The sequence below is a fragment of the Megalops cyprinoides genome, chromosome 18, assembly GCF_013368585.1.
Source record: "Megalops cyprinoides isolate fMegCyp1 chromosome 18, fMegCyp1.pri, whole genome shotgun sequence".
NCBI lineage: Eukaryota > Metazoa > Chordata > Actinopteri > Elopiformes > Megalopidae > Megalops > Megalops cyprinoides.
In genome coordinates this window covers 17,370,807-17,511,235 of record NC_050600.1, presented here as the reverse complement: position 1 = coordinate 17,511,235, position 140,429 = coordinate 17,370,807, and the positions used below count along the sequence as shown (strand labels likewise).

General features: G+C 40.9%; 7 protein-coding genes and 1 long non-coding RNA gene across 10 annotated transcripts; 5 read left to right on the top strand and 3 right to left on the bottom strand.

Annotated features, from left to right (window-relative positions):
* Nucleotides 1-629: 629 nt before the first annotated feature.
* Nucleotides 630-6,522, top strand: ucp1 (uncoupling protein 1). 2 transcript variants are annotated; one of them, XM_036551783.1, is made up of 7 exons: nucleotides 630-707; nucleotides 1,611-1,744; nucleotides 2,821-3,028; nucleotides 3,307-3,504; nucleotides 4,048-4,149; nucleotides 4,508-4,688; nucleotides 5,692-6,522. In XM_036551783.1, the coding sequence occupies exons 2-7, from the start codon at nucleotides 1,619-1,621 to the stop codon at nucleotides 5,804-5,806; spliced, it is 930 nt and encodes a 309-aa protein (XP_036407676.1). In that variant the 5' UTR covers nucleotides 630-707; nucleotides 1,611-1,618; the 3' UTR covers nucleotides 5,807-6,522. The 2 variants fall into 2 exon arrangements, with proteins under 2 accessions (XP_036407676.1, XP_036407677.1); XM_036551784.1 differs by having other exon boundaries at nucleotides 1,601-1,744.
* A 2,660-nt stretch (nucleotides 6,523-9,182) lies between these two features.
* Nucleotides 9,183-16,060, top strand: LOC118793640 (G protein-regulated inducer of neurite outgrowth 3-like). Its single transcript, XM_036551869.1, has 2 exons — nucleotides 9,183-9,665; nucleotides 13,140-16,060. The coding sequence occupies exon 2, from the start codon at nucleotides 13,218-13,220 to the stop codon at nucleotides 15,951-15,953; it is 2,736 nt and encodes a 911-aa protein (XP_036407762.1). The 5' UTR covers nucleotides 9,183-9,665; nucleotides 13,140-13,217; the 3' UTR covers nucleotides 15,954-16,060.
* A 33,041-nt stretch (nucleotides 16,061-49,101) lies between these two features.
* On the top strand, nucleotides 49,102-69,120 carry LOC118793639 (protein FAM13A-like). The gene is made up of 13 exons (XM_036551868.1): nucleotides 49,102-49,374; nucleotides 57,116-57,235; nucleotides 57,611-57,761; nucleotides 61,401-61,620; nucleotides 61,871-62,012; nucleotides 62,235-62,316; nucleotides 62,545-62,747; nucleotides 63,168-63,251; nucleotides 64,636-64,731; nucleotides 65,351-65,434; nucleotides 66,705-66,901; nucleotides 67,606-67,707; nucleotides 67,884-69,120. Exons 1-13 carry the CDS (start codon nucleotides 49,102-49,104, stop codon nucleotides 68,005-68,007), a joined length of 1,878 nt encoding a protein of 625 aa, XP_036407761.1. The 3' UTR covers nucleotides 68,008-69,120.
* Nucleotides 69,121-81,086: 11,966 nt separating this feature from the next.
* Nucleotides 81,087-90,317, bottom strand: LOC118793638 (probable E3 ubiquitin-protein ligase HERC3). The gene is made up of 18 exons (XM_036551866.1): nucleotides 90,290-90,317; nucleotides 89,766-89,889; nucleotides 89,563-89,633; nucleotides 88,821-89,042; nucleotides 88,485-88,576; nucleotides 88,047-88,177; nucleotides 87,817-87,944; nucleotides 87,659-87,726; nucleotides 86,195-86,384; nucleotides 85,567-85,721; nucleotides 85,298-85,372; nucleotides 84,064-84,204; nucleotides 82,933-83,099; nucleotides 82,712-82,778; nucleotides 82,570-82,628; nucleotides 81,967-82,150; nucleotides 81,782-81,881; nucleotides 81,087-81,301 (listed from the first exon to the last, which is right to left on the bottom strand). The coding sequence occupies exons 1-18, from the start codon at nucleotides 90,315-90,317 to the stop codon at nucleotides 81,087-81,089; spliced, it is 2,217 nt and encodes a 738-aa protein (XP_036407759.1).
* A 1,764-nt stretch (nucleotides 90,318-92,081) lies between these two features.
* On the bottom strand, nucleotides 92,082-101,128 carry LOC118793637 (probable E3 ubiquitin-protein ligase HERC3). Its single transcript, XM_036551865.1, has 20 exons — nucleotides 101,057-101,128; nucleotides 100,514-100,634; nucleotides 100,176-100,246; nucleotides 99,384-99,605; nucleotides 99,047-99,138; nucleotides 98,609-98,739; nucleotides 98,058-98,185; nucleotides 97,659-97,722; nucleotides 97,451-97,507; nucleotides 97,032-97,137; nucleotides 96,449-96,635; nucleotides 95,843-96,000; nucleotides 95,595-95,669; nucleotides 94,300-94,443; nucleotides 93,626-93,792; nucleotides 93,426-93,489; nucleotides 93,263-93,321; nucleotides 92,731-92,914; nucleotides 92,546-92,645; nucleotides 92,082-92,350 (listed from the first exon to the last, which is right to left on the bottom strand). The coding sequence occupies exons 1-20, from the start codon at nucleotides 101,085-101,087 to the stop codon at nucleotides 92,136-92,138; spliced, it is 2,376 nt and encodes a 791-aa protein (XP_036407758.1). The 5' UTR covers nucleotides 101,088-101,128; the 3' UTR covers nucleotides 92,082-92,135.
* LOC118793205 lies at nucleotides 95,298-95,664 on the bottom strand. Its single transcript, XR_005005651.1, has 3 exons — nucleotides 95,595-95,664; nucleotides 95,437-95,493; nucleotides 95,298-95,330 (listed from the first exon to the last, which is right to left on the bottom strand). It is a non-coding gene; the product is annotated as an uncharacterized LOC118793205 (long non-coding RNA).
* Nucleotides 101,129-102,272: 1,144 nt separating the features above from the next.
* Nucleotides 102,273-111,778, top strand: LOC118793279 (protein phosphatase 1K, mitochondrial-like). Its single transcript, XM_036551389.1, has 7 exons — nucleotides 102,273-102,453; nucleotides 103,829-104,353; nucleotides 104,766-104,866; nucleotides 108,265-108,430; nucleotides 108,701-108,845; nucleotides 109,419-109,553; nucleotides 109,825-111,778. Exons 2-7 carry the CDS (start codon nucleotides 103,920-103,922, stop codon nucleotides 109,954-109,956), a joined length of 1,113 nt encoding a protein of 370 aa, XP_036407282.1. The 5' UTR covers nucleotides 102,273-102,453; nucleotides 103,829-103,919; the 3' UTR covers nucleotides 109,957-111,778.
* Nucleotides 111,779-118,421: 6,643 nt separating this feature from the next.
* abcg2a (ATP-binding cassette, sub-family G (WHITE), member 2a) lies at nucleotides 118,422-133,632 on the top strand. Of its 2 annotated transcripts, none has more exons than XM_036551235.1 (16): nucleotides 118,422-118,551; nucleotides 120,041-120,254; nucleotides 124,567-124,626; nucleotides 124,997-125,111; nucleotides 125,517-125,669; nucleotides 126,194-126,351; nucleotides 127,623-127,774; nucleotides 127,989-128,090; nucleotides 128,828-129,078; nucleotides 130,886-130,968; nucleotides 131,133-131,222; nucleotides 131,994-132,118; nucleotides 132,411-132,565; nucleotides 132,814-132,903; nucleotides 133,020-133,129; nucleotides 133,485-133,632. In XM_036551235.1, exons 2-16 carry the CDS (start codon nucleotides 120,052-120,054, stop codon nucleotides 133,630-133,632), a joined length of 1,995 nt encoding a protein of 664 aa, XP_036407128.1. In that variant the 5' UTR covers nucleotides 118,422-118,551; nucleotides 120,041-120,051. The 2 variants fall into 2 exon arrangements, with proteins under 2 accessions (XP_036407128.1, XP_036407127.1); XM_036551234.1 differs by having other exon boundaries at nucleotides 120,036-120,254.
* Nucleotides 133,633-140,429: the final 6,797 nt, after the last annotated feature.

The following is a 140,429-nucleotide window of genomic DNA, read 5'->3' as shown; positions in this document are numbered from 1 at the left end:
CTTTACACATTTTTGGACTCCTGCACAATATGCTTACTTAATTCCTGTGACCACAAATCACAATACATTAAGCATCCTGACAGCCCCCGACAGTATCTCTTGGATGCAGACTTGAGCTCCTAGCTTATTTCAGAACATATACATTACAACTTCCCTCTTCTTTGAAATTGAAGGGTGAAAATCTGACCCCTACAATCTATTACTGCACTTAAAGTAATCAAAAATAAATTATGACTGCATAATTGGAGTTCACTCTGATCCACATCTGTTTACATTGTTAAGTACACCTGGGTCTCAATTCATAAAATAAAGTGATTGTAATAGCTCAAAATTTCTCAACTGTATAAAAATTCTCACCTGGGTAAAAATTCTCACCTGGATACTACTAAGGATCAGTGAGTTTTGAAGTAGTCAATGAAATTGTCAATTCTTTAATTTGTTTTATAAAACTGTAGCTAGCTGGTCTGTAGCATTAATTTAAGAGTTAAACAGATGAACTCCTACACAGCGGCAGTGAGCGGACTTTGACTCAGTCTCTGACGGTGTATGTGGTCCCGCCTCCACTGGGAAGTCAGGAAAATTATATATAAAGGAAGAAACCGTTAAATCAACCCTTCCTAAAGTGTTGGCCAGTAAAGGAATATTAACTGAACTCTCGGATCCTTCCCCCCAAGGACTTTGAAAGGAATTACATCTTTGTTCACAAGGTAAGTTATTTTCTTATTTTATCCTATTACAACATTCTCTTTTATCAGGATGCAATTACTTATATCAACGCTGCATGCACCAATTCAGTGTTTTCTGTAAGATCATGTTTAAGTAATATCCTCTGGGATTCATCTGATGCTGTTACTTTTTCATCATTTACATTTTACCTTTCATATTGCAATATAAACATACATTCAATATTAAAGTGTTACTTGCTTGATCATTCCTTAGAGAATTTACTCAACCAATACCTTAGATGCACTGCAAATAAATGCCTTGATCCAAGTCACACATAAAACAAATACTTTTTACCTCTGTTTGGATAGCATTGAATGAAGATGATAAATGACACAGATGTGACAGTCTGAAAGAGGCAGAGAAAATTCAGATTAATAGAACGGAACCAGATGGAAAATGTATTTTCTCACCACTGTTTCGCACTTGTCTCCTTCAAATGTTGTGACACATCTGTAGCATGCGTTCCCTAACCTACACAGCTATAGCCATACATAAGTACAGATTTCAAACCTACCACCTCAAAGCATCACATACTACAGGAGAAGTTCAATTCATGCTCAGAACTGTCATAATCCAATTTTGTGATGTCACATGTAAAGGTTAGTGATCTGTGTGTTTTTATTTATGCAATGCTTGTTCAAACTGCATTGAGCAAACTACTTATCATTCTATGACCGCAGCATGACAGCTGTCCATATCAGCTAATCATCAGTCATGTTTGCCCCGAACCACCCCTTCTAGCTGTTTGCCCAAGACAGCTTCATAAACATTTGCACTGGACAGAGCACAAACAGTTCATGGAACCTGGACAGAGCTACCAAGGGTGTTGCGAGATAGTGGGCCAACATGACGTCTGTATCTGACTGCCTTTCTGTCCGTCTCAGCCGTGAAGATGGTGGGGCTGAAGCCTTCCGATGTCCCCCCTTCCTTGGGAGTAAAGGTCCTCAGCGCTGGGACAGCAGCCTGCATAGCAGACCTGGTCACCTTCCCTCTGGACACAGCCAAAGTCAGATTACAGGTAAATACATCTTCGGCACCGGCTCTTTAGCAATGGCCTCCCAGAATAAAAACAAGAGGAATAGGACATGTCACAACTGCATTAGATGAACACATTAACCACATTAGTGAATGCCAAAAAAGTAACTCATTGAACAATGTTCAAACTCACTACTTTGCTTGGATCTAAACTCACAAGTAAGTTATTATCACTGAGGACTAAAAGAACAAAAAGTTTTACACATAAATCAGACCAAATGTTCATCCAGCTTTGTTTTACTGGGACAGTAGAGCACTGTTTTTAAGAATACAGCAGCCCATTTCCACCATGATGGTTTTTTTTTTTTTTTTTTAAGACCCACCACCACCCCCCCTCTTCGGAGGACAGCTTTATTTTTAATAAGGCAATACATTCGTAATAATATACTTATGGATATCCATAAAAGGGGGGATTGTGTATAGCACAACATACAGAATGTGAAATAAAGAAAACGCAAGAAAAAACAAAGTGACGAGTAAGACGGGACGAGTAGGACGGGACAATAGCAAAGGACTGGGAAGACAGGACTAGACAAGACAGTTGACGAACATGAAGAGGCAAGTTATGAGAGACTGAATAAAGTAAGCTGTGATTCACATTGGGTGGTCACGGTTTAGGGATACTGAAAGAGGTTGTCAGATATATTCTGCAAGAGTGTAAGTGACATGTGTCTATGTGTATGTGTAATTGTGGTAACTGATAGGCAAAATAAGTAAAAAGAAAGAAAAGGGGGGGGTGAACCGAGAGTAGGAATGTTAGGGGTCAGGGGGTGAGGTGGGGTGGGGGGAGGGGGGGCGCCAGAAAAAGGGGAGCAGTGGGGTATGTGACTGGTAATATACACGGCTTGTAGTTATGTTTGGATTGAATTTAGAAAAGTTAGAAATGGGTACCGAATGTCTTCAAAGGCTGATATTTGGTTCTTTTACTTTTTACTTTTTTCCACTGAAATGTATTCTGAAATTAGATTAGTCCAGTGAGTCCACCATGATGTTTGTCCCATAGAGCTGTAACCGTTTGTCGCATGCTGCCCTCCTGACATCACTGCCTCTGAACCTCAGATCCAAGGGGAGAAAGCCGCCGCAGAGGCCGCCAAGAACATAAAGTACAGAGGGGTGTTTGGGACAATCAGTACCATGGTGCGGACAGAGGGGCCCAGGTCGCTCTACAACGGACTGGTGGCCGGCCTGCAGAGGCAAATGGCCTTTGCATCCATCCGTATTGGTCTCTACGACAACGTCAAAAACTTCTACACCGGCGGGAAAGACAGTGAGTCTCACTTAGATAATTAGACATTGTCTGGTAACAGTATTTTTTATACTTGTGGTCTTATCAGTGATGGTACGTTATAATGTATGCATACCCACCACTGAGGGGGGGTTAAAAATGAAACTCCAGAGGTGCACAGATCACCTCAGAGATACCAGCAATTGACTTTGTATCTCCTGCCTGCTGAAAGGCATGGAGCACCTGTCTTAAATTCAGTACTGGCAGCGATGTTGCCTGAGAGGCGTGGGTCTGACCCAAAGCTCGCATCCTCCGCACAGACCCTGGGGTGGGGATGCGCATCCTGGCAGGCTGCACCACAGGGGCCATGGCCGTGTCCATGGCCCAGCCCACGGACGTGGTGAAGGTTCGCTTCCAGGCACAGATGAACCTCCAGGGCGTTGAGCGCAGATACAACGGAACTCTGCAGGCCTACAGACAGATCTTCCACCAGGAGGGACTCAGAGGACTGTGGAAAGGTCTGGCCCAGCCTTTTTTTTCCAATAATACAACAGAAAAAAATACAATGCAATACTTTTGTTGTAACATTATTTTCCATTAGATTAGAACGTGAATGTACTTTTTATTCTATATGCTCTGTTGGAATGAAAAATGAAGTGTTGGGATGGGCAATGTTGCACATTACAGAAACAGAGGTTTGATGTAGCAGTGTAGGACACCACATACCTTACCGTAAGAACTAATACAATATAAATATGAAATCCAAACTGTACTGGATTTATTCCAAATGTTGCAAAATATAGAAAATGTACAGGTTAATGTACAACAACAACCTGTGCTTCTTTGGTCAATGTAATTGTGTGAATACATAACAAAATACTGTACATTAAACAATATACTCATGAAATAGCATTAAAACAATGCCAATCGGTGTCACGGTTTGCAATACATGCCATGCGTATTGAAAATACATCCATATATTGCGTGCAGGTGAAATTGCATGCTCAAGTTTTCTTATTGAAGTGGATATTAACCTATTCACTTGTATTGTTACTTTTAAGGTACACTGCCAAATATCACCAGAAATGCTCTGGTCAACTGCACAGAGCTTGTGACCTATGACCTCATCAAGGAAGCCATTCTGAGGCACAAGCTAATGTCAGGTGAGTCTATGCACTCTCCATTAGCGACACAACATCCCAAAAAATGTTCAAAAATCTGTTATCTTTTGGATTGAAAATCAATCATTAGGCAGATTATCATATTTTATGATTACTTTTATATTAGTCACCTTTGATATCAACTAATTTATACCACAGTCCGTATTTTCTGTGATGTACTTTGCTAAAATCAGTTTAAAGAGCCCTAATTAATAAACTGAGCGATGCTGTCAGGCAGTAATGATCTAATATAACGTCATAACCATTGTGATATGGTAAGCTGTTCCTCCGTGTTCACTCCTGAGTTGAAAGAACATTTAAACCTCAGAATGTAACACTGAATGTTTCCCCTGGATTACAGACAATCTTCCCTGCCACTTTGTTTCGGCATTTGGAGCTGGGTTCTGCACCACAGTGATCGCGTCCCCAGTGGACGTGGTCAAGACCCGCTACATGAACTCCCCGCCAGGACAGTACACGAGCGCGGTCAACTGCGCCTGGACCATGCTCACCAAAGAGGGGCCCACCGCCTTCTACAAAGGGTGAGCTCACAGCGCGGACAGCAGAAACACACCCTCCTACTGGGCCCCACACTGCTGACAAGTGGGGTGCCTGACTCTGCTTAACTGTAACTGTAATTTAACTGTAGCCTCTTTGTTGAGTAATTGTAATATACCGAGCCGTAAATCACTGCAAGGCAGTCAGGCGGCACCATCTGCTATAGAGCACTGGTGGCCTGCTGTGTGTTTTTCATCATTGTATATGGGGCCTTTGTTCCCGTTGTAGCTCTTCCCATTGTTTAAACCTCCTCACAGAAAGCCGTATTTTGCTTTGCTAAGCAACTTCCAAAACATATGAAGAAGCTACTGAACTCATTTTTGGCTTCCTTTATCCGTACTGGTCACTCTTTTGTGGGGGCAGGAATGAGTTATTGCCAAATAATAGACCCGCTTATATGGAGCAAAGAGTCAGGTGGTTAATTAATTTAACTTGCTGATGCTCAGCTGGGGAGCAATGAAAGAGAATAGAAAGTGAAAGTAAATACAGTTTAAGGCTGCAGTGACTATACTGCCTTTGCTTGACTATAGTATTGATTTCTCCAAATACATGGGAAACAAATGGCTTTTTGCTGATAGCTAACAGGGGCGCTCAGAGCAGCCAGAACCACTCACTGTCACAGAGCTCACTGTCAAAACCTACTACTTGATGACATCTTGATCCGACTCTTTAGCACAGCAATAAAAACAAATGAAGCAATATAGAAGGCCACTCTGACGATAAAGCTACTAAATAAGATTCGCAGATGCAGTCACAGATTGCAGACCCTCGCCTCGTTGACTCACCGCTGGCCTCTAGCGGTAAAACATCCTAACTGCTCCAGATTAATGCAGCCAGACAGCGACGTACAAAACCGAGTCAAGCGCAATACCCCCGGGGGGTGAGGGTGCAGATGAGGCCCGAGCAATATTCAGCACTGTTGTTTTCCATCACATTTCAGGTGCCTCCATTTTAACCTCGTTGTCTTTTTTTCTGCCCTTTTCACAGCTTTGTCCCCTCTTTCCTGCGACTGGGTTCCTGGAACGTGGTGATGTTCGTCTCATTTGAGCAGCTGAAGAGGGCAATGATGATGTCCAAGCAGAGAATAGAGGCCACTACATAAGTCAACCTTGCAGCTAATGCCCGAGAGACAAAAAAAAAAGTGTTATACAACAATTGCCGCCCATGGAAAAAAATGCCACAAGGCAGCTCTGAGCTCTGGAGAGACGATTCCTCAAATGCTGGCGGATATGGCGCCCTGCAAGACACTTGTTTGCGAATCTGCCTCTTCACTGTCTTTCACTGCCCAGAGTTGATAGAGTAATTACTAGATAGTAATATGTCCTTCATGACAAGGGTCCCAAGGTTATGCACTTTTTCAACTGCGTAGACCAGGAACTGGTGAATGAACATGTTCTCAGGCTCTAACATTAGAATGCAAAACAGGGATCCCTGTGGGTACAGCACTTGCTTTTATTTATATTTATTTTTCACAGTGCTTTCCAGGGCTGCCTTGCACAAACAGGGCCAGCTGTCTCTGGCAGTATGCTTTCACAGTTTCTGGCTGTGAATATGCTTTTGATGCTATGGAACCTGTGTTTACGTCCTGTGCCCACACGACCCAAATTCATTCGCAGCGTCGCAAAACTCAAGAATAAATGGAGATGCCGATACCTTTCAAAGCACTTAGTGGCATTTGCACCACTCTGCATTGTACTGTCCGCTGTCTAATTACAGTGCTGACAGCCCGAGGAACGAAAGACAAACATGAGCAATTCCATTCACAAGAAAAAAAAATGCTTTCTATGCGCTCACAGTGCAATGAAACAAAATATGGCTTACAAGATAAATAAATACAAAATATTTATATTGATAAAATAAAATGAAAAACATGCTAAAACAATCCATCTGTTTTTGTTTCATTTCTTGGCAACCATACATTCATGTTATCCACACTGATAGACTGTGAGGACTGCAGAGCTTCATGAAGCATTGCAGTATGCCCACATGTTAATTATCACTTTGTTAATAAGTGACTTATTTGATCCAATCAGTGATTCACAGCGGAGAACTAATGAGGTAGGAAACGACATATTGATTTTACTGTATTTAGTTTTGGCAACAGAAAGGAGTCTCAGGCGGCTCAAATACACAGCTGTTAGAAAACTGGGAGCAAAAATGGAGCACAGGCGATATGATGCTATCACTCTCTGATGAGTACTGCCTCAATTAAAGTTACAATTCATTTTACATGATGGTGTTGCCCGGAGATCCACCAAGATCCACTCCCATGGGACTTTGATCCTGATTGAGTGTGAAAAAGAATTCAGAACCATTTACACTCTGAAAAACAGCTCTGCTGTATGATCTGCAGCAGTACGCACCCATAACCATAGAGATTCATTGCTTGCAGTGTAACTGAAATATATGTAACCCCATATGACCAGATTCAACCACAGAATTTATATGATAGCAAGTTTGTTACAATGTCTTGCCCAACTAAAACAGCAATAATTCTCCACTGGGCTTGAATCTTGCAGCCACACATCAATCTATAGGCTAGTGTGATCGTGAGTTTCAGAATAGCTGACAAGCTATTGGAGTTAGTTCAAAGGAAAATTTATTGATAAATAGCAGAAATAATCCACAGTAAATTAAAACCGTATACTTTTACACAATAAACATTAAAAGGTAACATTTCTGTTATGGGTAATTTAAATAATAATGGCACAGATATTTAGAAAATAAAATGCAATATGTGCCTTTCTGATGAACAACAACTGAACTAGGAAATTACACTTACGCATCCAAAACATTTTCTCTGGCATATTTTCCACACTGTCTCTGCGTGCCATGAAAACACAGATGATTGTACACAATGCTTGCTATAGCTCAGATCAGTTATGGGATGCTGCAGTGCATCAAAAAAGTGGACCTTCTTAAGATCTGGGACTGAGAGACACTTAATAGAACTGCCAGAGAGCCCTAATAAGGGTCGGCAATGTCTTGTTAAACGGGTGGATTCACCCAAGCCTTGTCTGAAAGCTTCCATTCATTGTTCATAAATTTACCTTGAATTCCTCTCATGAATCAAGCCACCTGCGCCTGGAGCAACATGTCACTGACCTTGAAACACAGAAACATCGAGAAAGAATAAGAGGCTTTCATAAAGCATCCTTCTGTGTTTTATATTCAGACAGACTGCATCCATGAGGAGTAGTAATAACACCATAAGCAAATAAGAAGCCACAGCAGAAAGTCCTTTTACTAACAGTACATGTGACTTCATGTCTGTATGAGGAATCTATATGGTAGAGTCTAAAGCATAATTGTATTTATTTTGAAAACGTATCTCAGTGAATTCATATCTCCATTGTAAATGTTCACAACACTTGTAATTATATTAACACCCATCAGATGGAGCTAATGCTTCACAGCTGGGAATGTATTCACATTACAATTGTCTAATGTCTCAGTCTGTTTTTGTTTTTTGTTTTTTTTTTTTGGTATTTTAAAGCTCCCCTAAAGGAATGAAATGCTCTTTAAATTGTTAAATCTAAACATATGTAAAAGCATTGGCTATTTTTACAGCATACAACATGCAAGCAATGACTTTTCTGTCTATGGTTTGTCTGCTGTTTACTGTTGAAGGTTTTAATGGGACTATTTAGTACATGAATAAAAGCCTAAAGCAGTATTTTCTCTCTACACATTCAATGTCAAGGTTAACCTTACAACGTATAGTTTAATATAAAATATAATTGCATTTTAAAGGTCTACTACTTCTTCACCTGTCTCTAGCGGGGTCACAGCCATTAAGGTTGTCTGTCTTCTCTGCTCTGCTAAATTCCGTTTCCCCCACAGAGTACTTCTGTCCATTTAGGATACATTAAATAGTTAAGTAACTGCGACACTACCTGCGGCCACTGATTACATTTTCCTTTTCGTCTGAGTAAAACTCAGAAAGTCAGAAATCCACGCGGTATAACTACAATATCTTTCACGAGGGTTCAGAGGTCAATCTCAAGCTTTTAGTGAGTCTTTATCAACCGGAAATTGGCTGACTCCAAATCTGTTAGGCAGAGATGCATGTCACAGTAGCAATTTAAGGGAGCATGGCCGTAAAATAATTTAAAATCCTTCCATTTTTCGGCGAAGCAGTGAGTCTTAACAAACGAATGCTAGATTATATCTGTCTCTTTCTGGCTCAAACTCAGCACAAGTGATATAGTTTGGCACTTTGAATTAATGTGTCTTGTAAATTAAAAGAACTACCGTAACGTAGAGAATATTAAAACTGATTATATGAATTAAATTTCTGTTATATTGAGGGAAAAAATATTTTGCAAATGCATTTATTGTGCAAATTATTTGTTTTGGTTAAATGAAACAAGATTTTTTTTTTTTACACACTGACATTCGAAAATACAGACTCCAGAACGTCTTCTTTATGAAAAGCGACGGTCACTGTGAATGCTGCTCACTTACAGCACGTAGGATAGAGTCACATTGTGAATGTCGCCGGAATGACAGTAACCGATGCAGCGCCCGTCTCAAGGGTGCCCATGTGAGCTAAAGGAGGGGTACTTGATGTACGATTTGGCAAGAGCACCTTGTTTTTATGATGTATTGAACGGAGAGAATCAACTCCATCTCATGTCTTGTCTTTTTCTCAAAGTCCCACCGAAGATAGCAAGATTGCTCACCGAAAAATCGTATCTATGGATACCTTCGCTCAGACTCTCGTGCACCTCAGAGAGAATCAATATGTGACCTAATTATTATTTCCCCTCCTCTGATAAGACTGCTATTCTGTTTTGCTCTGAAGGCGTGGTTCTGGGCCACTAGACGCTCGCCTCATATTCCTCCATTGCTATTCATGCGAACGCCACAGCTGAACATTCAAGAGACAAGCGTTGCTTGGCTAACTGGAGCAATAATCAAATTAAGCGCTACACGAAACAGACGCGCAGACGTTTCAGGTAGGCTCTTTTCGTTTTCGTTGAATCGGATCTGATGGATTTGTGCTAGAAGATGACGAATTCGTCCACAAGGTCAGGTGTAACTTTGGTCCTGGAATTCGAACGTTCAGCATGGTGGGTTTGGTTGTAATACGATTAATTCCAGTTTCTACCTCTCAGTTTAGATTGGAATGCTCAGACCGTGCGACCAATACATTCCCGTAGCCTAAATCATGAAGATCTTAATATGCAGTATTTATTCTGACTTTGATGGGACTCGAGATAATTATGCAAGAGATGAGCACCGTAATTCATTCTGATCAGATAATTGGTCCCTGGTTGGAGGGAAAATATAACCTCAGGTTGGGTCTCTGTCCTGAATTCATCGCATTGCAATTCAGCAGACGTGAAGCTTTACGTTTTATGTTGACAAGTTCATATTTTCTATTAAATGGTGATAAAGTTTCGTTGGTTACAATGCAATGCAAGCTGATGTACTTTATTCATTTTATTTATATATATATATATATATATATATATATATATATATATATATATATATATATATATATATATATATCGAGAGAGAGAGAGCCTTATTGTGGGTTTCTTTGATCTTTGAAATTGTGTCTTCATTAAGTCTTACATCCCAATCCAATATCCAATCGTTAAATAGTGATCTTGATGTCCTATTTACCTGAAATCAGTCTCAGTGAATAATGTGGGGGTTTTTATTCATTTTTTTGCTCGTCGGTAGCTGTTTACACTGTATTAAATTGTGCGTCCGTGAGTTTCACACAGCACCACCTTTCCGTCAGTAATTTCCATATGGATATGACAGAGCCTATCTACTTTTCATGAGGCAATGAATGTAGTATGCGTAACTCAGAAAAAATAAGCCTTTCCAAATATATTTTTGTTAGATGCGCCGAATACTCCATATAATGTAAAAAATACATATACACACACGCGCACGCATACACACGCACGCGCGCGCCCTCACATTTACGTACACCTGATATACCTGCGGCGGTGTCTGCTGAACATTGGGATAGTATTGTTAGCGTTGTAAGTTGTTGGCGTTGTAAACATCGAGAGGATTGTCTCACTGTACTTTCTTTTGTAGCCTGTGCGTCATGAGAAGCTGTCATTTTAAATTTAAATATTGCTGTCCCCTTGTCTGACCAGCTGAAAATCATTAATATGCATGCAACGGCTGTTGTTGTTGTTAAAATATTGTCATTTGTGTGTTATTGGTTCCTTTCCCTTATTATATTGATAACAACTGATTGAAAAAAAATATTTTGAAGTATTTTAAAAACCTAAAACCGCATAGATGTAAGGTTGCTTAAAATTCTTTCAGACTAATTTAAAATGAAAATCATGATGGCCAGGCTTCAACACCTTCCTTTGCAGCATCATTCCACAGTCCACTCTGTTATAATATGCTTTACCATTTCAATTCAAACGTATTTACCATTAAATGTCTCTATTAACAGAAATAACAGAAAATCAAAGAGAGAACCTCAGATGTTGGAATGGGCAATGTAACTGAATTGTTTCCAGATCAATACCAGTATCTCATTATGCTTTGATCACATGGATGCTCTGGTGGTTTGTTTACTTGCTAAGGCTAATGGACTCCAGTAGGTGCTCCACTATCAATGGTGGGTCAGTCAGTGGCGATTAGTGCATAGTTTAAAGAAACCAGTTTGTACAAAGATGTCACACCGCACATCAGGAAGGTATGATGCGTGTGATTTGTTTGTATGGTGGTGGACGTAGGGGAGGGGGCAGGATGCCGGGGGGGGGGGGGGGGGGGGGGGGGGGTTGGGGGGGTATGTTGAGAATTGGTATAGAGCCCAGAAGGATGGAGATATCAGAGTGCACATTCCATACTATGGTGTGGCATTGTCTCTGTTAATCACTTGAAATTCTCTTGAGAGTTGAGATGATGCATACACTGTATACATCACTATACACTATATACCAGTATCATCTTTATGTCACATACATGATATGACATAAAAGCACCCTTAAAATGTGATATTATGAGGTTTGAGTGTGAGTGTCATGCTCAGTGTGCATGACCTGAGGTTTCTATAGTAGTTTCAATGTGCTGTATGTGTTGGGGCTGCTGGCAGAAGTTTGGGTCTATGCAGATCTTTTAAAGATGCATAGTGTCACCAATACTTGGCCATAAGTGCCCTGAAAATTTTCAATTATATAGAGGAAAATACAGTTGAAAAGAAAAGTTTGGAGATTAGAAATGTACTATTTTCAGACTCAGCTTCTGTGCTTTGGTTTCATTCTGAGACAGAATATTATGAGGTAAAAATTAGCCATTAAACACCTTTGGGGAGCTTATTTAAACTACTGCATAGATTTGTCTACTTTAGATCAGGAGTCTTGCATACCTATTTAAGGACTCAGCTGGATCTGTTTTGGGTAGCCTTGTAGACTACATTGAGGTCTACAAATTCTGATTGTCATATATTTACCCTAAAGTTCTGAGATTTAGGAGTACTGACAGTCCCTGTCTCAACTCATTGCTATCGCCTGAAATATTTACTGGCCAGCTCCTGTTTTTTCGGCTCAGCTGAATATTACTCTCTCTTCCCGCTCTCCTGCTCTGACTGTCTGGTCCCAATTATGGAACATGATTATAATCCGATTAGTGTTTCTGACTTCGGCTCGCAGGAAAGCAAGATGCAAAGCCTTTTCAAAGTACTTTCTGAAGTACTCTACTGTTAAATCTCGGCATTGTTTTGAAGTCTGAATTTGTTGTGTGCGGGTGCTTTCTGCTTTCAATATTTCATTTGGTACTGAAGGAATTAAGAGTACCTGTAGTCTTAATCCATTTGAAACATACAAACATACATAATAATCTTAAGTATGATAAATATCAACACATTTCGGTAGTAAATTGGGCTTTGCATATTTCTATTTTTCTGTGTAGTGTGAGTATTATGTAGAATGTAGCCCAAGCAGCATGTTAAATGTTGGTTAGAACACAAGACATCAGGGTAATGGGTTCAAATTCAAAGTGGGGCAGTGCTGTTGTGCCCTCAAGCAAGTTATTTGAAAGCCTCTAGTGAAAACCAGGCTATAGTCATGTTTTAATGAAGATGTACTGTAAGTTGTAAAATTGTAAGTAATGTAGTTTGACCAGAATAAGGGACAAATTACCCATACATATTGCTGTGTAATTATTATAAAAAATTGTTTTCAATTCTTTAGCCACATTTCATAATTTATGTTACATTAGAACTAATACTGTAGAAGGAAATTCCTTTTGCAGGAAAGGAAATCATGTCTTCAAAGTGAATTAAATTGCTGTATTAAAGACAAATGGAAAGATTCATTAAATGACCAAAGGTTTTGTCTTTCCAATGTGCTCTGTATATACCCCTATGGTATATTGTTTTTTTCACCTGAAAATATATTTTATTTAAATATTATAAGACCCATAGTGATTTTTTCTTTCTGCTTCAGGAGCTTGAACGAGGAGAGGGACATTGCTGTAGGGGAGACTCCCATCTTCTGACTGTAATCGAGCAAAGGGAATCTAAAATGGGCACTATTCCCAAACCCAAAAGGACAGTGACTATTCAGATGGGACCTCACATTGCCGTTGCGGACTCCTTTGGAAACAAGGAGCCCAGTGCCAACTGGGAGAACGAGCCAAACTCAAAATTAAACCAAGCTTCCACGTCCCCTGCAGAGCGCAGGCAAGATAATGTGTGCGTGAAGGCATCAAACGTGAGCGTGGCCAACGAGGCTCTGGACAGCAGCGAGCCAAGTTTAGCCGCCACGGCTAACGGAGAAAATGAGAGGTCGGAGGCCCTAATTGGGGAGGGCCCAGAGCGGAGCGGCGCTCTGGCGGGTCAGCATATCAGTGGGGCGGGTGAGAGCCCCAGGAACAGCACCGCCAACACAGGAGCAATAACCGCAGAGAAGGAGGCGCCTCCAGTGACATCGCCGAAAGGTGACAGCACCTTGAAAGCGCGAGGTCCCGAGCAGGCGCCGGCAGAGCCGAAAGCGGAGAGCCTCAGAACTGACACATCTAAAGATTCGCAGAAATGCGAGGGTAACGCAGCTCCCGCTCAAATGTCCAGGGAAATGTCTAGTCCAGAGCCATCAGCTTCTGAAGTGCTGACGCACAGAAAAAATGAGGCCGGCAACGTCGGTATCAGCACAGACAAAGACAAGCGGATACACACAAAAACTAAAGGTTCTGACAGTGCTGCTGGCCTTTCCTCTGTCCCAGCCATTAACCCCGAGCAAGGTGAACCTCACCTGGAGATCACAGAAAAGCAAGCTGCTGCAGCTGGAGTCAATCCCGAGCAAGTGGAATATAAAAAAGGGGACGCTTCCATTGTGAAACCGAGCAATGATGTTACGCGAGGCAGTGCAACAGGTGCACCGTCGCCCAAAACTGTGGTGACACACATTAAGGAGGAGGCAGGCCTTGTGTGTCTGGAGCAGGATTCAGGGGCTCCAGAGGAGCCTAAGAGCTCCTCAAATCGACAGTCGTTGGCACCGTCGCCAATGGATACGGAAACACCTGGAGGACGGCGGAGTGAAGGGGCCCCTGCGCAGATGGCGGAAGGAGCGGCTCGCCACGAGGGCGCCGCGTCAGAAGAAAAGCAGATGGCGCGACAAGGACACTGCAAAGTGTTTAAGGAGGCCGGCACCATGACCGCCCCTGTGGGGGGGTGCCAGCTCCCGCTCCCCAGGGCGGAGTGCAGAGACGTGGAGGTGCAGGCCGTCGCCGATGTCTGCAGCCGGTCGGCGGGCACCAGTCCGTGTCACCTCCCGACGGCCCCGGTGCACAAAGCGGGCTGTGCCCCCCCGACAGGAGAGGGGGGGGGTCTTACGGGGGCCTGTCAGATGGCCGCCTGGTCACGGCCCGCTCACCAGGCGCTGACAGATGACGCCCGGTCGAAAGGAGGCGGGGCTTTTAGCGACGCGTCCATCCAGACGGTCATCTCCTCTCGGGTCCACGAGCTCACCAGCAGCCAGGTCACCAGCGAGCACCTCCCGGAGAAAGCCAGACCGGGCGAGGGTTTATGTAAGAGTCCCAACGCCGGCGTGAGTCACCATTCTGGTTCAGTGCCGCATCAGGATATGGAGCTGGGAGCCCGGCCGAAGGAACCAGGAACGCATCTATGCCCCGTCCAAAAAGGACCCCCACCCTTACAACCAGTTTATCAAATAACCATTGAGTCATGCAGTCACTCGGACCAGCTCTCCAGAGCAAGCACGCATGATAAAGTCCTGCCTACGGCAAACTCCGCTGGCAGGCCCCAGTCAGAACCACACAGCAGAAACCACACAGGAAGCCTGCATGAAACACCTACGACGTCCAGTCACGCGTGCCAAGTCGTCGCTGACATTGTGAACTTGCCAGCGCAGTCGGCCAGCATTCTTACCGCCAAACCCTGCTCTTCGCAGTCGGATTCCGCGCCCCATGCAGCTTGCGGAGAAAAGGCATCGTTAAAGCCGGACCTGGAAAAGCACCAGGTGGAGCCACCAGCGGTGGGAGGGGACAACAGTGTTAAACAGAAGGATCCCCCACACAAAGAGGAGCCCAGCGCAGGGTCGGACCAAGGCCGTAACCTGGCACCAAGCGTACCGAAGTCAGAATCGGGTCAGTGCAAAACAGACAAGGACCAGAAGACAGACAAGACAGATAAGGACAAGAAGACGGATAAGGACAAGAAGACGGATAAGGACAAGAAGACAGATAAGGACCAGAAGACGGATAAGGACCAGAAGACGGATAAGGACCAGAAGACGGATAAGGACCAGAAGACGGATAAGGACAAGAAAATGGATAAGGAGAAGAAGACGGATAAGGAGAAGAAGACGGATAAGGACAAGAAGACGGATAAGGACAAGAAGACAGATAAGGACAAGAAGGCGGATAAGGACAAGAAGACGGATAAGGACAAGAAGACAGATAAGTCAGGCAGCAACGACGACGACAAAGCCAGCAAGCAGGCCAAATCCCAGGCCGTGCCGGACGTGGTGTGGGATGAGCAGGGCATGACATGGGAGGTGTACGGCGCATCCGTCGACCCCGAGTCCCTCGGCTTCGCCATCCAGAGCCACCTGCTGTGCAAGATCCGAGAGCATGAGAAGCAGATCAAGAGCCAGACCACCATCAGGAAATCGATTTCCTCCGAGTCTTCCCAGGGGAGAAAGACCAAGAAGAGGCAGCGGAACGTTTTCAGGTCGCTCCTGCAAAATGTCCGCCGGCCCAAGTGCTGCATGCGGGCCCCGCCCTCCTCCGTGCTGGAGTGAGGGGCCCGCGGGCGGCGGCTGACACATCGGTCCCTATCGAGAGCGTTTTCTGATGTTTCAAAATGAACGCAGATAAGAAGCATTCCTTTACCATCTGGTACTGTGCAACCTGCTGGGGGTGAGGGGGGGAGGGTGGTGGTGGGGGAATATTCAGCAGCCTCTACGGCAATCAACAAGAAGAAAGCCATGTTCTGTAAAAGCAAGAAAAAAATAATGACTGATGTTAGAACGATAACTATGGTTACAGCGTATTTTTAAAACTGAGTCTGTTTATAATACAATAGAATAAAGTTTTAACAGTATTTAAATGAAAATGGCAATAAAATATAGCCGTATGCATGTGTGTTCATTTTAATGTTAGAATAGATCTTTACACAATGGAGACCAGACCTACACTATACATTAATCATTTTCTTGGGAAAACCTGTACAACTGAGTATTACCCAGATGTTTTAGCTATTAATTTACTGTGGGTATTTTGCTGAAGGCCTTTTATTTATACCAAAATGGTATTCCTTTTTAATCACGCATATTCATGTGGATAAAGTTCACTGTTAAAATTAATTGCAATGAAAAATGCAAATTGTGCTTAACCAGTGGCAGTTCAGTCAGAAGCACATTGTGGCTATTTGAATAGAATTTGTGTCAGTACAACCAGGAGTATTTTCAGTTTTGTTCTTTTTTTTTTTTCCTAACAAAAAAGCAATCTTCCGTGTTTGTCTCTGCTGTTGTCCTGAATTGGGCTTGTGTGCACCAAGGTGCTGTACTTGATCTCAACATTCCCCTCAGTTGTACATTTATGAGAAATAGCTGTCACTGTTTTTTTCTGTATTTATTCAACTGTCTGACAGCCAAGTGTACTTCCAACCTCAGATGTGGACTCCGTAGTCTTCTGCATGGTAGACAGTATTATAAGTCCCTGTGTAAAAGGACATTGAGATGCCTTTGATATGATTATGTTGAAAAAGGTATGCATCTTTGAGCAGGACTGCAAATAACAGCCGGAAGGAGGTCTTTTGTTCTTCTGTTTTGGGCGGTGTTGTCGATCAATACACGAGTAAGCTTGTTATAGACCGAATGAATGCAAAGTTGTTACCAGAGAACCTACGGTATTCCTTCGTAAAATGGTGACCCATGGCTAACTCCGGACTGTGGACAATCAATACAATGAAAATATTGATCGATTTTTACTTCTTTAACAGGAAACCTACTAAAGATGTATTGCCACTCGTCCCAATAAATGCATCATTTATGTGCTCTCTTTATTTTCATGCTTTCTAATGAGCCTTAGGGAGTGATTAATATTTTAAACATTGACATCGTATCAATGAGAGGTGGTGCAGTCACAGAGGCAGAAACAAATTATTTGCAGTGAAACAGAACAAACTGAGACGAGGCCAAGTTCTGCAGTACAACAGGTGTTGAGCAAAAGTACCTTATTATGCATATTGATTATCCGAAATGCAGAATATCCCTACGGATATTCTGGCCCCTAAGCATATGCCTGAACTTTTAACTTTGCAAACTTGTTTAAAAATATCGAGCAGCAGACAGATAAAAATAAACCTAATATCATAATCGAAATGTGACTGATGAGCAGACATTCACCCAGAATGACTGCGGTTGCATTTGAATGCACAAATGTGCTGTTGCTCAACTTGTTTAGATGATTGCGACCATCCAAAACAAAAGAGCATCTGCGAGGGAGAATTCGGGGTCTCTCTGTGGCATTCGGGACGAGGAAGTCAGATGGCATCCACAAACAGATGGTAATTCCTCTCCTTCTGGAAAATCTCTCATCAAAAAAAAAAAAAAAAAAAGCCAGAGTGGGTAATGAACAGGACCTCTCCACAGAAAAAAAACGAATGTGTTTTTTCTTCTTCTTCCTTTGAACCCTGAAATATGTTGCGATCTAGAGTGTGAGAAAGCAAGCGGCTGTTGTGATGTTTACCAGTGGAGCCGGGATGGTGGAGGAGGCGCACATGGCTTCCTCTGCGGCGCTCTGCAGGAGAGAAGACCGAGAGCCGGCGATGGGGGTGAAGAGGGAGCAGGCCTAGATTCGCCGCCTGCCATGTTGATGCATGGGTTACTCGCACGTGCCGCTCTCCCGGGAGACCTCCGGTGCTGCAGAGCCGGCCGGTGCGATTGCATCCGCCGGAGCGGCGGATGCATCTCTGGGGCCACATTTACACAAACGAGGAGGAGGCTCTCGCGTGGATTAAGGTCCATCCCTTAGTCTGTGAATAAACACCGCTGCAGATTCCTGTGCATCTGCCTGGTTGCGACAGCATCACTGCGCCGGGAGCCATTTGATGCAGGATAATGGATGGCAAATTCTATTCAACGTGCTTTGCTGCCTTTTCTTGAAATATGTATGACGGTTAGAATTCATGGCGCAGTTGCCTTTGCACTATTATTATCCCAGTGACGTTTGACTGGCGACCACATGAATAAAGTAAATAAGTGTTTTAGCCCAGTGTGTGCATGTTGGTGGGGGTCGACCATGTTTTCGAGAGGCGGCAACTCCTTGGCAATCCCTGGAAAAGCCTATGATGTCACCACTGAGAGAGTGGTCCGCTGTGCACACATTGGGGAATACATATGTACAAGGGATGTACGTCAGGAGGATATAACATTACATAATGTAGCTTGAAAGCTAAAATTTGTAAATGGGTTTGCACAAACGCAGTGTGGGAATCTCTCCAACTCATCACCTGATGGCTTCCAAATAGTTGTAATCTTGTACGTGTGTGTGTTTCTGTGTATACATGTTTATGCACATGTATGTGTGTGCGTTCATGTGTGCACGCATGTGTGTGTTTTTGCATTCATATGTGTGTATGTGTGTGTGTGCATACCAGCATATATGTGTGACTCCGTGTGTATACGTGTGTGTGTGTGTGCGTGTGTGTGTGCGTGCATGCATGTATGTTTTCGTGTGTGTGTGTGCATGCATGTATGTTCGTGTGTGTGTGTGCATGTATGTTCGTGTGTGTGTGCATGCATACATGCATTTGTCTCTCGGTGAGCATGCTCACAGGGGCGTAAGCACTCATTCCGCCTTATTATTTATCCGCCCACAGCCACCACACAGAGGAAGGCTCACTCCTAATTCAAGAGCTCTTTCCACTGCTTCATTAAAGACAGATTCATAAGGGCTGACAGATCAAGAACTCATAAATCATCAGTTCCCCTGGGGAAATGGCAGAACACTACTTCACTGCTGTGCTGGTGGTGGAGAGCGAACCTTTGTGCTTTGGTGGAGCCTAATAGAGCGACACCTCTTCAGCCACAGCATCTGTTTAATGCCAAGTGAGGGCAACCACTTCGTCTGGATAAATGCTTCAGATATTAATAACGAATATATTAATGAAAAACATCAGCGCTGCTACAGATGGACTGCAGAACTTCCCGCCTTTAACTGTGGATTCCTCAACCTTAAGTTTTATCACAGATAAAAACTATGTTTAGGGATCAATGTGAAATGCAATGAGATGATTCAATTGAACTGAAATGTGAAAAGTGAAATGTGACAGATACAGACACAGACACAGACACAGGCACACAAACACGCATGCACATGCAAAAATAGGATATTTATGGCCAACAACTAATTTATTCTCCAGCGAGCGCATTTCATATGCAAAGTCACTTGAGATCTTACACGTGAACCCGGTGAAGATTTCCCAAAGCTCTGAGTTTCTGATTTAAGTGCTGCTTATTATTATACGAGGATATTCCTGTGGAGAGATAAGGGACTCCTCTTTGATAATCACAACTTCATTTCATGGCAGGAAAAAAAAAATCATAGTGAAGTGAATCATTATCTCTCAGAGAGGTTGGATATTTAAATCTTAAAGGAAACCACCAGCTGAATTGGACCATCTAATTTGCGGAGGATGAATGTACTGTTGGTCGTTGGCTGATAAAAACTATCCAGTCACACGCATAAGAAGAGCACATTGTAAGTCCAACCTCTCACTCACTAAAACTCATTAGCTCTGACCTAGAATTGTTGTAAAGCACCTTCTAATTTCGGACTGTATTGAATGCAGTTATACATTTATCAGTTAATGCCAAATTACAGATTAACAAGTCTTGTAATTATAGTGAGCCGAGGAAAAAAAATCTTGCAGTTCTTGGTCTGTCAGGCAGTCATCTCTTATTAATTACATTTCTGGCTGACTATGTGAGGTTGGTTAGACTCCCATGCCGCTCTTTTGAACTTTTTGCAATCTGAGATCTGATTAAAAATCAAATTAAGAACCATAGTGCAACTAGTTGCTGAAGCTTACCATATTGTGATAGCAGGACCCAGGAGTGATTTTTGCGGAGGGATTATTCTACGATTGTGATTTGTTCAGTAACTCTTCAGCACTAACCCAAACATTACCACTAGTAAGAATGCCATAATCGGATAAAAAGACAGTGTGCAAAACTGTTTTCAGTTAGAGTACAGTACTAGTGTCTAAACCTGGCTGGCTGAAAAGCACAAGGCTCAAAATGAATGAACAATGGATACCATTTTGAAGTATGACAGTTTGGCTGGGAATTACAATAAACCCATCTTTGTGTATTGACTGGGTGGAAACCCAACCACAAGGCCATTGGAATCAAGTCTTAGAGAACTGCCAGATACAGCATCAGATCTAATATATTTTAAAGACAATAAGAGTATGAGATAAATAATAATGTATTATAGAGAAGAGAAAGCATGAAATTCTAAGTGTATTCTTACCAGTGAAAGTGGTCTCTAAAATCAGTGAAATTATGTGAAAATGAAACTCTTCAACCGAATAATGTTAACTGGTGATAACACAAATGTGGCACTACCTTATACTTTAATTAAAACAGTCCATTACACTGTGTGTGTGTGTGCACGTGCGCGCGTGTGTGGTGTGTGTGAGCATGTGTGTGCATGTGTGCATACGTATGTGTGTGCGTGCGTTCATGTGTGCACGCACGTGTGCGTGCGAGAGAGACCGTGTGAGTGTTTTAGGGAGGGAGAGGGATACACTCAGTTTCAGTAATCATCTGCTTGCAGTCTCACAGACACACTGCCCGGCTCCCCCTGTGAAGAACTGCTCTCAGCCTCTCATCTGCTGCATACTGAAACTCCGCCAAGGAATCCTGGTGGCTTTGCTATTTAGCCTTCACTACCGAAGATTAAAGAGAGGGGCTTTTTGGCCTCAGGTGTCAGGTTTCCAGAGCTGCTATTCAATATTCAAGGGTAAATATCTCATTCTTCTGTAAATACCCCCAGCATGTAACTCTAAATACGATTTCTCTACTTTGTCAGCTTTGTGTCTGGATCGCTCATATTTCATTAACCGCTATCTCTGTCTTCCCCTCTCCCTGCTTTGACGCAGCATTGAAAAATTTGCATAAGCAACACCTGTTTGAATGAGCTGCTGATAATCCAAATTCATATTCAGAAAATCCAGCTTTTATAGAGAATAAAGCCCAACATGTAGCCATAATTTGCCATGCTCATCTGTTTTATAAGGGAAAAAACGTGAAAACTAAAGCCATATACAGAATATATTGTGAACACTCAAGAGCACTGAATGTGTTGCTGATATTATCTGTTTGAAAACAGTAGAGCCCATGGATGTGGTGAACATATGAAGAAAGTATGTCAGGTCCAAGTTGGAAACACTTGAGATTCTACAAAGGCTGCTGTCTCACATTGGAAGGTAGAGGTAAGCCAGTCAAAATGAGTTTTGAGGATTCTTTCATGTCTTCCAACATCCTTCAGTGTGGATTCATTACATAATGTATTTTATTTCGTTACTGAAAAAAGGGACTTAAGTCTGCTTTATATTTTGCACATATACAGTATGTATGCTCTTTCCACATCTCCTCTGACTCAGATACAGCCTATTACTACTACAAATGCTGGAGAATGTGGGCAGCCCTTGGCTGATTTCATATTGTTCAACAATCTGAAAAGATGACTGGTGGTGTTAGCATTAAGGTCAAATCGTAAAGGGGGTAGTGTGTTGATTAATCAGTAGAAACTGCTGTTGTGAATCATTTGAAACTGCTAGCAAACATAACTTTATTCTTCCTATGATATTGGTGAAGTTCTACATCAATAGAAAACCACTAAAATTCTTACATCTACATAGTGAAAGCAAACGTGATATTGGAAAGAAACAATTTGTGATCATCAGAATGTAATGCTTCACCCTTACAGAACATTGTTTTGCTTTCAAAACCCCGGTCGCTGAGGATCATCTTAAAAATACAAGTCCAACAGTGGGCATCAGGTAAATTATTCAAACTGAGTGTTACAGCCACCAACCGTGTTTCCTCAAGATTTCAGGTGATGTTTTATTTATCAGCACTCCTGGAGGTATAAATATACAAACAGCCACACAGTCATGGGTGTTTGAGATGCTATATCAGTGGGAAAGGCACTCAGCTTGGTGAACCTGCAAGAAATATGTATGTGTGTGAATATACATGTGTAGCCATAACTGAACATTAACATAATTGAAAAAAAAAAGCTTGGATGGCAGATCCAAAGAACGACCAAAGCAATCATTATTGCATTAATTCTATTGTTTTGTTCGTGTGCTCCTATATTTATTTAATGAAAAAAGAAATAATTTCCTCTTGTGAGGACAACGAGAGCAAAAACCAAAGCGTGGGCAAAATCTGAAAAGCTGCAATGTCATTAACAATACCCCCAGTCCTGCCCTTGGTCTCCCTCTTCCAAGTGTCACCTTTAGAACAATGTTTGTCATTAATCTTCCTGAGAGAGGGCGAGACAGGCTGAACTGGGAGCGGCACTCCAACAATGCAAACTACGATGTACATTTCAAACACAGCAAGTGCAGTATTCAAAAAAGAGCAGGGTGGCAAAACAGAATGAGAGGTCATTTCAGACAGTTTAGAATTATGAGACTGTAAAGTCATTATGTGTTGTATTTGAGCTCATTGATTCACTTGTTCAACATAATTAAAGGGAAGATTAACTTTGGCATATTTTCCACATTACTGCAAGAATACCCTTCATTTACCCAGCCCAAACCTCTGCATGGAGAACGTGCAAATTATCCATGCAAACTGTGCATGCAAATATTTTCACAAACTCACAAATAAAAAAGTTAGTCTGCATCTAAACTTTCATAAGCTTGTGCATTTCCCCTGGTGTAAACACATTTGGTCTCAACCAGCTAAACAGTGCAAACATATGGGCCTGTCAAGATTACCAGAAAAATAAGTTTGATGAAAGGTCTCCATCAAATGAATCACAAACGCATAGCCTTTTGTGTCCATAGAGTTGTTGTCTGTCTCTGATGAAGTCCGAATGTAATTGTTCTGCCATTTCAATCTCTGCCTTTTCTGACTTTTCCTTCCATCTGACCAGGTGTTTAACCTGTTTTCCGCTCACAGTTCATCCCTTAGGCAGCTTGTTTGCATTGTAATTTTTTTTTAAATGTGGAAAGGTTCTCGAGCATTTTATTGTGCTCAGTGGTGGTTTTGTGAGTATCAGATATTCTGCCAGCCTTGATCTGCCCCTCAGTATTCAGAGTGCTATTGACAAAGGCAATCTGGGACGCAGCGTGGTGGTAGCAGCTTCAGAAATGCCTTATCAACAAAGGCAATACAAGTTTTCTCTTACAGAGGGCGTGTCTTTGAACTGAAGTGAAGAACAACTGAAAGACATACCCATTGGTTAACAATCCCATTCTTTAAGCAGGGACTTCAATAAGATCCAATTTTTAAACTACAAAATGCTAATAATACATTATTGCAGGGCTCTGCAGAGTACAGAGCCAGCCACCCCACTCAACAGGTGTTGGCAAACAGGGGAGGCCTGATTGGGATGCCAAGCATTGCATCACAAATTCATAGCGTTCTCAAGGGCCCTTGACATAAAGAAGCAAAGGTGGCTGCTCCTAGCAAAATAAGACAATCAAAACCAGACTGTAGACAACCTTTAAATTTACTAGGACAAGAAAGTCCACAATTAAAATTAATTTGATTTGTGAAGAAGTTCTGGATTACATGACAGGGAAACACGTCTGCTGAGACCTTTGACTTGACACGGGAGTGCATGATTGTCCCCAGGGCCTTTAGTCCCCTGAGCCCCCGTGAGACCTGTAAGTAAATCTAAGACACATGCGGGCGGTGGTGAAAGTGTGCTCTCTCGATTGACTCAGGTGATTCACGTGTGGTTTCAAGACTTCTTCCTGGAAGAAGAAAAAAACCTACCTCAGCTTCAGCGGATTCCAGCATCATCTGGGATAACCTGGGGATCCTAGGTGAGCAATTAGAAACAAACCGAAGTCCTTATGGTGCAGTAAAGGTATCTTTTATTTATAGCCACTGTGGATGAAGCTCAGGTACTAGCACAGCGCTAGAGGGAAGTGGAGAATGCTGACGGTGCTCTGCTGCATGTACAGTAACAGCATTCTCATCAGGATTTATCTATTTGTTCATTTCAGCTGCACGCACGCCGTATCTACCCCCCCCCCCCCCCCCAACCCCCGTGATAAACGACTTTCCAGAACTACAGCATCCTTAGATTTCCTGCTTTGTATATGGGCTCCTTGTGAAAGGTAATATCAAAGCAGAGGCGGTCATTAGCATTCAGTGGCTGTGCTCGTCAGAGCGTTTAACTTTCCCCCCTTTCTCCTACAGCTGCTCACACCGTCAGTTAGCACCGTGTGTCGCTTTGGGAGGAAAAAGGTGAAATGAGTGCATGTGGGAATTGTGGGAAATGCATGTGACTGCCTCACAGGAGCTTCAAAGCAGCGTTTGCACTTTCTGAGCGTAAAGGGGGCCGCCTTTCGCACGCAGAGGTGAAAAACATTGCAACATACGCTGTGGTGTTATTTAACAGATTTCGCAGCCCTATGACTCATGCAGCCAAACAGGTGTTAGTAATAAGTGCGGTATCAAATGAAAATATTACAACGGTGAATAAAAATATTTATCCTCCTCTAGCTGGGACATTACATTATTGGACTCATTTGTCTTGATTAAATGGTTGATTAGCAAACTCCAACATATGCAGATTTGCCAGCTAGCATAAACCACACAGAGATCAGAACAGAAATCAGCAAATGCATGCTAATTTAGAAATATTGCATCCGGTGCTCGCTAGTGCATTTAAAAAGCGTGCTTACTTTTGCATTAGCATTCTTTTTTCCTCCAACCAGCTAGCCGGATGCATTGCATCCACGTGTCATTTACATATAGATATCCTAAAGCAGCTATTTATGTATCAGATTGCAGAAAAAAGTGCACACCGTCTGCATTTCACCAGCTTCCTGCTGCAGTGGCAGCAGTCTGTAGCTGCTGCAGCTGTAGCTGTAGCTGTGGGTTTGCACTGAGCCATGCCATGTGAATTAACCGTGTGAAAAACCATTTCTCAGCCGTCTCAGCCGCCTTCTTCCTTCTGGCTGGAAGCTCAGTCCCTAACAGCTGCAGGTCACAGTGGCTCCCTCAGTGTGGGACCGCTCTGCAGTGGCGGGTGGGGGGGGGGTGGGAGAGAGCTTTGATGTTTCACCCAAAAACCATCCCATCTGGGGGGGGGGGGGGGGGGGGGGGGCTATTTTTGATGTGGCTGGACCTCCGCAGCATCCCACATTTCACACTTGGTAAATAAATCTAAAGCTGCATAATGAAAAGGAAACGGACAAAATACCTCAGATGTTCTACTTCATAAACTATTCCCATAAGACAAGAACATAATTATTTGTTTACCCTTTATTTCTGTACAAAACATGATCACTTGGGAGGCTGTTGAAAGGTCGATTAAAGTCCACAGACATTATTTTGATGGGGAAGCATTAGCCCTGCTTTTATGCTGAAATTTTAAATTTACTTATTAGCCATACCATTTTGTTGGTAGTGCATGTGCACATGTTGATGGTAAGGACCAAGAAACAGCTAATGCTTCAGACAATGGCATATGTCATTGTGTAACAGTACCACAGTTAAATGTTGTAGATAAAGGAATGTTTACTTCTCGGCAGGTGGAGAAGATATCGGAAGTATAAAATGATCTTGTGCTGTTTGACAACTTTCAGAAACAAACAACAAAAAAGGAAAAAGCACACTGCAGCCTCTCTCATTCGATTGACCTAGAAATGTTGCACTTCATCATGGGGGTGAGGATGGAAGGGGAGGGGGGATGGGGGCTTGGGGGGAGGATTTCCTCTGGGTCTGAGCTGAAGTGCTCTCCGTTCCTGTTTCCAGAAATAGCGGGGGATGGCGGCCACATGCAAGGTGACTGTGGAGGGAGTATCGCTCCTGGATTCACTCAGCCGAGCTGTGAGAGCCGGGCACCGCTAGTAACACATCCTCCAAGCGCTGGCATCGGTGCCTGAATGAGTGAGGAAACAGTTCTCTCACGAGGGAGAGCGAGGGACAGCATGTGACGTCCCTTGAGACGTGCATTTATATGTTCTCAAAATGATCCACGGAAATCGCTCCCAACGTTCCTTTGGTTTGTGCCAGCCAACCGACTGTTAAAAACAATAACGGGCTCAGTGATCTAAAGTCATCTACACCGAGTATCGATTGATGAATACACAGCCGAGTGCGTTTCAGCTCGAGGACGACATCTGGGCTGAATCGATGGTCCAGCCATGCTTGACTCCTTCCAAACAGCTAGTTTGGCTCATGTACCAATTAATCAGCGCCTTTGTGAGCTGATCGGTCCTGACTGGGATGGCATGATTAGCTCTTTAACACATAGTTTTCAAGCAATTCTGCAATGGCATGTTACTTATTGCTGCATTTCTGCTTTGTAAAGGCTTGGCCTACAGAGGTTCAGCAATCAGTGATCTACAATCATGTATGTTATTTATGGTACAGAAACACAGTAAATGTCTCACAAATGATTACCAAATGAGCAAACAATGTGGTCAGATCTGGTTTCTTTAATCAATGATTAGATTGTGCTAACTGACTGTAGCAAAGGGTGAAAGCAGTCACCCCACCCGGCCTCGAACCCAGGTCTATAGGGTACCAACCATGCGCCTTTGACCACGACGTCAAAGAGCCAGGCTTGTTGGTATGGCAGTCAGAGCGCATACTCAACCGTAGTGACAGCACTCCGTCACACTGCCCTCCCCTTCGGGAAGCGCGCCCATGCACTTCACACACCAAGGCGTCCCTCACGCATGCCCCACCGTACTTCTCCCATCCCAGGATGCCCCACTCACTGGTGCTTCACCCATCTCTGGGGTCCCTCACACCATGCTTCACCCATCTCTGGGGTGGTATGTCCAGCCGTGGGGATACAGTGTGGTTGTGAAGTGGAAGGAGCTGAGTTTGCCCACCCCAGATGAAGAGAACCCTCGGTAACACAGGAGATTAGCACACATTACTACAGGAAGTATAGCGCAGGTGTGCGGGGGCAGTTTGTCATTGTGACACGTGTGCTTACTATAGAGCTACCCCATAGCTCACAGGTGAGCCCACAGCTGCACAGACAGCTTTAGCGTGGCTCACACCTTATCTGCAGGTACCTCATTGCTGAACCACCACCAATCCCAGAGCTATGGATGACATTATTAAGCTCAGTATTTGACCCGCATGAACCACACGGTGGTTTTTCAGCTTCGGCTTACCTGTTGGGGAGCCCGATAGCCTTAGAAATAGTCTGTTTTGAAGAGCGGCAAGCCAAGAATTATATCGGAAAACAGCTCCCTGAAACTGCTATTTCTGTTCTGCAGCCTTACCGCTGTGCTGTAAAGCATTGTAAATTGGATGAGAAGGAGACATTGTTACAGAGGGTGCAGCTCCCTGAGCTGTCTCTGGGTGCACATTTCCTTAACCTTAGACTGGTGCTTGCTGGCTGCTCGCCAAGACTTTGGCTGCATGAAGACGAACCTGCTCATTTCCATATTTTAGTTGGGAACATGGAAATTGCTTTACAGCGATAGATAACAACACTGGGTTTTCTTTTTGTTCCGGGTCCATTCAACATGTGGTGATGTGAGCACCTAGAAATAACAGAGGGCAGCAAAGGTAAGAAAGGTCATTACATAAATAGTATAAATACAGTGTTACTCAAACAGCCCTGAAAACAGAAATGGGCCTTACCTCTTCCATCTGGATAAAAAAACCACTCCGTTTAAATGAATTAATCATGACTGCTGAAAATAGAATAGACAGTAACCTGCTGAAGTACAATGAAATGTGAGAAGCGAAGAGCATTAACATGAATCAGGCTAAGACGTGTTAGTGCCAGGGCCAGCAGCTCAAATAGTATTGGTAGCTTTTGACACCAGAGAGAGCAGCGTCAAGGACACTTAATTAAAGGGGTTAGGTTATGAATATTTGTAGACAACAGTTTTCTTTTTAATCCTGACTCACAACATGTAATAAAGACCCCCTTCTCCTGGCGCTTATAAACCCCATAGTCCTGACAGTTTCCCTACACTAGAAGTGATGCTTCCATCTTTAATACACATAGTGCTTTATTCTCATTCTCCCATCCTCAGTGTGATTAAATGGGAGTTAATTGCAGATCCTCTTAAGATATGCCATACATTAAGACACATTTTTGTCACCACAGCAGGAGATAAAGAAGACTGTGTTGATAAGATAGATTCAGTAGCCAAAATAAATGAGGAAAAAAGCACAGGTCATTTTATTTTTGTTCATGGATGCAGGAAAAAAACTGTCTGAGACCATAGGCGTATCATACCTGAACATCCAGTTTATGTATCAGTTAAAATCCTGGCACTGAGATGACCTTTCAATGTTCCCCTCTCATTACAATTCACTTCAAGTAATACAAATGTATTTAAAGAATAGCTGCAATTCAGTGCAGGGCACCTCCTTTATAAACTACATTAAGGTTTCTGCTCGCAGAGAAATGTTCAATTCAATATTAATATGAATGCAAATGCATTGGGCCTATTGGGCATTGAAATGATTACACCTGACAGGCACTGCTTTCTGTAATGTTGATAGAGGTTTTAAAGGTTTTGTTTAAATGAAGTTTGCAGGGGGGGTGGGCTGAGAATTTCCCCTACTTCAAATCAAATTATCAGGCTATAAAAGCATAAGTCATCAGTGTAGGAACCATGTTTGTCACGTGGCCCTGTGATCAGCGCCTTACCCGCAGTTTCTGGAATCCCCCAATTCCCCTTGCTCCTCCTGCCTCTTTGACGCCCCCTGTTGGATGTCCTTTAGGATGTCCTTAGGGGATCAGCCACATACCAATTAAACTGCCTGAATCGTGACCCTCTGTGATTGATATTAATGTTACCCATTGAAGGTTATGATGTGTTTGAGTGGGATATGATGTGTTTCAGACACCAAGTTAATCTTGTGCCCGCACCCGTCTGCCTCGCATGAAAAACTCCGCATCCCTGCAGCGCATTGTTTTCGGGCGTCGCGCCTCTTCCTTTCCCTGTGATCATTATGTCAGACCTCATCAATCTATCACTCCCACAGCCTGTGGTTTCACCTCTCTGAGCGGCGATGACGCATTCCTTTAGCGAGAGTTTTTAACGAGAGCTTAACGGCTTCTGAGAACAAGTGATATTGAACTGCAGGGGTAGTTTTAATTTGGGGAAGGCAGTCCGGAGCAGGCGTTCTGATTGATAGCCTGCCACGAGCAGTGCTCCTGATGCGCTGTTGATTCCGCAGCTACACGGGCGCGCTTCTGCCCTGGGAAACACAGCCTGACCTTTCCGTGTCCTAGTCCCAGGCACTCATTCCATAATTGTTCAAACCGAAGATAAATGTTTGGAGGTCCCCATGGAAAACATTGATTATATTTCCTTCCTTAATGAGGCAGGCTAACCTTAGAGGGAACCTAGGATTTTCCTATGGGAAAAATAAACCCAGGGAAAGTCTTTGGTTGGATGGACCACTAATGAATAGATCCGGTTTGGAGGGGGTCTTTGCTTTGTGTGTGCTTTGATATAACTAAACACTTTCCTTCGCCTTATTTTATTCATCACTGCCGCAAAATAGAAATCTCAAAGTGAAATTAAATATGCATGTTAAATAAAAAAAAATCTTTCGGTGAGCAACTATAGGTTCCTTTTTATGCATAACCTTTATTGTTGTGGAACATCCCCACAGACCGTAATGTATTGAATAAAAGTAATGCAAAACATAACCAGAATGAGTCATGATGACTGTAACTTGAGTGTGATTATTGCCCCCTCTGCTGGTGGAATGTTAATAATACATCTACTTCAAGAAGATAGCCCATATGTTGGTGTTACTGTGACAGCAATGACCTTTGGATACATGACTTGCCTTTCCAATTATCTTTCTCACACTGTTCTTCACTGGTAGTCTCAAAAAACAACACAATTACAGTACATCCTCTCCATTACCAGGGGAAATCAAGCTCTTGAAATATTTTTAATTCCCTGTCACACTGTTTCAGAAGTCTCAGTAAATCGTAAATGAGAGATGGGTTTTGGTGGAGCAACAAAGTTAAAAAGTAGAAAATTAGGGTTTGATTTTTGTCTTTCACTGCGGTCTGAATGGAACGGAGAGTATCAGCCGTTTCTTGTACTTTTGAGACAGGGTGCATTTGCAGGCTTGGCTCACCAGATGGCAATATTCTGCTGTATACAGATATACTGTATGTCTCATATTTTTTGTGTTGTCACAATCTTTACCCAGAATGTCTGTGACACACCAATGCCATTTTCTTAGCATTCCTGCCAACTGATACTTACAATTAAGTCTATGAGGTTTATAATTTCATGTCATTCATTAATTTCTTAATTTCACATGCTTTCTCGAAGGGCCAGCCAAGTAACAATATAAGCAAAACTGCTATCATAAGGCAGGCACATCCCCCATTTTGCCCATGCAAAATGCATCTTGCTCAACAAAAATATCCATCATGCAATGCAATGCCTCCATTCTCTTTTTGTGTTACTAACGTTTACATGATATTCACACATTACGAAAGCAAATAATTGCATCAGAATTCAACAACAGTATTAGATTTATTCAGGCTGTTAGCATTGGACCTATAATTGTAACAAATTATTGTGATGACCAATTGATAATAATAGCAGAATTGTTGTAATCTCAATAATAACAGCATATTTCTTTGTTTCCAGAGTACAATCCAATTTAAAAAGTGTTTTCTCAGCAGGACAAATATCAATGTTGCCAAAGCACTGAGGGAAACGCTGATTACAAAAAGACAGAAATAAACACCTCCCCTGTTCTATGGGTCATACTGCCTTCGTGGGTTTGCTGATATTCTGATATTCTGATCGTCCCTATTCCCTATTCGTCTGTTCCGATCTCCCCTGTCATTGTCAAGGCAGAGAGAGGAGGGAGAGGCAGCTTCTCATACAGAGCACGGTAAAGTGGAGCAGGAATCTGAGAGGAGCTCTATCAGAGGAGATTCATGGCAGCTGATCAAAACGCTGCAAGCTGGAGGAGGTACAGTGGGAACTGAGGGCTATTCGCGTCCACGGGAAGACCTAAATATTGTGCCCCTTCCAATCTGTGTCTATACAGGTTTCAGTTTCAAACTGATGCAGGAATAGATGCACGGAAGACTTTGCTCTGTGATGTTGGTATCTGATGGTATTTTGCATGGATGCAGGTTTGACTTTGCATCACTATACAACGTTAAATTACTCACTGTATATGAGACGATGCTTCACATGAGAATTTTTTGTGGAATAATCAATAAAAGGCAAGTATTGACTGTGATCACAAAATGGAGAATAAATTCTTATTGTTCAATTGTCTAATTTTGCAACCATTGTTTTAGGTCCTAAAGAAAACTGTGGGTTGAAATTTGGCAAGCATTAAACTGAGAGCAATGGTAAAGACAGGGCTGGTTGGTTCCTGTAACAAAGCTCCAAGCAAATATAATTGAATTTATAGTAATAAACTCAGATCTGATACCTACAAGAAAATCAGTTTATCATATATCAGCGTTTATTTTACAATTTAGTCATGATACAAGTGCAATTAAAATGCTATTTACTTCCTCTGTGACATCTGTCAAGGTGTTGGTGAGTGGCTGTGTAGCATAGTGGTAAGGAGCAGGGCTCATAACTGAAAGGTTGCCGGTTCAGTTCCCTCCTGGGGCACTGCTGTTATACCCTTGGTCAAGGTACTTAACCCAGAATTGCCTCAGTAAATATCCAGCTGTATAAATGGGTAACATGTAAAAAATTGTAACCTATGTAAGTCGCCCTGGATAAAGACAGCTGCTAACTGCCAACAATGTAATGATGATGTGAATGTGGACACCTGAGACATGTAGATTCGATGCTCAGCAACACCTGGACAGCAGAGACCGATTCAGTAATGAAGTGCACAACATACTTATGACAAACACAGACTGGCCGGGAGAGGAAAGCGGAAATGAAGTCCCCCAGGACATTACCGCCGAGGCAGAAAACGACAGAATGTTCAATGCACCGGTGTGCTCACTCACATGTGTTCAGTCAAGCTGTGAGCTTAGCGCAGAGACAGCGCCAAGGCGATCGTGTCTCATGTGCGACAGAGTGACGTCTCTGCATTGAGCACGACAGCCGCACGCTGTAGGAAGTGGGGCACGGTAACACAATAACCTAGCTGCACAGTGGCAAGGAGGCCGTGGTTTCTCACAGGTCTGCTCTCCACCCCTCACTCACCACAATATGGCTTTGCCTCATAGCAATATATGTCTTCTTGTTTTATCTTTATTTCTACACTTTAATTAATTAGTTTATTTGTTAGGGACACATGCAATTAAAAAAAGACACTTTTTCTGAAGTGTTTTTGGCAAAGCCAATGCTAGTTACGAAAAGGGATGATGTTTTGTCTGTAAAACTCCCTTTCAGATTTTACTGTCTCTCAATTTTTATAGTAAAATAAAAAGGTGAAACTAAATAATCAGAAATGGGGGAAGATGAAATGCCGAACCTGTAAAATTGTAAATGTAGCTGAAATACCAACTTGCAACACTGGCAGTATCATATTAGCAGGTACATAGCAGTGGGGAATTTTTTTCTGTGAGTGTATGTGTTTTACAACAGGGGGAGCCAGAGTTCTTCTGTGGTGAGGGAAATAGACACTCCCTGGTGAACTTTATTGAAGCCAGCTACACATATTATCCTATTTACTGCCCCTGTATCAGCCAACTCTTATTATCCTTTCCTGGCCTGGGAAGACAGTGTGGACTAGAGGCTACAGTATTTAGTGCAGCTACCAAATGCATGTCTGTAGCTGTATCTGGGCAAGAAGAACCAACAATGTGCTGTGTCTACACATAGCTGGTGCAGCTGCCCTCTGACCTCTGCACCTAAGTGTCTCACCATTCTAATCCCTGCTTGGACGCTGCTGTTGAACTCTTGAGAAAGGTGTAATTCCTTATGAATGGGCCACAGTAGGTGCAGTAGGCCAGATTCCAAGCCTTTTCAATGCACGTGGTTCAGGGAATGTGCTACACTATGCACATGAATAATGTACTGCAATTACGAAATTACATAATTACCATAAAATGGTGTGTGTGTACAGTACCAGTCAATAAGTCTGCACACACCTTATTAAGATAATGAGAAACATGCATTCAAAGATATTTTGATCTAAAAACATAAATGCTTGAATTTTTTTTAGATAAATATAAATAGTGAAGTTGATGTCTGTGTATGAATTTCTTTCCACATATTTTTTGGCTACTTTGAAGAATCTAAAATATAAGATAGTTCTGATTTGTTTAACATTCTTTTAGCCACTGCACAATTCCATTTGTGTAATTTCATAGTTTTGATGTTGTTACTGTTATTCTAAGATGTGGAAAATAGTAAAAATAAAAAAAGCCCTTCTATGAGTAGGTGTGTCCAAACTATTGACTGGTACTGTATGTTCCTGTAAGTGTCTTAAATAGAATACTTGATGCCTGTTGCAGTTTTTATTTTTAAAAGTAAAGAACAGTGTTCTGTTGTAAGTTCCATTACACCTCACCTACACTATCTATTTAAATAATAAAAACAGGACAGTATAGCACAGGATTGGACTTGATGTTGATTGTTGATGGACCTCAAAATACCAGTCTACAATCAGTAACTGGCTATTGATTTTGGCCCTGTTTTCCTCACTGTTTGTGCAAAGTGTTTAAGCAAAGGATGTCTGAAATAAACAGAGTTCATTCAGCTGCATCAACACTTGGCTGTTTGAACGCTTCCTTCCAACAGGCAGATCCCATTAATGCAAGGCTATTAATGATATTCTATGAATATTTTTGAAAATGGCATTGAATTTTGTAACCATGGTAATGTGGTGCTAATGTGCTGTCCATATTGTGCCAATGAATGTGCAATTTACAAAAGCCAGGACAGGGTGGGCTAAAGGGTAAATGCATTTTTTCTTTGGCACAGTCAGGAGTGATGTTACTGACTGCAAGGTATGCTACCTTAGCATGTGCAGAGTAGTATGATAAACCTAAGTTACTGATGAATCCCACTCATGGATGTACATTGCAGTGCTGGGCCAGCTAAAGTGTAATGGCAATGGTTTTAGCATAGCGCTTACACTGAATCTGCTCCCTAAGGTCTAAAACTGTGAAAATGTTCATACGATTTACTGTTTGGAATAAACGTGCTTAATCTTAATTTAAAACAATATAGAGCACATTTAAATGAAACATTAATTTTGTTGGTGTCTTGAGGGAGTATACAATAGCAGAATTGGCCAGAACAGCAAGACGAGGACACAATCACGTTACAGTCGTCATCACGTCATCACGGTCTCTGATAACTTGGAAAAACAACATTTCCAGAGGGGGCACGGAGACCTATTGTTCACCCTTCTTTTTTTGCCCTTCGCTTGTCTGTTGGAAGCTGGGATGAACTCATTTTGTCAAAGACAATCGCACCGTAAGAGACATTGAAATTCAGCCCTAGAGCAGGCTCTAAAAAAAGGGCTTTGAAGGCAGCCGTGTGGAGCCGACACGATTCATGTGGGGCATTTTCATTTAGGCCTCCCATCCATTTTAATTTAATTAACATCCATTGTAATTCAAGAACAAAAGATGTATATCTGTACTGCAGTACCCCCTTTTCCATTCTCTACCTTCCAAAGAGGTTAATGAAAGCTGGCCGAGGTTCAAACTGGATGCTAAGTGAAGCACTGAGTATAAATATTTGAAAGCCTGTGCATATTGCTAAGCAACTAGTTTCCTTTTCATTGGCTCTCCCTATTCAAGAGGTTCAGTGGCCTTGTGGTCAGACTGTTGATGGCCCTGTGATGAAACGCTGTCCTCCCCTGGGGGCGCTATTGTGAGCTGGACGTCTTCACCCCGCAGACACTGAGGTGAGCTCCGAGGGTTTGGGGAGCTAGGTCCTGAGGTCTGTTCTGTTCTGTCCAAAGGGACTTGAGCTGTCTTTCTATCTGCAGGTATTAATGCGCACACATTTACACATTATACTTCAAAACACCACACATGCAGAGGTCACTCCAGTATCGCTCATGAACAGATTCTGTTCTCTGAAAGATTTGTTGCATTGGGTTCTACAGATGCAGAAATATGTGGAGGCAGGAGTGATATAATTGTTCGTGTCTTTCAACAATGGTAACCAAGAGAGAAGCTGTTACAAAGGTAAAAGAGTGGTCTGCTGTGTTCTTTTTCCTGTGAAAAAGTCAATATGTACTATGTATTTTTAAATATTCATAGTAAAAGACAGCTTACACTATATGCCAGAATGCAGCACATTTTAAATTCCTCATTATGGCAAACTGATAGCATCCAAATGCTAATGATTCATTTTCTCAGAACAGTACGTTTTAAGGTGTCCCTCTACACAGTAATGGTTGGCCAGGCCAGCTGGACGAGGTAAATAAGAGTAAATCAGTGAACCCAGAGCCTGCTGGGTAGCTCTAATAATAAAACACTGGGTCGTGCCAGAGAATCCTGCGGGCGCCGCATTTCTGCATGTAGAGAGCTGATGTACCAGCTGGTGAGCTGTATTACGAGACATGGCACTGCTGACTGGTAAATATCCCTCAGTGCTGGCTGCTGCAGTATGGCACTGTATGTTCTCCATTAGAAAATGAGACATCATCAGTTTATGCCATCATCGACCAGTTAAGTCTCTGTGATGTTGTGGTTAATTCAATATACCCCTAGGTGTGAGGAACACCACAGCAGAACATTATGTCAAGATTCTTGGAAAAAACTAAGAATTTGAGACAAACCGAAATCATATCATCAGATATCGTCAATGGTCAGTCACTCCAGTCATCTTTTTTATATCATACAATTCACGTATTATCATACAATTATTTTAGTGCATTTTTGGTGTTACCATTTTCTTTGTTTGATTCTACATTATCTAGTGTTTCTGTGTTGCATTAAATCACATCATTTAATTTCATTATTCAATTAAATGACCATATTAAGTAATGTTTAAACCTGCTACCTCAATTTTAAATATTAATTCATTTCATGTAAGGGATACTTCACACAGATGCCTGATCTGTTACTGCTTTGCACATTGTAATCATGGGCTTCTATTTCCTGTAATATGGACTTTTTACTGTTATTTAATGTATCCATTCTGTGGAAATCTTGGCACTCCCTGAACACAGAAACAAAGCTTGTTTTCCCACCACAAAGATTTGTTGAGCCGCTTGAGTGCAAAACATTTGAGCTTTTTTACAAACGTGAGATTTCTAAGCGAGCAGCCAAGGAAAGCCTGAAGCTCATGCTGAAATTCGTGCTGATGTGAAGTCTCCTCTCTACATGGGAACGCTGCCAGGACAGAGAGGACTGCTGAAATGATGTTGACTTCGCCACAGGGAGAAGGGGGGCGATGGCACTCTGTATGCAAAGTACAGGCATGTGTGTCTCATATGACAGCGTAGATCTGCCCACAAACACCTTCTCACAGCATGCAGTGCGACTACCAATCTCAACAGAGACTAGTTTGTATTGAAACTAGAGTTTTGAAAGGGCTTACGCAGTACAGGTATTTTTAATGATTCCAGTCAGTAATTAAGACTATTACAGGGAACTACAGACTTGTAGAGTGTTTGGAGAAAATCTTGTGGTACTTCAAGGTAATACAAATGAATAAAAGTAAAATGAGAATCTCCCCAAATCACAATCCATCTGTGCAACACTTTGCTCCTGTTAGGTTAAAGATATCAGGAGCTGGCTTTGGTGTCACTGTGCAGTGTTTTCTATGCGACATCAATTCAATTGAAAAAATATGCTTAACTTTTTGAGGAAAAACTGGCACTGGACCTCTGACGAACAATTCTCTGAAATAAGAAAAAAGTTCAACATTTCTTCTAATTTACCTTTTTTTTCTGTCACTATTGGAGGTTGCTTATATGTATACAATATGGACAGTAACTAATAAAATGGGAAAACTTCACACCCAACAGAATTATATTCATGCCTACCCTTCCCAATCCAGTCCAAAAGCAAACAATGTATACAAACCACCTACTAAGCTCTCCTTCCTGTTGCATCACCTGGTGCATATCCCACCTCTTCCCCTCTCTCTGCCTTTTGCCCTTCTCCTCCTACCTGCAGGTCTCTGTCCCATGCAGTTTTCAAGGGTGCTCTACCTGCTTTGTCCCTCTCCCCATTTGGATCCAGGGTTCTGCTGTCATCGCCCTTCGGCCAAAACTGGCCCCTTCTACTCCAGAAGGTCTGGGTGGGGCTCAGTGCCGTCCTATGGTCTGAACTCCAAATCAAGCCAAAGACCCCAGCAGACCTGCTTCCCTGCCACGTAATGCTGAACCTTTTACACCAACAAGTTTCCTTGAAATAGTTTCAGTCATCTTGGAATTTTTTTCCCCAGTGAAACTTTCTCATTGGGACAATAGCAATGCCTGATGAGGTGTTTAACTATAAGGTACTAACTCAGAGCTCCTGGAGTTCAGACCTCTATGCTGCTCTCCACCACTGTCATTGTGGTGATGATGTCAAGGAAATACAGAAACTCTATGGTCAAGCAGTCATTTTCTCTTAAACCTTTCGCTACAGATGTAATGGCCCAACTGAATATGCCAAGCCAACAACTTATTGATACCCACCCCAACAAGAAATGAGATAATCACTCCAGCTAATCTGTTTCATGAGGCAAAAAAGCCTGTTGACAAATGCCATTGCAAAAGTGAGGTACACTGATGAGCAGCCAGATCAATACCAGGAACAGGATTCAAGGAAGATAACTGACTTTTGGCCATACATGTGAGGAGTCAGTACAGTATGTATATTTTTTAGTAAGATGAAGCTAATGTATTCAATTGACCTATGTATGTTGTCATAAAACACCAAAATAAAAAATTTCTTGCCTTCTGTTTTCCATCCAATGTGAAAAATAACACATTTCCTTTAGTGACAGATTTCTGTCAGCATCTCTGTCATGTTTTTTAATTAAATGAATTAAAATTAATTAAGAAGCTATTTTAATGGAACTGTCTATGGTTGCACTTAATAAAAGCAGCTGAAAAATTGTGACTCCCTAAAGTATGCATTCTGAAACGAATACTCAATTATTCACAGCCTTATCATGTCCCTAGTGATTTCCAGGCAGGAAGTTCACCCAAGATGGAAATTGTCAGCGTCTAACTACAGGAAGGGGAAGGGGTGCTTTACAAGGATATCTTTTTGTTAAAGTGTGTGTAATAAGGAAGGTGCATAAAAAGGATATTTATTAGAGATAAGGCTTTTGTTCCTCAGCCCACTTTTGGGAATTAGAGGTAATACAGGAAATGCAGTGTGATTTATCCATATCTCAATCATTCCTCGGTAATCCGTGCGTGAGATAATTCAGAAATCTCACAGTGCAGTGTGAGTGTTTGTGTGTGTGTGTGTGTGTGTGCGTGTGTGAGTGCGCACATGTGTGTGAGCCTGGCTACCCCGCTGCCATGCCAGTAGGTAATCTGGAATGACTGCAAACCTGTGTTATACCTGCGCAAAGACTGCATACAAAAATTTAGGGAAATTTAAGAGGATTGCTTAGCTTGATGACCCCACCAGTTGCTGGGATATGGAGCCACATGTTGAGACAGTGACACTTATTTTTCATGACAAGAATAAGTACTTTTACTTATACTCATACTTTTTACTTATACTCGTACTTTACTCATACTTTTTATAATAATACAGAGGGCATTGTCAAGCTTTTTGAAAAAGTCTTTTGATAAAGATACTCTGCAGAGGTGAAATGACACATTTGTCATTCAGATAATGTGACCACTTTCAACATACATAATAACATTTTGAAATATTTTATTTAGAATTTATTTACAACATTTGCGACAAACTGTTTGGGATTTGTAACCTTTACCACTGTACAGTTAACACTGTAGTTATTAAGAAATATTGTGTGAGTAGAGAGTATAATTCCACATTTTTATTGATGTTAGATTTCATTCTTGATGTCTAGTGAGGAGAGACATCAAAGGCTGCAGGCTATGCCTTTTGTACATGCATGGAGAGCCGTGACACACTTATGCCTGGAATAGATCGTACAGATATGTGCTGAGAGCATATCAGTTTATGTAGAATGGATCAAGACACAGAAATAACACTTATAGCTGTGCAGCAGGACTGAACAACACTGCAGACACTGCTCCTGGGTTATCCATTGCCCTAGTTGGGAAGTATAGACACTGCATGTCATTAGCTGGTATGTGATGTTTTGGCTCATTGATGTCCTTTTAATGATTACATAACAAGAGGAAAGCTGGCATTAGATAACCTCCGTCCTTTTATTTTTGGGTGTGTTAAATATGGTGAAACACATTAATTCCCTCCCACATCCATTGAAGCCCAAAATCAATACTCTGAATGAATGGCTTTGGAACTTAAATACACTGAAGTAAAGCCATTAGTGACACTCTTTTTCATCATTCTGGTATTGTCATTTTTCTAGGTTTTAACCCTCTTTAACAGCAGTGCTTTCATGTGGTGCCAGCTTGGTTCGGAGGCAATCACAATGTTCTGTGAATAAATATAAAGCTTTTCTTTATCTGCTCCTGAGGCCACATGTTATACTCTGCATCTTATGAATGGATATAAATATGGATATAAATTCCAATCATATAAAGGAGCAGTCAGTTTCTGGTTACCTCATACAATGAGTTCAAGGCAGAAGGAAGCCCCACAATCGCGGGCACCATCTGCTGCACAGGGATTATGTGTTTTTACCCCCACACCCACTTTCCAGATCCATCTTTTCTGAAGATGGTCTAAAACCTTGGTCACCAGGTTAGTTGATCTGGAATCTGCTCTGCATACATTCTAATACACTCTGCATACACTTAATTTTTTTTTTTTTTAATTGAACATTTTTACTTCATTACACACTGAATATCCATGTATGTCAGATCACAGAGCACAGTGTAGCATGTATGTATGAACTAACGTATCTGGATGGTTCAGGTCAGTAATTTTTCTTGTCATCCATTTGGAAAGAAAGAGTCATTAGTCTACATGACTGTTACAGGTTAAGGACAAAAAGAGGAGAACCTCAGGGTTTCATCCGGTACACGGTGCGATAAACGAATGGCATGGTGTTACAGCACACTTCTGCTATTATGAGATTTATACAGTGATCTATACCATTGAACAAAAGAATTCCATGTTCTTACAAACTCCTTTTCTGTACACTGTGAATGAGAATATCCTTTCTATTCCATAATAATTTGCAGCTATATGTTGCACAGACGTACATTGGAGGCTGAGCTATCTTCATTTTACTGTATCAGTTACATCCTAAATAAATATATTTGCATGAAATGGTATTTCTACCATCTAACTTGAAAAGGAATATTCTGGAGCATTCTGAAATTTAAGGGAAATACAAACTTTAATTTTTTTTTCACCTTCTTGATCTGCCTGGTTGACACTGGATACTGATGCTTTTCATAGGACCTGGTGTAAAATGATATGTTGAAAAAACAGCTTCATGTGTACATTTCTGTTTCTTGCAGATGGTGTCTAAATAACCTTTTGCCTACATTTCTTCACAAGAAATAGTGCCAGGCCCCTCAGTTAGGATATACGACCATTTTGCCTCAAGTTTATTTTACCATAGCAGGTGTGGTCACAGGTTTCAAGCTGAGCTGGGGTTCAACTGATATGAACACTGCTTATTTTCTTACTCATGAAAGTAGTTACATGAAGATATCTGAAATGATTTTTAAAGTCTAAGATTTTAACCCATCTTTAAATTTTAGCTTGCCAGAAATTTGCCTAAAAAGTAACCAGACAGCTTAACCAAGTCATCTTTTTACCTTAATGAGAATGTACAATCTAAACAAGATTGAATAATGGGTTTGAATAAGAGGGAATAAAAGGGTCAATTTCATACTATAGGATTTCATGCTTTCAATTTCATACTATATTTCCTCTTTAATATTTATATTGTCTTTTCACAAAGGGATTTCCACTTTGTCTGGTTATCAGAGTACCTTTCTTCATGTACTGCACTCAACAGACCATCAGTAACAACAGCTACAGTCTGTTATCTGAAGGATAACAACAAAAATTCAGCTGCTGTCTTTTCTATTTATTTCTTACTGTAATTAAAGGTAAATAAGTATTATGTGTTTTACTGAGAACTCAGTCCTTGTTGCACTGTATCAAAACCAGCAAGGTGTAGTCACTGTCCCATCAAAGTCCTGTCAAGGATCATGATTCAATCTTTTCCTTTCTCCCCTCAGGTGGGGAGTGTGGGCGTGGTGAAGAGTGACACTGTGCACCAAGGCAGGTGTTCTGCCTGTCCCGCCCATGGCACACAGGGGACCCCCGAGCCTCTGGCCATGCCCCCATCTGCCTGATGATGTCATCACAGCAGTCACAATCTCAGAGACTCGGGGGATGTTTGTACGCTTGAACATGGAAGGGATCTGATCTGGCTCAGGACTCAGGTGTAAAACGGTGTAAAACAATAATGGATTGTCAGTCTGCCAACCTGTTTGTTTTTGCTGTGATGCATGGAAGTCAACAACGTGCCACTTTTCTCTCCTTCAAAGTTTGCCGATGGCAGATTTATTTCTTTATTGATGTTTTTAATTTCTTACTTGTCTAGCTGATATTTGAGTACTCTGAACCATTGGATACTTCATAGTTATAATGAAGACCTTTTATGATCTTTTAATCTTAGTTCTGTCAGCAATAAATAACTCTTCTTGTTTTCATATCAATAAGAGTTAACAGGTTATTGCACCTTGAAAATATTTCTTGGAAATAAATGTTGTTTGGATTGAACATAAACCACAGAGATACATTCCCTGTTATACGGACATGTAGCTCTTGCCTGCAGAGTGCAACTTAAAACAAGGGACGGTCCCTAGTGCACCACTTTTGTATATACAGAAACGTACTGTTTACAGAAAGGTTGTGCAGTTTTATGCTCTCTCTAGCAACACATTCTTTTCCTAGGTTGTTTGCATCATTCAGAGTGTGTTGTAGATACCCATATGGTGCTAATTAATTATAATTCAGAAATTCAGTTTTTTTCCTGTCCAAATTAACATATAAGATTCACTATGCTCACTGTAGCATGTGGAATAACTACTGTACCTCTGTGATTCTCTTAACATTGAAGCCTGCAGAAATGTAGATGAGCTAGTGTAGATCATTTCTGTGTAATGAGTGCGTTTCTGAGACAACATCTCTCTCATCCATCTCACTGACAAGGAGAGATTGAAGTGGACTGAGTGAACCGAGACTTCAGCATAACGGCGGCATGGCTAACTATTTCTGGCGTGATGTTGCTATGGATACCAAGAAAAGGGCTTTAAATGTGTGTGTGCCCTGGAGCCATTTCTTCTCCTGCTATGGGTGCATGGTGTGGCTTTTTTCCTGTCTCTCTATATTTTTTTTCAGGCACAGCCAGGGTATACCCAGACAGTGGGAAGACAGAGTGCTGTTGCTGCGCTCGGTCTCTAGTGTTGGAGGAAAACATGTGACTCTTGACAATGATTAACAGCTGACCCATACACCCACACTCTCTTGCTCTAATTTAGCCCTATCACCCTAATAGTTCCAGGAATGGTCAGGCTGGATTCTCATCACAGAGCAAGAGTATTAACCCAGTAATGCAATTTGCATGATCCGCTGCCTCTAGATTTCAGTAGAACAAACAAACCAAAAAGCTCTTGGTGTTAGATTCCTGTATGGGTGGTGAATTTATCAATGAATAAACGAGCTGGAATTTGGTAGAGTAAGAGCCGGAACTGAAACTCTGAGCTGCAGTTCTGTTAATAGCCAATGGATGAATGCTTCCCATTGTGCTGCGGATATAGTACTTGCAATCTCAGTTAATTGCAGCTTTTAATCTCATTTATACCACAATTTTTATAATTTGCTTTTCTGAGTATTTGTAATTGTAATTGAATGTTTGCGTATTTTGTCCTGAGCAAGCGCAGAGATGTTTGCCTCAAGAACATTTAGAACAACGCCTGTCAAGAAAATTTCAAGATGCAGAATATCTTCCATTCCAGCAATTCAGTGACATACTGACAGGAGGCCTTTCATTAAGCATTAAGTTTGCAGCAGAGTGACACTGTTCTGATTGCAGTGATTGGACTGGGTTTCACATTCAGTTTATCAATTTATGGTGACAGTAGTACTGTATGCCTTTTCCAGGAAACAACTCCAGTGCCTTTTTCGATAGGAAAACCTGCAACATCAAAGCCCTACCATCACCCTCGAGCTTGTTCTCATTAAAATTTCATTCAACACAATCTCATTTACTTTATTAATAATTTACCTTAAGAAAATTCATATTATTTGACTAATGTACTTCTCAATGGTATCGTTGCTAGAATTTCTGTTTTGTAATTCACAGTGGCAAAACAGCGTTGATTCAGTGCTCGTCGAAGCATAACAGCAGGTTGGTTAAGGAAAACAATTTCAAAATTGTTGTCCTTTGGCCTCGGAAATCTGGAATTTTCTAAGTGCGTGGTATCTTAATCCCAGGATTTTACTGATGCAGGGCGCCTGCTGAATGAAAACGTCCACATTCTTCTGAGGGAACAGCGTCATGTGATCTGGTTGAGCTTTGATGTGGAGTGAACTTTTGCACCATTTAAGGACTTCGAGAAGAGTGTTTAAATCCTTTGTTTTGAAGTCAGACTGTACGTGCGACAAACTCACTGTTTTGGAATCGTTTGCTATGAACCCAAGAACCTGAGGTGCTGTGTTTTCAATGCTGAGTCACCTGTTACAACACTCTTCATGGGGGTGTCTCACGTCCCACAACACCCAGTGAACATTAATACTGAGAAACCTGTTTGAAAAACAATACATTAATTTTAAGAAGGAACCAGCTGGAAATTGTGCAATTGGACTTAAATTAAAGAATTAAATTTATGGTCCATAATTCTGGTAAAAATGTTTTCACAGTGAAGTCTGAAAGTAGTGCCTGAGTTGTCATATTGCTGTTCAAAATGATGGACACTCTACAGGAGATTGGATCTTCCTCTAATAGCTTCTTTTCCTCCTGAGGCCAAAGAAGCCACTATTCTGAGTGCACATACATCTAGCAAGCACATCTGCACTGGAATGTAATTGGATATTACTAATCAATTATTTGGTAAAACCTACCACTACCAACACGTGCTCCAGTTAAAATACAGGACATGTACCTGTACCAAGGTTAGATGTACAGGAAATTGTGTTCATTTATTGACATCTCAGCCGTCACAAATGAGCAGGTGGTGTTTTCCCATTGTAAGCATAGAAAGTGCAGTTTGAAAAAGGGGAGTGGGTTTAACACATCTGTGTTGCTAATATCGAAAGTGCCGCAGACAATTATGCCCATAGATAAAAAAGCACATCAGGATGAGGGGATTTAGAATAACCTAACCTCTAGGGTTTTGCTCTGATTTAACTGTGATTAACTGTATAATCCTTCCAGTTTGGATATATTTATTCTGTTGAATATAGTGTTGCGAAAGTGTTTTACGTCTTCCATCCATTGATAAAAATAGGCATAACAATGTAATAATGCTCTAAGTGTCTCATCTATCATGAAATTCTTGCTCTGTGGGTATCTAGGCATGCACACAAAGCCATCTAATTGCAATAGTTCCTGACTGTTGGCTAATCTCAAGGATATTACTGGAAGGGGAAACTTTTTAACCTCTGCCACATTCTTTTGTTACCACCTGGAGTGTCTTATTTTCCCAGTTTGTGATATCCTGTCTTTGACTGGTTTCACTGTTTATCTGGAAATTTACATTGGCCTAGCATAACTCCCATTCACTTTGACAAGGTTCTCCTTTGACCCTCTGATACCATCTCAGATCTGTATGGAACTATCAGTCTTCACATAAGGGAGGTTGTTGGTGGTCAACCCATATGTTTTATCCAATCGCACTGTAAACGGTGTGGAAGCCCAGCTCTGATTGCTCTTGATGAGGCCAAAAATGTAGGTTATAAATATGATGCAAACCACACAGAGCAATATTACATAAGATATACACTCAGCATTATCTGATTATGAAACAAAACCATTTACTCTATTTGTTGGCCTGTGCGTTGTGTGGAATCCGGTAAGTGGTTTGGGGACTCGACCGGCCCTGATCTGTGAGTGGCCCTGGGGGCACGGTCAGTGGCTGACGTGAGCTTCCTGCACTGATGACGCCTTTTCTGCTGTCCCTGCCCCCCAGCTACATATTGACTGCTTCACACTCACACGTAATCGAAGCAACATTTATGCGCTTCGGCCTCTGTGCTATTTGTTCCCACAGCAAAAGTGAGACCAAATCTACAACAAGGCTAAAATACTGTAGCACTGTAAGTGTGCTGGCTAGAGCCACAAGGCTGTCATGTTCTAGGTAAGAATGGTTCTTCCATAGCAATCTATGTACAGAGTTTTTTTTTGAGTAGCGTGTTCCGCAGTCTATGCCTGTGGCCTTCTAGTCTGCATGTGTTTTTGAAACCCAGAACTTCCATCGGTCGCATACATGACATTACATTATTGTCATTTAGCAGATGCACTTATCCAGGTTACACTTACACAGGTTACAAGTTTTACATGCTATCCATTCATATAGTTGGATATTTACTGAGGCTCAAAGACAGAGGATGTGCCTGGGATGTAAGAAGGAGGCAGGAGTGGGAAGGGGTGAGGGGTGGGGGATAGGGGTCTGAGGTGAACACAGGTGCCCTGGAACTGCAGAACAGAACAGCCAGGCTGGTGTATGTAGTCTGACAGATAATTGAAAATAAGGGAGGCATTCAATTTCTGCCTGACAAGCTACCACTGTGGTTTTGAAACAAACACAATGCCATCACCCAGATCCAGTAGAGGAAGATCAGGAGGGGAGATATGTAGAAGAATTAGGGGAGATTTTGAACCAACCCGATCAACAGCCCTCTGGATGATCTGCAGGGGTCTGACCACACGTGAAGGAAGGCCAGCAAGAAAGGAATAGCAGTAAGGCAGATTTGAGAGGACCAAAGCCTACACCAATGGCTGAAATGAGTGTGTGGTATGGAAAAGGCAGATTCTTCTAATGATGTAAAGGAAGGAGGCCCTACAGGCCCTACTGACAACCACTGTATTGTCCCTGTACCTCAGTCCATTACTACATATCTCTTGGTGGTTTGGGAGGTTGACACTGTAGCATTTTCAAGGGTGATGGTGAGATCCTGGAAGGGAGGGGGGCCTAAATGAAATTTTTGTTTTTCCAAATAAAAATGTGCTCAAATATTGTTCTCATTTTCTTGCCTTTAAATAAGTGAAGGTGTCTGCACTAAATAAGTTTGTTTTTTCCTTAACTTTTATATGAGCTCCCCCATATTTCTTCTCCGTGGCATGTAGATTTGTTATGTGTGACAGTGAAGACATGCAGACCAGTCAAAACTGGTGTGAGAATGACCATGGACAATGGTTAGCCTTGAGCTCATGACTCATCTATTATTTCTATAAACAGATGAGTAATCGCATATTTGTGCCACTGACCTTTGGAACAATCCTGCATGAACTCTGTAGTTATGATACTTTTTAAAAACAGTCATCTGTCATGCGCAAAAGATATCACACAAACATTCTGAGAAGTTACTGACCTTCAGTGTGTTCAAGAATATCTTTACTTTGTCTTGAATGAGAAACAATGGATTATTCTGGCTCAGATATTAAGAAATGTCCCAGCTGTGTTTTTTTAGGGTTTGGCACGATGTAGCCCAGAGGTAGAAAATATAAATCTTGTTAAAACAGCCAAGAGTCAAATTGTAGAGGTTATGCCAATTAGTAGCAAGGCTCCTTCAATGAAGGAGTTTAAGTAACTTGCGCCTTCAAATAACGATATTTGAAAGGGGCATAGGGAATTTTCTCAAAAGATTACCGTGGTCACATTCATCCAGCTTCATTCAATATCTGAGCTTCACTGTTAGCAGCAAACAAATCAGTGCTGATATTTCACCTGTTTTGCCCTGTGGAAACTGTAGCTTTTGCTTATGTCAAGTGTGGAATGGGCACACACTGCCAAATGACTGAATGATCCAAGGTGTTACCTCCACATTCTGTGAAAAAAAAGGATTGGGACTTTAGAAGAACATTCTATCAGGTTCCTTCTTATCAAGACGCTGTGCTATGGGTTGTGCCAGTAGTACAGATCTCACAGGCTTATTTCCCACACATAACTACAGATTGTTAATTATTTTCCAACGCCATGCTTACCTTGCCCCTTTTCAGCACTTGGTAACACAACAATGTGTAATTCATGGCACAGGAGCTTCACTCACCCGTTAACTTTGTTAAATAATATTAGCTAAGCACCCTGCTGTAAAAAGACAATGGTTTCTAGGGGTTATATACATTTTAGTGTGATTTTGTTGTCTCTCTTGTCAGTTCTACATTTAGTCAAATATGAATATCATTATCAATTCAGGCCTCCATATGCCATATGACAGTCACATCTGTTTGCACACATCTTCAGAATAACTGATATAGATATGGGACGGATGTGTGACAGACAGATATGATCTGAGTAAGTGAGTATTACCCTGTGTGGTTATGCAGTTTCATTTTGACTGTGTGCATTCTTCCAGATGTTGTTTTACCACTGTGATAACATTTATACGTCTGTTATCTGTTGCTCTCCATCAAATCCTTATTGTATCAATGCTGCACATACAAAAAGCATGTGCCCACAAGGTACATCTGCAGATTAAAACTGCTTTCCTTGCAATGTTTGCACCTTTGAAAGTGTGTGTGTGTGTGTGTGTGTGTGTGTGTGTGTGTGTGTGTGTGTGTGTCTGTGTGTGTCTGTGTCTGTGTGTTAGTTGGGGCAGGGTGCTTTAACGCAGTCGTGGTGATAGTGTGGTTTTGTGGTTATAAAGTTAGTCTTGGTAGAAGGGTTAAGGGAGGGGCCTATTGCTGTCTCCTTAAGTGCGGCACTTAACCCAAATGGCTTCAGAAAAGACTCGGCTGTAATAATAGAAAATGTGTGAACATTTTAGATATGAATGCCTGCCATTCATTGCACAATTCATTTTTTCCTTTTAAAATTAAATTAATTTAAATTAATACGGTAGTGTAGCATAGTGGTAAGGTGCAGGGCTTGCTGGTTCAATTCCCTGCTCAATTCTCTGATACTCAAAGAATTGTCTCTGTAAAATTGTAACCTGTGTAAGCTCTGGATAACAGTGTCTGCTAAATGAAAGTAATGTAGGGTAATTGTTAGTGTAAAATGAATTTATCTGCCATTAGATACTCTGGTAAACTACAAGTAAAGTGTTATTGGTACAGTAAAGCATTGGGAATTTCTAAGAAAACAATAAGAGTCCTATGATAAATGCATGTTTCTTCCTCTGCCGAGTCAGTCTTCTAAAAAATACTGCCCTCAAACATCCTCTGTCCCTCTCAGTGTCACCAGCTTGAATCCTCATGCATCTCCGCGAGCGCTTTGGCAGTGTGTCCCTGACGGGCCCGGCCCGATGCTTGTAATGTACACGGACACCTTGGAAGCCATTAATATTTCAGCGGAGTGTGAAGCAAATGTCAGGGCGTCTGCTCCACGTGCGTGCAGGGGGGGAAGCTCAGCTCCAGCCATCTGCTGTGGTGATGCTGCGCGGTTGCCTGTGGGATCGGGGTGCGAGAGCCGGTCTGACAGTTTGCTGCTACAGGGAATCCAAGCCTTTTAGCGCTGGGCTACATAAAGTGAGGGGGAGTGCAGGAGTGAGTCAAGCGTTGGCTCTTTTTATGCCATGTTACGCTTCCTTCCTCCTGGTCGCTTCATGACGGAGCGTGTGTTTGTGGTGGATGAGTGTGTAGCAGCGGGCGGCTCTGCGCTAGAGCGGAGAGCGCCGAGAGTGAGCCCCAGCTACCAGTGGGCTGAGGAGTCTACGATAGTGAGCGTGTCTGCCACTCCGCCTGGCTCGACATATGGTCTCACCCCTTCGCCTCTGAGCAGAGACAGCCAGAAGCCCAAACTTCCCCATGCCAATCACATAGACCTGCTGCAGGCACATGGACGTCAGGTTGGACTGACTGGACTCTCAACGGGGCCTTTCTGAAGTCACATCATCCTGACCAGAGGACACGTGACCCTGACTGCAGCCCTGTCCTGTTTCTTCCCTTGTTCACACCTCTGCTCCACCCCGGCTGATTGCAAAGATGACTCAGCTTATTTTGTAAAATGATTCCAGTTATGGTTTGTGTCTCATTATTGGAAAATACTTGGCGTCATCATAGTCATTATAGTCATTTAGTGAATTGTTCCTCCCTAACCTTCAGTCTGTATAAAAATATATGAATAAAGTATTCCGTCACTTGGCAGTCAGTAGCAAGGGGAAATCTGTAGCACATTTCTTTTCTGACATTATATATTCTAGACAGGACTGAAACGAAAAAAGCCTGTTCTTTATTCGATAGGTATCCTTATTTTTGAATGTCATCTGAGCTGGTGGATTTTTCCACCCATGCAAAAACCCCAGCTAAAGTTTTTGCCTCCCCCTCCAAACTATCTGGTCCTCAGATCATAAAAGGCTCAATATCAGATGACAAACAGCAGTCAAGACTGAACTCTAGAGTAGCAGCTGTCAGTGAAAGTTAGAGGTGTTAGTCATCATCTCAGTTTATCATCTGAATCCCTCATCTGCACAGCACCTGATGAGGTAGTCAATGTCAGTGTGTACCCATTAATGTCAATTCATGTTTATGCGTATTACCAAGGAACAAGAGACTTTTTGGTTCAATTACAGTTCCCTTGTCAAGACATACAGTATCAAGGGATGCCCAGAGACACGGGCACATTTTACAAGAAAGTAGGCAGCAAACCTTTATTTGAATCGAAAACATTCCTACTAAAAAGCTCTGTCTTTTCAACATGTTGATCAATCATATCACAAGCCACTATATCAGAGACCTGTTCAAATTGTTTTCGGTGTTACTATGGAGACAAGGATAATGACTAAATGTACAACAGACTATTTTTATTCAACATTAGACTTTTTCACCAGTGTCATGGATACTTACACAAGATATATTTACAAATGTGACAGGCTATCCTGTTTCATGCATAAGTCCATTGTACAGGAGAAACCTTGTCATTTCCCGTCTCAAGACAAGTGATCAGATTTCACTGTGCATAAAAATTTGTTTTACAATCTGTTCTGTGTGTGGCTAGGCAGATTTTCCTAAAGACTTACTCAAGTACAGTGGGTGATACATTATCAGCATCCCTCTGTGTTAGTGATGTCCCTGTATTTGTGCCAAAGGAAACTTTTATTCCCCATTTTTGGTAACTCATCCACTCACTCATTCCCTTTTGGTGTCTAAGACATTAACAAGTAACCAGACCTTCCAGCCTGTTGCCTCCCTGTTCCCTAGTATTTCTCCACGGTCATTCTTCCAGTCTCTTGGGGACAGCCTCACTTTCAGTCAGGGTCCATTTTGTATCTGGGATAATTTTGATAGTCTGCATATGAGCACTAACCATCTCCATCGTTTCCTCTTTATGGCAAGTGTTAGAGGTTGTAAGTTGGTTTTCTTTGAGTGTTCTGCTGTGGACGTTTTATTTGGCCAGAATATAAAACACTTTCCTGGAGGATTTCCGGGTTATATGACATGGTACCATAGTAACTTCCTAATATTGTGATCCATAGAATGGGGAGTTTTTGTTTTTCAGACAATTGGATTTTGAACTGGAGGCCAGAGTTTGGCTTTCCAGACTGAATACACCACTGCAGAGGCCAGCTTTTTAAACTCTGCAATGACATCTGTAATAGAGTCCCAATGATTCTTCAACTTGCCATCAAGACACTTGCACTGATTCACTTCCTGTGTCTATACCATTAATAGTCTTGGATTGGCTTTTTCATTTTGTTCCATCCTTTCTATTTCCTCAAGGCAGATTCAAGCCTGATCATTAGGGACATGTCACCACAGTGAGATGGTCGCCAAAGCCCCTATCTACAAGAATGCTGGCAGGAAATGGTTTTTATGTGATTAAAGTGCTTTTTCATCAGGCAAAGTGATATCATAGAAATGAAGTAAGCATCAGTTGGCCAATGGCAGAGCAACTGGGTATTTGGCTGGCTGAAGGAGTCTAAAATATGCAGAAATCTTTCTTATCAAAGTTCAACACAAAAATCATCTGCAGTGAGAGATGAGTTTGATGATTTTTATGATAACAAGATACATTAGGAGATGAAAGAGTAGATGAAAAGGGGCTGGGAGGTAAAGAAATCTGCATGGTTACCACTTTCTGTCGTCTGTATTTTGGCTCTGTCAGCAAAAAGTCTATCAGTATCAGACACCCAAGGAAAGTTGTTTCAACGGATGCACGAAAGCACACATCAGGCAGGACCATATATTTTCCGTGTGCTGGGTACATCCGATTACAATATATTACAGTGTTTTCATTTAGCAATGTGCGCTCCAGAGCAATTTACATAGCTTACAATATTTACATTATTCATTTATACAGCTGGATATTTACTGAGGCAATTTGAGTTAAGCACCTTCCCCAACTACCCACCTGGGTTACAAGTCCTGCTTCTTACCACTATACCTATATATAAACCTGACTGTAATTTGCATTGTACACAAACCTTGAAGTAAAATGAATGTTACTTTCCAACCACACAAATATTTTAAATGATAATAGAAGATAATAGTAAGGTCAAGGATGATGTTAAGGTCAAGTGTTTGCAGTTACATACAGAGATGACTCTTGGCATTATTAATGACTGTGTTTACCCATTTACAAAGGCACTCAAGCAGGAATGTTTATGCACCCATAGTACACCTTTCCCATTTTCTGCACGGCCAGTTTTTATGTTTTTGAAGGGAAAATGACCTTTTAGGAACATAACACGTTTCCTGGAAATGCTGAGGACACTCGCCATCCAGCATGTAAATAAATATGACAGAGCCACGCGTGCTAACGGGCAAAACACATCCTGTGCATCTGTTTCTGCCTTTCTCATAAATGCAATCCTCTCCTGTCATTGTTTGCGGTCAGCCTTTTGGACAGGAATCCATTTAAGGGTAGTGACTCACCTGAAATCGTTTAGTCGCAATGATGTTTCACATGAGCCTCTGTGCTAAGCAGGAAAATGCACTATAGTACATGTGCTGGGAGTATGACTGAGAAGAATGACTAACATATCGGTAGTACAACATAAAGTACTTCTCTTTTGGCACCCACCATTGCATATTTGGAGTGTCTGAGTGCCCACATACAGCTATACATAACATCATGATCTGTTGCATACACCCATGAGCCTTCTGGGACATCTCCCAGTTGTGGTTTGTGGTGTTGGTCTCTCACACAGAGAAAGATACTGTCTGAACTCCTCAGTGTGAATGAACCAAAAATATAATGAACTGTACATTGCGTACTGTACAATTCTACAAGGCCATGTGATTGAATAGCAGACTACACATACCTCGCCTGACCCAGCCGCAGAGTTTAAAATAGCTGTGGTTTTATATTAATCATGTAGGGGTAGGCCTTTGGCCAGTCCTTCCTTACCAGGCTCTTCATTCCAATCAATACTTGGCAAAAAGAAACAGCCCTTTGACACACATACACACATACACACACACACACACACACACACATTAAATAAACTCAGACACAGACACAGACGCAAACAAACACACGCTCGGGGCTCAGAGACAGGCATGCACACGTGCGCAATCACCCCCAGCGCCAGAGCAACAGCGGTGCACTGTTGTGTGACATGACTGCGCCCTGTGAGTGACAGTAACAGGCTGAGGGTGTTGCTGGGGTGCACTGACGCCCAGGCATCCCAAGAGTGCTGCCACAGCCAAATTCCAGAACCTTCTCAGGCCTGTCCAGCTCACCTGCGGGGATGAAGTGTCCACTCCCTAAAATATAAATCTTCCAGAAAGGTCAGGATGAGTTCTTTCTCCCCTGTGCCCAGCCCAGAGGTTCATGAATATTGATTTTAAAGATGAAGATTTTCATAATCACAATCCAGAAAACTGGTTCAATCCATTCTAATAAATTCAAATAAATTCAAATGTTTGTGGTAAATATGCCATAATTAAGAGATATTAATTATTTGTAGGCCAGCATGTCTTGTCTGTATGAACTTGAATCTATCAATCATTCTGCTAGCAAAGAAAAGTAATTAGAGGAGGTTTTGTTTTGGTGCATCATGAGTCAAAGATACAGCTCAAACAGACGTCATGGAACTCACAGATGAAAGGTAGGACAACAAGTACAGTAACAGTGATTTACACCAGAAGGCATGTGCCCTGTTATGGGGAAAACACATTAAGGACCTGAGTGTGGTGTTTTTCATTAGAACAGTGTCAGATCTCTGAGCTGTTAGGTAATTGCACCAAATGAGAGTGCAGAAGATGCATGAATATCCTATACCTTCATTGTGTTCCTGCTACTGTATGTGTCCTGACTTGAAATATAGCATCTACTACAGAATATTTCAATGGTGATTAGATACTGCTAAATGTGTGCGCTAAATCTTTTTCTTTATTAATTGTTTTGTACCTAGCGTAAACATCCAAAGGTTGGGTGAGTGAAATATGATATGTTTTCATAGGAAAGCACGGATGGTATTTCCACGTCATGGAAATATTTCTCAGCACTGTGGTTTGAAAATTACAGCAAGATTTTGAAAAAAAGCACACACTGATATGAAATATGGTGAGATCCTAGAAAAGAAGCCAGTGGGCTGTATACTAAAGTGCGGTGTCACCACCTCATAATCTTGCTACGCTGCAGTTTGAGAACAGCTACTTTGAGACATGCTTACATGCTAGTGACATCATGTACAGCTGTGCATCATATATCAAAGAATGCACACACACTGTCCTCTTTTGCTTCCCATTCCTATTGGCTGAACCACACTGTGCTGATAGGTTACCTGCAAAGGCATAGCAAAACAATCAATTCATCAGTTTCCCGGATGTGGCACTTGCTTCGTGCTCAAACGCTTATATTTTAATAAGGAGTTGGCAGCCCCCTTCTTATTGCAGCTAGTGGAGTGCAGGCCTCAAGGCTATCTGCCCACCTCAGGTCATCTTTGGAAAAGGCAGACAGGCCTGTCAGTGCAGGTCTAGCGCATTGGCTGTCTTCTCTTGCATTCACATTGCAGCAGTATTTGGCAGCTTCCTCCATTACTTTGTTGCATCAGTCTACCTACCTGGGAGGACATATTTCCTGGGTAGCCATGGCTTCTGGCAGGTTCATGAGCGCTGTGCTCCATGATGCTCTTGTTCTCTGTCTGAAGTCTGTGCATAGTTTGCTCCTAGCTGAGCTCCCTTTTGAGTGCATTGTTGTGGGCCCTGATTTGGCTCCTGCATCGTGCAGAGTGCATTTTTTCCTCTGCTCTTCCCCACCTTTCACCCTCATATGTTTGTGTCTGTGAAGAGTGCATTGAAGAATGCATCCTCTTCCTTGCAAATTTTTGTGCAGAATATTTCACTTCGATATACACCAGCTTTTACATTTACATTTACATTTTTCATGTACAATTTTACATATGAAAACTGCATTCGTTAGGGTTAAGCAAGCAGCCGCACAGATACTGAATCATGCTTTGACAGAAAGTATAATTAGCTAAGTAACCTTGTTCTCTGGGTGAAAGACTGCCACTGGGCTGTAGTGTTAGTCCAAATGAATGGTTTTGAAGAAAACAAGGCAGGTTTGCGCATTTGCAGTGTTCTTTTTAAGATCTGACGTGCAGTTGTACGTGTGCAGACACACGCATGTCAGCGTCTCTTATTCTCTACCCAGAGTATAAGTGAGGCAGCAATACTGCACTCTGTTATACAGAGTCTTGGCCTTTCTTTCAATCAGGGAACAAGGTTAGCTGTAAAATCCTTTCAGACAGGCTGACTCTAATAGTTTTGAAGATGCTTTTGTGGGAACCTTGACAGAGGAATCAAATAAAAATATTTTCAAAATAACACGTTTTTTCAGAAGAGATAATCGGAGAGACATTGACTCAGGACTATTGTCCTCATGGGTGCGTGTGACCTCTTATTTATCGGTCAAGTTTCAAGCAAGTCTAAACTGTGCACTGTTTAATTAAAACATGCACTTCGGCCTTGATGTCATGCAGAAGGAGGATAATCAGTTCTTAAGAGAAGGTTTACTGCTCAGGGAATCTTAGACTCGGAACTCAAGCTGCCCACCACTACTCTGTCTGTCCCCACTTTTTGATTACAGGCATTATTAAGATGAAAATCCAATCAGTTCTCTGTGGTGCTAGATTCAGCAAGCTTTGTTTTTAGAGGGAGCAGAGGACTATCAGGTTTAAGGATTGTTATGGGCGGTAAGCATGTCCATTGTAAAAGTTATGCCTGCCATGTATCTGTTGTATATAGAAGTTAATGTAATTACCAAGAGCCAGTTAATGATCAACCTGGGCTGGAAGGGGGAAAGGCAAACAATGTCATTAACCAGAGCCAAGAGAAACAAATTTGGATCGAGTCCAGATCAGATCACGGTCGTTCGAAATGTTTATAAATGTCCCTTTAACAGAGCCAAATGGACATTCAACACAAATGGCGGCGCCTTGACTTTCACTGCACGTTGCCTCCTAATTTGTCTAAAACAATGCATCCGAATGTTTAATCAGAGAGCGCTTAATCAGAGGGCACAGATTGCATCACCTCAATTGCTGTAACAGTTTGATTTCAATAGAATGAGTCAGCAAAAGTAATAGGGACATTTGTTTTTGCATTTACATATCAATGAACCATGAATTGTTTTAGCCATTGGTAGAAAGGACAGAAAACAAAACCAAAACACAAACAGGCATTTCATAATCCTGTTATTCCAAGGGGAAAGATAGGGCAAAGGGATATTTTCCCCCTCTGTTCCTGTTCTCTAAAGTAGCTGTTTTCAGAAACAAGGGTTTATAGCTGCATACCTATGCCTCCTTAGTGAACGCAAATGTCAACATGATCTATTTTCTTGCTGTTGCCTCAACAAGTTGCCATAAGACCCTACTGTAAATTTATTCAAATCTGGATTTTTTTGTTTATATTGTTTGAAGGTCAACCATGTTCCTGGTGTGTGCATTTGATCAGAATGAGTGCATATTATTAAATATTTGTTTATGTATGTTTGTGTCTGCATTAATAAATCAGGGAAGAAGTGGAGCCCTCACACTACATACATTCCCCCAGATCACACTGTCTACGTGCATACAAGTGACTAACATAAGTGACTGACAATCCTTTTAATGTCAATTTTCTGCTAAGTACCCAACAAGCAAGAGGGCACAGACATGTGTGACTGTTTGTTATTTACATTTGGCGGCTGCATGTTTTTGGTCAGTGGAATTTTTGATTTATCAAAACCAGTTGTCATTACTGACTTAACTGTAACCTGGAATTAGAATGCCTATTTTTAGAAAACTGGAAATTTCCTCTCTCATGGCTGGATCCAAGCAACACATGCCTATTTAATGTAGCTTGTCTGTGCAGGCTGCATAACCTGTAATCATTCCCTCCCTTTTAAAGGCGAAGAATGGCTCGCAAGAGTGCTATATCTCTCTAGTGAGCTGTAATGGTTGCTGCCTTGCCGTTCTTGGCTTTTCTCCAGTCATTTTTCCCAGATTGTGCAGAGAGCTAGGCCTTTTTCGCCTGTAAAGTTTGCCTGCCAAGCTCTAATACTTTGGCTGTTCCATAAATAGCCACGCCCAGCAACATAACAAGCACAGGAAATCGGACTGAAGTGAGCTCTGCTCTGCCTGCATGAAAACATTCACGTAGACTGCAGACAGGGAGCGCCAGCTCCAGGCTGCAGAGGGGCTCTCGCTGGGAGAGCCAGGCTGTACGAGGAGGTCGGATTACTGCAACAGAAAAGAGGCAGCAGCCAGCCTGCACGTACTGGTGAATAATCCCTGCTTTTTTTTGTTCCTCTGGCTACTGAGGCACACAATCCAGGAGGCATATAGGGGTAGCAGGCGGAGGAAGGGGAAGGGAGTGCGGGAGGGGAAGGGGGGGGGAACAAGGAGGAGGAGACAAAAAACTCTCTGTGGAAGGAAGACAAACAGGCGGACGCTTTGGCCAGCTCCGGTGACCAATTAGCACTGAGGGCGGTGAGTGTATGTGTGCGTGTGCGTGTGTGTTTGTGCGGGAGGGGTGAGGGCGTGGGCTCAGGGGGGTCAGCTTGTGTCGGATATAGAGGGCAGGAGCAGGCGGAGACTGTGCGTACGTGAGCTTAAAAAGCATGCTTCCTGCTCCCGTCCCTGTTGGTTGTTGCAGAGCTCAGCTATGAAGATCCAGGAGGTTCCGGGAGGCTGTGACGCGAGGAGGGCGCAGAGGAGCCCGGAGGGTGACGGGCGGGAGGGGGACCCGCTGACCGACGTGCCCAGACTGGACCTGTCAGCCCTGACTGACGACAGCACCTGGGGAGGTATTCCTCCTTTCTGTTTACCAGTGCTAAGCCTGCTGCCTTGGGGGAACGTTCTCGAGTGGCCAGCTTGTCAGCTCCTGTTTATTTTTCTTTTTTGGGCTGTTCAATGCGTTCACTTTGGCTGCGTAACGCACTCAGATTCGTCTTGTAAATGAAGTGTTTTTCAGGGACGTGTGGAAGTGCATTTTGCTCCCTTGCACATGTGGATTTTAGAGGATAGTCTTGCAAACAGTGAATGCATACTAATATATTTGAGGTGGTTACAGGACAGTTACAGGATGGTCAGGTTCAGTTATTGGCTTAATATGGCCAGTCCATCGGCAGTATTTATCAGATTCGTCTGGTGATATTACATTTAAGCTCTTCTAATGTCCATTGCTTAAGTGCTATTCTGCATAGTTTTTAGTGAGCTCTGTTTGGCAATGTTATCTATGCACATATTTTACAAATACCTGCCATTTTCCATTATTTGGATCTTATCATGTACTTTGACACACACACACACACACACACACACACTTCTGTTGAAAGACAGGGAATTGGGCCAATAAGAGATGATAGCTCTCTCACTGCGTAAATTCAAAACACTGTGATTTTACTAAACATTTGCACATTTGGCACAATAGATTTGTGTAGTTAATGTGTTCAGAACAAGTTCAGAGACCGGAAAAGGATTTCCTTTTCTCTTTTTATGTAATCTTTTAATCCCTGGTAGAATTATTAACAACACATTTTACGCACGCTTAGTTTGGTATTTGGGTTTGTCAGGAGGGGGGCAGCAAAGAGCTGGGAATGTGTACTGTTTATTTCAGCAGGCCAGATGGAATGGGTGTATCGGGGGTGTGGTATTTGGTGAGCAGAGAGTGTGTTGTAAGTGCAGACTTGTAGAAACTTGGGACTAAGGACTTGCATTAAATATAATGAAATGCTTTCCCTGGGACCGTGTTCACTTCTACCTTCTCCAAGGACAATTAAAATACACTAGATTTATATCCCTACTGTTGTTCAGCCAATCATAACAGGAGTCTAACAACACTCCGAGCCAACTATCCAACTGTAGTAACTTCTCACAGGAAGTGCTTATGTGTCTGCACAGGAAGAACGCTGCCATGTGATTGTTTCTTCAGTATCCACGGCAACTTTGCCTCTGTTACAACCAGCAATATTTCCGCTTCAGCAGAACTGCTTTCGCACTCTGAGTGAATACTGGATTGTCTTGAGAGTGCGTAATACACACACACGCTTGATATTGTAGACTGTGCCTTTGTGAGGCGGTTGCTACAGCTAGTGTAGTTCATAGTATAGTATATTTTTTGCTTGTTGATGCTTGTTGTTACAACAGAACTTCCCTGCTGCCTTTTTAACAAAAACTTTGATTTTGCTTTTCCTGTTGTTATGTGATGTACAAGACTCTCTCATTGATTGGTTAATTCATTGATTGGTTAATTCATATTGCTTTGTGTTGCATAAGGTCCACACTGGATTCACATTGGATTCAAATTTTGGACTCACATTGAAGATCTGTAAGAGTCACTAGGCTTTGTTTCCACAGTATTCAAACTGGAATTTTGTATACTGCAAGGGCCACATTTAAACTGGTAGAGACCAGACCTGTGTTAGCATTAATGCATTTAAGGTCTTATTATGAGAAGTACCCCTTCTCTGGTGTGAATGGTTTGCCCTTCAAGTGTAGATCTGACAGACTTATAGATGCAAGTGGTTGCACAAAATAAGGGTCCTCCAGCAAGATGGAATTCAGCTTACAGATGATGGTGGTGGGGTGGGAGTGTTCTTTGGCCCACTGTGTGTGTGTGTGTGTGTGTGTGTGTGTGTGTGTGTGTGTGTGTGTGTGTGCATGTGTGCTGATGTGCAGGAGCTGGAGCCAATCTGCCAATTAATTTGGTCCTACATCCTTCAGGTCTGGTGTTTCCAGTAGCTGAGTGTGGAATAGTTGTATTCATTACAACTTATCCATCTGAAATTTGTTTGGAAAAGTATGCGCCTTACTGTCACTGTATATTCATTGACAGTAGTTTAGTTGCTTGTATCATACTAAAAAATCTTGTAATTTCATATGTACTACCTACAATTATTTCCACTTCTTTTCTGATGCGTTACTCCCGTGTTCTTGTAACTTTACCAATTTGTCACAATATTGTATGCGTTTTTGTCTGATCTTTTTGATACTTACTGTCCCTCTCTGTAATTACAAACACATTGACAATAAACATACTACTGCGCAACTGTTAACACTTAAATATAACCCATAATAAATTTAACCTCATTCTAACAACATATAGTTTACAGCATACCAGTACATATACAGCATGGTATCAATTTTCTATGGTCTCATTAAGTTTACAGCTGTACTTATATTTCAATATACTTAGTAATTTCCCATAACGTCCTTTGTAATTTTGTTTGAATTTGTTTGATTTGCCTGTGAAACACATGCCTTAAAATTTACCAAATCATAGCAACAGCCACATGCTTTGCAGTTCCACCTGCTGCTTTAAACCTGAGGCAAGTCTTGACCTGCCAGACATAGATCTTGCATATCTGATCTTAACAAAGCATAGCACTGAAATGTGTTCTCACTTCATCTTTACATGTCATGGCACTGTGTAACGCATGCAGTTCAGTTCATATTTGCACAGAACTAAAATAATAAGCTATGTGCCTTCTGTTCAGCCCCCTCACACCCCACCCCCGCCCTGCTTTTCATTCAACATTACTTTGACAGTACTGATAAATACCTGCGTATCTAACAGTATACATTATCTCACATAGACCCTACTAATACCATATGTGATGCAAGTCACAGTTTTATCTTAAACTTATCATTTCCATCGGCCTGCTGGACCTCAGTAAGGGACACCAGATAGAGTCACAGCTGTGGTATGTTCAGCAGACTGAGAGTATGTAATAATCTTTAACTATAAATAGAATAGCATTTCAGGAGGCTTCAGTATACTGCAGTGCAGAGCGGTGTCTGCCAAAGAAATAAAAATAAAACTTTCAGCGCTCTGAGATATGGCAGGGCCTTGCCAGGGAGAGTCGTGCACTGCGAGCCATGGCTCAGACATCTGCCACATATTGAAATGTAACAGTTGGACCGGCTTCGCTGTCACCCACTCATCTGATACAAGCCTCAGGCTTTTTCACAGTCTGAGAAAGGGAAATACTTGCTTGTTTTAATGCTTTAATCAGGTGCTCAATTTTTACAGTGCTGCTACCCTGGCTCTTCAGTTGAACATTGAGGGCTCTGTTCCATCGAACTGAAGTGTGCACCATCCTTCATTTTGAGGGATGAATTTAGGCCTCGCTCTGCTCCCTTTTTGCTTTTCCACAGTATGTTTACTGTGAATGTAATTTTTTAGGATTTGTCAGCGGAATTATTTTTTGTTTGTCTCAGTAGTTGTTTAGTGTTTCTTCACTTGCTGTTATAATGTTGAATTCTGACCTCACTTTGTGACAGTGACCTTACTGTGTGACAGTGGCCTGGTTTGAAGTGGCCAGGATGGGGTGCAAGTTGTTGGTGGAAGTTGAGATATGGAGCCTCTGCGAACTAAAATGGTGTCCTACCTGTGAGCTGAGCTAAGCTAAGCACTGTGTGTGTCCCACGCTGTGCCTCCTCAGATCCAGTGCCGGCGTATGCATCCTGGCAGAGGGAGGGCCTGGAGGAGGAGGAGGAGGCCCGACTCTCACCCCAGGCTGGGGGGCCGCTCATCCGCCAGTTACTGGAGGAGGACAGCGACCCCATGATCTCCCCGCGATTCTATGCCTTCAGCCACTGCCAGCAGTACCCAGACGACACGGAGGTCCCTCCGTCCCCACCTGACTCCCACTCTTTTATGAGGTAAGGTCTGGGCTGGACTGAGGTGCGTGTGTGCGTGTGTCTGCGCATGTGTGTGTATGTGTGCATGTGTGTGTGCGTGTGTGCTCATGTGTGCATGTGGGCATGTGGGCACGTGTGCGTGTGCGTGTGTGTGTGCGCACGCGTATGTGTGGGTGTGCTGATACGCAGGCGATGGAGCGATGTTGCAGGGTCAATTTAGCGTTGAAGTATTGAATCTCACACACTGTCAACCTGTGTGTTTGCCCTCCAGCCGACAGAGAAGCTGGTCTCTGGGATCGTGTGAGGACGACAGAGAGGAGATGACCTCAAACCAGATTACCAGGAAAATCCACAATCTGAAGAGAAAAATCCGCAAGTTTGAGGAACGATTTGAGGAGGAGCACAAGTACAGGGTGAGTGGGAGGAAGAGGAACTGAATGTGCTTCAAAAAGAAGAAGTTTTTCAGACACAGCTCCTCTCTGTTGCTCTACTTCAGATTAGGGGCTGCACTGATAGACACAAAATAACAGAATTCAGGACATGACACCATTGTGTCCCTGATTCAAGATGTCTTTTGCTCTTTGTCATCCTGCCTTGTTAGTGAGATGGTTGGTGCTCTGTTTTAATCTCCACAGCCGTCTCACAGTGACAAAGCTGACAACCCTGAGGTGCTGAGATGGATGAATGATCTCTCCAAGCTGACGAAAGACCTGAAAGGTAAGACAACTGGATGGAAATAAGCAGAGGCCAGAGGTTTAAAAGAAGAGCTAAATAAGACCAGTTGAGGTTTCTATCTACTCCTCATTTCAGCTTGAGTAGTGATATGCTGCTGGTGTACAGGCCTTTTCAGCAGATTTATGGGAAATGAACGCTGTTTATAGACATGCATGCCTTTTGGTTGAGCATGCCTTGCCTCTGACATGCGTCTGTGCTGGGTCCCTTCAGAGCAGAAGCTGAGGGCGTCTGAGGAGGACCTGCCACCCCTCGTCCGCCAGCGCAGCAACACCCTGCCCAAGAGCTTCGGCTCGCAGCTGGAGAGGAAGCCCCAGGAGAAGGCGGCCAAGCCGCCAGTGGAGAGCACGCTGGAGGCCCTGCAGAACAAGCTCCAGGAGAAGAGGGACGAGGACGGTCGTCCTGAGGATATCAAGGTGAGAATCACCTAGAGCTCCAGACTCATCATCATCATCATCATCATCGTTAAAATCACCAGTAAAGATTAGCTCCTCGTTGCCAATCAGGAACTGAAATGCCTTCACCTCCTGATTCTGAGCATTTTACATTACATTTACATTACATTGTATGCATTTATGCACTTATCCAGAGTGACTTCTAGCACAATAGAACAGTGCATCCATTAAATAAGCAACCGGTTCATACTTTAGCCCTACTCCCCATGCTCTCCTATTGTAATCAGAGGAGTAATGATACCAAAGACAAGGTACCAAGGACGTGATACCAAGGTACTGTTATTACTGCTGTCAGTGCTATCACTATAGCTTCAGCTGCTGTGCTGCAGTAGCCTTCTCACTCTCCTTATTCACTCTCTCCTCTCTCCCTCTCTCCGAAAGGACATGACGAGGGATCAGATTGGTGCAGAGAAGCTGGCCCTACAGAGGGCTCTGTTGTACTATGAGAGCATCCATGGCAGACCGGTGAGTATGTCCCCCATTTCGCCTCCCTTCTCCCCACAGCATCAGTATCGGTGAATGAGTCCTAATGCCCTCCTCCGCCTGTTCTGGCCCCGGCGTAATTGCATCGGGGAGCTGTATTAAAACACTCAAGCTGGCCTAGATTGCAGCTGGAGATTTGGTTATGTCCTAACCCAAACAGAGTGGAGTGATTTTACAGAACACTCTGACCTTAAAACGTCTCCTAGCCCATTTTCCCCTTGCCTTCATATACTATATTTTAATGTTTCTAAAATCTGGAATGCAATGTAATGCAAAAATGAAATTAAAGAAATGGCTAGAGGTTCCTATTTAAATGCTGCTTGATGTGCTGGCTTTTTTAAAATTGCTTTTTGCGTGTGTATGGGACAATCGACTTAAAATTTCTCAGTAAAAGGAAAGCTGCTGAAAGTGTCAGACATGCTTAACGCAGATTTTTTTTTGCGAGTGCTGATACAAAGTAATTAGGAAAATAGATTGCGCATGCGAATAAGATTAATGACTTGAGACAACAGCATGGCTTCATTGCTGCCTTGCCATTGAAATCTAGGTCAACACTTAACACTTGACATTTTTCTTTGGTTCTGCCACTTTTTGAAAAAGTCAGGAATAGTTTCATGCAAAATTTATGTCTTACCACTTGTGCATGTGTGGCTTTTTGCAGATATAATTAATGTTAATATCCTGTGGATTCCCGTATGCAGGTATTCCATGTGTTACTCTTACGCATAAGAGGCAATAATTTCCTATACTTTATTACCTGTGCCAGTTGGGCCATAGGGCTACAGTCGCACAAATGTGATTCAATACATTTGAAATGAATGAGCAACATTTTAATATGGCCAGAATCTCATGTGTCAGACATCTTTCCCTCAAAGTTGGAGTCTCCTTCTCCCAAATTCGCTTCTCCATGACAACTGAGATCAGTTCAGATCAGTTTCCCCCACTGCTGTTCTCTGACGCAGGCTCTTAGCTCTCACACACTCCTTTTTAAACCAGAAACATATGGGTGCATCTGATAAGCAGGACCCCATTTCAGGATGTACGTTCAGGCCGCTTTGTCAATACCTTTGAGGGGAGGCACCATTTTACCATCCGCAGGGACAAGTGAAGGTTACTCATCATTATTAATGAACCACATAAAAATTTGGCAGACGTGTTTGGCTTGACAGACTAAACGTTTTTCGCAAAGGCATTCAGAGCGCTCCAGCTTTTAAAAAAAAAAACCTCACGGTGGTGCATGACCTTGAGTCTTGAAGAAGTACTGCGTTTGATCATGTGTCTGGCAGAGAATGACAGTAGTAGATGCTTCTGTAACTAACATAAAGAGTGGAGCCCTTTTTAAAGGATCTTTTCTTCTCTTTTTAAGGTGACTAAGACTGAGAGGCAGATGACGAGGCCTCTTTACGACCGCTACCGGCTGGTGAAACAGATCCTCTGCAGAGCCTCCACCATCCCCGTCATTGTAAGTGCACTCCAGCTTTCCTCTTTGCTCACTTACTGCGGTCGCGTGGTTTTACGTGCGGGACCCGGGCTCGAATTCATCAGTTTAGCTCGGCTTTACCTGCCCGCTAAATCAAGAGGTTTAAGGTTTCAAATCCTTTAAAGCGACTGCTCAGCCGGATGTCTCAGCATGATACGGAGGAAAAACAACAGCGCTCTGAGCTGTTCAGCTTTTCTGATCCGCTACGGCTATGACTGCTACGTCAGAAATCAAACTTTTTTTTAAACTGGCATTGCCTGTTAAGGTCCTAATTCAATCGAATCCTCAGCCAGTTTAGAATCCCAGTGACAATCAGAAGTGCAGCACACGAAAGGTGATAGTCAATAGCCAAGGAGCCCATGGAAAGGCTAGTTTGAATAAAAGATGATTTTTCATGAGTTTCACCTGACCTGTGAGTTGGTTTGGTTTGGTAGTAGTCCATAGGAATAGATGCAGCTGGAAGAGAAAAGAGTAGAAAATGAGGGTCCATCTCACTGGATAGCAAGAAGAACTACCTCTAAGAAAAACTAAAATCCTACTTTCTTGAGACTGAACTGGGACCAGTGTCGAGTGGTGGTAACCTCCTTGTTAACACTCACAGGGCTCTCCCTCCAGCAAGCGCAGAGGCCCTCTGCTTCAGCCTATTATCGAAGGCGAACCAGCACTGTTCTTCAGCAACGTCAAGGTGAAGAGCCGCTGCTAAACTAATCAGTGATCCGGGGCGCGTTCTGTGGGCAAAATGTTGCGAGGCGCTCAGCGAGAGGAAGTAGAGATTAGAGCTGGTTTTAAATGTATTCACATACTCTCTTTCAGGATTTTATTTTGCACGAGCGCCATTGCGCAATGTTTTGCCTAATGGACTCACCCCAAGATGGTGATCTGGCTGATTTCTCCCTGACTGATGCCTAATGATTATCCTCCCTTCACTGTGTGTGGCACCCAAATCTGTGGCTAATTGGCTGTGGCTGTCTGGTGTGCTGTGACTCTGTCTCGGTTGGTTGCGGGAGGTGAACGAAATGAGATGTGAAAGGACTGACCCTGTGTGATGGTTACTGTGGCGTGTTACAGGGTTACATGCTGATGGCTATAATTAAGCAAAGTGACGAGGCTACACAAAATGCATATTAAATGTCTCCACCAACACTGTGGGGATTTTCAGTGCTGTTGTGTGTCATCTCCCTTAACTGCCGTGGCAGCATGATGTAGCACATTGAGAAATACTGGTGATTCTGTGCCAGAACATAATGTATAATTGATAACAACAACAGAACGTCAGTGTAGCATAGCGGTAAGGAGCAGGACTTGTAACCGAGAGGTTGCTGGTTCAACTCCCTGCTGGGGCACTGCAGAATTGCCCAGATTTGCCTTAGTAAATATCCAGCTGTATAGGTAACATGTAAAAAATTGTAACCCATGTAAGTCACTCTGGATAAAATTGTCTGCTAAATGCCAGTAATGTCATGTGAGTTCAGTTGTAATATGTCAAGTCAGAAACAGTCATATCACACTAATGCAATCCTGTGTGGGAGATGATGAAATAACGGAGCTGGAGCTTTAGTTGTTGGAAATTCACTTTCCCTCTTGATCTCAGCTTATAATTCTCATGGGAAAGAAAAGACTTGGCTTCATCAAAGTCCTAATTTTCCTGTGATCATTATGCTTGTTTTCTCCTACTCATACCGGGGCCAGCCTGGCCACCTTTGCTTGTCTAACTTTATGTCTGTGGAAAATGTTGTGATGGGTGTGAAATGATGAGCTGGGATGATCCAAATTGGCCGTTCCCATCGTTTCAATGTCCTCACGTTCTCGTGTTCTCACTTCCATGGCATGCCAACTAATTCCTTCGGGCACACTGTCTGATTGCCCATCACCCCCCCCCCCAGCCAAAATCTGGGATTTCGTCGCCCCATTCTGTCCCACTCCTAACGCTTCCCGTCCCTCTCTGTCTCTTTCAGGAGGAGGAGGATGGCTCCGAGGATGAGGGGGACCCTCGGACGGAGCTGACAGGGACGACCAAGCCCGAGTACCGCATGCTGGGCTTCCTGGACCAGCTGGATGAGGACGGGGACGGCTCCATCAGCCCCGCCGACGACCTGTCCCCCTCTAAGCACAGCATAGACATGCGTCTGTCCAATCTGCACTCCGCCACCACGTAAGTGCTGGGGCAGAGCAGTGCAGGGGAAGTGGCTGTGATAGAGCTGTAACCCAGAGCTGGAGTGCAGGAGGCAGGTGCCTTAAGTGGCTGCCATCAGTGAAGTTATAGTCCATCCAAGGAAAGGGAGTTGTACAGAAAATGTCAGTCCAGTTTTTGGGCTGCTGTCAAGTCTAAAAGCAATGTGCCTTGGCTTTAACATTGGGAAACAAATTTGAACCACTGTTCTGTTTTGTGTGTGTGTGTGTGTGTGTGTGTGTGTGTGTGCGTGTGTTGTTTTTCACATAACATTTTCACTGACCACCCAAGTGATTTTCCCAGATTTGATCTGACCACAATGTACAAAACATTTGAGCAACAATATGACATGTGATACATTTTTTCTAAGAAAACATTATAACTTTGACTGAGATTAACTAAAAATGTAGAAGAACTGCATGAGAAACATGACACTTGCTTTTGAGATCCAAGTTAATGAAAAAGCACAGTCTGGCAAGACTGAAATCAAGCCCAAGAGTTCCACAGTCAGTGATGTGCAACAAAGATTATGTTTTAAATTCTTCACTCAAAGTCCAAGCGCCATGCGGTTAGATTGACAGGAAGCCTTGGTCTAGTATTACTTTGACTACCTGAGCATCTGTGAGGCGCTCCTTCAGAGGTGAAAGGGCTCCTGTGCTGATCTACAGAGGTGTCTCCCCGCACAGGCCTGAGCTCGTGGAGCAGCTCCTACAGACGCGCGAGGAGAAGAAAAGAATCCGCAAGAAGCTCAGAGAGTTCGAAGACACGTTTTTCCGACAAAACGGGAGGTAAGAAGACGTTCGCCTGCGCAGCGGTCAGAGACACAAATGCAAGTCGTGGTGTAACGCATTCTCCGCAAAGCATGGAGACTTTGTTCCCGCGCAGCTGGGTCACGGTATCCCTGTTGCGTGTTTGTGGCCTGTGTTCTAATGTTTGTTTTTCTACCTCCGCGGTGTTCTCATAGAAACGTCCAGAAGGAGGACCGCCCTGCCTTGGCTGAGGAGTACAGCGAATATAAGCATGTCAAAGCCAAGCTCAGGCTCTTGGAAGTTCTCATCAGCAAAAGAGACTCCTCAACATTCATCTAGAGGAGGCAGGGACTGCTCCTGCATATCACCAGCAGCTGAAGGACACAGGGCATTGCATCTGCCTGCCACAGCTTTCCAGACATCAGGAGAGGCTGGACAGGGGATTTTGCTTTGATTGTGCCATACTGAAAGAGAGCAGGCACGAGCCATTTGACATTTGCATCACAGATATGTATCTCAAGTGGATTTCTGTGCCACTCTTTTCTCAGCCCCAGAAAAATGGAACAAATTATATTGTTATATTGTATATAAGCAAATGTATATTGGTGCAGTCCACAAAGGTATTGTAGATGCAGCTGAACAAGTGAACTGTCCTTTTAAGACAAAAAATTGCAGTCTTTTATAATCAAGAGCAATCCTATGAAGATGGTATTTCCAACAATAAGCTATAAATCAGAAGCCTTGAAAAATCAATAATTTTGTGTTAATTTTGTCCAGTGATCAATAGACAGTTCCCTTTGGAAATAAGCTCAACTTGAACAAAATGATAGTACAACTTTAAAAATCTATTGTAATTATTAAATATAATCTGCTAAATATGTTCTTTATGATTTTGTGAAATTCAAAAGCCATTATACTATTGCTTGATCAAACAGCTGGAAACATTAATGTGCATATCTCATAACTATAAGTAAGTATCACATTCCAGATTCTTGCAATTACAGTTTGCGTGGATTTTGCATTTTTATTTTATTATGTAAAATATTGTACATGTAAATGTGTCAATGTGTATTCTGTGGTGACCCTATATTATATCCCCTTGTTTCTGTGTGAGTATGTGTGTGTGTGTGTGTGTGTGTGTGTGTGTGTGTGTGTGTGTGTGTGTGAGTGTGTGTGTGTGCGCGTGTGTGTGTGCGTGTCAGGGAGTGCAACTAAGTTCACACTGCGATGCACAATCGTGTTTTTTGTCAATCCCCAGTGATCAGCTTGCTCCCAAAAGCTTACTGCAAGCATTCACCAGATGTTGCAGCCTCATTTTGTAAGAGGTCTGAATAACCGATTTGTTCCACCTGAATATGGATCAAGATCTATGTTTACACTTCTAACCAAGCAAGTACCTTCTCTCTAAAATGAACAAATCCAATGTTGCTTCATTTTTTTAAAAAAAGGTGATCGCTGATTGCTAATTGTTATGGATGTGTACATTTTGGTACATAAAGTAACTGTATTTGTTTTTTCTTTTTGTATCTATTATATAAAAAGAACCTTTTTACTCATATTACCTTTGTTTAATTTTGTTTGCTCAGTGTTAAAAAGTGTGAACAAATGGCATGTGTTTCTGAGAGTGTGTGTCATTTCCTTTACAGGATTAATGTGTGGCTTTATTTTGTCCGTGCAATTATACGTTATACTTTAATTTTGTCAAAATTGTTACATTACATTATTGTCATTTATCAGACACTCTTATCTACAGTGACTTAGGTTACATGTTATCCATTTATACAGCTGGATATTTAGTGAGGCAATTGTGGGTTAAGGACCTTGCCCAAGGGTACAGCAGCAGCAACCTTTTAGTTACAAGCCATGCTCCTTACCACTATGCTACATTGATGCCCTCTACATTCATACAACAATTAATATTAATACAGTTAATAATTAATAGCATTTATCTTATTAATATATTAGTTTCAATATTGTCTAAGGTTACATATTACATATCTTATAGCATGCCACTTTTGGCTACTGACAGGTGTTTTTGTATCAAAAATGGATTTCCATAAGACAGTGATTTCATTCAATAATCCCTGATGGGCAAACTGATTGTACCAGTTACAGAAAGGTCAGTGATTCTTACTACAATTTGATGGACCATATGCTGCAATTTCATGCTGAACTGCTCTAGATTTTTGTGCACAACAAAATTATATCACTGTAGCAAATAGCCCCTAAAATCTCTTATTATCATATGTTTATTAATAAAATTTAGCATTCATTTCACTTTTGACGCAGAGCATAACCTGAATGTACAAACATCCTAAGATGGGCATTTTCCATTACTGACGCTCTTTCTTTCACGTATCATTCATCAGGGCAACAGAAGGAAAATACTGGATGACCATTATACAATAATAACAGGACAGGTTTAATGTTTCAGACTTTGGCTCATTTAACTGTATTTGCTTACATTAAAGATGCTTAAAAGCTGCTTTCAGGACAGACAGCACTAAAGAGGTGATCATAATGTCCTAGGATCAGAAGAGCAAAGTGCATGGGACTTTGCTATAGTGACAACATGAAAGAAGAGTGCTCTACCCTTGTGGGTGAGTGCATGCTCCTCAGACACACACCATCGGTCCAAGGCTTTGCTTGTATTGCTATAAATTTGAGTTCATTACAAAATGTGCCTGCTGTAAAATAATCTTTTCTTCCACCTATGCCACTGATACGACATTTCCAGTGGTTTGGATTTTGTGACATACAGTTGATACACAAGAAGGAGTTTTGCTTTCATTTCTTATTCCATTTAAGCTAATAAACAGATAACATTTACTCCCAGAAACAAAAATAATGTGCTCTTGAACAGCATATACAGACCATACATTTTTCACTCAAGTACCTTACTACCCAATTGGCTCATTCTGAAAGGTTATGGAGTCAATAATTTGCCCACCAATAAATGAAACAGATGAAGCTCAGCTCTTCCTCAAGTACCACAAGAGCCCCTACAGCATTTCCCACTAGTTTTATCTGAACTATATTGAGGACCATCTTGTATGTCTTCATAATAGTAGCATATATACTGGGGAAACTAAGACTGGGATGGGACACTTTGACTATGTTTCAGTGCCAGTGAGAGGTCAGAAGCAAACAATATGAAAAATGTTCCCTACTTAAAGGCATTAAACATGATTTCTTCCACTTCACTTGAAATTTAAGACAAACTTCCTCCTCCACCAATTTGTGAATATTCCTGATTATTAGCTACGTTCATTAAAAAAAACAAAAATCCAGAAACCCTTCCATGAATTTTGGTTTACGAAATCTTTAATCCATTTGAAGCTTAATGCATTTCTGGGAAAGGGATTTCGAGCGTGGCGCTGCGGCAAACATCGACGGCAGAAATTCCATGCGGCGAAGTGAACATATCATATTTCATTAAGTTCTGAAAGGTCGCCGTTTGACATTAGATTTCTCACAGCCGAGAGCGCGTACGCTTCCGCGGGGGCCCGACGGGGTTCGTACGGACGTGAGGAGCCCTCCCTCTGAAGAGGCGCTGGAAGTGCAAACAGCTTGCCCTGACGATAGCGGGCCTTATGTAAGCGCTCCCATGCTCCCCTGTGACGCAGGTAGCATAGAGAAGCTAAACAGAGCCGGCATGAGCTGTGCATGTGCCCTCATAGGGGCCTTCCGTGCACCTAACACACTCAACCGGCTTCAAGAGAGAAACCTGCTTGCTAGGTATTTCACGAATATGTAAGTTTATGGCTCAGAAATTAAAGTCATATATGTGAAGTGTGAGAGTTTATGTGCATAAAAATAATGAAAACATGGATAACTGTTCATAATTTTCCTGACAGAATGCATGGATGCATGTACTTTCAGAGAACACAAAAAAATTGTCCCCTAATTTCCTTAGCAATTCAAGGATTGTAAACTCTGTAACAGCTTGTGCTGAATTGTCAGCAAGAAGGCTGTGTGAAATGTTTTTTCTTTTTCCTGCATTTAGAAACCTTGTTTAACTACCACACATTACAGGTCCATCAGAGACACCACCTCTGGAGATCTGGCCTCCGTTAGGCAGCAGCACATAGACTGAACATTTTCTCCCAGAGGGAACTGGAGGTTAATGTAAAAAACAGGCAAAGCACCGTGGCAGCTGTGCTCCAAGTAGCCAGAGTTACTTAGTAACGTTGTACACAAGAACAGTGGGAAGCAGCTGTAATATTAGTCCTGGGCAATTTACTGCTGGAAGCAGCAGAGAGTAGTAGTATTTCATTCCCTGATTTGTCATACTTTTGCTCTGTGAGGATGGAAAGCTCCAACATTTTCTGTCTCCTCTCAGATGTAGCTGTCCTTACACAGCTTTGGTGACATGTGGTTTTTGGGCTTGAGCAACACTTTATGTAATGTACTGGCTGACATAATGCAAATCCTTATTCAGGCTGGCTATCATAGCTTACATGTTTTACACACAACAGTGGTGGCCCAGCTGGGATTTGAATGCATCCCCTTCTGGTTATGAGAATAGTTTACTCAGTGCTGCTCCGCAGTGCTGTCCCGCCAGCAGAAACCCACTGTAGAGGGTCACAACCCGCTGCTTCAGAATTTGTTGAACCTGTCCTGAAAATGCATGCCTCAGCACACAGGTCACTGTCTGCAATGTCACAATGGCAAATTTCTGTAGAATTTTGTGCCTCTTTCCCACCTTTCCCGACACTGATCACGTTTGATACAAAGCAGTACCAATTCCTATCATTCCTTTCATAAGCAGCATAGGCCTGAGTGTTACTGCACTGATCTGGCTTTGTGTTTTTTCTTTCGTTCTGCATTGAGCCCATTTCATTTCTGTGCATATCTGGGAACACGTCAATAGACATTTGTGTTAAAAGTAGTACCTCTGCTCTGCATATGTATGCATCATCAAGAGCTCCGGGGCCATTAACCACGCGCATCGCAAACCAATGTGGCATTTCTGTCTATGACATTATCAAATGTCATTGTATCAGTGTGATTGCAATTAACTGTAATTAACATCAACACAACCTGAGAAAGACGGTGTGTTCTTGGGTTATTACATTATGTCCTATTCTGTGAATGGGAGACTAAGTTTGACTGGATTGAGCATGGAATCCCTCAAAGGGCTGTTTCTGTGCAAACACGCAGTGATTGTACTTTCATGGCAAAAACCCCTCAAGAGAAAAGGGGAGCACTTTGAAAACATATGAGTCAGAAACAATACGAAATGTCTTCAAAAGCATTTCCTAAATCAGCTCCAGTACCAGTCAAAAGTTTGGACACAGTTTTCTTTCTTTCTTTATTTTTCCTATTTTCCACATTTGGGAGTACTGTAATAGTAAAGCCATCAAAACCATGACGTAACTCAAATGGAATTTTGCAGTCAAAAAAGTGTTATAAACAAATCAATACTATCTTATATTTGAGATTCTTCAAAATAGGCAAAAATATTTTTTAAATGTTTTTTTTGGGAGAGAAATTCATACCTGGGCATCAACTTCACAATTTATGTTTGTCTGTGGAACAAATTTCAAGCATCTTTAGATCTAAATGCCTTTGAATGCATGTTTCCCATTATCTTAATCAGGTGTGTCTAAACTGGTCTGCAGTCTGTGGTTTGATAGCAAGTATAACAACAATGCATTTAGCAGGTTGCCCATTGAAACTCTGCTTCTGGACAAAAAATAAATACAAACATATTCATTTTTTACAGGCAGAAGGAGACAGTTTCAGCTTTCGAAGCTGACAGACGGGAAGCATATATAATACATCAGGGACCCACATCCTCATCTGTGCCAAGCAGTCAGATTGGCGGGGGGGGGGGGGGGGGGGGGGGGTGTTGTTGCAGCCTCTTCCCATGTGCACAGACTTGAAATATTTTCTGTCTGCATCTGCTATGTACAGATCGAAACCCCTAATGGATATAATCCCAGCCAAATTTACACCCTTGTAAAGTGTATTCTAATTGACAATCTGACACTGTAATCCCTCAGAGAGATCAGAAATGATTAGCACAGCAATGTTACAGCATCCTGTGCCACAGTTTTGGTTCACGCAAAAATATCTTTAAAATAGCACATTTGAATAATGTTTATACAATAGTGTTTGCCTTGACTCTTTCACCTGTTTTCTAACAGGAGGAAGGGCAATGCTATCATAAAACTACCACTGACCTTTTTTCTGTATGTTTTTGAAATTTCCACATCCCTCCTCCTCCCCTAAATATTTGGGTTCCTAGACCGGGGGTATTGACATCCTGCGAGCCTCCAGAGTGTCCACCCAAGACTCCAAATGAAGGACTCCTTAGCCTTCCACCCCCACTACTCCCTTAAGTACACTCTGAAGCATTCCAGAACAAAGAACACCTGCTTTTTACTCATTCTCCTAATCCTATGTTCAACCTGTTAAACACATTGTTGTAACGAATGTGCTTAAGCAAACAATGTGTAGGTGTGGTCTGCACCTTTTGAAATGTGTATCTACCAAGTGCTATTTTTGGCCTTGATTTCATTTGACTTGATTTGTTTTCCTGCATAATATAAAACAATTAAAAATTACAAAAAAACAACAACAATTAAAAAATGACCAAAATCAAAAACGACTGCTAAAATCATCTTAAGTGAAACCATATACAGTATAATGCATTGCTTCATTTTGCAAGCATGTGTTTACAAAAGCAATGCCATGCTCTTTGCAAAAATAGAATAGGAAGGCAAGGATTGCCAGTTAGTGGGTTATCTTACGTGTTATTGGACACTGCGCAACTATAATCTAAAGATTCATTCACAGAGCAGCTATTGCATCTCTCCAGCCACCTGCAGCCAATTACGTCAATAATTACTGGTCAACTTGAAGGAGGCAGTTATTGTTTCTCACTGCTACTGCTAGCTGAAAATGTTATGTAAGAGACTAATGGAGAAAAGCTGTGACCTTAGCTGAAGATTGTCTGATTGTCTGATTTATTATTTTAGATTAAGTTGATGTCTGTTTTGGCTCGACCACCTCATCTCTCTTTGGATTTATGACATAAGATGAAAACAGCTGTAAGCGTTCTTGGTCCAAAAAAGACTTTGCTACGGAGCTTTTAGCAATGAAGATAAGAGAGCTAAATTTTCACGTGATATTGTTATTCCCATCCATGACATGACTAAACTTGGTGTTTGCTTAAATTTGTGATGCCAGCAGAAGCTTTCTTGACCAATGCTGGTCTGTATGATCAGGCTACATTGATTCTCTCTGAAAATTGTCATTTGGCGTATCATGATATCATCATATACTGTATCATGTCATGATATCTTCATGTAGCAAATTAGGCTAACTGAAGCCAGGATATACAGCATAAGAAAGGCAATGAGGATCAAGTCTGAGAATCAAGGACCAAGGATGTCACTCACTTACCACCAGATACTGTTAGACTATATCCCAGAAAACAGCTTCCCTGTATGTAAAATGTAAAATGTCATTGTTAGGATCCAGTACTATGCCACTGCATCTATGAATACAAAATGCCTAACCATGCTTAGTAACAGAAATATAATTAAAAAGTATTTGAAGATTACACCACGACGAACAAGCACTGTAAACTGAGCATAACAGTGCAAAATAGCATTAATGGAAGAGTGAAGACTACATTCCTACTGCTGGTAAGTAATACACAGTATTCAGCAGGTAAAAGTATAAGGGGTAACATAAATTAAGAATTAATTGGGATATGCATAGATCTGTTCTCATACTAAATATTACCAAGAACACACAGAAAATTAAGATGTAATTTATGCAGATAATGCAGAATGTCACATAATTTATTGACTCTTTAATTCATTCTGGTCTACTCACTGTTCTTGTTAGTTTACTAAGAGACTCAGCCTATGTGGGTCAAACCACAGAGGGGATATGTCAATGGCTATTTTGGCTCTTCAGTCACACAGTAAATCATCACATTCCTCTCTTTAAAATCCCTTTATGTTTATTAAATATAATTAACCCAAACTGTCTCCAAGCACCATGTCCTGTGGATATATTAGATAATAATTGAACCCTATAAAAAGAGTGTTTTATATGCAATGATGTTGCCAGTGTCACCATTTATGAGGGAGCCAGCAAAAATGCTTTTTTTTCCTAGAAAAGCTTAAATGGGCCATGCACGCTGTATACAGCGCAGGCATTGCATAGGCTGTTGACATTTAATACAATATTATTTGTACGACAACAGAAAGCATTCCAATACCAAACATGACCTTAGTTTGTTCCCTCATAAATAGCTGAGCTGGAAATAGAATGATATTGTAAGCCACTGGCCTTTTCTGTTAGATGGAGATAAATACATTTTCAACGGCATTTAATTCAATTTGCATTTATTTGAAGGTTGTTGATTAATATTCCCAGCATTTTTCAGTTTGTGCCCTTGACGACAGCAAAGAGAATTTAAGAACACTCCTTCAAGTTCAAGCTTACGCATATCGTCTATTTTCTGGTTGCTCTTAAAACTGTACGTGTAAAACAAATCCAAACAGTTAGAAATGATTAAAAAATGGTTTCTTTAAATTTTATATGTTTAGTGTTTGCTAATTTTTTATTGTTTTGTCTACTCTCTGAAATCTTGTCAGTCATATTCTGAAATATCTCCTCATTGTCATGAATGTGAAGACAGTCCACTTGCTTCTTTTCAAAATAACACTACATATTATATAAAAACATGGAAATGTGCTCAGCACAAGGTGTTTTTCTCCCCCAGGTCATACCAAAATTACGCAAAATGTTGGCAGATACTGTTAACCTGGACACATCTTTTGGCTAGGCAAGGGGGCAAAAACAAACAAAGCACTCCTGCTCTACTGCTGTGCATGAAAGGGACGTCTCAGGGTAAGAAAACCAGAGAACAAAATGGCTTCCTTCTGTATAGTTTAGGAGATAGCAGCACTCAAGGCAAAATATTGCATGTTGAACTATACAACTGCAACAGTGTGCTCTGCCCAGTAGTAAAACAACATGGCCACACCTGGAGATTTTGGGGGGATTCTGAGCTGTCTATTCACAATCCAAGCCCATAAACTGCTATTTGGACCTGACACCCAGAGGTAGGATGGACAGATACCTGTGATGGGGTTCAGCTGCAGGTGGAGTGCACCCATGCTTGGAGGCGCGGTCAGTGTGATGTAATGCACAGAGTTCAGGACGTCCACAGGAAGCCAGACAGACAGACCCGCATGGCCTTCACTGCCTGCAGGGAATAAGAAGCTTGGCAGGTCAAGTTGGCCTGAAAACTTGTAAGACAGGAAAAAAAACATGAAAATGACATAAGAGAATCAAACCTGGAGAATGGATTTGTGCTTTCCCAGGGCAGCGTTATTGTGTTGTGGTAAGGAGCAAGGCTTCTCAGTTCAGTACTCAGGTGGGGCATCACTATTGCATTCAAGGGGTAGCTACAACCCAGATTGCCTCAGAAAATTGTATAGCACTGTATTAATGGAAGATTTCAAAATAAAAACTGGTGATTTCAAAATCTGAATAAGAGTGGCTTAAGCAAATTGCAATTGCAGTTACAATGTGCTGGAAACAGCATGAGGCCTTGTGGATTGGATAGGAAGAAGGTTTAGTGGGGGAAATAAAGGAAAGGTGTATACAATGCTATGTCTATGTCCTGGTTTTCACAGAGAACATTAATCACAGTCTCAGAGTGGGAACATTTTCCAAAGCCACTATGCTTATGATGAGGATTTATGACAACAACTTCATTCTACATTCAACATTCTAACAACTCAAAAGTCTGAAAAAAGCAGTTGTTGGGCTCTTTGAAATTCTGTGAGATGACAATATGCTTGTGATTAATCTCACAAGAATTAATCTCACAATTTGGAGAAATTGCAGTTTTTAAAAAATAATTCCAACATGATGATTCAATGCAGAGCAATCACCACTGAATGCACAACAAAGGGCTTTAATTACTTTGTTCGAGCTTCAAGATCATAACGGGGGCATGAAGTTCACTAGAGGGTAAAGAGGACCTGAGAGTTCTTTTTACCCCCTTACACTTCAGTACACGGTGTGACTGATACACTGGGATAAAAAAGTGTTGTGTAAATAAGGCTTGCAGATGTCTCTGGAGTTTAAGAGCTGCGTTTCTATATCCTCCCACAGAAGCCTTGGGAACAGTCAATGCCGAGGTGTAACCAGAGCTCAACAGAGCTGAGAGAGCAACATGAAGATCTGCATGGCTTTACAACGCATCCCAGAGGCCACTGATACAGTGGTTTATTTAGCCATAGCAAACCTCCAGACATGCTTATTAACAAGAGACTTTTATCTGCCAAAGAAAATGCCCAGGCCCATCTCACACATACAATACCTGTTCAGTTATTATATGTGTATGTGTGTGTGTGTGCGTGTGTGTGTACGTGTATGTGTGTGTGTGTGTGTGTGTGTGCGTGTGCGTGTGTGCGTGTGTTTGTGTGTGTTATCGCCACTGTCTAATATGCAAGGTTATGGATATGTTGTGGATTTCTTTAATATACAAATAATATTATCTGTATGTACAGATGTAAGAAGTAATCCCCTCATGGTTTATAGTGGATAGTGGGTACTGATGTAATAACATTTACATTACATTTACATTTATTTATTTGGCAGACACTTTTATTCAAAGCAACTTACAAGTGAGGTAGAGTACAACACAAGCAAAAAACCAAATAATAAAAGGTGAAGGAGGCAGATGTCAAGTGCACCCATCAATATTTTTGGATATCTGTCTATTTTAAATTAAAACTACGTAGAAATTGTGTGTCTGTATGGGACAGTATGACATTGAATATATGCCTAGATCATTCCCATGACAAAACTCTTATCTGTTATCAAGCTATCAATCTGTATTCTTGGCACTGTAAGGACATCTTGAAATGCCCTTTCCCAAAGACATATTTTATCAAAACACATATGCAGCATGATAAGTCCCTGACTCAGCTTAAGTCAGCAGTTTAAAGTCGAGCGTGGAGTATGAGTGGTACGCTTAAGTGGCCGCTGCTCTGTGTTGTCCTTTCTTAACTACACCATTGTCACAGAGTAATCATGATAAGACTGAAGACTTGCTGACAGCCATGCTGGCTTTGGCTTGTGGGCCAGAGCCAACAGTCTAAAGCAGGATTATGTCACTATAGAAGTTACACAAGAGGCCACTACAGAACATACTGGAAGTCAAAAGAGAGCAGAATAAATGTAACGTGTACATATACCCAGAATCTGCCAACCATAGATAAAATTGCAAGTAATGTTTACAGGGTACGAAATTAAATACTGGCTTTGGAGTAGTTAGTGCTGTGTTTCATTCCTCAGAATTTTTTCAATATGACAATCAACTTTGAACAAATTCTTTGAGAAATGAATATCACCAACATTTTCAGCATCAGCAGAGCTCTGAGGAGTCAGGTAAATAGAAAGGATAATAGTAAGCAATAAAAATGTATTGGCATTGAATCAGGCAGTAGAATTATGCTGAGACCATAGTTGCCACAAGGCTCCCCAATACTCCAAACAAACAAAAAAAGAAAATTACAAGGTCACTTCATAATATGTCTGCACTCCATTCAATAACCGCTTTGGTTCAGTGCTGTGCCCTTGCTTCTTGACCTTTTCTGATTAGTAGGACTGTATTTTCCAGCAACACATTTACCTTGGAAATAACCAGAAAATAACATTCTCACTCATTAGTGATCGCACATCATTTTTTACACCATTATTGTGCAATCATTTCCAACAATCCTCACAAAAAAGCCTTAAGGCTTATGGCATAAGAAAATAACATTTTAACATAACTAACTGTCAGTAGCTTTTGCAAACTGTAAATCCATTCATTGGTGATCATGAGGATAATGTTATGATAGTATTTTTAGCAATTACTGTAAATGTATTTACAGTAATTACACTTAAAATTGTGCGGCAGTCCCATTATGCTTAAAATGCTCTTGTTACATTTAGAACATTTGCGCCACCTAGTGTGACATGGTATAAATGCTAAAAAATGAATGTCTTGAACACAAAAGCAGTTCTTGTGATTCAACATACTACACATGGAGGAACAAATCAGGCTTTTATTTAATAACACTGTACACTGGACACTGTAACTACTCTTACTGCAGCATATGGTGTATGATGTTATAAGATAACACCCCATTAATATTTGCTGAAAATTCAAATATTACAGTTGCTATAACGAATGAGATTTAAATATAACAGCTGTGGCACAAGCCTGTGTAATTGTGAAGACAGTCTAAGAACAAATGCTTCTCTTTCATAAAAGACCTACTGTATTTATTAAATGGTTATTACTGTTGCACTTGCTTGTTATCTTTTATGTTCGCAGCTTCATCAATAATTGGCTAACGAGTCCCACCTGTCTAATCAGAGGCAGATTAAACACAGGTGTGTAGCTGGAGAGCAAGGTTCACTGTGTTTAGCAGGTTATCTGTGTGCTTCCATTATTATTATTATTATTATTATTATTTACGTTTGCTCCTTCTGTAAGCAGTCATCAGCCAGCTTAAGAGACACCTTTTTGTTGTGATTAATCATATTATGAACAGAAGTGGCTCAATTAGGTTTGTCTTGATTGCTTTGGCAATCCCACATGGCCCCTCTCTGTTTTTCCCCTGAGCAAGAGAGTTTAGCTATGTAAATGAGTATGTATCTGTATTGAGACGTAAAATATGAACAGTGAAATTTCTTTGGTGTAGTGCCAGTTAATGAATAATTAGACATGACCTACATGCACAGCTCTAATACATCTATACAGAGGATCACCACACACAGCTCAGTACCATGCAGCTATTGTAGGTGATATAGACCCCCATAGCACTTTAAGGTGAGGCATTGGGTGGTTGTTATATAGTTTGGGTATCCTTCATTTTCCTGTCCATTACACACATCAGCTTGACAAATTAAATTCCCAGAAAATAATTTCAGATTATTTTAACAATTTATTAACTTTCATACCAGAACTAATTTAAAATCACATTTCTTGTGAACATCAATAAAATAGGACAGGCATTTGTTGAGACACATTAAGACATGATATTCAGATGTACACGCTCCCACTAGTTGATAATACCCTATAGAATACCCCAGAAATTCCATCATTATGAAAGCTTAGATACAAAAGTAGCCCTGCGACCAGCAGGATTTCCAGTTTAGAGATAGTAGGGCAATGGCTGATGTTTCAAGTCAGAGAATCAATAAATAAACCATATGCAGATATTATACATCATAATTATATATATAAGAATGAACATCACTATATAGCAACACAGTACAGTTCCTCAGTGTGTTTCCTGCCATGGAACATATTGATACGATTACAGCAGGAGTGTGTACTTCAAATTATGCAGCAAAAACATCATCCATTTCCACATTGTATTTTACAGCTCTCCGAATGCTTCGTAGAAGGTGATGGCATGCATAAACTTCTCTCTCAGAACGTTGATGCTGCTGTAATTTGGGAGGCATAACATGTAAAAACAGGTGCTCGCCACTGGATAGTACCTGTCTGGATTGTCCTTGTTTGGGTCCACAATGGTCATCCGCATTTTGGACAGCCCCCCAACAGGAAGCCGGTCACATCCTGTCATGAAGGCTAAAAAACACCAAGGAAACAAGACCGTTTTCTCACAACTGTCCGAAACAGACATAGATGTTTCTTTTTCAGTAGTATCTGGTAGATTTTTAAGTTTAAGATAAATGTATCCATGCATCTAATATAACCACCATGCATGTGGATTACATTGTGTTGCACTGAAGTTCAAAGGCTACAGCTCATCTTTTGTCCCTCTTATATACAATTGTATACAGTATGCGGAAGTGTCTCACACTAATTGGGTATGTAGAGGTTTACTTGCATGCATGTGGTTTGCACCACTATTTTTGGAATGGTATAGTCCTAAAATCATCTAGGCACACATATGCGATCTCAGCACTATGTTTGGCACTGACATTCATTAATGTGTATTTAGTGGTGTCCTGTGTGTGCAACTTTTCATGCCACTTTATTAGATGCACTGTGTAAGTTGCTCTGTATGAGGGCATGTGCCAAATTACAATAATGCAATGTACTCACACAGGAAGTGTTTCTTTTGCTCCTCAGACAGTTCATCGAAAACAGTCCAGAAATTTTGGATGTTTGGGTCTGTGGCTCTGTATCCCACGTATTTGGCGTTCTGTTCACGAAAGAGAAAAATGAGGGTTCACACTTTTGTTGAGAAGCAAACAGTAAAAGGTGTTTGGGCTCACTGAAAGCAGCACCTTCTTCAGCTCCCCCCACTCGTAGTCGACGTTTCCAGTGAGCAGGGCCATGAGCTCTTCAGGGAGGAACATTCTCCACTTCTCATTCGGGCAGCCTTTTGAAAATCCTTTGAAAAACTTCTCGAACTGTCCGCTGACTGACTTGTTGAACACAAAATCAACGTATGCGTCCACATACTGCTGCCTGTGAGCATGAAAAGAAAGCAGAGAAAAGGGAATGAGGCTTTATGTTGCATTTACCTTCCAAACATTACTTTAAGAAAAAACCTTTACTGACAGATAATGCAAAACTAAAATTATTACATCAGAATTGCACAGTGTTTTATGAGACTTGTATCTCTCTAATAACGAAAGTCACTTTCCTCCCATTCACATCTTATTTTTGACTTGGTCTGTTGTAATCCAGTCCTACAAGGCACAGTGTTTTATTCTTTTTAAATGCTTCTTTAAATTAGATCATCTCAGAACACTGCATTGGGTTTGATATTCCAATATTTGCTGTTATAATTCATGTGAGATGCATTGTTTATCATTTTCATTTCTGCTGAGTCATAATATTAATAATACTGATCATCATCATCATAATCATCATCATCATCATACCTGTTGCTTTTGGTTACTGGTTTCTCCTTCCCACCTGGCATTATTTCTTGACCTTTGACCTATGAACAGACAGCATTTTTCAAGCCGGTGATGGTGACCAACAGGCCTCATTGTTTATGGGGTGAGGGAGAATGAAACTCACTGTGAAATCCAAATATAGATCTTCCACAACATCTTCATCATCTTCATCTAGCACCTTTTGCAAGCTCCTAATTCAGTCAAATAAATAAATAAATATTTATATGTATTTATGTGGCAACAATTAACCATGAAGTTATAAAAAATACCAAAAAGAACTGGTCAAATATCAAGCATATGGAATGAAAATGAAACATTTTACCGTTAAGCAGTTAAATAGTTTACCTGGCTTCAGTGGGAGAAAGTTCTTCCAGGTCTTCCAGGGTTGCGGTAAAACCCAGTAGTTTCTTAAAGAGTGCCAGGGGGAAGTGGAAATTCACCACACAGAAGTTGTACAGAGCCATTCCACAGAGAATGCCAAGCAAGTAGAATGTGTCATGTTCACAGTGACCCTGTAAGTGCAGACATATCACAAGACCATCCTGTGTTATAACCGTCACCATTATTTTAAAAGTGTTCACCAGTTTTATTTTTGTCACTCTGAATCAACAGTGAAAGCATGATAAATGATACATTAATTAGGTCAAGTTATGAAAGATTTAGATGAACACAAGCAGAAGCTATTTTATAGCACCATTGTTAAGATTTTTTGCAACATAATATCACACAGACACATTTACACATTGATAAAAATTTAGTCAAATATAACTACTTTTTAAACAGACGATCCAGGAATGCATTACTAAAGAATGTGCCTTAAATCATTACTGTTGACACACTGGGTGTGTTCCGAACCCATATCCATTTTGAGCTGTGGATGATGGTGTGGCTTAATTATATTCACCATGTAGACAGTGAGGGAATTGCTGTGAATAAGAATATTCACAATATCCAGTTTGCATGTGCTAACATGTAGAAGCTCAATCCTAAGGAGCTAAAGTAGAGTTGAGTAGAGCACTAACTAGTTTGCTGTTTTACATTACTACTTACTACCACATCCTGTATAGTTACGAAGTCCTCTAACAATAATGATTTATTGGTTATGTCATATTTGGGACTGGTCTAAAATGCTTATAGTTCAGGTAATTAGTACTAAGGCAAGTAAAGAACAGCTATCTTTACAATATTTCTACCAAGACTCTTATCCATCTGACCAATCCTGTGTAAATATTAAATCTGAATCACTTCCAAAAATGCAGGCCAGCAAATATCCTGGCTGAAGCCAAGCTGTCAGCACATCCTTTAGCTGAAAGCCATCAGTTCCTCCAGGGCATATATCAAAACATTTCAGTTCACTGACAGGAAAGGAGTATTTGTTTCTCAGTCATTATTTCCTCAGTTTTATGAACTGACGGAATAAGTGTTTAAGAACAATAAAAACTTCATGGTATGTGTGGAGTATAAAACAATACAAACCTCTGGAGTGAACCAGACAAGTCTGGATTCTTCAAATAACTGAAACACCCTCAGCTCCAAAGAGAGTTTTTTTGCAATGACAGAGAAGAACTCCTGAGACACACCTCCCTCATCGATACCATCCTCCTCTTCAAACTTCACCTGAAATGGGAGAAGCCAAAGAGGTCAAAACATTAAACAAAAAGTTTCCTTACTTGTTAAAACAGCAATCCATTTAAGTGGCTCATAGTGGAGTCTTAATTATGCAATATATGAAACTGAACATGCCATACTGAAACTGTTTTCAAATACACACCATTGGTGGAGCTTCCAAGCCATAAATGCTTGCATGCACCAATCAAGACCTTTACCTGGATTCAATCCACATTTGAAGTTGACAGGAAATAATTATGGCAAGAAATTACTTATTTAATCTGAATTTCATGCCAGTACTAAAATACTCATGGTTGAATATTGGTCTTGGTGTTGGAAAAGCACCAACATGCTTGAACTTTGCTGATTGATTAACACTAAAGCACAAATGGGAAAACTTCTTTGACAATGCAGTAACCTTCAGAGGCAGGTTGTAATTAAAGTCAATGCTTCGGAGGTGTTTGAAGGTGTCAGTTAGAAGGGACCCTCTCCTCACAGACAGGTAATTTACAAACCGGGCATCCATGCACATGTATCTGTGAACAAGTGAAGCAAAGGAAATGCCAACTGACATTATCAGGCTTTTCTTTTCATTTTTATTATTTATTTTTAAAGTTAAGGGATAGAGAGTAACTTTTTTACAGCTGCAAGTGAAATTTATTTTGTAAAAGTTGTTGTTTTCTGTATTTGAATGTAATTACCTATACAATATAAACAATGTAAAAAATGACCACAAGAAAGTTGTGTATACCAAGACTACATACCGGTAATTCCTGAATACCAAGCATTTTGCTTCCATGTCAAAGATGCTTTGGAAAGATGTCAGTTTGTACAAAATTATCTGAAGGATACAGTACAAGACAGAGGTAAGCGATAGCTGTTTCAAGACATTAAGAAGCCACATTACTGATAGAAATTAAGATAAAATGTAATGTAATAATAATAATATGTAATAATCCATACTTCCATATTCTCCAATAACTGATCTTCAAGATTCATTGGGTCATACTGTGAGGATATTCATAAAAACAAAACTGAGTGTTCATATACAAACTTCCATGTTAACAATTCCACATTCACAATTTCTAAAATGTATACTCACCAATGGAATGAAGCGTTTCACCTCACTGATGTAGAAGTTACTGTCGTCTATCTTCCTTCCAGCTCTGTGGTTAACCTGCATGCAAAATGGACAATTGCTTCAATTACCTTAAACCAGAATATGTGAGATTTATTTTTCCATGTATATGTTAATCCAATACAGTCCCATGTACATTTATTTATTTTGCAAATTGTTGGTCCCAAATCATGTGAATACCTTCCTCAAAGACCACACCCTACAGCACTGTATCCATATAAAGGATCCTGTACCTTGTAGAGCTTCTCTAAGACTTGCACAGTCTTCACCAATGCCCAGTGATCTGTGTACTCTGTTCTTATCTGGTGGAGGTACCAGGTGGACACTGAGTGAAAAACCTTCACCACGGTCTTGAAGAAGGTGTCTGGGAGTCTGAACCATAAGCCCTCTATTAAAATGAGAAATGAGCATTGGAATTATTACAAGTGCAAAATGTACAAATGAACCCAGACAATATCCACTTCCTTATGCCCTCGTTGGAAATCTTCAAACAAAACTCTCAGAACAAAATCCCTGGGAAAATGCTTGTTTGGACATCCCAATTTTTTATCATTCACTCTTGTAAGGACCACAAATCTACATGCATTTCATGAAGAACAGAAGTCATTCAAGTGAAAATAAAAACATGAAAGGTGCTGTTTCTAATGCTGTAAGGGATCTTTTTTATTCTGTTTAAACTGAAAGTTACGAACTTTCTGACAGACTAATGAGTGATGTCTGAGACTTTATGCTCAAAATTTGTCATGCTCAAAGAAGATAATCCCATTAACTTTTGTCATTTTTACACACAGTCACCCCTGAAACCCTTAACCAATGCATCAGTCGAACACAAAGCAGTGCAAAATGTGCTGTGATGTTTACCAAGGATCTCAAGATGGAGTGGACGCAGTTTGACAATCGAGTCAGCAAAATCTACAATGAGGAGCTCTCTCTGCGGTGTCTGTAGGACCCTCAGGAGCTCAGGTAGGATCAAGTAGACTCTCAAGGCTTCCACATTAGCAGGCAATAGCCGCAGAGAGGGAATCAGCCTATTCTGGACCACTGATCCAATCTGAAACAATGAGAACAATCTGGCAAAACTCCTGTGGCTAACACAAACACTTTAACATAATGTGCACTGCAAGGCAAGAGTGCTAGTGAGAGCTTGTTAACATCTAAGTCTTTCACATTGCAAGTATTCTGATCTTTACAGTGAAAGTTCTTGATTTGCATTGTAACTGAAAAGGATAACTGTCAATCAAGCCTATGATGACACACAGTAAAAAAAAATTCTCAGTAAAAAAATTTATCCTTTTTTATATTAATAAATTAGAGAATATTTTCACAAACAGCTTGAGTCATGAGACAGATTCACAGATAATTCACAGATAATTCACAGACATTCACAGATAATCTTTTTTGCAGAAAAATACATCAGTTCATTCATTCAGCCTGAGTCAGAATCAGAAATACCTGAGTCAACAGTCTGTCATTTTTTGCCAGCTTCTCAAAAGCTAGACGTGCAAGAGACAAGTCCAGGCCTGGATTGTCCGTTGTGGTGAGATAATGGTTGTCATGACTGATAAAAAAGAAACACAGAGTTACCAATGCTAAAATGTAATAATTCTGAAACTTAATTCAGAGAAAAATACATATCTTACATTTGGTATGTATATTATCCTCAACTAAACAGCCACTGAAGCAAAGTAATGCTTAAGAGTCTCAAGGCCACACCAATAGTGCCCAAACTATGCTGGATACTAACTATACTGGATACTAATCAGTAACCTGCTTACGACTACAGTTCTCTGACCCCTTTGCAATGTAGCTGCCCATGGCCATTTTGAAGCACATTACAATTTGCTGATGCTGCAAATAAGGTATACCAATAATTTATTGTTTTTACCTTTGGAGAAAGCTACCATTGAGACATGATGCAGATGAGAACATCTGTATTATTTTCCTAAAAAAGAATATTACATATTACATTTTGACACTAACAATTACCCTAAATATCGGTAATGTAACAGAGATTGCATAACATGTGTAAGTAACCTTCTTTCCTTTTTAGCTTTAGTTAATGTAGACATGAAATACTATGCAGCTTTCAGTATGGCACGTACCTTTTCAGACTCTTCCATGGTTTTGAATCACATTCTGAGATGAATTTCTCATCTACAGTATAAATCGTCTTAAAAGGAAAATGTGACATCCTGTATGACCTATCAAGTCCCTGAAGAAGATATGAAATATACAACATTCTAGTGATATCAGACCTTCTTATTGTATTAACACAAGCTTGCACCATTAATGGTTGGATTGTTTATCTATTGCTCACCAACTTACCTGACCAGGGGATGTCATAACAAATGACTGGTTTCCCCCAGCAATAATGGTCACACCTCTGTCCACCTCTGAAAGATGCAAAAAAAAAAGGTATGGAGTGCAAACACAAATAGTATGGAATGCATTTACAATTGCAGCAAGAGCAAACAAGTACACACCTGGAGACAACTGAACAGGAAGGGGGACATTCTGATTACTGGTCTGTCCATTTCCCAGCTGCCTTTGTTCTCCACGTCCAAATGAGTAGATCGTGTTTGAGAATGAAACATAAGCAAGTGTGTGGTGCCTTAAATGGGGACAAAAAGGTCATACTGATTGGATTGAATGGATAAGAGAAACGAATGAGGAATAAATGTGTAAAAATTGCTGACTCCACTGACTGGCTTACCGTCCACAGGCTAACTGGGTCACTCTCGACCCCCAGAGCTCAGCTACCAGCCGAGGCCGCAGCTCATTTCTGTTCGAATTGTGCCCAAGCTGCCCGTAACGTCCCGACCCAAAGGTGAATACCAAGCCTCCCTAGAAGGATGCAAAATCAAGTATGATAGACTATTCTGAAATTTATTAGATTTGTGCCCTGGCAAACCGGTAACAATGTATTTTTGTGGTAGTTCACCCCTTTTTCACATTTTTAGATGTACAACAGCGTTCTCTACACTGCTTTCGATCTATCATACGCCTGCAGAGGGCAGTCATGAGAATGTGGTGACCCAGAATTTTCAAAGGGTTCAGACTGTTTTATAGACCAGACATTTCCTGTGAACCAAGACACCCTGGCAACGTGACATTTTCATTTAAACCTGAAGAAAGAAGTGATTTTTGTAACCTTGTTCAGAATGGCAGTATGCTCCTCTCCGCACGAAATGGAAACAGTTCTTTTTAGATTTAGGCTATCCACAGGGGTTGGACAATATCTGTCTGCAGAAAAAAAAACATTTTTTAACTGTTCATAGCTTAAAATTCACTTCCACATAATCAAACACATGACCTGTCAACTGTCACTACAGACATCATAGTTATTGTTATTATGTCTATTGGACAGTGTTTGTATTCCTCTGCTTTCTCTTGAGGTATACCTTGAAATATGAGAACAATATGAACAGATCATGTATTATTATCTACTGTGTTACGATGGAAAATTAAAATAATTCCCACACCTCACCTTCCATATCCCCCAGACCCAGCTGTCCTGTGTTGTTTTTGCCCCAGCCAAACACAGCTCCTGAAGAAGACAGGGCAAAGCTCTGGTCCCCTCCAGCACTGATCTGGGACAGGGGCATCCCTGACAGGAGAGTGACGTGCCGGGGGGTCAGGGGGCTGGACACCACATGGTCCAATCCCAGCTGGCCATTGGAGTTGCTTCCCCATGTGAACACTTCTCCCTCTGAGTGAAGTCAGAATTTCACAGTCAGAACAGGCCAATGAATCAGTCACATCCGTAACTCATGACCGTTCAGTTAGGTTTCCCTTCTGTCAAGGCTTGTGTTATTTTGACAGCGGTGTAGCATAGTGGTAAGGAACAGGGCTTATGACCCAAAAGTTGTAAATCCCCACTGGGCCACTGCTGCTGTACCCTTGGTCAAGGTACATAACATACAATTTTCTATAAATGGACAATGTGTAAAAATTGTAACCTATGTAAGTTGCTCTGGATGAGAGAATTTGACAAATCACAATAATGTAATGCATTATTTGTTTGTCTCCTTGGGTCTTTTGCAGCAAGGGTAAAGTACCTGTACAGTTCCGTTACAATGATTTGACTGTTTGATGAAAGACATCTAAGAGCTCTCTCTCTCTCTCTCTCGTCCTGCCTACAAAGTCCTTGCCAACAGGTCATACCGTTTGTTTACTTTGTAATACTGTAACATGATTTAGACCAAGCAATGAATTTCAGATCCAATTACCTTTTGAGAGTGCAATGGTATGGTGGTCCCCACAGGCAACCTGTATCACCTGTCTGTCTTTTATGCACGGCCTAAAAACATAAATATGACCTTGACCATATGATATTAACATATAAATTGAATATATATTGAATATATATATATATATATATATATATATATATATATAAATTTTTAATATATAATTTTTTCCACTATTTTACCTGGGTATACTGGGTGTTTCGTCGCAGTTCAGCTGGAAAACAGTGCTCCTCTCTGAAACCAGGACAATATGGGATGCACCACAGGTCAAAGACCGGATTCTCTCCTTCTTCAAAGTCAGAGCCTCTGAAACGTGAAGGAAGCACTCTTTTATGGCAATGGAAACTTACACACCTGAATTGTCAAGCAATGCCATCGGTAATTACGTTACTTTTAATAAACAATAATACCAATGATACCGTTAACAATGACTTTTATCTAGATGTCTGAATCGCCACTACAGAGTCTACACTTCCTGTTAAAACCTGTTAATGAGTGCACCAGTAATTCTGATGCAGTGTCATTTTTTGCAGCTTGTTTTTACTAGTTGCTGTTGCAAATATAACACAAATCTACACAGCATCAATGTGATATACCTTAAAAATATCACTGCAAATTATTGTTTGTAACAAAAACCATTGTTGACGTTTTTGACAACAACGATTACCGTCGTCGGCATCAGCACATTAAGAATAAAGGCATTTACTTGGTTTTCCTTCTAGTTTTTCTCCCATTTTGTTGTGTAGAAGAAAGGCTCCTTTCCCATTTTCTCGCAGAAAAGCTATCACCCTTCTTCCAGCTGATATTGTCGTTATCTTGGCACAGTTCTCCAACCTCAGATCCCCTGAAGTTGTTTCTCCCCAGCAGAACATCGTTTTATGTAGTTTGCTCAATTTAACACTATTCCCATTCTCTGACAGCGCTGCTGACCAGTAGCCTTCGTTGTTGAATTGCCCAGGTTTTTATAGGGTGACATCAGGAAATTGTGAACGAAACTCGCGAATGAATCAAAAGTGAAACATACACATATCAGCTGCGAAACGAAAGCACCACCTGAACTTCTTGTCATACATCAGTATTTTTTTTTAAGTAAACCATTTTAAGTTAGTGCCTTTTCTAATGCCATCGCTTGCTTTGAAAACAAAATTAATGTTATCCTGCTTTCCCTAAAATTAAAGCCAAAAACGGTCTTACAGTAAATGCTTCTTTGTCATAAAAAATATTTTATTTTAGGGGCGTATTAATTTTGCCATGACTTGTAATCTTCTATGTTGATATTGTGTTTCATTCGTCTGTTTCTGTGAAATAGAAACGAAAACCTTTATCTTTTGTACAATGCTTACTGAATTGTTCTGGTGTACTGGTGTATGCTTACAAAAATGGCGTCGTTACAGTACAGTCGCATCTATTTCTGTTAGAAGTCTGGGCTCATGGTGTGTGCAGTGTGAGAGACACATTTTTGATGTGATTACACATGAACAACAGAACAGGCCCCGCTGCTTAAATCAGATTTGTGACTTGATTGCTTTGATAACCTCTGGCCCCATAGTTCCTCCCTTTAGCAAGCAAGGCATGGTTTAGCTATGAAAATGAATAAGTATTAAGATGTAAACATGACCACTGAAATTTCTTTGGTGAAGTGTTAATGAATAATTATTAGCCATAACCCACACCTGCAGCTGTTGCCCGCCTCCCCTTAAAGTCCTACGGAGGTTCACATCATGTACAGTAGCTGGGTGGTAGCATGATAACTGGCAGCCTAACAGGTATAATCCTCTGAATAGCTGTGCACTAGTCTATTCCCCAGTGTCTCTTCATACACATACCGCAGGTGTGGTGGGCAGCTATTATGTATATAGGGTGTCTCATTTTGTTATCCATTAACAGACAAATTACACCATATCAAAGTGAAAATTAAATTCCCAGCAAATAATTTCAGATTGTGTTAATAATTTATTAACCTTCATATCAGAACTAATTTACGATCACATTTCTTGTTCACATCAATAAAAAGGACATGGATTTTCTGAAACACATTAAGACTTGATGTTCTGACATTGCAAATCCAAGGCCCCCATTCATCGGAAATACCTCATATCTCTCTGGAATGTCATCATGATAAGCGTAAACACAAAAGCAGCCCTGTGTCCAGCAGGATTTCCAGTTTAAAGACAGTAAAAGTATAATTGATGTTTCAATTCAGAGTCAATACATAAACCGTCACATAATGTAGCAAATTAGGTACTGTATATACACAATACATGAACAACAAAAACTATACAGCAAACCGCCTGTGTTAGCCTCCTGGAACTGTTCCTCAATAATAACAGTAACACTGTGTTCATATATGAACATTAAACTGATTGCTCCCTCTCAAACATCATTCCTTGCTATTGCAGTCTGGGAACAACACTGACAATGCAACACTTAGCATGTGATCTGGAAGTTTTTTGTGTTTTCCTCTGTGAAGGATATTATTAATACGACTACAGTGGGTGTAGGTGCTGAAAATTGTGCAGCAAAAACATCATTCAGTATCTGCATGTTATATTTTACAGCTCTCCGAATTCTTCATAGAAGGTGATGGCATGCATAAACTTCTCTCTCAGAACATCAATGTTACTGTAATGTGGGAGGTATAAGACGCAATAGCAGGTGTTAGCCACTGGATAGTAGTTGTCAGGGTCATCCTTGTTCTGGTTCATGATAGTCATCCACATTTTGGACAGTCCCCCTACAGGCAGTCGGTCACTTCCTGTCATGAAGGCTAAAGAAATACAAAAAAAGTTTTTTTTTTTTTTTTTTTTTTGCAACTGTCCTGAACAGGAGACACTGTTTTTAAGATCTGTTGTTCAATAGAAAATTAATTGCTCAGTAGTTTAAGCAAAATGCGTTCATTGTTCTATGAGCACAATGCATACAGATTTCTCACCGCGTTGTACTGAACTTCAAAGCTACTCACACAGAAAATGTTTCTTTTGCTCCTCAGACAGCTCTTCAAAAACAGTCCAGAAATTTTGGATGTTTGGGTCTGTGGCTTTGTATCCCACGTATTTGGTGTTCTGTTCACAAAAGAGAAAAATGAGGGTTCACACTTATCTTAAGAAGCAAACAGTAAAAGGTGTTTGGGCTCACTGAAAGCAGCACCTTCTTCAGCTCCTCCCACTCGTAGTCGATGTTTCCAGTGAGCAGGGCCATGAGCTCTTCAGGGAGGAACATTCTCCACTTCTCATTCGGGCAGCCTTTTGAAAATCCTTTCAAAAAGTCCTCAAACTGTCTTCTTACTGACTTGTTGAACACAAAATCAATGTATGCATCCACATACTGCTGCCTGTGAAAGGGAAAGCGGAGAAAAGGGAATGAAGGTTTATGTTCCATATACCTGCAAAAAGTTACTTTCAGAGAAAACCTTCACCGACAGATAATGTAAGATAGGTACTACAGGTACAGTAGGTACTAGAGTACTAAGGTACTACAGGTAGGTGCTAAGGTACTACAACATAAAAACTGCAGTGTCTAATTACACTTGTATCACTCTAATAATGTAAAGTTATTTTCTCCCATTTACAGCTTTTGACCTTGGATTTTGTAATCAGGTTTTAGTAGATACAGTACTTTAATCTTGTGACATAAAGTAATAATAATAATACTGTTAATCATCATCATCATCACAATATACCTGTTGCTTTTGGTTACTGGTATGTCTCTCCCACATGGCACTATTTCATGACCTTTGACCTACAAACAGACAAAACTTTTAAAGTCTGTTATGGTGACGGAAAGACATGCTGTTTATAGATTGTGTGTGTTTGTGGGAGGGGGGAGTGTTTTGGGAAACTCACAGTGAAATCCAAATCTAGCACTTCCACAACATCCTCATCTTCAATGAGCACGCCTTGCAAGCTCCTGATTCAGAGTAAAATACAGAGATACATATTTGAGGCCACGTTTTTATGCAACTCTGAAGCAAATATTCATGTACTAACAATTATCCATGCAGTCTTTGTCAAATATCAAGTTGTTAGCCAGTTAAATAGTTTACCTGGCTTCAATGGGAGAAAGTTCTTTCAGGTCTTCCAGGGTTGGGGGAAAACCGAGTAGTTTCTTAAAGAGTGCTAGGGGGAAGTGGAAATTCACCACACAGAAGTTGTACAGAGCCATTCCACAGAGAACGCCAAGCAAGTAGAATGCGTCGTGGTCACAGTGACCCTGTAGGTTTGGACACATTAACAATCCATCCTGTTTTAGTACAATTGCCTCCAACAGACACAAAACAGCGTTCACCAAGGTGGCTCCCAAACAGCACCAACACAGAGGATTATATCTGTCAGTTTGAATCATCAGCCACAGAACACTTTGGACTGAAAACATAACATATAAGAATTAGGCCAAGTAACTAAATAATTACGTCATCAATAGTGCATACCCATCAAATTGGACTCTCTTTCCAACAATACAGGCCAGGAAATGTCCTAGCTTAAGACAAGTTGTCATCAACTGTTTTAGCTGAAAGTCATCTGTTCCTACAGTGCATATATCAAAACTGGTGCTTCATGCAAAACATTCTTGAATTCTTACTGACACCAAAGCAGTGTTTGTTACTCAGTCATTACTTACTCTGTTGAATAAACGTGCACAGTATTAATGAACTGCAAGCATAACTGTAAGAACAAAAATATTCCATGGTATCAGTTTGAGCTATGAAGCAATACAGACCTCTGGAGTGAACCACACAAGTCTGGAGTCTTCGAAGAACTCAAACACCCTCGGGTCCAAACAGTTAACTTCTCTTGCAATGATAGAGAAGAACTCCTGAGACACGCCTCCATGATCGATACCATCCTCCTGTTCAAACTTCACCTGAACGGGATGAGAGTCAACATTCAAAAAGACATTCTTTCAAAGCACAAAAGCTAAAGCATGCTTAATTATTAAAATACCAAAACACTGAAGTAGCTTTTCATGGAGTGTTGTTGTGTAGAGAATGGAAATAATTATGCCATGGAAACTGTCCTCACAAAATGCTGTTTTAATCTAGTTCCTTATGCATATTAATTCTTGAATTCTTTGCAAATTGTGGAAGTGTCTCTTGAATGTCACAATCTTGACTGTCACTGTCTTTATTGCATCATCATCTTTATGAATTTAATTCAAGAATGTATGGGATTTTTCAGATGAGCTTCAAATAGCATCATTGTAGATGCTCACACTCTGTTGCTAAAAGGAAACCATTATGACAACTGAATTTAATACATTATGTGGATATCTTCCCTGTGTTAAAATTAAATGTTTGAGAATCTGTTTTGAGAATCTGCTGCACCTCTGTGCATGAACTTTCTTGTAGGTTTTAGTCTGAATGCACGTGGACTTTGATGAGCAGAAACGATGTGCTTTTACAAATAACGGGCACACTATTTAGAGAATGCTACAACCTTCAGAGGCCAACGATAGTTGGGCTGACTGTTTCGAAGGTGTTGGAGGGTATCAGTCAGGAGAGACCTTCTGTTGACACGCAGGTCATTCTTTGTGACAGGTTGCACATGGTCACCTCCCTAATAAAAAATGTGGAAAAAGCAATTCCCTATAAAATATAATGTCTCATGCCACAAACAATGTAAAGAACAAAACATACTGCAGAAAGTTATAATACTTGCCAAGAGCACACACCAGTTGTTTATCTTGAACAACAAGTTCTTTGTCTCCATGTCAAAGATCCCAGGGTAAGCTGTCAACCTTTGCAAAGTATCCTGAATATGCATATAACACACATAACATATAAGGTTGAGGTAATACATCCCTTCTAATAAACTGATAAGTTATTGTATTACTGAGAAAAATGCAGTGAAACTGTACCGTGAAAGGTGCAATTTTATTCAGTAACTTATAGTTTCCCGGATGAATTCTTCCAGCCTATGAAGACATTAGTGACCAGTCAATATTTTCACAACCAAACGAGTGCAAACTCACATGTCAACATTGTCACAGTCCAAACCTATTAAAACAATGCTCACAGACTTAATGAAGAGCTTCATCTCACTGATGTAGAAGTTACTGTCTTCTATCTTCCTTCCAGCTCTGTAGTTAACCTGCAAGCATGAAGGACAGTATGATTCAATTACCGTGAGCCAGAACATGTGGCAACCCCATCATTTTATGCTTTCATTTACTATGTGAATTGTTGTACCCCAACCATGTGACTGCCTTGCTTAAAGTCCCCACCTTAAAGCACATATCCATTTAATATCACTGGGTCCGGTACCTCGTACAGCTTCTGCAGGACGTTCACTGTCATCGCCACCGATACCCAGTGATCAGTCTGCTCTGTTCTCATTTGGTTAAGGTACCAGGTGGAGACTGTGTGAAAAATCTTCACCAGGGTCTTGAAGAAGGGTTTTGGAAGTTTTGACCATAGGTCCTCTAGTAAAGTGAGAAATAAACATTAGAATAACCGCAACAGCAAAAAATATCCAGCCAAATTACACTCCCTCATTGCCCCTACCAAAAACCTTCAAAATACCCTCTGTGAACAAATGCCCTGGGAAAATGTTTGTTTGGACATGCCAAGTTTTTTATCATTCATCCATGTAAGGACCACTTACCTATTTTAATTTCATTAAGAGAACAAAATGAGTCATTTAAGTGAAAATAAAACTAAAAATAGTGCAATTTCTACTGTTGTACAAGACTCTTTCTAAGATGAGGGTTATGAAATTTACCACAGACAAATTAGTGTTTACTGAGATACAGCTAATAAATAATTTATGTCCAAAACCTCATTAATGTTTATTATCTTTCCAGAGAACCATCCCTAAGGCGCTCAACCAAAGGCATCAGCTTAACACATAATATGTGCTGTCAGTTTTACCGAGGACGTTGGGATGGAGTAAAGACAGGTTGAAAATTGCAGCAGCAAAAGCTACACTGAGTTCTCTCTGCTGTGTCTGCAGGACCCTCAGGAGCTCAGGCAGGATCAAGTAGACTCTCAAGGCTTCCACATTAGCAGGCAATAGCTGCAGGGAGGGAATTAGCCTCTGCTGCACCACTGATCCAATCTAAAAGAATGAAAGCAATCTGAATGACTATTATGGCTAACTTGAGTTCCATATACAATACTTCAATATAATGTGTCTGGCAAGACGAGGGTGCTGGTGAGAGCTTGTTAACATGTAGGAGTTTAGCACTTCAAGCATTCTGACATTTTGAGGAAGTTCTTGAGTTGATTAGAGTTGTGATGATACTGATGTAATCTAAAAAAGCACTCAAAAAATTCTGACCTTTTTATTCTGCAAAGCATGCCTTAATTTAGTTCTCTTTTTCACAAACAGCTTGGATCCGGAGACTTAGCTTGACATTAGGACAGGTTATTGAGACTGCAAGACAAAATCATCTCTGATACAAAAAATATGTCAGTTTGTCCACTCAGCCTGAGTTAAAAACAGACTACAGACCTGAGTCAACACTTTGTCCTTTTTTGCCAGCTTCTCAAAAGCTAGACGTGCAAGAGACAAGTCCAGGCCTGGATTGTCCGTTGCAGTGAGATAATGCTTGTCATTACTGATAAAAAAGAAACACTGAGTTAGCAATGCTAAAATGTAATATTTGCAATAATGATACAATACCACACTATATTAAAAATGATTCTTTATCCGGAACAATCAACATGTATTACATTTCTTATCCATATTATCTATATACAATGGAATAACCACAAAAGCAATTAATCTAAAATGTTTCAATCAAGGCCACACCAGTAGTGTCCAAACTCAGATTCTAACCATTAACCTGGTTACAATAGCAGCCCATTGCCATTTTAAAGCACATTATAATTTGTTGATGCTGTAAATAAGGCACATCAATTTATTTTTACCTTTGAAGAAAGCTACCGTTGAGACACGATGCAGACGAGAATGTTTTGGTAATTTCCCTAAAAAAAGAATATTACATATTACATTTCAACTCCAGTATATAGGAGTAGAGTAAGGGTCATTAACATGTAACATATCTAAGTAAAAATCTTCTTCCTAACTTTAATTTGGTTACATGAAACACTGTACAGCTTTCAATACCACACACACCTTTTCAAACTTTTCCATGGTCTTGAATCACATTCTGAGATCCATTTGTTGATTAATTCCTCATCTACCATACAGATCTTCTTCTCATGACAATGTGGCATACTGCATGAGCCATCAAGTCCCTGAAAAGATGTACAACATTCTAGTGAAATTATGCTTTGTTATTGCAATACTGTATCTCAAGCTTGAACCATTAATGAATGCATAATTTTATCTATTTCACATGATCTTACTTGAACGGGAGATGTCATAACAAATGACCTGTTTCCCCCAGCAATAATTGTTGCAACTCTGCGATCACTGTCCAACTCTAAGAGATGCAAAAAAACATGAATAGAATGCAAGTGAAAATGGCATGGAATGCAATTACAACTGAAACTCAAACAAGTAAATTTGCACCTGGAGACAGTTGAACAGGAAGGGGGACATTCTGATTACTGGTCTGTCCATTTCCCAGCTGCCTTTGTTCTCCACATCCAAATGAGTAGATTGTGTTTGAGGATGAAACATAAGCAAGTGTGTGGTGCCTGTAAATGAGGACAAAAAGGTCATACCAATTATTTCTTTAGATAATCCAGTTCAGTAACACACAATACTACCACTGAAGGTATAGAGTATTATTATGTAATAATACAGTACTTCTATAATATGAACTCTTGCTTTTGTTAAAAGTTAAGAAAAACAGCAGAGCTGTCAGACTTTAATATATCATTTTTATAAACAGAAGATCAAGATGACAGGATTCAAGGAGTTATTGATTCAAGGTCATAGTCAGACCTTATAATTTTGTTTGCAAACTAAGCTGGCTGACATAGCCCACTGCGCTGAACAATGTTTTTATTGCAACTATCACGATAACTACATAAATTATCTTTAAGAAATTCCATGTAAACAAGTAATGAATGAGAATTACACGTTTAAAAAAGTGCTGACTCCACTGACTGGCTTACCGTCCACAGGCTAACTGGGTCACTCTCGACCCCCAGAGCTCAGCTACCAGCCGAGGCCGCAGCTCATTTCTGTTTGAATTGTGTCCAAGCTGCCCGTAACGTCCCGACCCAAAGGTGAATACCAAGCCTCCCTAGAAGGATGCAAAATCAAGTATGATAGACTATTCTGAAATTAATTAGATTTGTGCCCTGGCAAACCGGTAACAATGTATTTTTGTGGTAGTTCACCCCTTTTTCACATTTTTAGATGTACAACAGCGTTCTCTACACTGCTTTCATTCTATCATACGCCTGCAGAGGGCAGCCATGAGAATGTGGTGACCCAGAATTTTCAAAGGGTTCAGACTGTTTTATAGACCAGACATTTCCTGTGAACCAAGACACCCTGGCAACGTGACATTTTCATTTAAACCTGAAGAAAAAAGTGATTTTTGTAACCTTGTTCAGAATGGCAGTATGCTCCTCCCCACACGAAATGGAAACAGTTCTTTTTAGATTTAGGCTATCCACAGGGGTTGGACAATATCTGTCTGCAGAAAAAAAAAAAAAAAATTAACTGTTCATAGCTTAAAATTCACTTCCACATAATCAAACACATGACCTGTCAACTGTCACTACAGACATCATAGTTATTGTTATTATGTCTATTGGACACTGTTTGTATTCCTCTGCTTTCTCTTGAGGTATACCTTGAAATATGAGAACAATATGAACAGATCATGTATTATTATCTTCTGTGTTACAATGGAAAATTAAAATAATTCCCACACCTCACCTTCCATATCCCCCAGACCCAGCTGTCCTGTGTTGTTTTTGCCCCAGCCAAACACAGCTCCTGAAGAGGACAGGGCAAAGCTCTGGTCCCCTCCAGCACTGATCTGGGACAGGGGCATCCCTGACAGGAGAGTGACGGGCCGGGGGGTCAGGGGGCTGGACACCACATGGCCCAATCCCAGCTGGCCATTGGAGTTGCTTCCCCATGTGAACACTTCTCCCTCTGAGTGAAGTCAGAATTTCACAGTCAAAACAGGCCAATGAATCAGTCACATTCGTAACTCATGACCGTTCAGTTAGGTTTCCCTCGTCTCAAGGCTTGTGTTACTTTGACAGCTGTGTAGCATAGTGGTAAAGGAGCAAGGTTCATAACCAAGAGGTTTCTGGTTTGAGTCCCTGCTGGGGGACTGCTGTTGTAACCCTAACCCATGGGCAAGGTCCTTAACACACAATTGCATCAGTAAACATCCAGCTGTATACATGAATAATATTATAAGTTGTTCTGGATAACAGTATGTGCTAAATGACAATAGTGTAAAGTATTGTACTTGTTCCTCTCCTTGGGTCTTTTTCAGCAACATATGCAGCAAGGGTAAAATATGTATACAGTTCTGTTATAGTGATTTGGAAATGATGTATTCATATTGTGAGGAGCCACTGTTTTACGAAAGAGAACTAAGGGTTCAATCTCTTGTCCCGTCTACAGAGTCCTCTCCAATACGTTGTACCATTAATGTTCTTTATAATACTGGGACATAAGCTGGACAAGGCAATGAAATTCAGATCCAATTACCTTTTGAGAGTGCAATGGTATGGTGGTCCCCACAGGCAACCTGTATCACCTGTCTGTCATTTATGCACAGCCTAAAAACATAAATATGACCTTGACCATATAATGATAACAAAGGAAATTACAATGTGGCACACCTTATATGCTCTTCGTTCTTATGAATTGATACAATGATGACACAATTCACAGTCAATTGACAAAAAAAGCATTAAAGCATGGCACACCTATACACTCTACATTCTTACTAACTGATACAAGAGGCAACAAGTATCAAGGCAACATAGAATCCGATATTTTTTAACAAAGTACAAGCTGTGATTTAACTGAGGCTGTTTTTTTACCTGGGAACGCTGCGTGTTTCGTCGCAGTCCAACTGGAAAACGTTGCCCCTCTCTGAAACCAGGACAATATGGGATGCACCACAGCTCAGAGACTGGATTTTTTCTTTCAACGCCAGGCGCTCTGAAACGTGAAGGAAGCACACTTTTCGTGAGTTGGAACCTCTGGGACAGTACCGTAATTCAGTTAATCTTAAAGGACACTTGAGCAACAAACAGCCCGTTGTAAATAAATCTCATAACTGTATATAACTCAAGTGTATGTCAGACGAGAAGTTATTGGAATCGCTAATACTTCGCTAATACTAAGTCTACACTTACTGTGTACACCTTTTATGACTGCATCAAAAGTGCTGTTAGGGCACCCTGTCTGCTGCCATTTCTATCGTTGCAACATTGGACAATTTATACGAAATCCATTCATGTCATATCATTTAAAACATCAGTTTGTAGTTTGTAGTTGCGAAAACTGCACATTGCAACAATAATGATCATTGCTGTCGGCATAATCACCATCATAAGCACGTTAATAATAAAGGTATTTACTCGGATTTCCTGAATTTCTTTTTTCATCCATTTCGTTTTGTAAGCGAAAGGCTCCTTTCCCATTTTCTCGGAGAAAAGCCACCACTCTTCTTCCAGATGATACTGTTATTCCGGCAGTCCGGTCATTGGAGGAGTTCTCCAAATCCAAATCCCGCAAAGTGGTTTCTCCCCAGCATATCATCGTGGTATCTAGTTCCCACGACTTAATACTATTCCCATTCTTAGCTAGTGCTGCTACTTCGGCAGAAAGACTGTTTTTCCTTGCGTCGTTCTCCCCGTTATAAGTAGGCTACCCACTGTTTACATGCAGTTACATCATAACTGGAAAATGAAACTCATCAGAGAAAGAAAAGCGAAACTTACATTATACGCTAGACTGTCAGGAAATAAACGAAACCACCGCCTGCAGATGTCATTGTAGACCAGCTACACCAGCATTTCTGCAATTGGATATTTTTCCTTAATAAACCATTTTAATGAAGCGCCTTTACTATGTAATTTAACGACATCGCTTAACCTGAATTCAACACTAAAGCTATCCTACACGCTCCTTAAACTCAAGAGCCTCACATCAGGAATGTTCGGTTACACTGACTATAGCCTACATAACGTGACTCGCGTGCTGGAATTAATTTCTGTAAATGCCATTTTCAAGATAACTACATAGGGCTAAGGATAGAATTTCACTTACTATGTATGAAAATGGTTTAATGCATAAGTTAGTGACATGGGCTACTTTTCATATGATTTAAATGTTAGCTGAAGTTAAGCTAAGATAACATTTAAGCTCCTCATGTTCGATCCAGGTTTCGAATAAAATCGTGTCTGCATTTTCACTTAAGTGCAAGCTCTGAAAATCTGACAAATTGAAAACTGAAATGGAAGATTTTTACTTTTTAAATAGTAACACGTCTTCCCTTAAGCTATAACGCTTCTGTCATGTTAAAAATATTATTAATGCATACACTGAATACAAAAAAGTCGGACAAAACAACTGCACATGATCAAGTTAACTTGTTTAGGCACATCATAACGCTTACAGGACTATGTAGTTCCTAACCGTTTACCGCTATGTGACGGTCGCTTTACGGAGAGATGTGATTGGACCGTTCTGTTGACAATCAGCGGTCTACTGTTTGACGTATGAAATACGCCCATTGAAACCCTGGCAAATTACTGGCTACGGGTAGATCTTTCTAGCAGTGTGATTGGTCAATTAAGACGTCATCTATTTCATTTTGGTCTGGCCCCAACTATGACCAGAACAGCGACCAAGTACAAGGACAATGAATGTGTGTCAGCCAGTAAACTTTCCGTGTCTACGATATTGTTGATCACTTTTAACTGAAATAATTTTATATCTTAGGCAGCTGAAAATCCACTTGACAACTGTAAAGGTAGGATTATATCTAATTTATTGCTTATCTTTAAATATGACGCAACAGTCGCGATTGTTTCAATAGCAATGGGTTGCTACCTAGCTAGCTGTTTTGCTTGCTCAAATATGCCTATCCTACACGATCTGAAGCTGCCTCGTTAAAAAGAAATCGTTTGCTAGTTAGCTAACGGGATGTCAATTCATGATACTCTTGTTACTGCTATAGTTAGCTACTTAGGTCATTAATGTTTTGAAAATTCATTGCACGGAGAGAACTAACGTTTATTTAGGTATGTGCTTGCCCTACCCATTCAGGCAGATACTGGTAGCCACAATCGTTTTGGTCTGAAACAGAAGCCTGCTTACGTGAGTTCGTGTGTTGCGTCAAGCGTCTGGCCTGACAGACTGTTAGCGTTTGTCGGGGGTAGGATCTGCATCCCACTAATATTTATAATTTACATCGTGACTGATCTTGCTAGTGCGCTCAGCGGAAGAGCCGCCCATGTGATTGAAACATCAAGGGATCTAACCCTTGTGATGTGACGAACAGTTAAGACAGTGACGCATCGCGCAAATGGTGGCCGTGTGGCTGTTTTGTTTTGCCTGGCAGATTTGATTGGTCACGTGGAAGTCACTGGGTATGGAACACAAAATGAATGCAGAACATATCAGAATGCTGTTGCCTAAATGAGTAATAAAAATCATTTGAAACATTGGTGGGATTCAGTGTTTAAACTAACGATTAAAATGTAGGAGGTGTATGTGTGCCAAGCTCTCTCCCTCTTCTCTCTCTCAAACATACGAACACAGCAGTGTTGTTGGTTTACAGCTGATAGTTAAAAGTAGGACAGGGAAGGTCAGGTCACATGCAGTGGGTTACATTTCAGGGTTGGTTTTTTTTTTTTTTTTGAAGCTTGCAGAATTCTATTTCCACTTTCAACATCCATCAAAGGTCCTGATCCCCCAGGCAGAATGCCCGAGAAAAACATAATTAAAAATATTTTAAGGGTAAGAACATATCAGAGCTTTCTCCAAGCAATATTAAAGCATGAGTAACATGTACCATGTCCACATACCTCGAGACAAACACAACCATTCTCCCAAGTAGCATAGCACTGAGAGAGATTGGGGTGGGGTGAGGGTAAATAATCAACAGAGGCATGTGAGGGTTTCAGCCAAGAGTAATCCCTCGGTTATCAGGCTCCATTGGAAGATTACTGGGGCAGGTCTCTGCTTATTCTGTCTTTCTGATGGAAAATTCCAGGAAGGTCACCACCACTGTAGTTAACCACAGCGTGCCTGCAAGGATGAAAGGCTGTTGAGCCACTCCCTCTTTTCTGTCTGCGATTCAGATGTTTTTGACTTATTTGTCATGTTGTTCTTTCTTTCCATAGTTCAACATTCCAGGGGACCCCCCCCCCCCCCTTGTGTCTAAGACAGTGCTAAGGTTTTCTCATCGCCTAGTCTGCTGAGGTCGGTGGAGTGATGTCAGCGGCCGTGCTCATTACCCTGGCCCGGTCTGGCGGGTTCCACGTGCGGCGGCGGGCCCTCCTGACCACCCGGGCCCTGCAGGACGACCGGCGCCTCTTCCACTGGCTCTCCCCAGCCCGGCTCAGCAACTCCCGGTTCGACCCGGACGGCAGCGGGCGCCCCACCACGTGGGACTCCTTCGGGATCTGGGACAACCGCATCGACGAGCCCATCCTGCTGCCACCCAGCATCAAGTACGGCAAGCCCATCCCCAAGGTCAGCCTGTCCAACGTGGGCTGTGCCTCGCTCATCGGCCAGCGCAAGGAGAACGAGGACCGCTTCCAGGTCTCCCAGATGACCGACAGCGTCCTGTACTTTGCCGTGTTCGACGGGCACGGGGGCCCGCAGGCAGCAGACTTCTGCGACAAGTACATGGAGAAGTACATCAAGTAGGTGCTCCCTTTGCAAGGGCCTGAGGGTGCTTATCGCATTACGCAGAGATAGGGGAAGTTCAATACTGTACAGCTGATGCAGAATCAAGAGGCAGGCTTGACACCGTTTCCTGGCTGATTGGACTCATGCCTGTGGTAAAATATCCGACTGGCATCTTGGCTTAGGCCTCTATTCAAATTAAACTTGACAACCTTGTTCTGAACTTTGAATAACAAATGTAAGCAAGTTATGTACCTTTTTTGGTCATTTCTGTAAATTTTCATTCATTTCAGTTTAAAGGTTACATTTTTAACATAGTCTGTACAAAAGCAAGAGTTTAGACTTAGAATGTCTTTCAAGTTCTTTAGGCAGGTTTTACAAGGTGTGTGGCATAAGATAGACTCATACATCCACTGTTCATCATTTCAGAGATCTTCTTGCGGAAGAACAAGATTTGGAGGTGGTTTTAACAAAAGCATTCCTGGAAATTGACAAAGCACTGGCAAGACATTTACACTTCTCTGGCAATGGTGGGTACTGTTGAACAAAACTATTAATTAATTAATAATAATATATAATAATTGATAATAACATTTGAGTAAGAAGGATTTCCAATTACTCTTCTTAATGTATTGTATGTGTACTTTGCATGTCAAAATATTGCCATGGAATCAGTTATTGATTTTCTTAGATTTGGATGCTAACAATCAGAGATTAATTGAGGATCCACAGCTTTCCAGCAGTTACTGTTGGTGTTGGCTGATGCCTAAGAGAGCAAAGTAATATGTCAGTTTGAATCTGCGCTGAAAATGGAAGATGCTTGTCTTTTTGCATGAGCTCAGTGCCTCTTAGTGTGCAGTGTACAGTGTAGCATTGCCTTTGAATGATGCTTTTGTTTCCAAGTTGTGCAGACCGAGGTCTGAATTTGCTTTACATTCTAGTAAAAGTGCGGTACATAATCAATGGAAACCAGAGAGGTAAAATTTGTTTATTAATATCTTTCGTCATGACCCTGGGGAATACATGAATGTATGTAAATTATATTCAGGTAATTGTACTGAAATTATGTCTTTATTATTTCTCAGCACTTTCAGTGGATGTGCTTAAAGGGATGAGTAGAATGAATGAATGTTATGAAAGGTTAAGTTTACATGGTAAGGTGCTATGCTGTTGGAGGTGCTTGCAGTAATTGCTTTAGTTAGTCCCTTTCAGGTATGCAGCTGCGGACTAACAGGCCGCTCCTTACATATGGATACAAAGACATGCCCCACTGTATAACAGCTTAATTGAAGTTGCAACTAAAAAAGGGTGTGGAACGAAGTTCCACAGCCAGCTTGATATAGCTTGTTAACATTTTAAGAAATGCTTCAATTTAACAAAACTGGTCAAGCTGTAGAAACAGAGCTATTTGTGATAACATTGTAACAGGATTCAGATTTTAAAAGTAATAAAATTAATGACAAATATGCAATCTGTAACACCATTCTGTTAAATTAATGTGCAATTGTATCTGCTCTCCATATATTCTATTTTATGTGGATCAAATTGGTTGTAAAATAGATCTAGGCTAATTTTAGCCTAACTAGGTTATTATGGTGAACTGGGATGTCTAATTGTCTTCCCGTTGTGTGCTACCTTCTGCCTAAGTCCACAGAAAGAAGTGTTTAACCTGTCTCAAAGTTCAGCCACATGTAGAAGCTAGAAAAGAGAATTTGACTTTTCCGCTGGTAGGATTGGTCTGATGCGGATTTTGCAACCATGATTCTTCCCTTTTTCTTTGTTGCAACTTGAATTTTGCGTTGGGTAATGATTTGGTCCACAGCTGTGTACTAACTGTAACATCAGCTTGTTAAAGATTTCAGTTGACCGCAATTGGCCCTTGATGTCCATAGACACTGTCGCAGACAGGATACAGCAAATTGACGGTCCTGTCAGTTATGAGTCCTGGCTGCTAAATCGGCAATCCAAGTGGGCAGCCTTCTTTATCGATTGTGGCTCTTGTTATCTCAGAGGTTTTCTTGAACAGCATTTAATTTTTTTTTTAAGATGTTTGGCCAAAGCCGTGCATGAAGTTTCCAATTTGCCTGTGTGTGCGTGTTATCTATGACAGCTGCAGACCCAGCTAACAGTCTCTAGAGCTGAACGGCCCGGACACTTTTTTGGTGGGCTTCAGTGGAAGGAGAAGGGCTAAATTTTGTCCCAGGTGAAGGAGTCCGGCGCTTCCTTGCCTGGACTACTGGAAGGTTCATCTCTTCTCTCTCTCTCACACACGTTAGTTGAGACGCCACGTGCGGTAGTCCATACTCAAACAGTGAATGTTCAGATGTTTTGAACACAAATTGTCTGAATTGTAGCACAGTTAGGCAGACAAATTTTTACTTTTGACTGTTTGTTTTTATATTTTTTTAAAGAAAGAGCTTACCTGCCACTCGTGTTTTCACCAGTCATAGAAACTGCCTCTGTTCTGTCTTAATTATTTTTTTTTTTAGAAATAATGTTCAGCCTACCCCAGATATATTACAGTCTTGATTATACATGGCTCGGACACTGGATACTAGTGGGATATGCATTTTCAGGAAGATGGTGCTTTTTCTGCCATATCCTCCACTGTATCAAAAGGAACTTCCTTTTAGGATCCTATACCTTTTGAACAATGTCACCTGTGTACATTAGTCACATTTTTTAAGCTCCCTGGCATGTGGGTTGTTTCACTATACGAGTTGCATGACCAGGAAAAACTGTTTCACAGAGCAGTGCCACACCAGCATAGAAAACGAAGATATGTTCCCTCTTCTATTTCAAATTGAAAAGAAATTAAAGGATTAAATATGGGAGCCAGTAATATCAGACAGTTTATGTGGCAGTTTCTATGACAGCAATCAACATTTGATGTTCTATAAGAATTACTTAATAACTGTGTTTTGCAAGAGACCCCCCCTCCCATCCCCCTGCCCCCAACTGAATACCCTTTTCCTTCTGATAGCTTTCAGCTCTTTCCTGTCCCTGCCTGTCGGTGCTGTCAATAAAATCAGCGTAGCAGTAGAGTGGCACCAGTATAGAGTAGTTGGTTGGGTACCCATGAGTTACTTGTACTTGTGTTAGTTTGTTTAGTTTGATAGCCCACAGTTTGTATTTTTGTGTTTCACTTTGCTTTGTAAACAGCCATCATTTTGTCCGTTTTATTTCATGCTCTATATATTGTGTCCTTTACAAACCCTGCTGTTTTACAGCAGGAGTTTGAAAAATTATTTTTTTACAGTCCATTACTGAATGAGTGGTATATTTAAACTCATTGGTGACAAATATGATATTTCTGTCATGGTAGCCATTCTTCTCTCTGGAGGTGAATTTCTCTACTGTGTGTGAGGGATAAACTGCCTAGTGATTGATCTCATGTGTAGACAACCTTGACACTCTGCTCAACGTAATTACAGACCTCATATGGACAGAAGAGTGATCTCAAAGTACTCGTTTGGTATCATTTTTCATGCATTCCAAAACAATAAAATCCACCCACTTACATGTATATCCAAATATTATTACTTTAGAAATTCAAATCACCACACAATGTTAATTCAGTCAACTCTGTTTTCAGTCTTTAAGTCAGTCAGTTCTTTAATCAAAACCAGAAGTCTTGGTTGCAGTTACATCTGCATAATATCTTAATGACTGCATTTCACTTTCAAACCCTGCTGTAAAACCTCCCTCATAACTTTATTCTTTTCCCGCTCCCTGTATCCTGCATGTTTCCGTGTTGTTTTTGTTCCATATCATTTCCTGGTGATAGTGCTCGCTTCAGCCCTGTCAGTACAGTAAAGCCTCTTCCCATGCTGTGAAATGAGTGGCGGTAAAAGCTAGCACAGTACAGTGGAGGCAATAGGAGCTGTGTAGGGCCTATGTGTGACAGTAGTGTGTCTGGCGTTTTCAGCCTCCCTCTTGAGCGCTGGCACCACTGCCACCGTGGCCCTTCTGAGGGACGGCATCGAGCTGGTGGTTGGCAGCGTGGGGGACAGCCGCGCCCTACTGTGCCGCAAGGGGAAGGCCGTCAAGCTGACGGTGGACCACACCCCCGAGAGGAAAGACGAGAAGGAGAGGTATGCAGAGGGCCAGCTTCTCTTCGCTTCCACCTTAGGAATGACTCACACGTAGGAATGTAGGTCTTGATTCATCTCTGTTAAAGGAGGAAGTTTAGCTCTGGGGATTTTGGCCTGTGTTAAGATGGCTTTTGTTTCTATTGTTCCTGAGAACAAGGCATTCTTGTTTCCCTAATACAGTGTTGCAGTTTCCTCAAGCCTGACCACAACACGAGTGTCAGTAAAAGTGTGAATTGTTCTGACCGGATGTCCTTTTTGCCCGTTCTGCAGGATAAAAAAGAGTGGAGGCTATGTAACCTGGAACAGTCTAGGTCAGGCAAACGTCAACGGCAGGCTAGCCATGACACGGAGCATTGGAGACTTTGATCTGAAGACCCGAGGAGTCATAGCTGAACCAGAGACAAAGAGGGTTACAGTGAGTGTTGTCATGTCATTACACAGGAAAGCTGTCTGTTCAAATTATTTTTGACGTTTTGCCTATAAGGGCAGATTGAAAGGCAATCCCACACCAGTATGTGTTTTCCCAAATATTTGTGCTTGACCTACACGCCTGCACAACTGACCCTTTTCTCTGTTTTTTGAGGCTTTCTGAGATATTTTATGTTTTTATTTCCCTTAGGCCATTACATATGCCCTTACATCACAAAGTCATACAAAAACATCAGTAATATGCACTGGTTTTGAGTTATTTGTGATAATAAGTTGTTTGTCATAACCATCTGGCCAACACACAGTGGAATTTGCAGCCCATTTTACCTTCATTTACAATATTGGACACATTATGAATAACCTTGTGTCACTTGTCAATTGTGACACTACAATATATAGTGATTATGGTAATTAAGTATATCCTTGAATTATATGAGTTATATATATACTTATGAATTAAGAATGAGTGTATTCTTAATGAGTTATTCTTTCAAGAGAGGGCATGCAGCATTTGGCTTTAAAGAGAATGCAGAAAGAAATTGAAACCTTTGTTTTCCAGCTGCATCACGCTCATGACGCCTTCCTGGTACTGACTACAGATGGGGTTAACTTCATCATGAACAGTCAGGAGATTTGTGATGTCATCAATCAGTGCCATGACCCCAGAGAAGCTGCCCAGCTGATATCGGAACAGGTGCCTCTATAGTGCAGGGCAACTGAGTATTTTATTTTGCAGCAATCCGAGAGTAATCAACATCAGTCGTTCTCAGCTTATCATCCTGAAAGTAAAATTGTGAGAAATGTACATAATGCAGATCAATCTTTAAAAATGTACCTCAGTTAATTGAAACAAATTAATTCATTTTGCTTTAGAATTTACGGATTTTACTGGTTTCCTATAAACTCTGTTGATGAAACTGTTGATGAAATGAAATGATTCAAGCGCCCTTCGTCCGTTCTCATAGGCGATTCAGTACGGCTCGGAAGACAACAGCACCATCATTGTGGTGCCGTTTGGAGCCTGGGGGAAGCAGAAAAGCTCAGCCACCAGCTACTCCTTCAGCCGGAACTTTGTGTCCAGTGGCCGCTGGGCATGAGGGAGGAGTCGGCAGTCGGACTGAACCAATGTGCAATACAGTCTGTGAACCAGGGTGCTCCTCTCTGGACATTGAAGGGAAGCATAACCACATATTCTTCACCAGAGATAAGGAACTATGCTTAAGGGAATGTGCCAGAAATAGATATGTAGGTAACGCATTCATGAGCCAATATACCCTACAGTCAGGACATGGGCTGCAGTCAATACATTAAGAAGGGAAGGGAACATTTCCTATCAACAGGGGAAATGTATGACTGGGTGCAATTTAGAAGGGAGCTACTTGAGAAAGGTAGTGAGTCATTTTCCAGGGGCACAGAAACTAGTATTATACAGATTATGAGATTGTTGCATATGAAGTTGAAAGCAATGTGTTCTGAGTGCCCTGGCAATGTGTATGTGACAAATTTAATGCACTTTTCCCCATGACAGCTTTGATCATCATGTAACATGTTTCCATACATTTTAGTTTTAATTTAATTTATGATAATTGCATACTGATACCTCGTTGGCCCTGAGAGTGGGATTCATGATTCACATTTTAGGACCTTGATGCACTCGGCTTTATTTAGCATTGGAAGGTTGTGAAACATTCACAGAATTGATGCACTAGTGACATTTTTTTCCCAGCGTTGTATAGATCATCCGGTTTAGCAGTGCAAATCAGATGGATACAGTCTTGTATATTAGTGCTATGCGTATTAATATTGAATCCATCTAAATTTTATGCAGAGTTTAACATCATTTTACTGGCTTCAGGTTGATCCATCTCAAACCATTAGTGGCAGTGTAGTTTGGTTTTGCATGCTTGTCCATCTTGTCCGGTGGGCTCCGGAGAGGAAGCATTAAATGATTTACTGAGATAATGTCTACTACTAAATGCATTCCAAGGCCTTGTGGGTAGGCAAGCAAGAATCAGTTTTCAAAAGCACACAAATAATGTGTACAGTCAGTGTAGACTATGTGATTGAAACCGAATTGACTGGTATGATAGTTTGTGAATCAAGAGAAATTGGTTAATTACAAAGAATATGGAGTATTTTTTATCTTTGGTAAATGACAGTCCTTTATCAGAAACTACAAATATCTCTTTACGAAAATTTTTTTGTCTGGTTGATATATATTACTGTTTCTATATTTTGTCTTTTGGCAAACTGCTGCTGTTTAAATGTGTTTTGTACATACTCTTTGAAATGTGAGGTTTTGTGGATAACGCTTTGGTTCTCAAAAGCTGAGCTATGCTTGTGTTGCGATTGTTGTGATTTTAAGGTCACCCAAGCAATGTGTTCATCTTTGGAATTCAGACTGCTATATCTTATAAAACAGTGAAGAAACGCACATCATCCAATAGTCATATATAATGAAGTCTCATTGTGACGGTTCTTGAAGAACACTTAGTCTCTCTCCGTAATACTTTGTGTTGAAGCTATGGATGCTTTGGAGTATCGCAAGTAGGTTTATCCAGCACTGTGATTCGCTGAGGTATTATAACTGGTATTGTATAAGCTTTTCCAATACATCTTCTGTACTGATACAGTGAACTAAAAACTCTTCAGGTGTCTGCCATATGTGACATAGTTGTGTGAATGTGATTGAGTCGTTTATTTGTCCGGTACATCGACAGCCAAATAATGCTGTATCATCAGTCAGTGATGAGAATACTTAGGGCTCCTTTCAGTCTTTCAGCTATGTGCTTCGTCCTTCACTATTGAGTGACAGCTGTGCTGAAATTAAGGGAAAATGCTGTGAAAGAAACAAAAAATGTAATGCTCGTTTATAAACACTACTCGGTTAGAAATTGTGCATTTTGGTTAGACTGAATGGAGGCCTTAATTTAAGTTTTAAACATTTAATTTTTTATATATGTATGTTTATATATATATATATATATATATATATATATATATATATATATATATATATATAAAATTATTTAAAGATGGAGGTCATTTTCCACTCACATAGGTAGTTTTGTTTTGTAGGCGTTTTCATGTCGAGAACTTTTTAAAGACTACTCAAGAAGTTCGTGAACCTTTGTCAGTATGGTACTTACCACTTTTCATTACTGTTAGGGAGGCAGTTGTGAGGGAGACAATTTTCTATACTCTTCTTTTGTTTACTGTTTTGGATGTCATACAAAACACATTATGTACAAAACAGTTGTCTCAGTCGTTGTTACCATATAGCCTGATTTTATGGCTGTGAATGTGTCCCACAGTAAATACACAATAGTAACAGTCAATACAAACTGCTTGGCTCTTCGTGCTTTGCTGTGACTGATGTCAGGCTTTGCTGTACCTCCTCCCATCCTTAGTGTAGTGGGAAGCTGTGTGAAGGGTACCGAAGCCTGTGCACTGCATGTGTGTTCTGCTAGCTCAGTGGAATGTAATTCTCTTCAACAGGTGTATGTTCTGTACATAGTGTATGGTTGGTTTACAAACTCAATAAAGGTATAAATAAACTCGTTTAACAAGTGCAGATTTTTTATTTCTCTTTTCTCGCTCATGCTCTTTGTGCGCACTGCCTTGCACAGTGTATTATGTTTTGTTGTAGGTGGTACAGGTGGCAGAAAGTCACACCTGTGTACGACAGGCATATGTAGCTGCTATGTGTTATAATGACTCTGAGGTTGGGCGGCAGTGAAAGGTTGCCGGTTCGATCCCTGCTGGGACAGCGCTGCTGTATCCTTGGGCGTCTGCCAAATGAATAAATGCAAATGCTTCCTGATAGAATTCCCAACCTTATCTTGAAACAGGTAATGCATAAACACATGCTCCAGTAGCCCATTTATTTGCATGATCTGGTAGAAGTTTAATATCCCTTGCTAAAGTCTCCCAACAGGACAGACTGGATGCTGCAGGAAGCCATGGTCAAATGGCCATATCCTACTGGCCTGACCTAAATACTGTGACGGGATAATATGTGGTGTTGTGGTCATCGAGACCACTTGCATGTTAAGAATAGGCAGCAAAGTAGAAAGGGCAGAGAGTATGTTGACCTTCATATTCCTATGGCAGACTCCTTGCAAACTGCAAGGCACATGCTTTAAACGGCATGTGAACCCCCAGCAGGGGACTCTTGCTGAATGCAGTGAGTCACACAGTTGTCATGAGCGACAACATCTAAAAATACCCAGGCGGTGCTTTCACCCGCAGCTGATCCCATGAGGCATGGCGGGGTTAACTCATTCATGAGTGTACAGCCCTTTCTTGCTTTCATATGACACAACAACTCTCCAGCATGAGTGGATTTCACTCAGCCAATCAGAGCTCATTATCCTTTCCCATCTCCAATAGATTTATTTGGTCAATATTGTTTCCATATACAGCCCTGTGTAGCCGATCGCCACTGTAGGAAGTTCTGTGTTGCCCTGCACTTTTGAAATTGATGCTCAAGTAATTATCGTATTATTAATGTAATTATATCATGAACGTTATCATTTTCATATAAAATCAAAAAAAAAAAAGTTTGAACACACCTGATTAAGATAATAGGAGAGACATTTTGATCTGAAGACTTATGCTTATATGCTTGAAATTTGTTTCTTGGGCATCTGTTTCACTGTTTATATTTGTTTATATATGAATTTCTTTCCAAAAAACATTTTAATTAAACTATTTTTGGCTGCTTTGGAGATTCTGATTTGGATTCATTTGTTTAACACTTTTTTGGTAACTGCATAATTCCATTTCTGTTATTTCATAGTTTTGATGTCTTTACTATTATTCTAAAATGTGGAAAATTAAAAAAAGTAAAAAGTAAAGAAAGGCATATACTATTCATTTGTATTTATTCAGTTTAGGGATTGTTATCTTGTTATTGAAATGCTAATTAATTGTTAACGCTATTCTGCCATTGAGAAGTGGAGAGTAACATGTACAGTACCAGTCAAACTTTAACACCTCACAGAATCGTGCTTGCTTTACTTGATAAGTATTATTTATACCAGAATTCAAAGTACAAGAGAATCAAGGCCTGCACTACCTGGTTAATTATCCAATGGTTGGATTATCATACCAGTATTATACCATCCAACCCCGCTGACACTGGTGTTGGAGGGTTGGTATATTCCAGCCCTCTCTCTGGGTTCTTGCAGCCTGTGTCCAACCTGCCAATAATCCCAGTGTGGACAGCACCTGTTTGTGCAGAGCACAACTATTAAACTAGTGGTTTGCACTTGAAAACAGCAATAATTACTACTGTAATATACTACTGTAATAACATGGATGATGACTGCCTTAATCAAAGTTTAGTAAGCACAAAGTTTCACTGCATTAAGTCTTACTCCATCAGTTCTGCAGAGGGGTGCTGGATGTATGGCACCAATTACAGTGTGAAGGGCCAGGGACTGATCCTTGGCTGGCATTCCTCTCTTCCACCTGTCTGAACTGGCTGCACCTGCCAGAGCTCAAAAGCTCCTCCTGCATACAGTAACCCTCTGGGGTTTGCTAGAGGAAATGCTCAAGGATTCAAGCCATCTCACCACTGCAAGCTGCCAGCTCAACTTGCCTCCCAGAAAACAAGTAAAAATGCCATGGATTCTAATATCGTAGTGTTCACCTTTTTAAATTAGTCTAAACTAAGTAATAATTAAATATAATCTTACATGCCACACTGTTTGTGGAATACCAGAATATGCAGCATAAACAGTGTTCGTATAGCTTTTTATACGACACTACTCAGAATAAAATTCATGTGAAAACATAATAAGTCACAAAATTTCAATACACACTTTACCACCTCTCCTCAAAACATGTCCTATGTGTGATTTACGTTTTCAGCAAAAAACAGTTGGTATAGTGTCGGTCAGCATACTGCATAATTCTACTGGTTAAACACAGGGGGGCGCTGTCCTGGTCTCACGGAATGGAAGTAATTGGAATCACAGCTGGAGAAGAAGTGACAGGAAAAGAACCAGTATGAAACTAAAATGATGGGGTTTATCTTAAAGGGGACATGAACTGGAATGTAACTTGTGAAACTGCCCAATTCTTGCAGAAAGACATGATCAAATATTTGTCATCTGAACTGTTTATGAAGAACTAACAATTCTGACCAGTAGGTGGCTCTATTGATTTACTTTCCTGCAAATACACCAGAGCTGGCAATCAACAGAATGGAAATACATATGCAACTCAACGAATAATACAACTAAACATGATAGGAATACCCTAATTTATAACACCAGAAACTCTTTTGATTACATGGGATCCATAGCCTTTGGTTTCTGGATTTAAGTATCCCTCTTATAGATCTATTTATCACTCATGAAACAAGGGACTAGTTTCATACTAAGCAATGGCTCCTTTTATTGACAGATGTTAGCACGTTTCACTGGGGTGGAAATATAATAATCACTGTATTTTTTTATGTAAAACACCATTTTATCATTACCTGAAATACATTTATTTGTCAATTTTATTATACATTTTTGATGTGTTATATTTCACAGTTGTTAAGTGAATGGAATCCCAGTGAATATCTGATTTTGACTGGAAAACATACTAAACATTTTCATCTCCCACTGGTGAGGCAAGGATAGGGGTTAACCCTGTACACCCATATGTGGTTCTTGGTGAAATAATGTTGGGGGTTAACAGAGGACTGCTGAGGTGAAAAGGAGGTAAAGGAACATAACCAGGGTCAGGTCTTTTGTTTAGGTTAAGGCTTTGGGCTATAATTATATCTGAAATTAGGTTTAGGGTTACTTTTAGGGCTGTCTATTCCGCTGACATCATGTGAGCAACTCGCAGGTGCCTGAGAGCGATGGCATGAGAGGACCCTGGCCAACCTCCCCACCAGTGGCGGCTGGTGAGCTGGAAACAGGGGAGGCTGAAACATTACCTTTAAATCTATCATTACTTTCAACCTGTTCCCATTTATCCCCCTTGATTAACAATAAAACAAATAATTCACAGAATAATTGACACCAATCACGTAAATAGAGTAAATGATTATGCTCGCGAAACAGCGCAGATAGATTTAAAAGTAATGTTTCAGCCTCCCCTGTTTCCAGCTCACCAGCCGCCACTGCTCCCCACCCCTATCCTTGGTGGAACAAAGCCAAATTGCCTTCCACCACCATAGGCTCCCAGTCATTATCTGATGACAGCTGGGATAGACAATGGGCCATAAAACACAGCTTGCAAGACAAGTGGCTTCACCACTGAGCAACTCAGAAGCCCCTGGAATGGGTGGTTTTAACATAAATTGTTTGGCTGTGTGAAGCGCAGTCTTCACCTGTCTACAAAACTGCTGATTATCACTGTCTAATAACTCGTTGATTACATTAAATTGTTAAATATTTGTGTATGTGTAATGGAGAATCCTTTGTCTAAATTCCCAGTTCAAAATACAGCAAATCTCTTTTACATCATCTTCATGGCAAACAGATTGTAAAGACAAACACCGTATTAAGCCATTGTAAATGTTCCAGACAGCTTAAAAACAGTCAACATACAAGCAAAATTACCAGCATAATCGTCACAAATTAGTAATAAAGCAGTTAAGGTTTGCTCAGTGCTATAGTTTTCTCGCTGATTTTCCTCCTAAAATGAAATCAAGGGATAGAAGGCTCTGCTGAATGGCTATGAACAAAAAGCTTTACTTTATGAACATGAGTGACTACATTCTTAAAGTTCCGCACTTAGTCTTTTCAGGAAAGATTAGGCTACAAAAACCACATGCTTTGTCATAGTGCCTTCATCAGTGGAAAGGTGTTACACACCCAATCCTAAAATCTCACCACAAGTGAACAAAATCAGGAAGAGCCTCCAGCATTCCTCTGAGGGCCAGAAACACAAACTGCTGGGGGTAGTATTGCTCCCTTGGAAAAAATCCTACCTTACACATCCATGATATCCCTAAGTCAAAACTGTGAAAACAAAGAGCTGAAAATATCTGGGCTTCCCATGTTTAATTTTGTGTTCAATCACCACTGTAGGTACATAGTATACATGTGTACTCGGCCCGTTCAATGATGGAGTGGGCCACTGAATGTGCTTAAGGGAAACATGAACTTAAGTCTCCACTGGCAGCTTTACACTTGGAGTATGTTGAGCATAACGTAGTTTACCTGAGGATTCTGATGCAAGAATGGAATGGGAAGCAAATTACACAAGTCCATTTAAAGACCAGCACACCAGGAGCAGTAATTGATGACCCTCGTGCTACATAATATCAATACAATGGGTTTAATGAGCATATTCCTTTATTTAATTCATAACTGGGGAACCTGTGCAGAAATAGGGGTATATGGGAAGGTGAGTCTGATCCACATTTATACCTAGCTGAATTATAAAGGCAAGCCAGCACAAGTGGTCTGGCCTATCAAGACTGTTCTCAGTTAATATTCAATTAATTGTATATGTCTGAACTCTGAGATATCTCACATGTAGGAATTCTCACACCTTCTTATTGTATACAGACATATCAGCACAGTTTCTCTGTACATTACTCTGCAGGTGGGCCCGGATGAGCTGAACTTTTGCCAAAAGCAGTGGAGTGAGTGCGATAGTGATCAGTTGTACACAGAAGCGCACCCCCAGCTCCTTCACATACTTATGCACCACTGTATACCCGCATACTGGTGATGACATAAAGATGATGGTGCATGTTCGTGAGAAGCCAAAAGAGTGTGCTATAATCAGGCATCTGCATAAGTTCTTAGAAAGCAATCAAAGTTTTCATTCATTTCAATCATTTTTTTTTTCCAATCCACTGAACTGGTTTACTGCTGGACTGGGTCAGATAATATTTGTAACAATGGTATTTTAAAATTCCTGTTTAGGCATATATAGGTTTTATTGTGCAGAATAAAAGGGAAATATTGCCAAATGTGGCAACATTGCCATGTTCAGCTCTTGTTTCCACCAGCAGCTATGTTTTATAATCTACTTAAATGTGCAGTACACATGTTCACAAACATGTTCCTCATTTAGCTACAAATAAACCAAATAGGTTGTACCAGGCACATAGTCGAATGTAAAGGATCAAGACTGGGTATAGAATACTTCATTATTATGCACTGAAAATGCTTCCAGGTGGACTCTGTCATGGGGGTTAAAATTATCATGAACATCAGCTCCGATAAATAAATATAAATAAACAGTTACTTTAATCATGCCCTATCAGCATAAAGTAATTTCTACCATATCCAGGCTCATGCATTTCAAAATTTTAATTCAGTTCGTTCAAAGTTTGTTTTTCCCATTTACTTCCAACCCATTTGCTTGTCCGATGAAATGTGAGGTTTATTTTGGCATCATTTCACTACTCTCTCACGCTACCATCACTATCTTACTTAAGAGTAATGTACCTTTCGCCCATATAGTTCGAAAAAAAAAAAAACGATGACCTTATTTAACCTAACCATTGTGTGATACGACCACAGTCACGTGTGTGACAGTCCTGGAAGAGAAGCCAGTACCTTGTTGCTGATGCGTTATCAAACACCCTGTGGTTTAAATGCACAGGCTATCATAAAACTCCCACGGGCGTACGTCCATATATTTAACGTCACAGGGAGACTGGTCTTCAGGGAGTGCAGACAACTCAGCGCCTCAAATCGGTCACGCCTGTACGTTTCTGGAGGAGGGTAAGCTTTGTGCACCGTTATCTTCAAAATCCATTGCGAGTTAGGTTCTACCCAAGCCTAAATGTAAATATTGCGGTTTGTTTAATGGCAAGATATTGAATGTTTTAGAGATCGTACACGTTTGTATGCAAAAAAAAGAGGGCTAAAACTATTTACTAAAATTATGACTAAGTCTGATATTTTTAAATAAAGCTTTTTTTTTGTGACGGAACAAAACTGAAAACGGAAGCAAAAAAGGTGACCACCAAATCGGTCGTTAAATTACCAAACCGTGTAATTTATAAGAAATCAGTATTCGATAAGACATTTTTGTCTCAATTTTGTCAATATTTTGTCATTCTGAAAATTGCATTCTGAAATAACTATATGCTTGCAACAGCCTGAAACATTCATACCCTGAAAATATACTTTTATGTGAAGTCTGTAGTAAATGGGAGAAAGTGCAACTTGTATAACTTGTTGCGTATCTGTGCGGTGAGTGACCTAGTGTTCAGAAACCTGTCCGTAACGCTTTTTAAAGGTATGGCTTCCTTAGATAGCATCTTAATCGGCCTCTAACCGATTTGTGCTATTCTCGTTGAATTGTTGATTCACTTGTTGATTATTGAATCAATGCATTATTAAAATATGTGCAACATTTTAAATCAATATGCTGTATTGGGCGTGGTGTTGTAAAAATGACAATATTTCTTCTGGTAAGCAATTTGAGCTTAGACCCTATAATGAAAATACTCGGTTCAAATGTTATTTACAAATTACCTTGTATATGTGCATTATAGGGCTACGCAAATATGCATATATTGCCCAACATCTCTGATATTTCTTTTCTTAGTGTTGTTCGTGTGCCCGTCGTCCCGTTTTAGAGCGTTGTTTCTAAAATGGTCTTATTTTTTAAAAGCACCTGAGTAAATACCCATGTATGTCTAATATAATTATTGTAATGATGTGCCAGTCTGAATAATAAGCTCACTGGTATAGCGACAGTAATATTAAGCCCATGATTGTCCTCATTTACAAATTTATTTAAGCAAAACGCAAATCTTTCCGTGGGGTCAATTCACAGGAGCAAATAACGCTGCAATTTGAGTTTGTGCCTTAATTAGGATACAGACTGAAAACACACACTTTTTAATTGAATTGAATAGTAAACTATGATTGTTAAATTATTTAGTCGTTACATTTTTGTTTTGACATTTCTCTTCCTTTCTAAACCGTTTCTAGTACTGCAGATAAGACAAAAATCACATAGTTTTGCTGAAGGCTAACATAGTTTGACATAGGGCTCAACATGTACTGTACAGGAATGTGTGCTTTCTGCCCCATAGACGGCTCAGAGCACCTGCAAATTTGCTCTCCCCTGCTGTGATGCCTGACCACCTTCAATGTCTACAAAGTGTGTAGTGCAGCAGTATCGCAGTTTTTATCTGAAATACCCTCCACTCTGCTTGTAACGTAATGTTGTGCAATGTTCTTTGTTTATTGAGGCCAGTGTTCTGAAAAATGACGGAACGATCCAATCACGTCAACATCGCCATGACAGAGGGCAGTCGCTCCAATGGGGCTTCCAAGGGTCAGGGAGGCACGATGAACTCTCCGCACGGCTCCACCGTCAGCTTCCACAACATCCAGTACAGTGTGGAACTCAAGAGCGGGCCCTTGTGCAAAAGGAAGGTCACTACTAAAGAAATCTTGGTAGACTTGAAGTAAGTGCATTTTCTCACTGTGACTGAAATTGAAAAAAATCATTTTTTGTTAAACTGTTATATGACATGTGCCAATCATCTTGAATTCAGTTGGTGATCTATAAAGTACAGAATTGAATGTGCCTGAGATCACAATATCCATATAATTTATAGGCTTTCACACAACCCCTCTGCCCCTGTTCCTGCTTGTGGGCTGCAAAACATTGATGTATTTTCTCAAATCCAAATTAGTCTTCATCTGTGTCATTTGACATGTGGTGAGTTTCTGCAGTCAATTGTTGGTCTCTGTGTCTAAAAATAACGCCAGTGTTTCCAGGGGAAGTAACCTTTCAAGTTTAATATTTTATTGTGATTATTAAAGGATGTTATTGAATCAAAGGAAGGAAACCTGTAGTTTATGAAGACCAGCTTGAGTTTTAGTTGTGAACTCCACCAGAATATTGTCGGCATGCCCAGACAAATTGCTTGCATGAATCTGAAATACTGTATATAAGGTAACAATTGTGGAATTTCCTTCAAAATATTTGTAATAGCTCAAGGCCCTAATGTCTTACCAAAGCTAAATACCACACCCTACCTGTTGGAAACAGAAATGTGGTGTTTGTAAATTTTGACTTATACTGATAACTGAATTTTTAGTCTCTTCCATTAGTGAACAATTACTGGAATTTTTTTTGCCAATCCCCAAAGTTTTGGTGGAATATATCAAGGTCATGCAGTAGATGTTTATAGAGAAAAATGTGTGAACATTTAACAGTTTTATCTTACAATTTATTTTAGTCTCATGGAAGTACTTCAGCCAGTTTAATTGTAATTACAGACCAAAGGAGCAGGTACTGGCCAAAACAAGCTTGCTCTGATGGTGAAAGTTGTAAGCACTGTCAAAGAAGAGTTAACCTTTATCTGCATGTATTTTGGGGGAACTTCTGTGGATTGAGTTCATGCTCCAAGAAAAAAAAACCTGACTGCTGGCCAGGGCTTCTGCTGGAATTGGGGTGTTTCTCATCCTGTGTTTTTGTAGCCACCCATCCCCCATTTCTGTTGTGTGAAAATATCATGTGTGATAATCAGCTTCAGAAAGCTCACTGTTCAAAGACACGCTATGACCTGTGGGTAGTGTTCCCCGTGGCATACGGAGGCTGAGATAAGTGTGCTCTCTGCCTCACTCTAAACACCAGCAGAACCCCCTGCCGTCTCCAACTCATTGTCTGAGATAAAAGCTGGCCGAGAAACAATGATATTTAGTGATTTGCACAATAATGTGTTAGCCAACTGTTTGATTGCTATATATGGAAGTTTTTCTATTGTCAGATATTTACCAAGAAAAAAAAAAATCCCAGGCCTTGGCACAACAGCATAGTGATTGAGGTAATGGCATTCCATTCTACTCTGGCCAATAAAACTGAGTATCCATTGTCAGGCTGGAGAGCAGGATCCTGATAGAACTATGTGCAAAAATGTGACAAAAGGCATGAGAGTTTAGAATCCAGAGAGCCTTTTCAGGGAACCATTGTAGGTGGTTGTGTTCCGAGTAGGTGTTGGTGATAAGCAGTCATATGCAAGTCATAAGGGATTTCCCAAGGATGAAGTGAAGTTTGATGCATCAGAATGTGTATTTCTCCTGTGAATTAATATGAATAAATTGAAGGAACACCAGTGCACTGACCTTCATGAGGTTTTGATGACAATTCCAGCAATTCAGCTGCTGTGCCATTTGAGCAATCTTAAAAATTCGATGATAATCTGGGCTGTAGCGGCGTGTTGTGTGTGTGCGTACTCTATAACGTAAAGGAAAATACTACTCACTACTCGGGTTGCAACTCGGGTTCTCTGAAAGGTGTATCCCTAAATTTGAGTAAAAAAATTTTTTACTCATTTCTAGGAACAAGCCTATAGTGAGTGGACTTTCAGCAGTAGAATTGTCTATGCTGATAATTAAGAGAGATTAACAGATACACGTTTATAGTTCTGCTTTTGTGGAATATTTCTCTGGACATAAAGCACTGAGAATTTTATGGGCTGAGTGAGACTGAACAGAAGGAGAGAGACAGCGAAAGGGTAAACCTGAGCTAAAAGGCTGTGACAAATTTCCCCCCGTCAGTAGTCACTGCCTACTAATTGTGCTTTTTATGTCCTGTAAGTCAGGCCATATGTGTTATGAAAGCCATTTGGAGTTTGGAGTCATAAATCCCTCAGACTTTATTGAACTTGTGTTATCATTAACAGAATGTGTGGGAGAGGTGAAGATCACGTTGCAGGCCACCATTGTCTGCCACTTCCTGCAACACTACAGCACGCGTGGAGATATTTTATCACCTGTTTTGTAACGCGATGTGTTCTGTAACTCCACAGCGTCTATACCTATTGTTGTACTCACGTGTGTCTCTGTCTTTTTTCCTCCCTGATCCCAGCCATAGGGATGGGAGATCATATATTTTCTGTCTCTGCTGCAGGTTCTGGGGGCATATAAATACTAGTGATAGGCTGTATAATCATCAAAAGTTAAAGTATGTCATAGTGTTTCTACTGCAGTACCAAAGTATAAGTGACAAACTTGTCATTTTAAACAGTGCTCACCCTTCTTTTTTATTTTATTGTGTTCACTCTCATAGCATTATTATACCATTGTGTATTTCACAATGGAATGACAAATTATATATTACAAGGAGATTGGAGATTTGTTTTAACTTCAAACCACCTGTTTTTACAACTGAAGTGCTTTAATGCTATGTGTTGAATAACTATCACAGATGCAATGAAGTGAAAATGAATCCGCTGCTAATGGGCACGCTTTATTTACGACTGGCATGGCTCTCAGTCATGCAGCACAATCCAGAACATGTTCAGAATGATTATCAAGGAAAGGCTCATTTCTTTGCCTTCCCCGTTTGTGGCTTCCCTTGCCACCTCCGAACGCAGGTCCCAAATGCAGGCTGCTAAATGCAGAATTAAACCTGCATCTACCATTTACCTGCTGTAGTTTGGAATCTTCTGTTTGCAGTATTCCATCAGAGCGCAACACAATAGCATTCCGCTAGTCTTGCTCTCTTTACTTCAATTTCAGAGCAGGCCAAGGAGAAGTGTTGAGATTTTCATTGAAAGTTTGTCTATATTTGGTGGTCCTGACCACACAGAACAACAAGCAACCGGATTTCCTCCTGGCATTAAACATACTTGACATTTCCCAGGGAAGAATACATCATTTCACACAAGTTTTCAGCCTTTGGTTCATGGTGTTAATTATATGCTATTAAGCATGGTTTCTTGGTTATAATCTCTTTTGTCGAACCATAGCACAGCCTGCCAGAAAGCAGAATTATGTGTAGTCATGTGATATGCTATACTCATAGACCTCTACTCATAACTTTTGTATGCGTAAATAACATCAACTGACAATATGTTATGTAAGTATATATATGTGTTGTGCAACTCCACGCAGCCAGAAAGATTAGCTGGCATTTTCTCTTTTGTGCGCGTGCTGTATGAATCAGCATTTTTTTGTCACTCTCTGAAGACAGTTTGAATTCTCCCTCCTTGCAATAGATTTTCATATCCTCAGAGTTCTACCTCTAAAATGTCACAGATTGTATCCTGTCAGTCAGCAGCAGTGGGTGATTAAATAACTCGCATTATCGATTCCAAAGACACGGAGTGTGACAGAGCTTGATAAGATTACAAAGTTAAGAATGAAGCCTATTAGATAAGGCGCTGGATAACAGTAAGCAGTCTGTTTAAGTGATAGTATCAAAACATTCAATTTTTCCATGATTAATTCATGTTGTGTGCAAATCTCATTTATGTAAGACTAATTGTTTATAGTTGTTTAGATCTGTGAATTTGCCATTGTTTCAGTTGCTCAGTTAAAATGGTCTTTAGTAGTTCCTGTATTAGAATTCTTTTTGAACAAAGTGTAAAGCCATTGTCAAAAGAAATCTGAGACTTCCCTTTTATTGAGTATTTATTGATACAGTTTGTTTTTAATACATAAAGATTTGGAAATCAGAATTTTGTGTTGGGGTTCATTCGCATAGTAATCATGTGGATTTTGATTGTCAAATGAATCATCCAGATTTTATTACTGAAAGCATTTGCTATTGAGATCTGTATAATTTTGGAGAAGTAATGCAATAGTTTCTTCAAAGCAAATACTGTTTTACCTTGTTTGGTTAAAAGATTCTGTTGTGGTTTAGATTAGTGATACTGACCAACAACTATTGCAGCATCTTCTGTTATTCAAAACTGCTTACTAATACTAAGATGAAAATGCTGCACCTTTCTCTGTATTGAGTTTAATGAATTGCTTTTCTTACAGTGGGATCATGAAACCAGGACTGAATGCTATTTTGGGAGCAACAGGAAGTGGAAAGTCCTCGTAAGTGTAGCTAAGTGTCATTCTTTGAGACAGCTGCGGTGATTCAGCAGAAATGAAATGGCGCAGATGGTTAGCTCATGGTAAACTATAAAAAATGATGTGAAGATTTCTGGGGCACATCTGATTTTTCTTTGAAAATAAAAAGCCATGCACATGGAAACTATATGGTAAGACATTGTAAACATGGGAGGGCATGTGGTGTCATGGTTACAGTGTTGAACTGGGCATGCAGTCATTCATTTGAACTCTGGGTTGCAGTACTTCTGTTTTATTCTGGACCAGCCTACCTCAGTTAACCAGTAAATTAGTTAATTAATATAATGCCACCTCAATAGTTGTGTCTGTAATAGACTTTCGGCTGTGCTTTAAGGTTCCTGGACGTCCTGGCAGCCAGGAAAGACCCTGCTGGACTGTCTGGAGAAGTACTGATTGATGGGGCCCCACAGCCACCAAACTTCAAGTGCCTTTCTGGCTACGTTGTCCAGGTTTGTGTAATGAAGAAAACCCTTAAGCATATCAAGCGCAACATTTGAGTCAGAACCATGAGTTTTGAAACTCGTCAGAGACTTTCAAAGCCAATGTGAATGATATTGTTTTTTGGTAAATTAACCACCTTTTGGTTTACTAGATAAATTCTGAAAGATTTGCTTCTTGAATGATCACTTGCTGTTAAATTGCATTTAGCATGACCTTTTTTTACCCCAATGCATTCTACATGCATCAGCAAATATGTTTTTATCAACTGATATTAGCAAAAAATGACAGTTCCTTGTTTCTGACAAATGCTTATTGAACTTGCCCACTTGCTGACAAGCAAGCTCAGTTCTTCCCTGCCTCCTCATCCACATTGGCTGTCCGTACTGAATGTGTGCTTGCTTGCACTCCACCAGGATGACGTCGTGATGGGAACTCTGACAGTGAGGGAGAACTTCCGCTTTTCGGCCGCCCTGCGGCTGCCCACCTCAGTGAGCGAGCAGGAGAAGGAGGAGAGGGTGAACCAGCTCATTAAACAGCTGGGTCTCACCAAAGTGGCTGACGCAAAGGTGAGGAATGGGATGGAAACATGGCACCATACCAGCTGATTATTTTAAAGAGAGTGCAGACAGTTGAAGTTGCACATAAATATTCAGGAGGAGAATTTTCAGACAATCCCTACGCGATTAACTGAACATAGACAAACGGGACCCATTCACAAGTATAAAGGTCCCACTCACCACTTTCTTTCCATGCCAATCTTTCACGGCTTCCCTCCTTCACCCCATCTCTCCCCTTCCTTTTCACCAATTATGATGTTCAAATGGAGGGTCAGCAATCTCCATCCTCTACAGGGTGCGATTCCTTCATTCGACTCCAAGCCAAATAAAAGTACTGCTATACCTATATCATCACAACCTTCAAGTTTTGATTGAGTGGAAGTTCATATCTGCTGATGAAACTATCATATCTTGATGTATGACTCAACAATTCTTAGGTCAACTTCAGTCTTCATGTATCTTGTTGCCTCTAGGATTTCTGTACCTGAAATATGACAGGCTTGTTCAGTGATTTCACATCCTCTGCTCTGTAGGTTGGAACCCAGATGATCAGGGGAATTTCTGGGGGTGAGCGAAAAAGGACCAATATTGGCATGGAGCTCATCATTGATCCCTCTGTGCTTTTCCTTGATGAACCAACCACTGGGCTTGATGCCAGCACCGCTAATTCTGTTCTTCTGCTGCTGAAGAGGTAAAACCTCTGCGTCATTCGGAGGACGTCAGTCAATCACCAGTGTCAAATTCAACTGATGGCCAATCCCAATAAACTGCCTAACAGGTTTACCTATCACTGTAGTCAAAGTGATATACAGTATTAGCCACTTGCCATCATTCACACAACATGTTAATCCATCTGCAGAGAGAAAGATTGGATTGTTCTCTAGGTAAAGTATGCCATTACTGACAAGCATGCAGTTGTTTTGATTAATTCACTTGTCATTGCAAGATACTGGCTTACCTGGCAGATGAAGAATTTAAATCAACCTTGTGTGCATGAATCTACAGAAGTCATGTCTGCTTTATTTATAAATAATAAGTACCCCAATTGCCCTCCAACTTACTGCAGCCTTTGCTATGTGGTTGCGCTGAGGGGAAAACTAAACCAATATGATGGATGAACTCTTGAATTTTTTTCTGTTATAAATGTAATTGGTGGTCTGTCTGTTCCCTGCATGTTGTGGTGACCATATTCAGACTAACATACAGGACAAACAGAACTACCTTGATTTACAGCCCCAGCTCATCCTACCTTTAACCTCGTATGTTATATATGTTGTTTCGTGCTTCCTCCTGTCCTCTCCTTCCTTCCTTCAGTAACAACACATGTGTGAGTCAACAGTACTGTTACTATGGACCTCCATAAACTGTGAAAGTGCACAAAGATACAGGAATGTGGTGATAAAAGAAAGAAACCATAAGCAACAGCGACATGAGGGTGTTGTCATATTGTCTGCACATAAGTATATATATATGAGTCTGCCAGACTGATGTAGTTAGCAGTATGCCTTATCTACAGAAATGCCAAGATTGACTCAGTCATGCAGCACATGGGTCTAGCCCAAGGGTCCACCTCTCAATTGAATAACTGGAATTCTTGGTGTGGTACAATTCAAAGCATGTAATGCATGCCTCATTCTTTAGAACAGGTGATACTGGTGTCTTTCATAAATAGTCTTAAGTGGTGAATAGAGCCATACTGCCTCTCAACATTTCAACGTACAACAATCACAGGTAAATTTAACCTGACAGGCTGTTTTTACGAATGCTTGGCAGGCATAATTTCAACATCTCACACCTCTGGGCACGCAAGGTACAACCCAAACAAAGACAATCAATTACATCACTGTATTTGTGTCGGTGGGAAAAGGTGTGAATGAACTGTCATGAATGGTTATGTCACTCAAGTCGTCATTCAGAACTTCTGGTAACCAGCTCTCTATCTGCGTTCTGCTTCCCTGCTAGAATGGCCAGTCATGGACGTACCATTATCATGTCCATACACCAGCCCAGATACTCCATATACCGCCTGTTTGACAGCCTCACCCTTCTGGTCAGCGGAAAGCAGGTTTTCCATGGGCCTGCCGAGGAAACTCTAGATTACTTTGCTAACATTGGTGAGTTTTAATAGTACTCTGTGCACTTCCTTTGTCTGATTACCTTGAGTTATGTCTTGCTTTTGTAATACTATCTGTATTACTAAGAGCCACGAACAGAATAGATTATATGTACACAAATCATGTTAAAAGGCACGTGTTAGTGATTCAAAGGTCAAGGCAGGATTAATGATACGGTAACTGAAATGTACTGGCTTTTTGTACTGTGTTTCAGGTTATGCCTGTGAAGCCCATAACAACCCAGCTGACTTCTTTCTCGATGTTATCAATGGAGATTCAACAGCAGTTGCATTGTCCAAAATTCAGAACACAGAAGGTGTGGCTTGTAAAAGTCACATAGGGTGATTTTGCTGACCCAGGTTTCTCACCCATATGTGACCATGTTGAGCAGGCCTTTGAAAAAAGCGTCCTGTTATTGTTTTACTGTCCACCTTCACACATAGCCCTCATGTTTTTATCCATGTGCTCCAGGTCAGAAAGTCTTTGCATTAGAGTATATTCTCATCAGTTAATCAGTCAATCAGTGAAATTTGGTTTAGCGTGCTATTCTGTATAAAGGGAAGGTTGTACAGTGACTTTCCTGTGAACAGTGTCATAGATAGATAGAGACTTAACCTAAAGGAATTACACCAATTCTAGAGCAGTAGAAAGTACATCATCTGGAGTGATGGAAAAGGAATCAATGAGATGTTACCTGACAGTTATTTGCAGGAAGAGATACTTACAGGGGCAGCAGTGTAGCTTAGCAGTAAGGAGCAGGACTCATAACTGAAAGATTACTGGTCTGAGTCCCTGCTGGGGCACTGCTGTTGTACCCTTGGGCAAGGTACTTATCCCAAAATTGCCTTAGTAAATGTTCAGCTGTATAAATGGATAAAATTGTAATCTGTGTAAGTTGCTGTGGATAACAGTGTCTGCTAAATGACAATGATGTAATGTAATGTAAGATTGTATACTCCTGAAGGAATTTCAAAAACCTCGTAATTGTTGGTTAGAAAATAAGTAGAAAATGTTTCTGTTTTATTTGATGTTTTGTTGGACCCTCTTTCACAGACCCAGACTTTGAGGAGAGCAGCAGCTCCAGGCAGAGTATTGAGGAGCGTCTGGTGGAGGAGTACAGGAAGAGTACATACCACAGAGACACCCAAGCTGCTCTGGAGAAGATCCTCAAGGGCAAGCAGTGTGCCACCCGGCCCAAGTCGCGCACCATCACCTACAACACCTCCTTCACTCACCAGTTCAAGTGGGTGCTGAAGAGAACTTTCCGGAACCTGCTGCTAAACCCCCAGACTTCTATTGCTCAGGTACGCCCTTTGTCATGGGTTTGATGGGAAAGATGCATCGGCTCTGTGATTTACAGTGACAAGACTGTGTATTTGTTTTAATTGCTTACCAGGAAGTTTTGTCTCAAGCATGTCACCTTCATTTTGTTACTGCTCTCTTTCTTGATGTTGGAGGCAGTTTCATTTGTCCATTAATTGGTTATGGTTTGATAATATTGTCAAAAACCTTTTTAAGTGACATCATGATGTCATCAACATTATGAACATTTTCACTGACTGTAAGTAATGGTCAGCGAATTGTTTGGCTATTCCCAGTATGTCTGAAAATCATCTGAAGAAAAATATTTCAGCACTAAAGGTCAAGTTACTGTTTTGGACAGAATGCTTCGAAATGTTTAGCAGCCTGTCACACCGATCCCGATAAGACCTTTCAGACGTGCTGTGAAAAAAGGAAATGCATGTGCTATTGTGAGTGACCTCATGACAGGGCTTAACCATGCTAGTGACTTTAGGCTAATCAGGACTCTTTTCCATGGACCCTTTGCCTCCGCAATCCACTTTTAACTGGGAAACTTTTCCTACTCATTAGTGACAGATTGCGATGAAATGCCATCAAGAGGACTCACTTTAAGGTTTATTAAGTACTAATTGGCACCAAATAATAATCCCCAGCTTAGGAAAGCAGCTTTTGTGACCGCCGCGACCCTGATGTTGCCTCCGCCGACAGGATTTGAAGTGATATATCTCACCCAGGCCGCTGGCCACTAAAGGTCTTAGCGCCGGTGAGGGCCATCACATGATGGCATCATGACCCCCGAAGCACTTCCACATGAAGAACTCTGGGAATCAGGAGGAAAGAGGCTTGACCTCACCAGCTTAGCCTTTTGCTCTGAGAGCCATTTGCAGGCCAGGTATCCCTGTGCTAATCGCTTAATCGCGCCTTTAAGTAAGGCCATTGGTCGCTGCCTGGCACACTGACCAGATGACACTGCTCTCATTGGAAGAGAACAAGAGGAGAAAGTGAGCTTTTGAGAAGATCTCAGTGGGTCTTCAATTCAGACTTGGTCTTAAAATGAATGAATGTATAAATGAAATGCATTTTTTATAGTGCCTGTCAAGGATCTTAGTGCACTTTATGGTGGTGTCCATGGAGGAGGTAACTACAAAGCGTTTAAAATTTAGGCATAGTTTCATCCCTGGGTTGCTGAATCTGTCTGTGTCAAGGTTATAACCTGCATAGGGTGTGTGGTGAAAGGCGGATAAAGGTTGGATAAAGGATGAAGGTTGGATATGAATAAAGTTGTCAGACTTTATCCCTCTAGGAAGCTCATGCTTCTTGGTTTTGTCTGTGTCTGGCTCATACCCTAACCCTAACCTCTACTCAACCATTATTCTTTTTTTTTCTCTTTTTTACTGTTTGTGAAAGTGTGTGTATGTTACTATGCATTTTGGGAAATTTACTATTGAGAATTTATATGGCTAATTAACTATCTGGACTAATTAAGTCAAGAGAATTGGTTGGAACAAAAATCACAATACATACGACCATCAAAAACTGATATGACATCCCTGGTTAACATCCTGTAGTGGAACATTCCTAGTCACCAGAAGAGTGAATTGTAACTGTTTTAAAAACTTTTTTGACTTCTATTTATTTTTTAGAGTGTAGATCCAGTAGCTTAAATAATTGCTAATTGCAAACTGTCATGTACTTTGAATGATTAGTCCTCACTGCCACAGTGCTTTTCTGTTGTTTTTGGAAATGTCTCATGTCTCTATAGAAATGAATATGTATGACTCCGTGCTGCTTTTTTACACTCTTCATTAGGTGGCAGTGACACTCTTCCTGGCCCTCATAGTGGGAGCGATATTTTTTGGCGTCAAAGCTGACCAAAGTGGAATACAGAACCGGTAATTCATGAATGAATCCTTTCAGAATTTCTAACTGATTTACAGTGGAAGGAGGGGTCTTTAAAATGGTGCAGCAATCTGGCACCAGAGGACTCCCTACACCATAGCCTGTGCTGTACTTGTGGAGGAATTTTCTCCAGGTTAAGTGTGTGCTGCGCTTACAGGATGGGAGCTCTGTTCTTCATCACCACCAACCAGTGCTTTGGGTCTCTGTCTGCTGCTGAACTCTTCATCACAGAAAGGAAACTCTTTGTGTAAGTCATGTTCATTTAATTCCTGTTCATCTCATCCAATGGGGCTTTCCCTCAGATGTCACAGTGCTTTACAGAGATTGGGTCTGGGCACATCAATTATGCTCCACCGCCATTTCATTCCATTTCAATAGGTATACAGTGTGTGCATACAGCTATTAAGCAGGTGGATAAAATGTCAGGGGGGTGACTGGGACACAAACGCGGACCACGTGATTTTCAGGTTCCGGGCGTTTATTGAAAACGGCAGGCAGTAGAACGATCAAAGACAGGCAGGGTTCAAAACACAGAGAAGCAGTCCGGGGGCAAATCCAAAGTCGGGGAATCGGACCAGACAGAGTCATGAACCAGGCAGGCGAGAAATCAGGCGATCGAGTCCAGGCGGCAGGCAGAATCGTAGTCGGGATGCAGGCAGGAAAAGCGGCAACGTCAAAACACAGGAACAAACTACGGCGGGGACGAAACGGGTCGAAACACTGAAACGAACTAGCAACAAGACAGAGACACGCAGGGAAGATATAGGGCTGGGGTGACAACGAGATGGGATGCAGGTGAAGGCGATGGGGCAATCAGGCGGGCGGAGACCAGGCGGGGAGCGGGGCGGGGCTGGAACACAAGGAAAACAAAAAGCACATGGACAGGGAAAAACAAAACACCGCAGCTAAGGGGGCGGAGCCCTGAAATAAAATAACTTCTTTTGCACAATGTTTGATCAGTAAAGGTTTGTTTGTTTACAGTGTTACAGTTAAATGCTGTTTTTTTTCTGTTCCACAGGCATGAGTATATCAGTGGCTACTACAGGGTATCGGTATATTTCCTCTCAAAGATCTTGTCTGACATCATCACCCTTCGAACCATTCCTGCCATAGTCTTCAGCTGCGTGGCTTACTTCATGATCGGTGAGAAATAAAATGCTTTTTCCTCTTTACATTATTAAGTGATTAAATGTAAGCCATATTCCTGGGTCTGAATGGTAAATAACTCGTTTTGCCTTATTTGCTGGGTCCAGTAAAAGGTAAGATGAGTGCAATCACAGATGGCAGTGCCCCACCTCATGGTTAAAATCGGTCGCTGCATCGCCATGATGCAGAGAGACGGACAGTAAAACACCTGGCAAGTGGAGTCAGATGCAGGGTTGCGGGCTATCCGTGACAGCGAGTCCCTCTCATCCGCGTGGCTGCATCCTCGCAGGGTTTAAGGCCGCAGTCTCGTCGTTCTTCATCTTCATGCTGTCGGTGGCCCTGGTGGCGTACACTGCCACTGCCATGACGATGGCCATCTCTGCTGACCAGACGGTTGTGGCCGTGGCCAACATCTTCATGACCATCAGCTTTGTGTTCATGATGGTGAGTCTTTTCTTCAGGAGAAAGGCATATACTGTGTATCCACATTTTAGAATAATAGTAAAGCCATCAAAACAATGAAATAACACAAATGGAATTATGCAGTGCCCAAAAAGCGTTAAACATGTATATATGTTTAACACTTATGCTGTATGTATATGTGTATATATACATATATATGTGTGTATAAAAACCTGATCCAGTTAGATTCATGTCCAGAATCTGATCTGCTCTGTGTTTCTCTATTTTAGATCTTCTCAGGCCTCCTGGTGAACCTGCCCAGCATTATGGACTGGCTTGCCTGGTTTCAGTACTTAAGTATCCCTCGCTATGGCCTGACTGTAAGTATTGGACAGAATCATTAACAAATCCTGAAATATCCCCAATTTCTTGCTCTAGGTTAAACAGTTGCAATCTGCTGTAGGTCTTTTAGTCCTAAATGTTTGTTTTTAATCAGGCTCTTCAGATCAATGAATTTGTTGGGCTGACTTTCTGTGACACCTTGCCGACTCGTCCCACCTCTTTCCCTGGACTGGACATCTGCAACATCACCTTCCCAGGCGTGACGTAAGAAGCACCTCTTAAATGTTCAATCTATTAACATGTCAGCCAACACAGAGTCACTGTGAACATATCCCTGAGGTTTGTTGTGATGTTTTAATTCAGGGTTGTGGTTGTTCTAGCAAGTGATGTGAAATGTATCCAAGGAATATACATTTAGTGCCATCTACTGGGCAATGTATGTACTAAATCTGCTTTATGGATCTTGGTCAATCTTGGTACTTGGTCAATTAAAGATCAGACAGGGTCATTGAAAGCATGCATCTTTATGGAAACATGTCACTTCTGCTTCATGCAATAAATACAGTAATTAGTACTTTTGGGGTACTGAGTGATGATGATTCCTCTATTTAATTCCCAGGTGCACAGGTGAGCAGTTTTTGGAAAACCAAGGAATCACGTACACAACATGGGGGCTGTGGCAGAACCATGTTGCCCTGGTGATAATGACGCTCATTTTCCTGACCATCGCCTATTTGAAGCTGCGCTTTATTAAGAAGTTCACATAGATACAGCAGTTATGTATTTAACCATTTGTGTTGTTGTTGTTCCTGGTTATTAAAAACAAGATAAACTGATGATCACTGTATGCTTTACAATCATCCATTCACCAAAGTATGCTTTCAGTATTTTTCGCAAATGGCCCTTGCATAGATAGCGACTGCTTTCATGAAGCAGCTCTAGGTAGGATAATAAGAAGTCAAAAACCTTATGCAATGTCATGAGTCTGAGTGTTAATTTTCCATAACAAAGATGTTCATGTGCCATATTTTCACCTGTGTTATTGCAGTATTCTTGCAGCTTCTCTTTATTCAGCGTTTGTAAATATGTATTTATGATTGATGTTTGTAATAGTGCCATGTTTTTAGTTGAATAACTAGCATAAATATCTAAACTGAGTCAGTTCACTGTTATGATGACCATTTAAGAACATTTATAAAGTTTCTTTTTTTACAAATGATTATTAACCATTCTTTCTATTGCACATTCTGAAATAAATGACTTGATCTTTTATAAAGTGGAGTTTTCTCATGTTCTTGAGTCCTGTTTGTATTCTTGCCTCCAGCGCTGGCCTCCTGAGCCCTTTGTTCAAATGAAGGGTACCCTCAGATCATGACAGAGAGGTAGCTTCAACCTCAGTTTTAAGTAAAGCTATTCTTTCTGCTTCCATTTTCATTACATTGCATTTTCTTATCAGACGATCTTCTTCAGAGCAACTTACATGGCTTTATGTTAGGTATTTATACAGCTGGAAATTTACAGGAAATTCAAGTAAATTACCTTTCCTGAGGTGACAAAAGCAATCAAGGGGTACTTGGCAATCAAACTGACAGCTGACAACCTCTTAAATGTTCAAAACGTGCTCCTTAACCACTAAATCACACTACACAATCATTTGCAGTTGCTGAAGGCAGGACTGATACTTGCAGTTCTTTTATTCGGTCCAAAGATGGGGCCAGACTTCATCAATGCAAAGGGACTGCAAGCCTTGGCTCTGTTTCTTTTGAATTTGGTCATATATGATTCTGCACGTGAAGCCTCTGCCTCCCATCAGTGTGGTTCATTTAAACTTCAAACAGGCATACGTGAGCAATTGGACCTATTTTTCCTTTCTCGTTGAGAAGCTGGTCCAACCGTGGGCCAACCACATCAGTACTAGTCAGTCAATTCTGACCGATTGATCTGCAGGGGACTCACCCATGGACATTATACCATTCGTATCACAGGGAAAGAAACACCACAAAGTGGCTTTGTAATTGTTAAAAAAATCTGTTGCTCAGTCTAGGGCTGTTTAGCGCCAGAGACTACACAGTACCACCTGCTGTCCTGCCCAGTTTTCTTACCAATATTGGTTACATATATTGCTGTGGAGACTGCAATACATAAGTACTGTAAGACAGCCTGCAGAAAGGCATCAACATCAAGAGAAATAATTATTTATAATTCATCTTTTTTCTCCTGCAGTCAGATTGAGTGAGCTTTGTCTGATACAGAGATGAAACATAATAACTTTTCCCCGGTGAATGATGAAACTGCATCAGCCTGGAAAGAAACTAGGAAAGAGGCGCTGCAGTGGAAACAGTTTGCTGATGCAGAAACACTCTCCACACTCAGGAAAATAATCCCCACTCTGTACTCTGAACAGTGAAAAGCCGGCAGATCATTTTAAGAAAGATCCATGGCAGTACATGAATCCATAAACACTGTGTGCAAAACAATCAAGCTTCACTCCTTCAGGCCTGAGCTGCTGTTTATGTTGTTTATATTGATAGAGGATTACTGCAGAGGCAACATGGGATATAAAGCACACATGAAGACCAACAGTATGATACGTACTGGTTAAAGAACTGGGCTGGAGTGTGAGCAATACACTGTAATTAAATAATGCCCTCTCTCCACCTCAGCTGATGTGTGGAGGGCGTTCTGACTGCTGGTGCATCACCAAGATGCATGCTGCATTAGTGGAGGTTGAGGGGAGTCCTCACTGTAAAGCGCTTTGAGAACCTTGAAAGGCACTATATAAACATGATGGATGATTATTATTAAGCTCTTGCCCAAGGCTCAGTATTGCCCCATTGAATATCCAGCTGCATATATGAATAAAAAGGGATAGTGTAAGCCTGGGCGCAAGCAAAGCAATTACATTGTCATAAGATGCACTCAATTTACAGGAAACCAAAGAGAGGCCCTGCAAAGTGTACCATGCTAAATAATTTAGTGAATTAATGATCACCTTTGTGGTAGAATTCGGTCTGTCCCATTGCATTTTTGGGTTTTGTTTCAAGTGTGTCTCATGAAAAGGAGGTCGTTTTTATTGACTGGTATCTCAGCTAAGATAAGATAAGCCCCGCTGTTTGTTCACAGCTGAAGCAAAACCTTTCCTTCCACATGGATATGTCCCTCCCATTCAGTTCTCTCATTAGTGTTTTTCTCTTTCTGTTGTGTCCTTTCTGCTGTTGTGTGCTGCTGTGTCACCTTGTGTGTCCCTTCCCTGCACTCTGGCTCTGACCCGCTTTGTCGTTGTATGCTTGCTCATTTACTGACAGTGAGGTGTACAAACTGAAAAGCCAATCACAGACAGCAGGAGCACATTCTGTTCTGACACAGACCACGTACTTGAGTGTACTAACCGCAGACCTCCTCACAGTGAAAGAACCTGTATGTATAAATAATTACAGATGAAATCTTCTGAACTTCAATTGTGTGGGGAAACTCCCCATTTTTCATCAGTCCAAAGCTATACATTTACTCCCCACTGGCTCTGAACAGACCTGAAAACATAGCTCATATTCTTTTTTCACTTGGAGTGCTTTCCTAAACTGCTTTAGGACAGTACTTTTCAGACTGGTGCTATACGTTTCAGATTTCAGTTGACAGGATTTTTCTTTGTGGTCCTTTCACCATTGCAGGCAAATACAGCAATAAAAATGTAATAATGTCTGTCATACAATTAGTTTGAAAGGAAAAAGTAATCTAGGCATATACACTACGGAATTATGCAAATTACTTAAATGCACTGGCCTTAAATGCATTGTTGCATTTTTGTTTTAATAATTAAAATCATTTCGGTAATACTTTGTTAAATCTATTATTACAGAGCATTGTCTTCATCCATTCTTCACACCTTCATAATGAATTATGATAACCCACAATATATGATTTGAAAATCTGCATAATGTACTAGGATAAAGAAGACATAAGGCAATATGCACTCCATAGATGTTCATATACTTCTATAATTGCCTGAGTGACTGAACAAAATGTGATGAAGAAACAGGACAATATGACAGGTTACACTTGCACTCATTAACCAACTCCCCAACAAACACAAGTGCACAGGTGCATACATGCATGTACAGAATGGCAGGAAATACCTGCGAGCTATATATTTTTATTTTCGCATCTGTCCTGAAATCAAGGCAAGAACACTCTAGTACAGAACTATTGTGTAACGCAAAAGGAGATAGTGAGGGCAGAACGTGCAGTATCACCCATGAGGCAGAGGAAATCACCTAAACATTGAAAGGAGATACCCTCTCTGCCTCCACCCGCCCGGGGCAACCAAGACCTAAGGAAAAATACAACAGAGAGAGGGACAGTTAGTGGAAAAATATGTTACCCTTGACTTGGTTTGATAATTGACTAGTTGAGAAGAATGCGCTACTGAAACAGTATCCAGAGCACAAACACCTTTGTCTATGATTCACATGGGCAGTGTTACAGCCCGGGCAAACACATTACATAATGCATTACTGCTCATTAGAGAACCTGATACAAGCACCCTTGTTGATTTCTGCCCTTTTTTGATGCGACAGACTAACTCCACAAATTGTTTATTTACCCTTTAGTTGCTTGATAAACTGGCATGTGGACATTTTACTTTTGATATATTCACATTGTTGGGCAGTCGATTCCCGTTCTGTAATTGTATCCCTGATGTCTTACAAAGATGCGGGAAGCACCAGCATGTCTTTAGACTTTATGCTCAGTCTGTAAATTACCCCTGGAGAATATTCTTGGTATTTGGCAGTTGCAACATATTCCTAACCAGATGTAAGCCATCACTCTGCTCTGTCTGAAAGGGAGAGAAATAATAGAATTATCTTGTGACTGGTGAATGTCTGCCTGGATATGTCTCCTTTATGTGACAGCCTCAGACGTCTTTCTCTCACTGTATAACCTTAGGGATTGCAAAATCATTGATCATTGCAAAATCTTGGAATCCTTTAAACCAAGAGACAACAAAGAGTTTGGAGAAATGGGCTACACGTGTAGAAATCCACACAGACTAATTACGGGTTGGTTAGACTCATCATCCACTCCTTTCTTTAAAAATCCCTTTCCCTTGTCTAGAAACTGTATTCTACCGTAGCCATGGACTTCAATGGAATAGAAGCTGTGTTCTTTCTCCTCCTCTGGATTCAAATACACTGTGCTGTTTCATCTGCAGGTCAGTGATCTCTAAATTATATTCATGTCAGTGTATTCAGTCATACTGGGTCTAACTGTACACAAATGAATAATAGGATTTTGTGCTACAAGTCCCAAATTGAATGTGGTCTAACAACACACAATTAACAGCAATGTTTGCAAAGAGAGTAGTGGGTATCTGAGGACATTTCTGATTATTCAACTGATTGGTAAGCTTGAAATTGTCACATAACATAAACTTTCATCACACTAGTGCATGAGATGTTGTAAGTGGTGGGGATAGTACTGAAACCAATCAAAATACAGAGTGAGCTAAGTCTACAATCTTGGGCATATGTACTCTCTGTGTGAAATGTAAAATAGACTTCAGAATTCATCATTGCTTTAGTGTTCTATTTCATATGGAAAGTCAGTACACACACACATGCGTGTGTGTGTGTGTGTGTGTGTGTGTGTATGCATATCTATTATATTTACATAAGCAGATAAGTGCTCTGATGTTTTATTTTTATAGTATAATATAACAAGATTAATACAATAGAGATGGCTATGTATGACATTGCAATAAACTGCATTGCTATTTTACAAATATCAGCGTTTTACAATGGATTTTATCCAGCAAATTTGAATTAGGCACCACCTCAAGCTGCACTACAAACCCAGACATGTTTTATTTCCTCATAACCACACAACTCTGGCATGGTTTTACCTTACGTACATCTTATCAAAAATACGAAATGAGGAATTACCAATGATTACTCACAGGTTGTAATGTGCAAGTCTTTTTCAGCCACAACGCTGGTCTGTGCCCATTCATTAGCTAATGCACAAGAGCTTTATCCAGTGCAGTCATGTAGATGCAGTGGAGAATGCTAGGAGGTAGGGACTGCTACAGTGAGCATTTAAATGCAGTGAGCTCCTAGACATTATAATGCATGTACTCCTGTGGCCATAATACGGACACATGAAATAAACATTGCATCTTTACACATGTAATCTGATAAAATGTCATACCATTTCTCATTAGAGTTTTGTGGTTTTTTTGTGTGCTTATATAGATTGAGCTAATTTTTGTCTCCGTCCTTCACAGGGCTGCCAGAGCAAGCAAACCAGGACACATGGTTGACAGGATTCGAGGTGAATGAAATTGATGGGCAGCCAGTAGAGCCAGCTTGTAAGGTCTTCTCTGTCACCGACACTCCCCCAACACCTTCCCCAAAGACCACCACCACCACCACGACAGCTAAGCCAATCACAGCTGCTCAGAGGCCCAACCCCACAAAGACCTTACAGCCATCCTCTGGCCAACAGAACCCTAATCCTGGATTTGTGCTCGTTCCTTTCTTCCTGCCCAATGGCAGACCAGCCATGTACGTGTACGATGCTGACGGCAGGGCGGTCCTAGGCCCCAATATGCGGTTGCCTGGAAATGGACTTCCTCCCGTGCTAGCAAGGCTCCTCCTACAAGGAAATGGGAACCGCTTCCCACTCTATGGTACCATGCCGCTGAATCCCACCAATCCACTGTTGCCAAGTCAAACCCATGTGCCAGGTCCCCTTTCTCCCACCAGCCGACTGCTTTCTCTTTTCATGAGTGGTCTGGCTCGCTCCCAAGGGTTCCTGGGCTCAGATTCATCCGAGGAATACAGGGGTTGAAAAGAGGACACTGTCCTGCACAGACCCACTCCCAGAACTCATGTCAGAAATGCATTATGGGTAAATGGAAAATAGAATTTGAAAATAGGTTTAAAACCAAGTATTCACAATATATAACTGCAAATGGCATTTCCACATGTAAGTCATGTTCTATGAAATGACCACTGTACATGTACATCAAGGATGTATAATATGTAGACAGCATATTGATATACTGGATCATTAAGAAGCAAGCTGAAGATGTGATCTGGTTGTAATGTGTTTTATTGCAAATGCACATATTTCCAACTTGTCTGTAAATTGAAAACATTTTGGATACAGACGTATACCTGAGAGATCTGATGTTTCTGATCCCACTGCAGCAACATGTGCTAAGGCAAGCAAAGAGAAGTGATTAATAAACACACCAAAAGGCTGTTGTTTTTAAAAATGTATTTATTACTTATAAACCATAAGTGTTGCTCACAGACACATTTCTTCACATAACCTACAAAACATCAAAAAGGCCTGAGTTTGCTTTCATTCTCATATGAGTACAAATTAAATTGAGTACAAATTAATGTTGTAATGGACATTTTAGTTCCATATAATTTTTCAGTTTAAATGGATGATATTCTTATGTATTTGCCCAGAAAAGTAAAAAAAACAGGTGTGCTGACCAGGGTGGGTGTTCTTTAAAAAATGATACTATAAAACAGAGTAAAACATACAATGATGA

Excerpts from the sequence above, each read along its gene's own strand:
- ucp1 (XM_036551783.1), top strand. The coding sequence starts at position 1,619 with ATGGTGGGGCTGAAGCCTTCCGATGTCCCCCCTTCCTTGGGAGTAAAG. Across the intron at positions 1,745-2,820 it reads CAGCCAAAGTCAGATTACAG|ATCCAAGGGGAGAAAGCCGC; the intron begins GTAAATACATCT and ends TCTGAACCTCAG. Across the intron at positions 3,029-3,306 it reads CTACACCGGCGGGAAAGACA|ACCCTGGGGTGGGGATGCGC; the intron begins GTGAGTCTCACT and ends TCCTCCGCACAG.
- LOC118793640 (XM_036551869.1), top strand. The coding sequence starts at position 13,218 with ATGGGCACTATTCCCAAACCCAAAAGGACAGTGACTATTCAGATGGGA.
- LOC118793639 (XM_036551868.1), top strand. The coding sequence starts at position 49,102 with ATGTTACGCTTCCTTCCTCCTGGTCGCTTCATGACGGAGCGTGTGTTT. Across the intron at positions 62,013-62,234 it reads AGGAGGAGCACAAGTACAGG|CCGTCTCACAGTGACAAAGC; the intron begins GTGAGTGGGAGG and ends TAATCTCCACAG. Across the intron at positions 62,317-62,544 it reads GCTGACGAAAGACCTGAAAG|AGCAGAAGCTGAGGGCGTCT; the intron begins GTAAGACAACTG and ends GGGTCCCTTCAG.
- LOC118793638 (XM_036551866.1), bottom strand. The coding sequence starts at position 90,317 with ATGGGAGAAAAACTAGAAGGAAAACCAA. Across the intron at positions 88,178-88,484 it reads ATACTGCCATTCTGAACAAG|GGAGGCTTGGTATTCACCTT; the intron begins GTTACAAAAATC and ends GCATCCTTCTAG. Across the intron at positions 84,205-85,297 it reads TGAAACGCTTCATTCCATTG|GTGAAGTTTGAAGAGGAGGA; the intron begins GTGAGTATACAT and ends CTCCCATTTCAG.
- LOC118793637 (XM_036551865.1), bottom strand. The coding sequence starts at position 101,087 with ATGGATGAAAAAAGAAATTCAGGAAATCCGA. Across the intron at positions 98,740-99,046 it reads ATACTGCCATTCTGAACAAG|GGAGGCTTGGTATTCACCTT; the intron begins GTTACAAAAATC and ends GCATCCTTCTAG. Across the intron at positions 97,138-97,450 it reads AACGGTAGCTTTCTTCAAAG|TAATGACAAGCATTATCTCA; the intron begins GTAAAAATAAAT and ends CTTTTTTATCAG.
- LOC118793279 (XM_036551389.1), top strand. The coding sequence starts at position 103,920 with ATGTCAGCGGCCGTGCTCATTACCCTGGCCCGGTCTGGCGGGTTCCAC. Across the intron at positions 104,354-104,765 it reads TACATGGAGAAGTACATCAA|AGATCTTCTTGCGGAAGAAC; the intron begins GTAGGTGCTCCC and ends TCATCATTTCAG. Across the intron at positions 109,554-109,824 it reads CCCAGCTGATATCGGAACAG|GCGATTCAGTACGGCTCGGA; the intron begins GTGCCTCTATAG and ends CCGTTCTCATAG.
- abcg2a (XM_036551235.1), top strand. The coding sequence starts at position 120,052 with ATGACGGAACGATCCAATCACGTCAACATCGCCATGACAGAGGGCAGT. Across the intron at positions 120,255-124,566 it reads GAAATCTTGGTAGACTTGAA|TGGGATCATGAAACCAGGAC; the intron begins GTAAGTGCATTT and ends CTTTTCTTACAG. Across the intron at positions 127,775-127,988 it reads AGATTACTTTGCTAACATTG|GTTATGCCTGTGAAGCCCAT; the intron begins GTGAGTTTTAAT and ends ACTGTGTTTCAG.